This window comes from Oncorhynchus tshawytscha, linkage group LG05 (genome assembly GCF_018296145.1).
Source record: "Oncorhynchus tshawytscha isolate Ot180627B linkage group LG05, Otsh_v2.0, whole genome shotgun sequence".
NCBI lineage: Eukaryota > Metazoa > Chordata > Actinopteri > Salmoniformes > Salmonidae > Oncorhynchus > Oncorhynchus tshawytscha.
Window position 1 is genome coordinate 72,013,562 of NC_056433.1, and position 135,454 is coordinate 72,149,015.

Here is a 135,454-nt window from a genome sequence, read left to right on the forward strand (position 1 = left end):
GAGTAGAGGCTGTTATAGCAGCAAAGAGGGGAACAGTTCCATACCTTTGGTCATGTAGGATGCTTGTAATTTAAAAAATGCTAAATATAATGACTGGTCCATTAGTGGGCAGAGCCACATCAGTTCTTACAGCAGGTAAAAGTGATGTCAGTGGCCTAGTTGGGCTCAGGTGACAGATATCTGATCCTCCTTCTCTCCCCCTCCATCCTCCCCCCTTCCCCTGCTCTGTCTCACCCCCTGGGTGAGTATCCATGTCACGCGGCTCACACAGGTACTCTATTGTCAGGCATCGCTCTCCCTCCGTCCCTCTCACCTCTTCCCATCACTGTGCCCCTGGTGACCTAACAAAGCGTTGCCTATCCACAGGATAATTTTTAAAATCAAACAAACCCTGCTGAAGGGACTCAGATAATCACAGGATGTCCCCTCAAGTATTGTGATTTGTGTTTATTTCTCATGCCAAGCGTCATTTGACTGAGACAACAAAGATGTGTTTGAGCTGCAAACAGAGAGTGACTGTGTCAGCCTCCCAGGTGTGACAGTGACAATCACCAATTTGGCCTACTTCCCACACACTCACTATCTGAAAATATTGAAAGACCAGCTTCATCATCACAACCTACACTGAACAAAAATATAAACTCAAAATGTAAAGTGTTGGTTCTATGATTCATGAGCTGAAATAAAAGATCCCAGAAATGTTCCATATGCACAAAAAGCTTATTTCACTCAAATTTTGTGCACAAATTTGTTTACATCCCTGTTAGTGAGCATTTCTCCTTTGCCAAAATAATCCATCCACCAGACATGTGCGGCATATCAAGAAGCTGATTAAAAAGCATGATCATTATACAGGTACACCTTGTGCTGGGGACATTAAAAGGCCACTCTAAAATGTGCAGTTTTGTCACACGACACAATGCCACAGATGTCTCAAGTTTTGAGGGAGCATGTATTTGGCATCCTGACTTCGAGAATGTCCACCAGAACTGTTGCCAGATAATTTCATGCTATCTTCTCCACCATAAACTGCCTCCAACGTCATTTTAGACAATTTGTCAGTACGTCCAACCAGCCTCACGCCCGCAGACCACGTGTATGGCGTTGTGTGGGCGAGCGTTTTTCTGATGTCATCTTTGTGAACATGGTAGCGGGGGGTTTATGGTATGGGCAGGCATAAGCTATGGACAAGAATACAATTGCATTTTGCAATTTGAATGCACAGAAATACCGTGCCGAAATCCTGAGGCCCATTGTGAGGCCCATTTTTTTTAAAGGTATCTGTGACCAACAGATTTATATCTGTATTTCCAGTCATGTGAAACCCGTAGATTAGGGCCAAATTCATTCATTTCAATTGACTGATGTGAACTGTAACTCTTTGAAATTGTTGCGTTTAGATTTTTGTTCAGTATATAATGTCCGCTGGGATACAGAACTACCTCATCATCATCTTACTGTACACTCAGATTCTTCCAAAGTGATCTGAGGTCTGAGCAGAGGTGTGGACTCGAGTCACATGACTTGGACTCGAGTCAGACTCGAGGCACAAATATGATGACTTGCAACTCGACTTTGACTTTAACAAATCAAATCAAATCAAATTTATTTATATAGCCCTTCGTACATCAGCTGATATCTCAAAGTGCTGTACAGAAACCCAGCCTAAAACCTCAAACAGCAAGCAATGCAGGTGTAGAAGCACGGTGGCTAGGAAAAACTCCCTAGTAAGGCCAAAACCTAGGAAGAAACCTAGAGAGGAACCAGGCTATGTGGGGTGGCCAGTCCTCTTCTGGCTGTGCCGGGTGGAGATTATAACAGAACATGGCCAAGATGTTCAAATGTTCATAAATGACCAGCATGGTCAAATAATAATAAGGCAGAACAGTTGAAACTGGAGCGGCAGCACGGCCAGGTGGACTGGGGACAGCAAGGAGTCATCATGTCAGGTAGTCCTGGGGCATGGTCCTAGGGCTCAGGTCCTCCGAGAGAGAGAAAGAAAGAGAGAAGGAGAGAATTAGAGAACGCACACTTAGATTCACACAGGACACCGAATAGGACAGGAGAAGTACTCCAGATATAACAAACTGACCCTAGCCCCCCGACACATAAACTACTGCAGCATAAATACTGGAGGCTGAGACAGGAGGGGTCAGGAGACACTGTGGCCCCATCCGAGGACACCCCCGGACAGGGTCAAACAGGAAGGATATAACCCCACCCCAGATATAACCCCACACCAATGACTCGTGACTTGACTTGAACTTGAGCCTTATGACTCGACCTGACTTGATACCCTCCCCAAGCCCAAATATAAAAAATTATGCTATTAAAAAAAGTATGCAGCACATCAACTCTTCATTTAACTGATTACAGTTTGAATCGGACAGCAGCCAATCAAATTGTGCCAGCTGAGAAAAAGGTGTGCGTGGCAGTGCAGAGGTACTTCGAGTGAAATCAGATGGAGCCGTTGGAAAGATGATACCCCAAATTATTATTTTCGGATATGAAGACGACGCTGTATCAACAAAAAAACGGTCTGCCCGCAAAAAACATGTGGGCAGAAAATTACTGACGGAGGCACAACAATTTCTAACTTTGTTCGACATTTGAAGCTGCACAAAGTCGTGGCTAATATAGCCAACAGCTATATATTTGATTACTTTACTAGTATATCATGTAGGCTAAATCAATGAGCCTCCACATAGTCACAGTGTGGGAATGTGATCATGGCACCCATGATTGAGCTACAACTGGCTAGGCAGTCGGTAGCCTAAATCCTGCCTGATGTTACTGCTGTTCCTAAAACCATTGACATACATTAGCCTACTGTAACCTCACACACAAAAAGAGAGAGAGAGAGAGAGAGAGAGAGAGAGTGTGTGTTAAGATTGAGCGATTGTGTACATTCGTGGCCAAAAGTTTTGAGAATGACACAAATATTAATTTTCACCAAGTCTGCTGCCTCAGTTTGTATGATGGCAATTTGCATGTACTCCAGAATGTTGTGAAGTGTGATCAGATGAATTGCAGTTAATTGCAAAGTCCCTCTTTGACATGCAAATGACCTAAATCCCAAAAAACATTTCCACTGCATTTCAGCCCTGCCACAAAAGGACCAGCTGACATCATGTCAGTGATTCTCTCGTTAACACAGGTGTGAGTGTTGACGAGGACAAGGCTGGAGATCACTCTGTCATGCTGATTGAGTTCGAAAACAGAATGGAAGCTTCAAAAGGAGGGTGGTGCTTGGAATCATTGTTCTTCCTCTGTCAACCATGGTTACCTGCAAGGGAACACGTGCCGTCATCATTGCTTTGCACAAAAGGGCTTCACAGGCAAGGATATTGCTGCCAGTAAGACTGCACCTAAATAATCAATTCATCAAATCATCAAGAACTTCAAGGAGAGCGGTTCAATTGTTGTGAAGAAGGCTTCAGGGCACCCAAGAAAGTCCAGCAAGCATCAGAACCATCTCCTAAAGTTGATTCAGCTGCGGGATTGGGGCAAAACCAGTACAGAGCTTGCTCAGGAATGGCAACAGGCAGGTGTGAGTGCATCTGCACGCACAGTGAGGCGAAGACTTTTGGAGGATTGCCTGGTGTCAAGAAGGGCAGCAACGAAGCCACTTCTCTCCAGGACAAACATCAGGGACAGACGGATATTCTGCAAAAGGTACAGGGATTGGACTGCTGAGGACTGGGGTAAAGTAATTTTCTCTGATGAATCCCCTTTCTGATTGTTTGGGGCATCCGGAAAAAAGCTTGTCCGGAGAAGACAAGGTGAGCGCTACCATCAGTCCTGTGTCATGCCAACAGTAAAGCATCCTGAGCCCATTCATGTGTGGGGTTGCTTCTCAGCCAAGGGAGTGGGCTCACTCACAATTTTTCCCAAAAACACAGCCATGAATAAAGAATGGTACCAACACATCCTCCGAGAGAAACTTCTCCCAACCATCCAGGAACAGCTTGGTGATGAACAATGCCTTTTCCAGCATGATGGAGCACCTTGTCATAAGGCAAAAGTGATAACTAAGTGGCTCGGGGATCAAAACATTGATATTTTGGGTCCATGGCCAGGAAACTCCCCAGACCTTAATCCCATTGAAAACTTGTGGTCAATCCTCAAGAGGTGGATGGACAAACAAAACCCCACAAATTCTGACAAACTCCAAGCATTGATTATGCAAGAATGGCTGCCATCAGTCAGGATGTGGCCCAGAAGTTAATTGACAGCATGCTAGGGCGGATTGCAGAGGTCTTGAAAAGAAGGGTCAACACCACAAATATTGACTCTTTGCATCAACTTTATGTAATTGTCAATAAAAGCCTTGGACACTTATGAAATGCTTGTAATTATACTTCAGTATTCCATAGTAACATCTGACAAAAATATCTAAAGACACTGAAGCAGCAAACTTTGTTGAAATTAATATTTGTGTCATTCGCAAAACTTTTGGCCACGACTGTACAAGCCTACATTGCTCGATTGTGGCCATAGCGATCCTCGATATCACTGGGGGGGAGTCTTTCTCATGGCTACCCATGTATTTCTATGGAAATAAAACATTTATTTGGAAAGTAATAAATATATAAATATTTTTAAAAGCATTCATGATTTGCATAAATGTAATATACTATCTATTACTCTTGTTAAAAATATGAAATGGTATTACATTTGGTGAAGAGCACATTATGACTGGTTTGGACTCGAAACTCAAAGTTTAGGACTTGAGAATTGACTTGAGACTTGACTCGGACTTGCCTGTCTTGACTTGGGACTTGACATGGGACTTGAGTGCTAAAACTTGAGACTGACTTGTGAATTGTAAAACAATGACTTGGTCCCACCTCTGGTGTAAAGATCTTTCTTTCTTTCCTTTGTGAGAGGAGGACAATCTGTGACCTGGTTCAAATACATAAGAGTGAGACCACGCTCTGTTTGGCATGTTACTGATTTCCTGCAAGAGCCTTGAAGCCTGAATACCATTCTATCAGACAGACTGACACACCACTCATTATCCACATTCCTTATAATTATTGACACTCCTGTTTTGTCTTTTTCAGGCAGAGCAACACTTCCTGTGTACATATAAACCCAGCTACTCACACCTACCTCCACCTACTGTTGAAGTCAGAAGTTTACATACACCTTAGCCAAATACATTTAAACTCAGTTTTTCACAATTCCTGACATTTAATCCTTGTAAAAATTCACTATTTTGGGTCAGTTAGAATCACCACTTTATTTTAAGAATGTGAAATGTCAGAATAATAGTAGAGAGAATTATTTATTTCAGCTTTTATTTCTTTCATCACATTCCCAGCGGGTCAGAAGTTTACATACACTCAATTCGTATTTGGTAGCATTGCCTTTAAATTGGGTCAAACATTTCAGGTAGCCTTCCACAAGTTTCCCACAATAAGTTGGGTGAATTTTGGCCCATTCCTCCTGACAGAGCTGGTGTAACCGAGTCAGGTTTGTTGGCCTCCTTTCTCGCACACATTTTCTATATGATTGAGGTCAGGGCTTTGTGATGGCCACTCCAATACCTTGACTTGGAGTCCTTAAGCCAATTTGCCACAACTTTGGAAGTATGCTTGGGGTCATTGTCCATTTGGAAGACCCATTTTTCGACCAAGCTTTAACTTCCTGACTGATGTCTTGAGATGTTGCTTCAATATATCCACATAATGTTCCTTCCTCACTTCCTTTGTGAAGTGCACCAGTCCCTCCTGCAGCAAAGCACCCCACAACATGATGCTGCCACCCCCGTGCTTCACGGTTGGGATGGTGTTCTTCGGCTTGAAAGCCTCCCCTTTTTTCCTCCAAACATAATGATGGTCATTATGACCAAACAGTTCTATTTTTGTTTCATCAGACCAGAGGACATTTCTCCAAAAAGTACGATCTTTGTTCCAATGTGCAGTTGCAAACCGTAGTATGATTTTTTATGGCGGTTTTGGAGCAGTGGCTTCTTCCTTGCTGAGCGGCCTTTCAGGTTATGTCGATGTAAGACTCGTTTTACTGCGGATAAAGATACTTTTATACCAGTTTCCTCCAGCATCTTCACAAGGTCCTTTGCTGTTGTTCTGGGATTGATTTGCACTTTCGCACCAAAGTACATTCATCTCTAGGAGACAGAACGTGTCTCCTTCCTGAGCGGTATGACGGCTGTGTGGTCCCATGGTGTTTATACTTGCATACTATTGTTTGTACAGATGAACGTGGTACCTTCAGGCATTTGGAAATTGCTCCCAAGGATGAACCAGACTTGTGGAGGTCTACAATTTGTATTTTGAGGTCTTGGCTGATTTCTTTTGATTTTCCCATGATATCAAGCAAAGAGGCACTGAGTTTGAAGGTAGGCCTTGAAATACATTCACAGGTACACCTCCAATTGACTCAAATAATGTAAATTAGCCTATCCGAAGCTTCTAAAGCCATGACATAATTTTCTGGAATTTTCCAAGCTGTTTAAAGGCACAGTCAACTTAGTGTATGTCATCTTCTGACCCACTGGAATTGTGATACAGTGAATTATAAGTGAAATAATCTGTCTGTAAACAATTGTTGGAAAAATTACTTGTGTCATGCACAAAGTAAATATCCTAACCGACTGTAACGGCTTTCCTCCGTTGAAAGAGAAGCGGACCAAAATGCAGCGTGGTGGTTACTCATGTTCTTTAATGGAAAATGAACGATACATGAAATAACTTAAATCTACAAAACAACAAACGGACCGTGAAAACCTATACAGCCTATCTTGTGACAACAAACACAGAGACATGAACAATCACCCACAAAACCACAGTGAAACCCGGGCTACCTAAATATGGTTCTCAATCAGAGACAACGATAATCACCTGACTCTGATTGAGAACCGCCTCAGGCAGCCATAGACTTTCCTAGACAACCCTACTCAGCCACAATCCCAATACCTACTAAATCCCCAATACAAAAACACACCACAACATAAACCCATGTCACACCCTGGCCTGACCAAATAAATAAAGAAAACACAAAATACTAAGACCAAGGCGTGACACCGACTTTCCAAAACTATAGTTTGTTAACAAGAAATTTGTGGAGTGGTTGAAAAAATGAGTTTTAATGACTCCAACCTAAGTGTATATAAACTTCCGACTTCAACTGTACCTGTCCAAACACAGGCAATGATTGATAAGCAAAAATATAAGGTGACAGGTAATTTGAAGAGTTGTGACAGTTTGTTGACAGTTCAATGACAGGGGTTGGGGAGAGTCAAAGTGGCTAATGTCATGAAGGGGTTTCTGCTCAGTTTTCTTCAGAAGACAGTGTCTGAACATGCCTCCCAGAGTCAGCACAGAGAGGGGCAGAAAGAGAGGGAGAGTGTGATAGGGGGTTGGAGGAAAGACAGGTAGAGAGAGAGAGTTAGGACAGGTAGAGAGAGAGTTAGGACAGGTAGAGAGAGTTAGGACAGGTAGAGAGAGAGTTAGGACATGTAGAGAGAGAGTTAGGACAGGTAGAGAGAGAGAGTTAGGACAGGTACAGATAGAGAGTTAGGACAGGTACAGATAGAGAGTTAGGACAGGTACGGGGAGAGTTAGGACAGGTAGAGAGAGCGTTAGGACAGGTACAGAGAGAGAGTTAGGAATGGTAGAGAGAGAGAGAGTTAGGACAGGTAGAGAGAGAGAGAGAGACAGTGAAAGTAATGTAGAGATGTCGGACAGAGAGAGAGTGGGAATTGGCAGGCACTCTGTACTCGATACCAGGGCTGGGTGTGGTGTGATAGGGGTTGGTTTTCGTGGGTTTTGGTGGAGTTTTAGGTGTGTCTGTGCTTCAACAGAGCCTCCCAGGGCTCACTCATCTCAGCTCACCTGATGAGGCACGATGGGACAGGTGTACGTGTTGGTGGTTGCCCCTCTATTGTGAGACTAGGGCGTAACCCCTAAGGCGTGGCCTGTTGGAAGTGTGAGGTACGACCGGTTTTATCACACTACCATGGGAACAACTTCAAGAGATTTAAATCAAAGAGTTTCACTATAAAAATGCTCATCACACAGTTTTTCTGGTCAACCCACATACACAAGGAGACTTATTAGATGCCCATTACAAGCCCTCATGTCTCATCCTGTCTGACATCTGGAGATGAGTGAAGTGTGATGTGTGAACTGAGACACACACACACACACACACCTTGTCATTCAATTGGGATGCTGATGGTGATTCTTCCTGTCCTGTCTCTCTGATTCTTACATCCATTCTCGTAAAGACGTCTCCATATACAACTGGGCCAGACGTCTGTGTTTACTGTATAGAAATGCACTTTAGACCTTGTAAAATGTACATACTATATAACCTACCTGAGCCACGCACACATGTGAACATGTGCATGTCTGCTATGCATCATCATAAAAGTGTCAAAGAAACATTTAAGCCCATAGAAGATTGTATTTCTATTGAAGACAAGAACACTGATGTGTTCCAATATATTCCAACACACACTGATCTGTTTGCTTGTTTTCTATCGTGGTAGAATGAAGACCAGCCGTGGAATGTTGGTTTGGCAGAATGTGTGTGTGCGTGTGTGTGTGTGTTCATCTGTGTGCACACACAGGCAGGGACGTGTTTCAGAAAACTGAAATGCGCCAACAGGCATATAGCCTAGTGATTATAAGGGTGGGACTACATTGTTCTTCTATCTGAGAAAAACTCCAACTCCGAGTTTATTACATTCATGAATCAATCCACACATACTGTTGCGATTAAATGTCTGAACATGTTGGGGGATGGAAGGGAGGAATGGGGTTGATAGAGAAGGGGTAGTTTGTAGGTTTGTCACGCTGCATTTCCATGACAACAAACTTAGGTGTACTAACCCTGGTCTCTGGCTTGGAGCAATAGGCCTAGCTCACACACCAAGGAGCAACATTCTGCACTTGCATGCTTGAGCTAACAGAAAATACACAGTCTTTCAATAAATCAATCATGCACACACAAACACCCACTGTACCCTGACACACACACACACACACACACACACATGAACTCACGCACACGCGCACACACACACACTGTACCCTGACAGTCAATCATCATAAACACACACACACACTCACACTGTACCTTGACAGTCAATCATCATAAAAACACACACACACACCACACACTCACACTGTACCCTGACAGTCAATCATCATAAACACACAGACTCTCACACACACACACACACACACAAACACTGTCCCTTGACAGTCAATCATCATGAACACACAGACTCAAGAAAGCATGTACTTACACACACACGCACGCACACACACACAGAAAGAGCTGTGAGATTCCTCAGAGCCTGCTGAAATCGTAGGGGTAGAGTTGTTCTGGTTAATACAGTATATAGGCCAAGTACAAACATAAAATTGAATCCCCCTTATTTATTTGTTATTTTATTTAGAGTTTTTCCCCTTATCCTACCATCCCTACCCTGACTGGAGTAAGCTAACGGACAACAATACTTCTACTGCTATTTACATGTATTTTTGCTCACAGTTATGGTACCTGTAGTTAAATAATTATACATATAAACTCAGCAAAAAAAGAAACGTCCCTTCTTCAGAACCCTGTTGTTCAAAGATAATTCATAAAAATCCAAATAACTTCACAGATTCCCATTTTAAAGGGTTTAACCACTGTTTCCCATGCTTGTTCAGTGAACCATAAACAATTAATAAACATGCACCTGTGGAACGGTCATTAAGACTCTAACAGCTTACAGAGGGTAGGCAATTAAGGTTACAGTTATGAAAACTTAGGACACTAAAGAGGCCTTTCTACTGACTCTGAGAAACACCAAAAGAAAGATGCCCAGGGTCCCTGCTCATCTGCGTGAACGTGCCTTTGTAACAGTATAACTTTGGTCCGTCCCCTTGCCCATACCCGGGCTCGAACCAGGGACCCTCTGCACACATCAACAGTCACCCTCAACGCATTGTTACCCATCACTCCACAAAAGCCAAGGCCCTTGCAGAGCAAGGGGAACCACTACTTCAAGGTCTCAGAGCAAGTGACGTCACCAATTGAAACGCTATTAGCGCGCACCACCGCTAACTGGCTAGCCATTTCACATCTGTTACACCTTACGCATGCTGCAAGGAGGCATGAGGACTGTAGATGTGGCCAGGGCAATAAATTGCCATGTCCGTACTGTGAGATGCCTAAGACAGCGCTACAGGGAGACAGGACGGACAGCTGATCGTCCTCGCTGTGGCAGACCACGTGTAACAATACCTGCACAGGATCAGTACATCCGAAAATCACACCTGCGTGACAGGTACAGGATGGCAACAACAACTGCCCGAGTTACACCAGGAACGCACAATCCCTCCATCAGTGCTCAGACTCTTCGCAATAGGCTGAGAGAGGCTGGACTGAGGGCTTGTAGGCCTGTTGTAAGGCAGGTCCTCACCAGACATCACCAGCAACAACGTCGCCTATGGGCACAAACCCACTGTCGCTGGACCAGACAGGACTGGCAAAAGCTGCAGGGTTCTTCACTGACGAGTCGCGGTTTTGTTGCGCCAGGGGTGATGGTCGGATTCGCGTTTATTGTTGAAGGAATGAGAGTTACACCGAGGCCTGTACTCTGGAACGGGATCGATTTGGAGGTGGAGGGTCTGTCATGGTCTCGGGCAGTGTGTCACAGCATCATCGGACTGAGCTTGTTGTCATTGCAGGCAATCTCAACACTGTGCATTACAGGGAAGACATCCTCCTCCCTCATGTGGTACCCTTCCTGCAGGCTCATCCTGACATGACCCTCCAGCATGACAATGCCACCAGCCATACTGCTCGTTCTGTGCGTGATTTCCTGCAAGACAGGAATGTCAGTGTTCTGCCATGGTCAGCGAAGAGCCCGTATCTCAATCCCATTGAGCATGTCTGGGACCTGTTGGATCGGAGGGTGAGGGCTAGGGCCATTCCCCCCAGAAATGTCTGGGAACTTGCAGGTGCCTTAGTGGAAGAGTGGGGTAACATCTCACAGCAAGAACTGGAAAATCTGGTGCAGTCCATGAGGAGGAGATGCACTGCAGTACTTAATGCAGCTGGTGGCCACACCAGATACTGACTGTTTGTTCAGGGATACATTATTCAATTTCTGTTAGTCACATGTCTGTGGAACTTGTTCAGTTTAAGTCTCAGTTGTTGAATCTTGTTATGTTCATACATATATTTACACACGTTAAGTTTGCTGAAAATAAATGCAGTTGACAGTCAGAGGACGTTTCTTTTTTTGCTGAGTTTATATTATACATTTCTTCAAGTGCTGGATTTTCACCCAGAGTGGCCAATTCACCATTAATTCTGATCTTAACGCCAACCTTCCGATGCCCAAGGCTGTTCAGTCTGTACAGAGTGCAATATAGGTTATACCTTATGCTAAACAATGCATTACTGCAACATTATCTTCCGAGCTGGAAACATTTGAGAGCAAGACACATTACTGTAAATCTTTTAGAATAGCTTAGTGCTGAAGACTGAATGTGTTCATATTATCTCAATATTATCTTTAAAGACTACTGTAAGGTGATAAGATGGAAATTATTATAATAACTCTTTATACAATGTGCTGAGCAGGGCCGGCTCCAGGCATAAACTTCATAAGCTGACGCTTAGGGCCCACAAAAGGCTAGAGCCGGCCCTGGTGCTGATTGACACCAGTATACTTCACGGGCAGGTTGTCTCTGCCAGTGGCATTATGCGATCCAAATTGTTTTTCCTGTGGACCGCATCCACTGTCTTGGATGAGGGATAGAGTTTGTGTATTGTTAGTGTGTAAAAATGGTTGAGGTGAAAAGTATTACAAAAAATATTGCAATGAATGCTGTAATAAATGCTATTGTAATGAATGCTGTAATAAATGCTATTGTAATTAATGCTGTAATAAATGCTATTGTAATTAATGCTGCGATGAATATCTCATAAGATATGAACTGTCACAATTGTGTGCAACATACAGCACTTTTTAAAGATATTTACTGGCCTTTGCTGTTCAGACTCTTGCTGCATTCAGTCTGTCAATAGTGATCTAGGGGAAAGGAACAGTAAACATTTCAGTGTCGAGACTTCTTAAACTTGAGTGAGACACTGAGATAATAATAATTAGGCTGGTCACTAGAAACACAATAATGGCGTATCCTCTCACAGAGCACGCACACACACACATTCTTCCATAGACTAGAAAGAGGAGAGGGTGGGAACATGGAAAGAAAAAGGATAACATTCAAATCGTTTGCGAGGCAAACACGTTGATGGTAGGTGTGGTCTATCTTGTTTAAACAAAACAGATTCTCTTCCGTGTTGTAGATCCAGTCTGCGCTCCTCCGCTGAAAGGTGCGAGGGGAGAGAATTAAAGCGTCACCACCAACCGCTTCGTTCGCAGCATCTCCGCTCAAAGCTACCGCGCTGTAGCCAGGATTTTTAAGTCTTCGTCCCATAATTGTTTTTCTTCCACCAGAGTTTCATAACTTTTTGCATCCAAAGATGAGTCTACACACGTCCCAGAGAAATCGCAAATCCGGTTCTAGGCCCGACCTGAGTGGGGGAACTCAACACTATGACCGGAGTGAAGTGCACGGTGGTAATGTATACGGACAGGAGTACATGGACGGCGCAGGATACAATACATACAGCTACTCAAAGACTTCAATGGGAGGTGGTGGAGGAGTACAGGGGTATGACAGTTTTTATTTATTCTAAAGGCCATTCATTGTGTTGTATTACACAACTGTTGCTCTCACTTGACCGAATACCTCTTTTAGTAAGCTAAATTCCTGCAGAGAGAAAATGCATTGTCCAAAGTGTTTCTATCTCCAATTGAAATCCTCAAACACATTTTTGATTTCCTTCTAGTTCATTAATAACTTGATATAAAGATAATGGAATTCTTGAGGGAAATGTATGCCGTTGTCTGCCAGTGGCATTATGCAATCCAAATTGTTTTTCCTGTGGACGCATCCACTGTCTATGATGAGGGATAGAGTTTGTATATTGTTATCTACAATGCAGTTGTCTGTCTATTCACTGGGAGGAATATTTGTATTACCACAAAGCCCAGTAATACACACAGTAATTTAGTTCTGTGTGCAGTCCCATTTCATAATTTATTACCCTGCATTGAGGTGTTTGTTTTGAAGGACAAAGCAGAATGCCTGACTGCTAAAACCATGACACTAAATGCAAATAAAACGTTTTATTGGAGCCTACAATAGTTAACATGTCACGACATGCATATTATGAGCACTGAGAACGTATTTGCATGCATCCAAATAGACATGTGGAGTTGTTTTCATGGGAATATTTTCACTAGTGACTGTTGCCTGGCTACCTAAACGCCTTGCTCTGGCCAAACGCTATGCCACGCCCACCGACGTTAGTTTATGTATGTAGTACACATAGAACTGAAACCATCTGTCTTTGTGCCTCTGTGGACAAGCTGCTGGGAGACTTAAACTTTAATTATAACTTGCATGGAAACTGTGAGGCGTTGTTTAGACACCAGCTCTAACACACTTTTACTCCATTCCTGAGACCTATGTAGGAATCTAAAACATTCTATAGAGTCTATACTAGTATAACGGTCATAGTTGATGATTACAGTATGAATAGCTGTAGAAAGACTATTCATATGACAACAAAGACCAACAGATCCTCTGGGAGCATGTAAAGCCACGTGAAGTTTCAGTCGCTCTTTAGCAGTTGCATTCTCTTTATGAAGTTTTTAGTCTATCTGCCACTCTGTGTTGTTGTTTGTAGGCTAAGGAAAAGCATGTCACTACTGGCAAAGGAAAAGCATGTCACTACTCTTGAAAACCACTTCACAGGAACAGCATGTCACTACTCTTGAAAACCACTTCACAGGAACAGCATGTCACTACTCTTGAAAACCATTTCACAGGAACAGCATGTCACTACTCTTGAAAACCACTTCACAGGAACAGCATGTCACTACTCTTGAAAACCACTTCAGGAACAGCATGTCACTACTCTTGAAAAACAGCATGTCACTACTCTTGAAAACCACTTCACAGGAAAGCAGCATGTCACTACTCTTGAAAACCACTTCACAGGAACAGCATGTCACTACTCTTGAAAACCACTTCACAGGAAAAGCATGTCACTACTCTTGAAAACCACTTCACAGGAACAGCATGTCACTACTCTTGAAAACCACTTCACAGGAACAGCATGTCACTACTCTTGAAAACCACTTCACAGGAACAGCATGTCACTACTCTTGAAAACCACTTCCCAGGAAAAGCATGTCACTACTCTTGAAAACCACTTCACAGGAAAAGCATGTCACTACTCTTGAAAACCACTTCCCAGGAAAAGCATGTCACTACTCTTGAAAACCACTTCACAGGAACAGCATGTCACTACTCTTGAAAACCACTTCCCAGGAAAAGCATGTCACTACTCTTGAAAACCACTTCCCAGGAAAAGCATGTCACTACTCTTGAAAACCACTTCACAGGAACAGCATGTCACTACTCTTAAAAACCACTTCACAGGAAACAGCATGTCACTACTCTTAAAAACCACTTCACAGGAAAAGCATGTCACTACTCTTGAAAACCACTTCACAGGAACAGCATGTCACTACTCTTAAAAACCACTTCACAGGAAAAGCATGTCACTACTCTTGAAAACCACTTCTCAGGAACAGCATGTCACTACTCTTAAAAACCACTTCACAGGAACAGCATGTCACTACTCTTAAAAACCACTTCACAGGAAAACCACTTGAAAAAAACCACTTCACAGGAACAGCATGTCACTACTCTTAAAAACCACTTCACAGGAACAGCATGTCACTACTCTTGAAAAACCACTTCACAGGAACAGCATGTCACTACTCTTGAAAAACCACTTCACAGGAACAGCATGTCACTACTCTTAAAAACCACTTCACAGGAACAGCATGTCACTACTCTTCTTCACTACTCTTAAAAACCACAGGTCACTACTCTTAATAACCAAAAACCACTTAAAAACCACTTCACAGGAACAGCATGTCACTACTCTTGAAAACCAACCATGTCTTCACACTCTTAAAACCACTTCACAGGGTCACTACTCTTAAAACCAACAGGCATGTCATGTCACTCACTCTTAAAACCACTTCACAGGAACAGCATGTCACTACTCTTAAAACCACTTCACAGGAACAGCATGTCACTACTCTTAAAAACCACTTCACAGGAACAGCATGTCACTACTCTTGAAAACCACTTTCACTACTCTTGAAAACCAACAGCATGTCACTACTCTTGAAAACCACTTCACAGGAACAGCATGTCACTACTCTTGAAAACCACTTCACAGGAACAGCATGTCACTACTCTTGAAAACCACTTCACAGGAACAGCATGTCACTACTCTTGAAAACCACTTCCCAGGAAACAGCATGTCACTACTCTTGAAAACCACTTCACAGGAACAGCATGTCACTAGCATGTCACTCTTGAAAACCACTTCACAGGAAAAGCATGTCACTACTCTTGAAAACCACTTCACAGGAACAGCATGTCACTACTCTTCACAGGAAAACCACTTGAAAACCACCAGGAAAAGCATGTCACTACTCTTGAAAACCACTTCACAGGAAAAGCATGTCACTACTCTTGAAAACCACTGTCACTACTCTTGAAAACCACTTCCCAGGAACAGCAGGAAAAGCATGTCACTACTCTTGAAAACCACTTCACAGGAAAAGCATGTCACTACTCTTGAAAACCACTTCACAGGAACAGCATGTCACTACTCTTAAAAACCACTTCCCAGGAAAAGCATGTCACTACTCTTGAAAACCACTTCCCAGGAAAAGCATGTCACTACTCTTGAAAACCACTTCCCAGGAACAGCATGTCACTACTCTTAAAAACCACTTCACAGGAAAAGCATGTCACTACTTCTTCCAGGAAAACACACTTGAAAACCACAGGAACAGCATGTCACTACTCTTGAAAACCACTTCACAGGAACAGCATGTCACTACTCTTGAAAACCACTCTTGTCACTAAAAACCACTTCCAGGAACAGCATGTCACAGAACAGCATGTCACTACTCTTGAAAACCACTTCACAGGAAAGCATGTCACTACTCTTGAAAACCACTTCACAGGAACAGCATGTCACTACTCTTGAAAACCACTTCCCAGGAAAAGCATGTCACTACTCTTGAAAACCACTTCCCAGGAAAAGCATGTCACTACTCTTGAAAACCACTTCCCAGGAACAGCATGTCACTACTCTTGAAAACCACTTCCCAGGAACAGCATGTCACTACTCTTGAAAACCACTTCCCAGGAACAGCATGTCACTCTTGATGCATGTTTCCCCTTTGCCCATCCCTGCACATAGTCTATTCAATTAAGGCACATCGGAAGCATCCTTAGAAAACGAAATACTTGCTAGTTGCTGCAATAAGACCACAATTCATAACAGGAAACCACTGGGACAATTGATGTAAATCATTGATCAATCTTAAACATATATTTAACGAGAAAGTCACATTGAGGTCAGAAGAAGTGCCAGTTTTTTATAGGGTTGTTGACGGTGATGAGGATGATGATTACAATGTGCTATAGTGATGTTTATAGTAGGCTGATGATGATAATGATGTCTTCCATGTCTCCTACAGCCAATCCACCGCCAGTGCCCTCCAACAGAAGGCCTACATCCTGCAGGGCCAATGTCAGGAGTACCTGAGGAAGGCAGAACACTGCCTACAGGCTGTAAGTCACTACCTACCATAGAGATATAGAATAAGTGTTCTATTCTGTGAGTCACTTCATGTCCTGTCTGCTTTGAGATGTCTCTTTGGTCCTGTTTTAGTCTAAATACAGTTAGTCTGACAACAAGTACATGTAATCAGACAGTCTGACTAAGATATGTACCGTACCTGACTGTGAGGTATGAAAGCTGAGATAGTACTGTACTAATCCTACAGCCAATCACCCTTGACTTGCTTTAGTGGATTTGTTGTGTAAGTACAAGTAGTAGGAACATGAGGTTTCTTAAAAGTCAGGTCTATTGTGAGATGATCCATAACAGGTCATTATTATTTTTGGTAGACACTCACACATGATGAATCCTCACACCTGGCATGTGAAATATGCTCTGTCAGATGCGACTCCACCCTTTCCCTTTATGTTCTCAAATGAGCTTAAAACAGCTTTAGATATGTGTCTGTCAATCCAGGTTTTATCAGAATCATGTCTTTGTTTAAGTCATCATAACCAGTGAGATTATATGCCTCATCTGTCCCTGTTATGTTTGACATGTTCATGCAGGTATGGCTGACTCAACGCGCGTGTGTGAGCACGAGCATGAGTGCGAGTTTTTGATTCAATCTGCTTGGAATAAAAGTGGTTTTGATTATGAATGGTATGAAAGAAGGCAGTGTCAGCTTTTGTCTGGCACACAGTCTGCAGCAAACCCAGGGATTATCTTTAATCACACACCCAGGGAAAGTGCTAATTTGGCCATGACCTGTCACATTATAGTACACTACTTATATTATAGTACACTACTTATAGTACACTACATTATAGTACACTACTACAATCTGATAGAAGTAATAGAAGCTGTCTGGACAGAAAGGAGATTCATACATTATGGTCCTGTTGTTAACTGGGTTTGAATTGAAGGACTCACCTAACTGAACATAGTCTACCATATTCTCATTTGAGAAACCTAGAACACCAAGTCAAAGCTAGACTGAACGTAATGTACAAATCCATAATGTGCATCTCTTCCTGACATTTCCCTGTTGATCCTACAGGGCGGCGACTCTGGGCGTGCCACAGCTGAGGCAGAACGCTTCATGGCCATGGCCAAAGAGACCATAGAGCAGCTGAATGCGTGTGCTCGGGACCTGAGCCACATGGGCCAATCCAACGACAACGTGTTCCGAAGGTCAGTAGTCTCATGGTACCAAACCTCAAAACCATATTCTTGTTTGAAACCTAGAAAGGCTGGAGTCAAGGTTAAGAGGTCAAATACACAGAGAAATTATCACTACTACAGATTTGTATTTGTACAGGTTATTCTCATTGGGGCCGATTTAGGAAATCATTTTATATTTTACATGTTTTGATGTAAGTACTTCTCAGTATTTGGTATTTAGACTTACCTTATCTAGGTGTGCAACGAGCTCTTTGGGAATGGCTCACTTATGCACACTGAATAAATGTAATTCAACCGCCAAAGAACCTCCCACTTATTGGCCAACAGAAATAGGGTTTTCAGTACATTTATCTAAAGCAATCCCTTTCAATACAGTACCTTTTTTAATTTGAATTCCCGACAGATGTTCCCCACCCCAAATAATGTTGCTCAAACAGAAGGGGGAACTAACGGAGTCACTGACCACAACCAAAATGAACCAGGTGGGGTTTTAGCAGGGGTTCTGAAAGATACTCATGGGGGTGTCCACTGAAAGTTGACCAGCAACAACAACTGGGGCCTAAAAGACACCCACCATGAACGCCCACAAAATTTGCCCAAGAACAGGCAAACTATATTAAAACTCACATCAAAGTTAAAGACAGGAAGCAAACCAAAGAGTGGAGCAAAACAAAAACAGGGAAGATTAGATAAAGGATTGTCCTTCTAGAAATCGAATAGGGAGCTCCAACTCAAGACAACTGGAGTATTGGGCCAGCCACTGTAATATCACCTGGGCCAGCACAGGTGAAACACCTACCCACTAACGAGATGACAAACCAGCACAGGTGTACCATATACTGACTAACAAGGTGACACCAATCGGTGTGCCCCACATGCTAATGTCCAACCTCGAACTATAAATGGGAATGCCAAAGCCTATAACAAGGCTCACTAGAATATATGAAGAGAATGGGTTCTGAGTATTAGGGATCAATGAAGAAAGCCATCAAAATATGCATATTCGTCTCTGTTTAGTAGATTTAAAAATACTCTGATCTTATAAATTATTAAGGGTTAGGAAAGTATTAATGAATTTACCTACTTCTTAAACAAAAACAGGTTTGGAGAGCCTTTACGCACAAGATATATTGGTGAATCAAAAATGCAGAGGATTGATTCATCCTGAAAGTTGCCATATTCAGTTGTTCAATTGATGAATATTGGAAGGGGATACAAGTCTACAAAGTTTGTTGATCAATAGTCATATAAATCTCCCTTAATCACTGATCATGGAACTGTGATGACAAAGGCTCACTCGTTGTGAACCGTGCTCCAGGCTCCAGGTTTAAACTGCCACGTTTTGTCTGCGTTCCATATTGATACCAAACATTTTCACAACAGTGTTTACAGAGGAAACAACTAAAGGTAGGCTAAATCAAACAATGTGGCCTAATGAAATGATACAGAATGTAGTGACTGAAGGGAACTAGCTGAAGGGAACTAACCCTAAATAAAGTTAAGGCCATACAATTTAAATTCTGCTTAACGGAACAGCATGTCATATTTCACTGTGGGAAAGGGGTATAAATACTTGTTATGTTGATATGCTTTTCAGTTTGCAGTCTTATGACTGATTTCACATTTGTCTCCAGAGATCATAAGATGAAATAGATCTAAAACAATAGGCATTTATATTTACAATCTCCAAATGGATGACTCATGTATTTAGCTCTTATCAATACAGTGAGCTCCAAAAGTATTGGGACTGTTACCAATGTTTTGGTCAATGTTGTTGTCCTTCCAATAAAACACCAGCTCTTTTGAAATGATACAACAACTATGAGTTTAAAGTGCAGAATCTCAGCTTTAATTTTAGGGTATGTTCATCCATATTGGGTGAACCATTTAGAAATTACACCACTTTTTGTACATAGTCCCCCTGCATTTTAGGGGACCAAAAGTTTTGGGACAAATTCACTTGTCTAAAGAGGTAGTAAAAAGTTAAGTATTTGGTCCCATATTCATAGCACACAATGACTACATCTAGCTTGTGACCACAAATTATTTGGATTAATTTTCTATTTGATTTGCTTGTGTTTCAGATATTTTTTTGCCCAATAGAAATTCATAGTAAATAATGTATTGTGCATTTTGGAGTCACTTTTATTGTAAATAAGAATAGTAGATGTTTGTAAACACTTCTACATTAATGTGAATGCTACCATTGTTAGGGATAATCCTGAATGAATCGTGAATAATGACAAAGTTACAGACGCACAAATATCATACCCCCAAGGCATGCTAACCTCTCACCATTACAATAACAGGGGAGATTTGGTGGGGTATAATATTTGTGCGTCTAACTTTCGCACTCATCATTATCAGCACTCCTACTTTGAGAATCTTTGTGGATACGGGCCGAGTTCTGTGTTAATATCTTAGAAATCCCTTACCGCCTTCACTTTCCCAAACTGTTAGGGTCATGTATAGGCGTTGTTTAACTCTCTTTCTCTGTCTCTGTCTGTCTCTCCCCCTGCCTCCATAGTATTGATCTGTTTAGGGACCAGTTAAAGGGAGTCCACATGGCCGTATATGGGACCATGCAGAGGCGGAGCCGGGGGAGCAGGGGGAGCGGTGCATGGGAGGAAGCTGGGAGGAGCTTCAACGAGGCCATTGCCTGGATTGGACAGCAGAAGGTATAGAAAACCACACCCTACCCTATGATACAGGATAGATGTGTAATGCTGTGTAGGAAGGCCTATGCTATAGGATTGCACAACAGCATCAATGCAACAGTATAGCTTCCGTCCCTCTCCTCGCCCCTACTTGGGCTCGAACCAGGGACCCTCAGCACACATCAACAACAGCCACCCTCGAAGCGTCGTTACCCATTGCGCCATTGAGCCATTTCACATCGGTTACAACTGCAGCTTTGCCACTTATGTATTAACAGAAAATATCCAAATGTCATGTTAGAGGTTACCCGTTTAGAAATGCATGTCAATTATCGTGCCAAGTTGAAAGCATTCTTCTTATTTGCATATGCAGTAATTTGAGTTTTTTTAAGTTGTAAAGAATGCTTTAGAGTCCATCTGCCACTGTCAGACATAAATCTCAATTAGGAGGGGTGGAGACCAGAGACACAGAAGGACAAAAACATTCTCACACGCCCACACTCCCCACAAACTGAGGTGAAAGTGAGACTGTTATTGTGGTCTTCAGTGAATCAAACTCCATGTCTGCTGGTGAACTCCTGACATACTGTTCTTCCTTGGTTGTTTTTCTGTGTGTATTACAGCCTTACAGGGGTAATGAGGGGTAATGAGGGGGTAATGAGTCATACCTCATGTTTCTCTATCACCACCGTGTGGCAATATGCAGCATTGTCTTCACAATAGTCCAATCAAATCAACGTTTGTTGGTCACTACATAGTTTAGCAGGTGTTATTGCAGTGCAACGAAATGCTTATGTTACAAATAAACATGGGGTCAAAACTGGGTTTTCATGGACAGGTTGGTTGCTGTTGTGTGTATTCAATATGTCTGGCCTCTGTGCGTTGGTTGAGATGTGTTAATGTTGTGTGCGAGAAGGTGTTGTTATGTGGTTATTACATGGTGGTGATATCTTTGTGTTCCAGCGTCTCATAGAAACCTCACCCTGGGGGGACGACTCTGCAGCCATCGAGCAGCAGCTGATCAGCCACAACAAGTTTCACAGCTCCATACAGAGAAGTGCAGAGGTGGACAGAGCCAAGGATGAACTGGTGTGTAGGATATATATATATAAACAAACAAACCTATCACAAACACAGTTACTTTCACACTCTCATACATTCTATTTCTGTGTGTGCGATTCTGAGTTTGTGTGATTCTAGCTCCGTGTGTGTCTTTCCCTACAGTTCAAGAAAGGAGACAAGGCCAACCAGCACGCTCTGGATCAGGACTGGGACACGCTGCAGGTGTGAGAGGGCTCTGGGGAAAACTCTCTTACAACCTGCATTACTTTAGAATATGGTTGTTGTACCATATCCTATCTCTGTATGTTTGTGTTGTATTTAACATGTTGGTGTCCATCTGTCTGTCAGTTAGTCATGACACAACCAGGGGTGTAGTGCTGCCAGAGCGTGGAGCAGCAGCACTCATTCACTTTTTACATTTAAGAATGCACAGAGCTGGTAACACTTTCGGGAAAATTCATTACATACATTTAAATAAATACCAATAACATTCCATGAAAAACTATAGAACTATAGGCTATGTGTGTACTGCTAAGGCCCGTCGGTGGCTTGACCACTTAGGGCAATCAGAACATGTGTCTGCCTTGATGTTCATAAACCTCGATGGATCCCCCTCGTGCGCAGTGGAACCCAGAATGATATATGACCACTTGGTTACGGCAACACCGTTCTGCCGAGGACACCCAAACCAGAGTAGCCACCGCAAAGCCCCCAAGAATAGCACTACACCACTGGTAACAATGGATGTTTAACTTTATTGATTGTACCTAACTATAGATGTCTCACCATGTTTTGTGTGTCAGAAAATGTCTCATGGCCGTAGCAACCAGCTGAGAGAGCTGCAGCAAATCATTGAGGAGATCAGCAGAGAAATCATGTGGGTGAATGAGAGAGAGGAGGAGGAGCTGGTGTTCGACTGGGGGGAGAAAAACATTGACCTCTACATTCCCAAGAAGCAGGAGAGCTACTCGGTAAGGACTGGGTCAAGGGTTAAAGGTCAAGGGTCAGAGGGGAAGTGTCACAGTGGGAGGGGGGAAAGGCTAGTTGATTATTCCCATAGAGGCCATACAGGATGTCTGTGTACCATATGGCACCCTATTACCTATTTAGTGCACTACTTTTCATCAGGGCTCTGGTCAATGTAGGGAATAGGGTGCCATTTGGGGTGCATACTAGCTGTAATAATTCCTGATTGTTACTGATCCTTCCTGATGATTGGTAATGTTTGGTAATCTCTAGTCCCGTGACTGACACATCTAGTTTATTGTGTATCTGCATGTCATTATGTCTTGTTCATCTGTTTTGCATTCTGTTCCCTAGGGAACTATAATGCCAAACCACTGGGAGTTGTGCAATGAAACCACAGATCATTCTTCCAGTCCCAATGGGTCCCCAGGTCCTAACACTGTTTCTGTCTCTCCAGTTCTGCCCTAACTGTGTTGTTCTCTGACAGAAACTGATGAGTACCCTGGAGGAGAAGGAGAAAGACCTGAATAAACTGAAGTTGAAAGTGGACAGCCTTCTGAAGAACCATCACCCTGCCTCTGACAAGATCGAGGTGAGGAGAATATCTATTTGATTATTGATTATTAGCTGTTAGTCGCAACATCTCCTCTTCCTGTGGCCCATGCCACCTAGCAATATCTACTGAAGCTATCTACACTGAACACAATTATAAACGCAACCTAAAACCATTTCGAAGATTTGACTTAGTAACAGTTCATATAAGGAAATCAGTCAATTGAAATACATTCATTAGGCCCTAATCTATGGATTTCACATGACTGGGAATACAGATATGCACATGTTGGTCACAGATACCTTACAAAAAAGGCAGGGACGTGGATCATAAAACCAGTCAGTATCTGGTGTGACCACCATCTGCCTCATGCAGTGCAACACATTGGCTTCACATAGAATTGATCAGGATGTTGATTGTGGCCTGTGGAATGTTGTCCCACTCCTCTTCGATGGCTGTGCAAAGTTTCTGGATATTGGCAGGAACTGGAACACGCTGTTGTACACGTCGATCCAGAGCATCCTTAACATGCTCAATGGGTGACATGTCTGGTGAGTATGCAGGCCATGAAAGAACTGGAACATTTTCAGCTTTCAGTAATTGTGTACAGATCTTTCAACATGGGGCCGTGCATCATCATGCTGCAACATGAAGTGATGGCGGTGGATGAATGGCACGACAATGGGCCTCAGGATCTCGTCACGGTATCTCTGTGTATTCAAATTGCCATCAATAGAATGCAATTGTGTTCATTGTCCATAGTTTATGCCTGCCCATACCATAACCCGACCGCCACCATGGGGCACTCTGTTCACAACATTGACGTCAGCCAACTGCTTGCCATCTGCCCGGTACAGTAGAAACCAGGATTCATCTGTGTAGAGCACACCTCCAGTGGGCATCGAAGGTGAGAATTTGCCACTGAAGTCGGTTATGACCCCGAACTGCAGTCAGGTTAAGACACTGGAGAGGACGACGAGCACGCAGATGAGATTCCCTGAGACGGTTTCTGACAGTTTGTGCAGACATTCTTCGGTTGTGCAAACCCACAGTTGTGGGTGGCTGGTCTGGGGGGTTGGTCTGTCCGGGTGGCTGGTCTGAGATGATCCCGCAGGTGAAGAAGCCGGATGTGGAGGCCCTGGGCTGGCGTGGTTACTCGTGGTCTGTGAGGCCGGTTGGACGTACTGCCAAATTCTCTTAAATGACGTTGGAGGCTGCTTATGGCAGAGAAATTAACATTCCATTCTCTGGTAACAGCTCTGGTGGACATTCCTGCAGTCAGCATGCCAATTGCACCCTCCCACAAATCTTGAGCCATCTGTGGCATTGTGTTGTGTGACAAAACTGCACATTTTAGTGGCCTTTTATTGTCCCCAACACAAGGTGCACCTATGTAACAACCATGCTGCTTAATCAGCTTCTTGATATGCCACACCTTTCAGGTGCATAGATTATCTCGGTGAAGGGGAGATGCTCACTAACAGGGATGTAAACACATTTCTGCACAAAATGAGAGAAATAAGCTTTTTGTGCATATGGGAAATTTCTGGGATCTTTTATTTCAGCTCATGACACATTACACCAACACTTTACATGATGCAAATAGATTTTTGTTCAATGTCATTCGTTGTGATGGTTATCTTGATTCATTCATCCTTTAACCCCTTTATCCTTCTGTTTTTATTTCTTCCAGGCCTACATGGACACTCTGCAGACCCAGTGGAGCTGGCTCCTCCAGATCACCAAGTGTATTCATGTCCACCTGAAGGAGAATGCTGCATACAGCCAGTTCTTCAAGGAGGCCAATGAGACGTACAGCAAGCTGCAGAAAGAGCATGAGAACATCCGTAGGAAGTTCACCAGCGATAGGAACACACCTCTGGAAAACCTGCTGGAACTACTCAACGGCCTGGAGGTAAGACATGTATATCAGCACCACAGATGCTGTTCATCAAAGCACAAGACGAGACCCAAATGCAGATACAGGAGGCAGATGGTTTTGAGTCTTACAATGTTTATTCATCCAAAGGGGTAGGAGAGAGAATGGTCGTGGACAGGCAAAAGGTCAAAACCAGATCCGAGTCCAGGAATTACAGACAGGCTCGTGGTCAAGGCAGGCAGAATAGTCAGGCAGGCGGATACAAAGTCCAGAAACAGGCAATGTTCAAAACCAGGAGGACTAGAAAAAGGAGAATAGCAAAAAGCAGGAGAACAGGAAAAACACTGGTTGACTTGGAAAAACATACAAGACGAACTGGCACAGAGAGACAGGTAACACAGGGATAAATACACCAGGGAAAATAAGCGACACCTGGAGGGGATGGAGACAAGGACAGGTGGAACAGATCAGTGCGTGACAGTTCAAGACTATATCTCAAACAACCAATTCCCAATATAGTGCACTACGTTTGACTGTAGTCACTCCAATTAAAAAAAACTGCACTACATGGGGAATAGGCAGTAATTTGTGAAGATACAAAAGTTCAATTGCTCCCCTTGTCCTCTGGAATGGATATTAACCTCTGACCCCTAACCTGTGTGTCCAACAGAAGGAGAAAGAGTGGATCTTGGAGAATAAGAGGCAGGTGCAGCACCTGGTCAACATGTCCAAAAGCATTGTGAGGCTGAGACCACGTAACCCTGAGGAAGAGAAGAGCAGTAGTCCTGTTATGGTACAGGCCCTGTGTGACTTCAAACAGGACCAGGTCAGAGACTTATTTAATTAACCATGGAGTCATACTGAGACCAAGGTCTTTTACAGATGAGCCCTGAATGACATAAATTACAGAAAATACACACATCAATATAAATACAAAATGCAAGCAGAAAGAACAACATGGTCATTAAAAACAAGCACATTCGTCAGTAATAAGGTCCTAAATCAGCCTACTGAATTGGCCCAGAGGCACCAAAACATAAAATGTAAGAACATTTAAGATTGTTCCACAAATAAGGCGCAAGAAAGGTAAATCCGCTTTTAGTTAACTCCGTAGAGACCAAAGGAATTCCCAGAGTTAACCATCCCTGAGACTGGGTGTGGTAACTTGTATGTCTGAAGTTTAGTTATGATGTTAGGTACAGTGGGACTTTTTGTAAAAGGGCTTTATAAATGAAAACATAATGTATCAACCTACAAGACATCAGAGGGCCAACCAACTTTCTGGTAGAGAATGCAGTGATGATTACTAAAATTGTCACCCGTAATAAAGAGAAGTGTGCTATGATAAACTACATCTAACGACTTTAATAAGGTGGCAGTTGTGTTCATATAGACGATGTCACCATAGTTTAGGACCGACAGAAACGTTGACTGAATGATCTGCTTTCTACTATTTAGTGAGAGGCAGGACCTATTTCTGTAGAAGAAGCCCGTTTTTTAAAAACTAACTCATCATTATGCTTTGTAAAAGACAGCTTTTCATCTGTCAAGATGCCCAGATATTTTTTAAGCAGGGACACAATCAATATGCACACCATCCAAAATACATGTTTAAATCATCAGCTCCACTTTTATGCGCGCTAGAGAACGACTTATACTTAAGTTTTACCAGCATTCAATAGTAATTTCAGGTCAATACAGTGTTTCTGTAATACAATGAATGCAGACTTTCATCAGATAGAGCCTGGTCAACCGTGGGGGCAATAGCATACACAACAGTATCATCGGCATACAAGTGCAGGTTACAATTTTTTTACAGACAAGTCGAGATTGTTAATGTAAAAAGTACAGGACCCAGAATCGGCCCCTGCGGGATACCTTTCGTAATATCCAGGAAACCTGATTCAACACCATCAGTAGATAGTTTTATCTGTCAAGTCATTGTTCAACCAGTTACATGCAGCCTGGTCTGGGCCAATTGAGGAACGCCTCTGAATTAGAGGTGAGTGATCAACAGTATTGAAAGACTTTGAAAGGTCAATGAAGAGGGCAGCACAATGTTGCCTTTTATCCATACAGTTAACCACAGCATTTATAACTAGGGTTGCAGCAGAGATAGTGCTATGACATGGTCTAAAACCCGACAGATGTACATTTAAAATACATTTTAATTATCAGAAAGATCTTAGCTGAGAATTAATCAAGGATTATATTTTAGCTATGCAAGAAAGTAGAAATAGGGCAATTTTAATTGTTCAAGTCACATAAGGGTCTCTTCTCTCATACACATTCTGTATTGTGTTCCACAGAAGGTGATTCTGAAGGGCAACGAGGGCATCCTAAAAGACAACTCCCAGCGTAGTAAGTGGCAGGTAACGGGACCAGGAGGACTGGACATGCTGGTGCCTTCTGTCTGTCTGCTGGTGCCACCACCCAATTCCCTGGGCATCAACCTGGCCAACAAGTAAGAACACTCGCATACACACACAGTACCAGTCAAAAATTCCACAAATGTACTTAAGGCACACCTCTTAATTGAAATGCATTCAAATCGAAATTGTATTTGTCACATAAAAGGTTAGCAGATGTTAATGCGAGTGTAGCAAAATGCTTGTACATCTGGTTCCGACAGTGCAGTAATATGTAACAATTCCCCAATACACACATCTAAAAGGGGGAAATGAGAATATGTATGTACTGTGGCAGACCAGGGGGTTTGGTCAAGACGTTTACACAGATCAGACACGGACAGAGTAGGATTAGCTCCATTTCAAGGGTGTTTATTTAAATAATAGATCAGATAGGATAGGTCTCCCCCTGAGACCCTCTCCGGGATACCGTCTTCTGGGCGCCGGGTCTTGCTGTATCCTGTCGGGATCAAAACTGCACTCACTCCTGTTACCTCTGTAACCATCCCCAACTATATGGGAGTCCTTTCTTCCCCCCTCTCCCTGTGTGCTGTTCTTCTAGCAGCTTTATGGGCCTTGCACAGCTGGTGAGCAATCAGCCCTTGATTACTCACCAACTCCCAATCAGCCATTGTTTACTCACCAACTCCCAATCAGCCCCAATTAGTCCTGGCCGGAGAACCCGTCGAGACCTGGTACGTCCAACAGATGGAGCCAATGCCTTGTGACGTACACACTGTCTGTCACCAGGCCTCGACGAGTCTCCCCCTGGTGGCTGACCTGCAGTACGCCACAGTACATATAAATATATGGATGAGCGATGGCCGAACAGCATAGGCAAGTGCAATAGATGGTATAAAATACCGTGTATACATATGAGTAATGTAAGATACGTAAACATTGTTAAAGTGGGATTTTTTAAAGTGACTAGTGATCCATTTGTTAAAGTGGCCAGTGATTGGGTCTCCATGTAGGCAGCAGCCTCTCTGAGTTAGTGATTGCTGTTTAGCAGGCTGATGGCCTTGAGATAGAAGCTGTTCTTCAGTCTCTCGGTCCCAGCTTTGATGCACCTGTACTGACCTCACCTTCTGGATGGTAGTGGTGTGAACAGACAGTGGCTCGGGTGGTTGTTGTCTTTGATGATCTTTTTTGCCTTCCTGTGACATCGGGTGCTGTAGGTGTCAGGTAGTTTGCCTCCGGTGATGCGTTGTGCAGATCGCACCACCCTCTGGAGAGCCTTGTGGTTGTGGGCAGAGCAGTTGCCGTACTAGGCTGTGATACAGCCCGACAGGATGCGCTCGATTGTGGATCTGTAAAAGTTAGTCTAAATTATGCGCTGTTGCACCTTCTTCACCACCCTGTCTGTGTGGGTGGACCATTTCATTTTGTCGTTGACGTGTATGCTGAGGAACTTAAAACTTTCCACTTTCTCCACTGCTGTCCCTTCGATGTGGATAGGGGGGTGCTCCCTCTGCTGTTTCCTGAAGTCCACGATAATCTCCTTTGTTTTGCTGACATTGAGTGAGAGGTTGTTTTCCTGACACCACACTCCGAGTGCCCTCACCTCCTCCCTGTAGGCTGTCTCGTCATTGTTGCTAATCAAGCCCACTACTGTTGTGTTGTCTGCAAACTTGATGAATGAGTTGGAGGCGTGTATGGTCACGAAGTCGTGGGTGAACAGGGAGTACAGGAAGGGGCTGAGCACGCACCCTTGTGGGGGCCCAGTGTTGTGGGTCAACAAGGTGGAGATGTTGTTTCCTACCTTCACCACCTGGGGCTGCCCGTCAGAAAGTCAGGGACCCAATTGCACAGGGCGGGGTTGAGGTCCACGGTCCCCAGCTTGATGATGAGCTTGGAGGGTACTATAGAATGCTGAGCTGTAGTTAATGAACAGCATTCTTACATACAGTGGGGCAAAAAAGTATTTATTCAGCCACCAATTGTGCAAGTTCTCCCACTTAAAAAGATGAGGCCTGTATTTGTCATCATAGGTACACTTCAACTATGACAGACAAAATGAAAAAAAAAAATCCAGAAAATCACATTGTAGGATTTTTAATGAATTTATTTGCAAATTATGGTGGAAAATAAGTATATGTCAATGTCGAAAATAGTAAAAATAAAGAAAAACCCTAAATGGGTGTGTCCAAGCTTTTGACTGGTACTGTGTATGTGCTATGCATGTATGCACCCACGCATGCATACAGACTAAATCCATGTCCGTGTTGTGTGGTCCATCAGGAATGAACAGTACTACGAGGCCATCCTGTCTGTGTGGAACCAGCTCTACATCAACATCAAAAGTCTCATCTCCTGGCAGTACTGTGTCCAGGACATCACACGCATCAACTCTCTCACCATCACCATGGTAAGAACCTATCGCCATCGTAACCATATCACGTCATCACTGTTGCTACAGTTTCACGTACAAGGGCCACGACTGACTCAAATGTCAGTTTGACTTTATGGTGCAGCTGAGTCCATTATTACTAAGATTACAAATGACCTGACTACATAACTACATTCACTAAAACGAGGACACAAAAACAATGTCTGAATTTTTCTTAATATGTGTGTGTCCTCTCAGCTGTCCCGTATGCGTCCTGAGGAATACCGCAGCATCCTGAAGGGTCTGGAGACCCACTACTCAGACTTCATACACTGTTGCCATGGCTCTGAGATGTTCAAGGACGACGACAAGAGGAACATCGAGAGCCAGTACACTGGAGCCCAGGCTCACTACGACCAACTGGTGGTCCAGCTACCTGCTTACAGTGAGTAGATATACAGTAGAGTCAGTACACTGGACCCCAGGCCTACTACGACCAACTGGTGGTCCGACTACCTGCTGAGTGAGTAGATATACAGTAGCGAGATAGTAGATATACAGTATCAGATCCATTACAGTGTGTTACGAATCCCTTTTGGCCCGACAGTCTAGGGGGGATGGTAATGAGACCCGTAACATAACTCATGCAAATTATTATTGTGACAAAGTAAAAGTGTGAACGAAATAACCACGACAACAGAAATCTACTGTCAAACTCCAGGTTTATTTATAAACACACGGTAATGGGGGGAGCAGGAAAAGGGGCTGAGCTGGACCCAAGGAAAGATAAATAAATATACAAAAACACCCCTAAGCTAGACTAGCCTACTTTAACAACAGCTAACTAACTAACCAAAAATACAGTGGGTGGTCCGCCCAGTTCTAACTAGTGTATTTAACAAAGTTCACCTACGGGTAGTGTATGCCCATGGGCAACTTGTCTTGGTTTCCCCCTTTTCCCACCAGCAACAAACACCATAACCAAAAACAATACTCACAGGTGATGACAAAGTGCTATGGAGGTGCTCAAACAAAAGAGAGGTTAAGACACAAGGCGAGAGTGAAACACAGAGACCTACAGACATGGCATTTACAGAGAGATTGAGCTCTAGAGCAAACAACTGATGGGGGAGGAACTGTGATAGGGTAGGAAACAGGAGGAGGTGTGTCTTCTGATTGATGATTGATTGTTGACTGATTGGGGAGTGATGATTTTCACCTGTGAGGGGAGAAGGAGAGAAAAGAAACACACACACACAGGATAACTGTATCCGTAACACAGTGAATAGAGATAGTAGATATACAGTATCAGATCCATTACAGTGAATAGAGATACTGTATATCTACTATCTCGCTACTGTATCTCTATTCACTGTAATGTACCTGATACTGTATATCTACTATGTCACTACTGTATCTCTCTTCACTGTAATGGACCTGATACTGTATATCTACTGCATCTCTATTCACTGTAATGGACCTGATACTGTATATCTACTATGTCACTACTGTATCTCTATTCACTGTAATGTACCTGATACTGTATATCTACTATGTCACTACTGTATCTCTCTTCACTGTAATGGACCTGATACTGTATATCTACTGTATCTCTATTCACTGTAATGTACCTGATACTGTATATCTACTATGTCACTACTGTATCTCTCTTCACTGTAATGGACCTGATACTGTATATCTACTATATCTCTATTCACTGTAATGTACCTGATACTGTATATCTACTATGTCACTACTGTATCTCTATTCACTGTAATGGATCTGATACTGTATATCTACTGCATCTCTATTCACTGTAATGGACCTGATACTGTATATCTACTGCATCTCTATTCACTGTAATGGACCTGATACTGTATATCTACTGCATCTCTATTCACTGTAATGGATCTGATACTGTATATCTACTATCTCACTACTGTATCAGATCCATTACAGTGAATAGAGATACAGTGTCAGATCCATTACAGTGAATAGAGATACAGTAGTGAGATAGTAGGTATACAGTATCAGGTCCATTACAGTGAATAGAGATACAGTAGATGTACAGTATCGGGCACATTACAGTGAACAGAGATACAGTAGTGACATAGTAGATATACAGTATCAGGTACATTACAGTGAATAGAGATATAATAGATATACAGTATCAGGTACATTACAGTGAATAGAGATACAGAAGTGAGATAGTAGATATACAGTATCAGGTACATTACAGTGAATAGAGATGCAGTAGATATACAGTATCAGGTACATTACAGTGAATAGAGATGCAGTAGAGATGCAGTATCAGGTACATTACAGTGAAGAGATGCAGTATCAGGCACATTACAGTGAATAGAGATATAGTAGATATACAGTATCAGGTCCATTAGTGAGTAGAGAGACAGTAGATATAGTAGAGAGTACAGATATAGTAGATACAGTAGATGTATATAGTAGACATAGTAGGTATACTGTAGAGCGATAGAATATATACAGTAGAGCGATAGTGTGTATATATAGTAGAGACAGTGAGAGTAGATCAGTATCAGGTCCATTACAGTGAATATATATACTGTAGATATAGAGTAGAGATATAGTAGATACAGTAGAGTGATAGATATATAGTAGAGAGACAGTATAGCGATAGTGTAGATACAGTTGAAGTCGGAAGTTTACAAACACTTAGGTTGGAGTCATTTAACTTGTTTTTCAACCACTCCACAAATTTCTTGTTATGAACTATAGTTTTGGCAAGTCGGTTAGGACATCTACTTTGTGCATGACACAAGTAATTTTTTCAACAATTGTTTACAGACAGATTATTTCACTTATAATTCACTGTATCACAATTCCAGTGGGTCAGAAGTTTACATACACTAAGTTGACTGTGCCTTTAAACGGCTTGGAAATATCCAGAGAATTATGTCATGGCTTTAGAAGCTTCTGATTGACTCAAATGAGGTCAATTAGCCTATTGGAGGTGTACCTATGGATGTATTTCAAGGTCTACCTTCAATCTCAGTGCCTCTTTGCTTGACATCATGGGGAAATCAAAAGAAATCAGCCAAGACTTCAGAAAAACAATTGTAGACCTCCACAAGTCTGGTTTATCCTTGGGAGCAATTTTCAAATGCCTGAAGGTACCACGTTCATCTGTACAAACAATAGTAGGCAAGTATAAACACCATGCCACCACGCAGCCGTAATATCGCTCAGGAAGGAGACGCGTTCTGTCTCCTGGTGATTAATCTACTTTGGCGCGAAAAGTGCAAATCAATCCCAGAACAACAGCAAAGGACCTTGTGAAGATGTTGGAGGAAACGGTACACAAGTATCTATATCCACAGTAAAACAAGTCCTATATCGACATAACCTGAAAGGCCGCTCAGCAAGGAAGAATCAAACTGACATAAAACGGCCATTAAAAAAAGCCAGACTATGGTCTGAAACTGCACATGGGGCCAAAGATCGTACTTTTTGGAGAAATGTCCTCTGGTCTGATAAAACAAAAATAGAACTGTTTGGCCATAATGACCATCGTTATGTTTGGGGAAAAAGGGGGAGGCTTGCAAGCCGAAGAACACCATCCCAACCGTGAAGCACGGGGGTGGCAGCACCATGTTGTGGGGGTGCTTTGCTGCAGGAGGGACTGGTGCACTTCACAAAATAGATGGCATCATGAGGGTGGTAAATTATGTGGATAGATTGAAGCAACATCTCAAGACATCAGTCAGGAAGTTAAAGCTTGGTCACAATGTCTCTTCCAAATGGACATTGACCCCAAGCACACTTCCAAAGTTGTGGCACAATGGCTTTAGGACAACAAAGTCAAGGTATTGGAGTGGCCATCACAAAGCCCTGACCTCAATCCTATAGAAAATGTGTGGGCAGAACTGAAAAAGCGTTTGCGAAAAAGGAGGCCTACAAACCTGACTCAGTTACACCATCTTTGTCAAGAGGAATGGGCCAAAATTCACCCAACTTACTGTGGGAAGCTTGTGGAAGGCTACCTGAAATGTTTGACCCAAGTTAAATATTTTAAAGGCAATGCTATCAAATACTAATTGAGTGTATGTAAACCTCTGACCCACTGGGAATGTGATGAAAGGAATAAAAGCTGAAATAAATATTTCTCTCTACTATTATTCTGACATTTCAAATTCTTAAAATAAAGTGGTGATCCTAAGACAGTGAATTTTTACTAGGATTAAATGTCAAGAATGGTGAAAAACTGAGTTTACATACACCTTAGCCAAATACATTTAAACTTCCGACTTCAACTCTATATAGTAGAGATACCGTTTCAAGTCCATTACAGTGAGTAGAGCATCTCTCTCATTGTAGGGCACAGTGTGCTCCTCTATTCTGCTGTCTCTGCTCACCTATGTACTCTGGTTGTATGTCATTAATCTAAGTTGTACCTTTACCATACAGCATATGACCTCTAACTCTCTATATCTCTGTCCTTAGCTGCACAACAGACTGCCAACGAAGGGAGGATCAAGGCAGAGGAGGAGGCCAGGATACTGGTGGTCAATCAAGAGGCAAAGAAGATAGAGGAGACCAAGATAGTGGAGGTTAAGCAACAGGATGTGAAAAAGGGGGTGGTTAAGAAGGTGAAGAAGAAAGTGGTGGTGACGTCACACAGCCTGACGGAGCTGCACACGCTCAGACAGCGCCTGGAGGAGGCGGAGGCGGGGCTTACCCAGCACATCCATATCTGTCTGGGAGAGGACGGAGCGCACGACTGTGGCCTGAGGATTAGCCAACTAGAGGTACATACACACATGGACGCCACACATGAACGCACGCACACACGGATACAATATACTGTACATCCTAGGAGTACTACTGTGTATGTAGGGTTAGGTTTGTGCATGTGACTAAATGTGTGTTTTTTCCCCAGTCTGTACAGAGGGATGTGAACTCTATCCGTGAGGAGTACCAGCGTCTGAATGAGCATGTTCTGCAGGAACTAGAGGGTATGACTGACTCTGACAAGGCCACGTTCTTACGCAGCCAACTCAGCCTCATCAACGAGAGACTGGGCAGTCTGGACGGGTGCTCCACCGCCTACCTACAGAGGTAAACATTATGCTGTATGAACATATACACAGCCTGAAAGGGTTCTCTGCAGAATACCCATATAACTACTCCATACACAGACAAACTCATCCACACACACACTCAACACTCATTGCTCAAATTGAACTAATTTGTTCTGATGAATTCTCTCTCTCTCACTCTCTCTCATTCTTTGCATCTCTTTCCCCTTCTTTCTCTTCTCGTTCTTCCCGCCCTTTCCCACTCCAAGGTTGCGGGCTCTAAGGGCCCTCCTAGAGAGTGAGTCCAGAGCTGAGGACATCATTAAGGTCCATGAGGCCAGACTGACAGAGAAGGAGACCACATCCCTGGATCCTGCAGAGGTGGAGGACTACAGATCCACTCTGAAGGTAACAGTTACAGTTTGAAACACAAGCCCCAAAACATTGGGAATGGGAGTGACTGTCACAGCAATGATTAAGTCGGTCATTTAGCTGTGTGTGGTGTTCCTAGGCTAAATGTTCCGTTGTGTGTAAATGCTTTGAAGTCAGTAAGTTTTGTGATTATTACTATTCCCGGTATGTACTCTGTAAAGGCCAGTTAGCGTTGTGATTATTACTATTCCCGGTATGTACTCTGTAAAGGCCAGTAAGCTTTGTGATTATTACTATTCCCAGTATGTACTCTGTAAAGGCCAGTAAGCTTTGTGATTATTACTATTCCCAGTATGTACTCTGTAAAGGCCAGTAAGCTTTGTGATTATTACTATTCCCAGTATGTACTCTGTAAAGGCCAGTTAGCTTTGTGATTATTACTATTCCCGGTATGTACTCTGTAAAGGCCAGTTAGCTTTGTGATTATTACTATTCCCGGTATGTACTCTGTAAAGGCCAGTTAGCTTTGTGATTATTACTATTCCCGGTATGTACTCTGTAAAGGCCAGTTAGCTTTGTGATTATTACTATTCCCGGTATGTACTCTGTAAAGGCCAGTTAGCTTTGTGATCATTACTATTCCCGGTATGTACTCTGTAAAGGCCAGTTAGCTTTGTGATTATTACTATTCCCGTACTCTGTAAAGGCCAGTATGTACTCTGTAAAGGCCAGTTAGCTTTGTGATTATTACTATTCCAGGTATGTACTCTGTAAAGGCCAGTTAGATTTGTGATTATTACTATTCCAGGTATGTACTCTGTAAAGGCCAGTTAGCTTTGTGATCATTACTATTCCCGGTATGTACTCTGTAAAGGCCAGTTAGCTTTGTGATTATTACTATTCCCGGTATGTACTCTGTAAAGGCCAGTTAGCTTTGTGATTATTACTATTCCCGGTATGTACTCTGTAAAGGCCAGTTAGCTTTGTGATTATTACATTCCAGGTATGTACTCTGTAAAGGCCAGTTAGCTTTGTGATTATTACTATTCCCGGTATGTACTCTGTAAAGGCCAGTTAGCTTTGTGATCATTACTATTCCCGGTATGTACTCTGTAAAGGCCAGTTAGCTTTGTGATTATTACTATTCCCGGTATGTACTCTGTAAAGGCCAGTTAGCTTTGTGATTATTACTATTCCCGGTATGTACTCTGTAAAGGCCAGTTAGCTTTGTGATTCAAATCTCAGATGTTCTGTTGTGTGTATATGTAGAGTATGAGGGCCGAGCTGGAGGGGAAGAGGGACGTCCTGGTCTCCATGGAGACAGAGCTCGGGAAGGCAGTCCACTGGAACGGCCAGGTGGGCGGAGCCTTCCACAGGTGTGACGTGGACCTGTCCAGATACAGTGAACAAGTCACCCAGTTGTCTGACCGCTGGAGACGCCTCCAGAGCCAGATAGACTTCAGGTATACAGACCTCTCTATATCTTATCTATGCACACCTTTTTGGTTCCATATCTCACTCAGACATTTACCTCTGTCTCTAGCTGTATCTGTTTTGTTGTCCCTCTGACTTCTGTATATAGAGTCCTGTTCTCCATACCTATCCAACTTGTGATGTGCTGTACCTCCTTCCTTTACTTTGTGATGACTTCAAACATTTACTATTGATGACCATTTTTTTCTTTTTTATATATATATACCCCAAAATATTTTTTTACCTGTATCTCTTGCTTTTTCTCTCTCAGACTGAGGGACCTAGAGGGGTACCAGGGGCAACTCCAGCAGTACACCACCACTAGCTCAGTCCTCAGTGAGTGGATCGGTACTACGCGTCAGAAACAGGACGCCCTGCAGGCCACCAAGATAGACAGCATCACAGCCCTGGATGAACACCTCAACCAGCAGAAGGTCAGTCGGTCAGTCGTTCGGTCAGTCAGTCAGTATAATTGTTCAGGGCAATATAATCAACATATGGAGGTTTTTGTGTGTTTGTCTAGGCTCTGAACTCTGAGATCAAGGTGAAGAGAGAGAGTGTTGAGAGTGTTCTGAGAGACACTGACGCCTGTGTGAACTCCATCAAGGTAAGGGCTTTCACATCCGGCCCATGTATCACTATACCCGTCATAGTATACTAATGTACTGCTTTTCCTGCATTCTATTCCTGTGAATTTAAGATATATTTGTTTTCAGGATTATGAGCTGGAGTTGGCTTCATACAGTGCTGGTCTAGAGACTCTACTGAACATCCCTATGAAGAGGACCATGACACAGTCTCCTTCTACTCAGCTCACAGAGGAGGTAACAATCATAGCTCCACCAAGTCACTCAAACATATACTGTTTACTTATACAGGTGCATACACTACATGTACATCTGTTACTGAGTGCCTTCAGTGTCAAGGTGAATCTAGCCTCATACATACAAACTCTGCTTTACCCCGGGTTAGAAACGCAGTAAACAGGTAGACCTGCGCCCCTAGTCCGGTGTATTCGGTGCCCAGTATGTTAACAATGTTACCACTGAGTTGATTGTGTGTTTAGGTGACTTTGTGTTACCGAGTAGTTTGTATGTTTCCGTTATTAACTGTGTGCTGTATGCCCTCTCCCAGGCTACTCTACTGCAGACCCGCTACATCGAGCTGCTCACTCTGTCTGGTGACTACTACAAATACCTGGGAGAACTACACAAGAACATGGAAGAGCTCAAGGTACTGAGAGGGACCACACTGACTGCCTGTGGAATCAATCTGTTCAGCTGTTTTTACAACGATGAGCTTTTAGACCTTCTGCATTATAATTTCATTTATTTTCCATGTTTTAATGAATACATTGGAAATCTTATTCAGTCTTATAACTGGTAAATCTAACATTGCATTATTATTATTATTATATTAAATCTAAAATATTAGTTCTGTACTAAGGCATCTAAAATGATACTATTTTGGTTGCATATGCTCCTTAATATTTTGCTGTGCAACCTGCATGTAATAATAATGTTGTAATGATTGAAAACGGATCGTTTTTAGCCCAAACAGTTCCAAAGATTAATTAATTTACCCAAGTATACCTCCCCCACCCAAAAACATGCAGAAAGTGTCAAAAATGTAAAAGAAGGCCATTACCACTTCAAGAATAATGACTTTTTTAGGCCTTGCTAATGAATTGAAGTTGAAATTATTATGACATTCTATAATATGTGAGAATGTGGACATCACCTGACTAAATAGATTGGATGCATGGCAGTTTTTCTGTAGACTATGTGGCCGACGCAGGCACACATAATAAAACCATGAATAGCGGTAGCATTAATCTCACCATTGCTGTTTTTATCATGAGAAAGTGACCAAAATGGAAAGCCAAGTTGAAGCCAACATTAGATGTTGTTGTCCTCATAATAACCACACGTGGTTTTACCTCAGCGGAGTTACTGCAACACCCTTCAATTGAAGTGTCGGGAACAAAAGTGGCCACATCTCTTAAAAACCAATCAAAAAATAAAATTACAGATAATTATAAGGGAGCAGAAGAATTTATAAATTGGCTACAATAATTACAATAACTTTTCAAGCACCAAATTGAGGAAATGTCAGTTTTTCAAGGTAATCCTATTCTAGTACTTGAATTTCTGAACTCTAAATTCAAGTTCAAGTAGGCTACTTCAAGCCTCTTGTATTGTTTACAATTGCAGGTCAAAATGCATTTGTCATGTTATTTCATGACCAGATTGTGAATAAGCCCACTAGGCTATGTAATTTGTTGTCATTATATCCAGAATACTTAATAGGAATAGCTTTTGGTGTTGCACAATAGTCTATCCTACACAATTGTGCACAGTAAACTCAGGGGCACAAAAACATATGAAAACATGAACTCAATACCTTAATGCTTTCTCTGTTAAATCAAAGGAGACCCTGCTGTAAATCAAACAGACCACAACAGATGGTCAACATCTATTCACTGGGGATATTAGATCCAACGTGGATCCAGGCACAACTGTCTTCCCTGGCATAACAAATGAGACAACAAAATATTCAAACACTTTTTTTCCAGCACCTGCCTGCACTTTCAAAACAGCTGTTTGTCACTTAACAGACACCAACTGTGCATCCAACAAGTATTATGCATAATTATTGAAGAACCACATTTATAACAGCATTGATTTAGGTGTTAAGTATCAAGGTAAGGCAACTCTTTCGGTTGGAAGAATTTGATTTTGCAATGCATACATTATTTTAGAAGCCCAACTGTTTTCACCCTGTAAACTGTTTTCACCCTGTAACATAAGGACACAAAATGTTATGTAGTTACACTGCATTTCTGAGATCTCTATACAAAAACATAAGAATCCTGGCTCTAACTGTCTTACAAGGTTCAAGTTCAATGTCTAATTGAGCTGATTAATGCTTCACATATTGTATACAGCTGAAGTCAGAAGTCTACATACACCTTAACCAAATACATTTAAACTCAGTTTTTCACAATTCCTGACATTTTAATCCTAATAAGAATTCCCTGTTTTAGGTCAGTTAGGATCACCACTTTATTTTAAGAATGTGAAATGTCCAAATAATATTAGAGTGATTTTATTTCTTTCATCACATTCCCAGTGGGTCAGAAGTTTACAGACATTCAATTCATATTTGGTAGCATTGCCTTTAAATTGTTTAACTTGGGTCAAACATTTCAGGTAGCCTTCCACAAGCTTCCCACAATACGTTGGGTGAATTTTGGCCCATTCCTCCTGACAGAGCTGGTGTAACTCAGTCAGGTTTGTAGGCCTCCTTGCTCGCATACGCTTTTTCAGTTCTGCCCACAAATTTTCTATAGGATTCAGGTCAGGCTTTGTGATGGTCACTCCAATACCTTGACTTTGTTGTCCTTAAGCCATTTTGCCACAACTTTGGAAGTATGCTTGGGGTCATTGTCCATTTGGAAGACCCATTTGCGACCAAGCTTTAAGTTCCTGACTGATGTCTTGAGATGTTGCTTCAATATATCCACGTAATTTTCCCTCTTCATGATGCCATCTATTTTGTGAAGTGCACCAGTCCCTCCTGCAGCAAAGTACTCCCATAACATGATGCTGCCACCACCGTGCTTCACGGTTGGGATGGTGTCTTTCGGCTTGCAAGTCTCCCCCTATTCCCTCCAAATATAATGATGGTCATTATGGCCAAACAGTTCTATTTTTGTTTTATCAGACCAGAGGACATTTCTCCAAAAAGTATGATCTTTGTACCCATGTGCTTTGCTGGGGTGGCAGGTATCCTAGTGGTTAGAGCGTAGGACTAGTAACAGGAAGGTTGCAAGATCGAATCCCCGAGCTGACAAGGTAAAAATCTGTCGTTCTGCCCCTGAACAAGGCAGTTAACCCACTGTTCCTAGGCCGTCATTGAAAATGAGAATTTGTTCTGACTTGCCTAGTTAAATAAAGGTTTAAAAAAATTATGTGCAGTTGCAAACTGTAGCCCAGCTTTTTTATGGCGGTTTTGGAGCAGTGGCTTCTTCCTTGTGGAGCGGCCTTTCAGGTTATGTCGGTATAGGTCTCGTTTTACTGTGGATATACAGTGGGGCAAAAAAGTATTTAGTCAGCCACCAATTTTGCAAGTTCTCCCACTTATAAAGATGAGAGGCCTGTAATTTTCATCATAGGTACACTTCAACTATGACAGACAAAATGAGGAAAAAAATCCAGAAAATCACATTTGTAGGATTTTTAATGAATTTATTTGCAAATTATGGTGGAAAATAAGTATTTGGTCACCTACAAACAAGCAGGATTTCTGGCTCTCACAGACCTGTAACTTGTTACCTGTATTAATGGCACCTGTTTGAACTTGTTATCAGTATAAAAGCCACCTGTCCACAACCTCAAACAGTCATACTCCAAATTCCACAATGGCAAAGAGCTGTCAAAGGACACCAGAAACACAATTGTAGACCTGCACCAGGCTGGGAAGACTGAATCTGCAATAGGTAAGCAGCTTGGTTTGAAGAAATCAACTGTGGGAGCAGTTATTAGGAAATGGAAGACATACAAGACCACTGATAATTTCCCTTGATCTGGGGCTCCACGCAAGATCTCACCCCGTGGGGTCAAAATGATCACAAGAACAGTGAGCAAAAATCTCAGAACCACACGGGGGGACCTAGTGAATGACCTGCAGAGAGCTGGGACCAAAGTAACAAAGCCTACCATCAGTAACACACTACGCCGCCAGGGACTCAAATCCTGAGTGCCAGACGTGTCCCCCTGCTTAAGCCAGTACATGTCCAGGCCCATCTGAAGTTTGCTAGGGAGCATTTGGATGATCCAGAAGAAGATTGGGAGAATGTCATATGGTCAGATGAAACCAAAATATAACTTTTTGGTAAAACTCAACTCGCCGTGTTTGTAGGACAAAGAATGCTGAGTGGCATCCAAAGAACACCATACCTACTGTGAAGCATGTGGGTGGAAACATCATGATTTGGGGCTGTTTTTCTGCAAAGGGACCAGGACGACTGATCCGTGTAAAGGAAAGAATGAATGAGGCCACCATGTATCGTGAGATTTTGAGTGATAATCTCCTTCCATCAGCAATGGCATTGAAGATGAAACGTGGGATCATTGTCATGCTGAAAGACCCAGCCAAACACACCGCCTGGGCAACGAAGGAGTGGCTTCGTAAAAAGCATTTCAAGGTCCTGGAGTGGCCTAGCCAGTCTCCAGATCTCAACCCCATAGAAAATCTTTGGAGGGATTTGAAAGTCCGTGTTGCCCAGCAACAGCCCCAAAACATCACTGCTCTAGAGGAGATCTGCATGGAGGAATGGGCCAAAATACCAGCAACAGTGTGTGAAAACCTTGTGAAGACTTACAGAACGTTTGACCTCTGTCATTGCCAACAAAGGGTATATAACAAAGTATTGAGAAACTTTTGTTATTGACCAAATACTTATTTTCCACCATAATTTGCAAATACATTTCTTAAAAATCCTACAATGACATTTTCTGGATTTTTTTTCTTCTCATTTTGTCTGTCATAGTTGAAGTGTACCTATGATGAAAATTACAGGCCTCTCATCTTTTTAAGTGGGAGAACTTGCACAATTGGTGGCTGACTAAATACTTTTTTGCCCCACTGTAGATACTTTTGTACCTGTTTCCTCCAGCATCTTCACAAGGTCCTTTGCTGTTGTCCTGGGATTGATTTGCACTTTTCGCACCAAAGTACGTTCATCTCTAGGAGACAGAACGCATCTCCTTCCTGAGCGGTATGACGGCTGCGTGGTCCCATGGTGTTTATACTTTCGTACTATTGTTTGTACAGATGAACATGGTACCTTCAAAAAATTGGAAATTGCTCCCAAGGATGAACCAGACTTGTGGAGATCTACAATATTTTTTCTGAGGTCTTGGCTGATTTTTATTGATTTTTCCCACGATGTCAAGCAAAGAGGCACTGAGTTTGAAGGTAGGCCTTGAGATGCATCCACAGGTACACCTCCAATTGACTCAAATCATGTAAATTAGCCTATCAGAAGCTTCTAAAGCCATGACATCGTTTTCTGGAATTTTCCAAGCTGTTTAAAGGCACAGTCAACTTAGTGCATGTAAACTTCTGACCCACTGGAGTTGTGAATGATAAGGGAAATAATCTGTCTGTAAACAATTGTTGGAAAAATTACTTGTGTCAAGCATAAAGTAGATGTCCTAACCGACTTCCCAAAACTATAGTTTGTTAACAAGAAATTTGTGGAGTGGTTGAAAAACGAGTTTTAATGACTCCAGCCTAAGTGTATTTAAACTTCCGACTTCAACTGTAACGACAACTTACACTGTCGTAAATGCAAGGACAGAAAAGTAAATGTTTTATGTCACATGATTTTGGACAAATCTGTCAAGACACCAACTATGATAAAGGTTTAAATCAACTCATATATTTTCTTGAATATAGCTATGAAATACCCCCATATATCTTAATATAATGAGAGAAAACAAATTGGCATGTTATTATCAATAACTTATCAACAGCTGTAACAAGTTGTCCAGTATAGGAAATCCTCACTGATACCCTAGTTTATAGAAACACCAAAGTACACAAAAAAAATACACATTTCTTATTTGTCCCAGACCTCAGACTTAGAACATCCAATTTTGTTATTTTCAGATTTTAAAAAGTGTTATTTAGAGCGAAAACCTGAAAAAAATGGAGAAAATCCTAAACCTGGAAAAACAAAACCAAGATAATGGATGGCATGGATAAGAGCGTTTGGCCAGTAACCAAAAGGTTGCTGGTTTGAATCCTCAAACCAACTAGGTGAAAACTCTGTCAATGTGCCCTTGAGCAAGGCACTTAACCTTAATTGTTCCTTTGTCGCTCTGGATAAGAGCGTCTAATAAATGACTAAAATGTATATTTGGGACAAAATGGAATTAGACAAATAATAACACCGATTTTATAATGCCCTAATAACTACAGTGCATTCGGAAAGTATTCAGACCCCTTGACTTTTTCCACATTTTCTTACCTTACAGCCTTGTTCTAAAATGGATTAAATCGTCCCCCCTCATCAATCCACATACAATACTCCATAATGACAAAACAAAAACAGGTTTTAATTTTTTTGCTAATTTATATTTTTCTTATCACATTTACATAAGTATTCAGACCCTTTACTCAGTACTTTGTTGAAGCACCTTTGTCAGTGATTACAGCCTTGAGTCTTCTTGGGTATGACGCTACAAACTTGGCACACCTGTATTTGGGGAGTTTCTCCCATTCTTCTCTACAGATCCTCTCAAGCTCTGTCAGGTTGGATGGGGAGCGTCACTGCACAGCTGTTTTCGGGTCTCCAGAGATGTTAGATCGGGTTCAGGTTCTGGCTGGGCCACTCAAGGACATTCAGAGACTTGTCCCAAAGCCACTTCTGTGCTGTTTTGGCTGTGTGCTTAGGGTCATTGTTCTGTTAGAAAGTGCACCTTCGCCCCAGTCTCAGGTCCTGAATGCTCTTGAGCATGTTTTCATCAATGATCTCTTTACTTTGCTTTGTTCATCTTTTCCTTGATCCTGACTAGTCTCTCAGTCTCTACCGCTGAAAACATTCACACAGCATGATGCTGCCACCACCATGCTTCACCGTAGGGATGGTGCCAGGTTTCCTCCAGACGTGACACTTGGCATTCAAGCCAAATATTTAAATCTTGGTTTCAACGAGACCAGAGAATCTTGTTCCTCATGGTTTGAGTCCTTTAGGTGCCTTCTGGCAAACTCCAAGCGGGCTGTCATGTGCATTTTACTGAAGAGTGGCTTCCGTCTGGACACGTAACCATAAAGGCCTGATTGATGGAGTGCTGCAGAGATGGTTGTCCTTCTGGAAGTTTATCCCATCTCCAGAGGAATTCTGGAGCTCTGTCAGAGTGACCATCAGGTTTTTAGTCACCTCCCTGACCAAGGCTCTTCTCCCCCGATTTGTCAGTTTGGCCGGGTGGCCAGCTCTAGGAAGTGTCTTGGTGGTTCCAAACCTCTTCCATTTAAGAATGATGAAGGCCACTGTGTTCTTGGGGACCTTCAATGCTGCAGACATTGTTTTGGTACCCTTCCCCAGATCTGTACCTCAACACAATCCTGTCTCTGAGCTCTACGGACAATTCCTTCGACCTCATGGCTTGGTTTTTGCTCTGACATGTGCACTGTCAACTGTGGGATCAGATATAGACAGGTGTGTGTACCTTTCCAAATCATGTCAATCAATTGAATTTACCACAGGTGGACTCCAATCAAGTTGTAGAACTATCTGAAGGATGATCAATGGAAACAGAATGCACCTGAGATTAATTTTGAGTCTCATAACAAAGGTTCAGAATACGTATTTCTGTTTTTCATTATGGGGTATTGAGCGTAGATTGATGAAGAAAAATTCTTTAATACATTTTAGAATAAGGCTGTAACGTTACAAAATGTGGAAAAGGGAAAAGAGTCTGAATATTTTCTGAATGCACTATATGTAGAAAGCTTAATATTCTACAAATGACTTAGAAATACCGGTCATTAAAATTACAATCAACTTTTTTGCTTTTCATAATAAACAAATGCATTTACAGGGTTACCTATTCGTTTCTCAATCGATTAGAAAAATCCTATTTTCTCATGCTCCTAAATTTAATGGTGTGCTCCAAACTTATTTAAGTTGGGAATAGGGCTGTTATGGTGATCGTATTACCTCCACACCAGCGGTCACAAGCCATGACATCGGTCAAATTCCATGTGACTGTTTAGTCATGGTAGTTAGGTTTCTCCAAGCTCTGATGCTCCTCATGGTCATTAGTAGCCTACCAAACTTGCTAACTGCCTGGTTATTCTATTGTCCCTCTAATCACTCTGACATCAATGCAAATGTAATCGAAAATCTAATCAAACACTTCATCAGAGCCTATGAGCTCATGTTGCACAACATTTCTATAGGCTATGATTTCATGAAAAATACAGAGTGATGGCCTCTATTAAAAGAGGATGATCCCATCAGCGTTCAATAGGCTAGGCCTACTATATTTATTTCTCAACTTTCCTAATATTAAGCACATTGCTTCTCTTTACAACAGGAGTATAGCCTACCTGGCTGGCATGAAAATGAACCATGGGAAAAGTGTCCTCCATTCACTATTTAAGTGCATATATGACATTTATTTTTTCCCCTTTCCCTGATTTGAGACAGGTACATGATAATGGTCCATTCTAAATCAAAACAAATTTCACACCTATATTATTTAGTGTATGTAAAGACCAGATTAAATCAAGAATAGGCTGACATTGTCACCCATCAGACTGACTTGTGAATGATGCCCAGCTTGTTTGAGGTAAGGCCAGAAACGCATACCTTTTTTTGCTACTTTTTCAAATCATAGTCACACACCTCATGTCCATAGGCCTATATGGTTTGTATCAACACTAAAGTGGCCAAATAATTTCTATAAATGAAGTACATTAAATAGGCTCTACAACCGTTGTAAAGCCTAACTTGCATACATACGAGACGCGTGAGTTTGAAGTTTGGGGAAGATAATTTCCACCATGAGAATGCACCTTTATAATAAAAGCATTACATGCAATCATCACATTTGTGGTCACTTTTGAAAATGGTGTTTTCCCAGTAATGGAACATTTGTACTTACAGCCTACTGCTGTAGGAGGATTGCTGCGCTTATAATGTGAAGAAATAGCCTCATAGTTTATCAACATTTTAAGATAAAAGTTCTGACCTGTTGCGTCAGCCACACTGCATTAAGTTTTTTTGATGCTAGTGGTTGTATTAATTTGGGATCTACCTCATCCCACAACTGTCCCCGACTATGTTTGGAATATTTATTTCTTGCACAGAATAGAATGGGTCAACTTTCATACTATGGGGGATAGTAGATTGACATAGGCTAGTGCTTTTGCTGTTCATTAGGCTTACTCATCTTGTTGGTTGACGAAAAGTAAATGTGGACAGTTCTTCCAATATCTTTAACATGCCGCAAAAGGCATTAATTGTTTTAGGGGGCATTACGGTTACACAAAGTGATGCCGCTGGGAAATTCTAGGCATTATTAAATGCTTGTCAGATTGTGAATGAGAGACTGAAGAAGTGTGTACAGCCTGCAAAAAAAAAAACTAAGCAGAGCTCATGCCTTTTCATGCAACTTTTTTTCAAACCATCATTAGAGTTATATCATGCAGTCTTAGAATGTATTAAAATTTAAAACATTTAGCCCAATGTTTGGATCACAACTACAGTTACATAAATAACTCTTAAATTAAGCATGTCTGATGTGCTTATGTTAATTTATCAGTCAATTAATGTGAGACTGGCAGTTACAGCATTTGCTTGACAATCACCAGCTGACTAAATTTCATGCACCAGTGCTACCAATGTTTTTAAAATTGTTATTAAGAGCCTTGCATGTACTTCCTCCACTCTACCTCACACCTGGACCCGAATCCTTCCTTCTCCTCCTCTAGATGCGTAACACCAGGATTGACCTGTTGGAGGAGGAGCTACGGCTCCTCAAAGAGGATATCGGGTACCGCAACACTAAGAACAGTTCTCTGGAGGAGGCGTTAGCTCGCTACCGGCTGGAGCTGTCCCAGTCGCAGGAGCAGCTCCACTCTGTGGAGGAGGTGAAGAGGAGCAAGGCCCTGCAGTGCAGCGTCACCCAGGACTCCCTGGCTTCCACCCACAGCCAACTGAAGGATCTGCAGGAGCAGGTGGCCCGCCTCACATCCCTCATCGAGGAGGAGAAGAGGAAGAGGATGCGGGCGGAGGAACACTACAGGGAGCAGCAGGAGGAGCACGAGCAGGTGCTGAGGAGGAGGCAGAAGGAGCTGGAGGAGGCCAACTGGGCAAAGCTGGAGGTGGAGAAGAGCGTTGGTGACCGGGATAGGGAGGCGGAGAGGCTACGGAGGCAGCTCGAGGAGGAGGTGCGACGCTGCAAGGACCTGGAGCAGGAGCTGTCTAAGGTAAGGAGCCAGTACAGTGTGGAGATCAGTAACCTAAAGCTCAGCTACGAGTCCCAGATCACCTTCTGCAGGACAGACATCCAGCACCTGTCTGCCCAGAGGGAGGAGGTGGACCAGGGCATCAGACTGCAGTGTGACAAGCTAGAGGCCGAGAGGAGAGACCAGGAGGACCAGCTCAGGAGGCTAAAGGTGTGTCTGAACCAAGCCGAAGAGCAGAGGAGGAGGGCCGAGGAGGAGGCGCTTGCTCAGAGATCTGTGGTCACAGAGGAGGTGCAGAGGAGGAGGGAGCTGGAGGCTCAGGTGGAGATGTTAGTTAGGGAGAGAGGGGAGGATAGTAATCAGTATAGAGAGGAGGTGTCAGAGCTCACAAAGGCCCTGCAGGAGATGAGCGGCCAGCAGGTTCACCTCACACACAGCCTGGAGGAGGAGCAGAGGAGGAGGAGAGCCCTGGAGGAGGAGAAGATCAGGCTTGAGCTGCTCCTGGGGGAGATTCAGGCCAAGCAGGCCTCCTACTCCCAGGCTGTCACCCGGCTGAGAGAAGTGGAGGAAGAGCTGGTTAGCATCCGTACAGAGTTTAAGAAGGAGAATGGTGAGAAGAACAAGGCAGAGCAGAGTGTAACCAGGTTACAGGGACACGTCAGGGAGCTGCAGGCCACGGCTGATAGGCTAGAGGGGGAGGCGGAGGCCCTGAGGAGAACCAACCAGGAGGAGGTGACCAAGAGGAGACACGTGGAGACGGAGCTCCAGAAAACCACCCACACCATGCGGGAGTACACCAGCACCATCGCCACCCTACGCCGGAGCCAGGAGGAGGCCCTAACCACGGTGAGGAGGGGAGAGGAGGAGCACAGGAAGCTCCAAGTGGAGCTGGAGAGTAGGTTGAAGGAGTTCAAGGCCTCCACTGAGCGCCTGACGTCCCTGAGCTCAGAGCTGAAGTCTCTCCAACAACAGCTCCTCCAAGAGCAGGCTAAAGTCCGCGAGGCAAACATGCGCAATGAAACACTCTACAAGACCATAGAGGAAAAGAGCCTGGCACTCAACGAGAGCTCTGTAGAACTGGAGAGACTCCAGACCCTGACCCAGACACTGACCAAGGAGCGACTGCGGCTCGAGGAGGAGCTGAGGGGATTGAAGCACGAGAGAGAGGAGTTGCTGATAACCAGGCAGGGGGCTGATGACGAGCTGGTCTCCCAGAACACTGCTCTGGAGCTGCAGCTAAAGAGCAGCTTGAGAAGCAGTGTGGAGACCCAGATCCTCGTGGCAGAGCTCTCTTCAGAGAGGGAGAAACTCAGGATGGAGATAGATCAAGTCCAGAGGCAGGCCATGGAGGTACTTGTCTTGGACCTTTAGAGGTTCATGTCGGACTGTTCTGTGTTTCTCTAAATCAAACTATACTCCTTCAGTAAGTCTTAGTAGAATAGGCTTTAGGCTGTCTGTGGACAAGGCTTTCTCTTGCATGCTGAAATACCTCCTGTTGATACCTGTAATTGTTCTTGTTTAGTTTTTTGCTCTAATTAGATTGTGAAACACATACAAGTTATTCTTCTGTGATGGAATTTGCAATCGTTAGATTTTTTTAAAATCATGCAAACGCAATCTCTGTTTCCCCTTCTGCCTTCTCTCACAAAACTGCTGTCCCACCCAGAACTATACTCTTAGAAAAAAAAGGTGTTATCTAGAACCTAAAATAGTTATTCGGCCCCCTTTGAAGAACCCTTTTTGATTCCATGTTGAACCTTTTTGGGTTCCATATAGGACCCTTTTCACAGTCAGTTCTACATGGAACCAAAAAGGGTTCTCCCTGTAACCAAAAGGGGTTTTCCTATGGGGACAGCCAAAGAACACTTCTTTCCCTAAGAGTCTTCTGTGATTGACTAATCAGCATGCTTTTTTGCCATTGCTTGTTTTGTCTAAAAGGATCCACAGTGTCTTCATCACTGGTCCTGTGGTGTCTGTGTCTCTCTATTGTCATCCTCAAGTCCTTGTCTAGTCTAGATATCAGTCCTAGTCTACTGTGTCTGCCTATTTCCTTTGTACATTCTAGAAACCTACAATGTACAAATGTGCCGTTAATTGCACTCACTCTTAATTGAGTGTGAATTGTGTTGATGTATCCATGTTGAGGTTTAACTGGTAATCTCTTTACTCTTATCATTTTAATTGACTAATGATGAATGCGCATTGTTTGTGTGGGTAAGTTATTGGAGCTGTGTTGAGTTTCTTCAATAACAAAGCATGCTGTCACATGTCATTTATATTGTAAATGCCAAATCAAAATATTTTGACATTTTTAAACAAAATAATTAATTATAATTGCTCCTTCCTCTGTCTCTCTCCTCTGTCTCTCTCCTTACCCCTATCTCCTCTCTCCCTCCCCATCTTTATCCCTCTCCCTCAACCCCTCTTCCCCATCCAGACCTCCTCTCTGATCCAGTCCACCAAGACCCAGTACAGTGAGATGGTGGTGGAGAGAGATGCTCTTCTGCTAAAGCTGAAACAGACTGACCAGGACAGGGCCATGTCCCAGAAGCTGGAGGAAGAACTAAACCGCATCAAACTCTCTCTGGAGTCCGAGTTACGCCTCAAACTGCGTCTGCAGGAGGAGAACGAGAAGGTGTGTATTGTTGTTTTCACTTTTGCCGTCTAGAAGCAACTTTAATTAATATATTTATTTAAAGTTTGTCAAATAAAATTAATTCATCCATCCATTCCTTTATCCATTCCTTCATACATTCATCCATTCAGGTCAAGAATGACTTCCTGTACTGGAAGGGCCAGTACGAGTCCAAGGAGGGTGCGGTGAGGCAGTTCGACTCCGTGAAGGAGAAACTGGAGCGGGAGAGGAGTTCTCTTGAGACTGAGATTGAGCGGCTGATGAGAGAGCTGAGGGAGGGGGAGGACAGGTATAAGAGCAGGCTGCTGATCACGCAGACCCAGCTCTCTGAATTGACCTCTGTCAGAGACACCCTGGAGGCAGATTTGAGGAAACTCCGGGAGCAGCATAACGCCTGCGCCAAACACACCCAGACGGACAAGAACGGGAAGAAAGACCTGGACCCCGCCACACTGATTTTCGACAGTGTCCGTAAGACAGTGACAGCCAAGCAGCTGCTAGACTGCGGGGTCATCGACAAGTCAACCTATGGCCAGTTGTTGAAGGGTCAGAAGACTGTCCGTGAGGTATCTGTGGACATCAAACTGAATCTGAAAGGGACCGGCATCATCGCTGGTGTTGCTGGAAACTGTCAGGATAAAATGACTCTCACAGAGGCCAAGAGAGCCAACATCCTCTCTGAAGAAAGCGCCACCATGCTGCTGGAGGCACAAGCTGCCACAGGCCACATAGTGGATCCCAGAGCCAACGAGAAGATGTCGGTGGAGGAGGCAATTAAGAGAGGAGTGGTGGATGAGGAGGCTAGAGAGAGGTTGCTGGCTGCAGAGGCTGCCTGTCTGGGGTACCGCGACCCCAATACTACCAAGCCCCTGTCAGCAGGCCAGGCTATGAGGAAGGGCCTGATCGATAGAGACACAGCTCTACGGATGCTGCAAGCCCAGGAGTCTGTTGGGGGCATCATAGACCCTGTCCTCAGTGTCTTCCTCCCTAAAGATGCAGCCATGGACCGGGACCTGATTGACGAGGACCTGTACAGGGCCTTAAACCAACGACCTGAGTGTTACCTGGACCCAGACACCCAGATGGGAACCAGCTACGTCTCCCTAAAGAGGAGATGCAAGTCCGAACCTACCACTGGTCTCCTGCTCCTCCCTGCCCCAGAGAAGCCCATGACGGTGAAGGGTCTCAGGGGAGAGGTGTCTATCAAGGATCTGATGGATGCTAACCTCTTGGAGAAATCGGACATGGACCAACTGAAGGATGGAAAACTGACCAGCCAGGACATCGAGGACCGGTTGAGGTCGTACCTCCGAGGCTCCACCTGCATTGCAGGGGTCTATGACGAGGCCAACCACAAGACCCTATCCATTTACCAGGCCATGAAGGAAGGGTTACTGAGGCCTGGCACAACCCTGGAGCTCCTCGAAGCCCAGGCTGCCTCGGGATTCATGATCGATCCCATCAACAACCTCTGTCTGACCGTGGCCGATGCCTACAAGAGCGGCCTGGCTGGGCCGGAGTTCAAAGACAAACTCTTGTCTGCAGAGAGGGCCGTCACCGGGTACAAAGACCCAGGCACGGACAAGATCATCTCCTTGTTCCAAGCCATAGAGAAGGGGCTGATGGAGAAGGGACATGGGATCCGTCTACTAGAGGCTCAGATTGCCAGCGGTGGCATCATCGACCCCAGGCACAGCCACCGCATCGAGGTGGAGACTGCCTATAAAAAGGGCTACTTCGGCAAGGAGATGAACCAGATCCTGACAGACGAAGCAGACGTCTCCAAGGGCTTTTTCGATCCCAACAACCAGGACAACCTGACTTATCTCCAGCTAAAGAAACGCTGCATCATAGACCAGAAAACTGGCCTGGTTCTCCTGCCCATCAAGGACAAGAAGGAGCCTCCACAGACAACGACGCAGAAGAATACTCTGAGGAAGAGGAGGGTGGTGATCGTAGACCCAGACACCAATAAGGAGATGAGTGTGAAGGAAGCATACGACAAAGGGCTCATCGACTACGAGACCTTCCTGGAGCTGTCGCAGCAGGAGTGTGAGTGGGAGGAGATTACGATCACAGCCCAGGATGGATCCTCGCGATTGGTCATCATCGACAGGAAGACTGAGATCCAGTATGACATCAGAGAGCTGCTAGAGAAGAAGGTGATTGACCAATCAGTGTACGACCAGTACCAATCACAGAAAATCACTCTCGCACAGTTTGCTAAAATCATCACCAGCAAGACCAACTCCACCAGATCCTCCTCCTCAACATCCTCATCCAAAGCCAGAGCATCAGCAACATCCGCATCCTCCCTGTCTTCATCAACCACCACCTCTCAGCGGATCACTTCCAACAAGGCTGAGAAGACGAGCTCCATCATTGGTGGCTCCACCACTGGCAGCTCCACCATAAATGGCTCCAGCATTGGCAGATCCTCTGGTGGCTCCCTTGGCAGTTCCACCACCTCCAGAACCACCACCATCAGCTCCTCTACCCAGCCTGATGGCCCTCCCTCCCACAGCTCCCTGAAGAACATCGCTAGCATCTCAGTCTCCCTGGCTGGCCCTGCTGAAGCTGTGGTCTTGGATGGGGAGAGAAGCCCTGTGGGCGCCATCTTTGACATGGAGGCCCTAGAGAAGATCTCCATCTCTGAGGCCCACAAACGTGGCCTGGTGGACAGCATCTCTGCCCAGAGACTACTGGAGGCCCAGGCTTGCACAGGAGGCATTGTAAACCCTTCCGATGGCAGGCGCCTGTCCATCCAGGAGGCCTCCCGCCAGGGGATCATCGAGAATGACATGGCTACCAGGCTAAAGCCTGCCCAGAAGGCCTACATTGGATTTGAAGACGTCAAGTGTAAACGCAAGATGTCTGCCGCCGAGGCCATGAGGGAGAAGTGGCTTCCATACGAGGCGGGCCACCGCTTCCTGGAGTTCCAGTTTGTCACTGGAGGCCTGTACGACCCGGAGCTGGGCTGCAGGAGAACCATCGAGGAAGCTCTCAAAGTGGGCTGGCTGGATGGGAGGGCAGCCCAGAAGCTCCAGGACATGAGGCACCACGCCAAGAACCTAACCTGTCCCAAGACAAAGCTGAAGATCTCTTATAAAGAAGCATTGGATAACTGCTTGTTGGAGGAGAATACGGGAGTCAAGATGCTCCAAGCTGCCTCCACCTCCTCCAGAGGGATCAGTAGTCCATACAACTTCTCTTCGGCTCCCGGGTCCACCTCGGGCTCCAGGACCGGGTCGAGGACGGGCTCGCGGAGAGGCAGCGTGGACCTGGGGTCGCCTAGCTCCTCCAGCCGATACAATGTCATAAGCAGCTCCACCTACAGCCGCACCTCCTTCAGTTCTAGCTCCATTTCATAGGGAAAAGAGGGAAAACTATTCATTAATTCATTAACTTAGTTGTCTTAATCTTTGCATACTTTTAGTTTTTACATATTACCTTTTGCTTTACTTATGAAAGTTAAACCTACTTATTGGACAGTTAGAAATGTGCCTGTCCTAGATAAAGAGGTACCATCACATGTTTGTTCTATTTACAGTGGTAAAAAATTGATAAGAATGGAAAAACACATTCGTAGGTGTTTTGAATTGAAGTAAAATTTTAAGTAAAACTTTATGTATACTGAACAAAAATATAAAACGCAACATGGAACAATTTCAAAGATTTTACTGAGTTACAGTATATATAAGGAAATCAGTCAATTTAAATAAATAAATTAGGTCCTAATCTATGGATTTCACATGACTGGGCAAGGGTGCAGCCATGGGTGGGTCATGGAGGTCATAGGCCCACCCACTTGGTAGCCAGGCGCACCCACTGGGGAGTGGGTTTTTTTCCCCACAAAAGGGCTTTGTTACAGATAGAAATAGTCCTTAGCAACCCCCCATACACACCCCCCTCAGACAATCCCGCAGGTCAAGAAGCCGGATGTGGAGGTCTTGGGCTGGCGTAGTTACACGTGGTCTGCACTTGTGAAGCCGGTTGGACGTACTGCCAAATTCTCTAAAAATGACATTGGATGTAGCTTATTGTAGAGAAATTAACATTAAATTTTCTGGCAACAGCTCTGGTGGACAATCCCGCAGTCAGCATGCCAATTGTACACTCCTTCAAAACTTGAGACATCTGTGGCAATGTGTTGTGTGACAAAACTGCACATTTAAAAGGGGCCTTTTATGGTCCCCAGCACAAGGTGCACCTATGTAATGATCATGCTGTTTAATCAGCTTCTTGATATGCCACACCTGTCAGGTAGATGGATTATCTTGGTAAAGGAGAAATGCTCACTAACAGGGATGCAAACAAATGTGTGCACAGAATGAGAGAAATAATCTTTTTGTGTGCAAGGAGCATTTCTGGGATTTTTTATTTCATCTCATGAAATATGGGACCAACACTTTACATATTACGTTTATATTTTTGTTCAGTGTAAATGGGCTTTGTTCTCTCAGACAGCATGATACGGCCACTTCGTTGTCAGACATTATTTTTCCAAACTCTATAGTACTGCAGTTTAAATTTGATTAATTTTGGTGACAATAATTTTAAAATGTAATGAATGTATAAAAGGTTGGATGGGAGAGGGTTAGTGTCTTATGTGTGTTTTGGAGAACATTAATAGGTGTTATGTTTACTTTGAATTTGGAAGTACAGTAGTGTTTCTTGCATGGGATGTGAGGTGTCATAACATTGCTTAGTGTTTATACTGTTAGTGTAATATGGGGCTGTCTTTTAACACATGGTAACAATTTTTCTATTTCTCCAAATAAAATGTTACATCATTGCACTTGTGTGTCTGTGAAATAGCCAATATCATGTGGTCAATAAGATTGTGATGATTTTGGTACGAATACATGAAAATACCACACTAAGCCAAAGATATGAGCATCATGACATGTATTAGTAGTCATAGTCATAAATATTGTGTGAAATAAACACAGAACTTGTTAATGATCGGTTAGAATACGTGTCAAACTCATTCCATGGAGGGCCGAGTGTCTGCAGATTTTCGCTCCTCCCTTGTACTTGATTGATGAATTAAGGTTACTGATTAGCAAGGAACTCTCCTCACCTGGTTGTCTTAATTCAAAGGAAAAAATAAAAACCAGCAGACATTAGGCCTTCCATGAAATAAGTTTGACACCCCTGGTTTAGACTCCGCCAGATGGCTCTCACATAAAACCTAAATGTTCTTGGTCAGAGAGTGTTTTCAAAATCATGTTTAGAGAATAAATAACATAGTCAAATAATGAATCGTACAATTTTCAACTATACAAGTCTGGCAAACTTGAATTTCTGAATTCAACTCACTAGATTCTAGTGAGTTGGACTCAGACATTGGATTGCAGTAGACCAGGTATTCCCAAACGGGTACACGCAATGCTGTCAGGGGTACGCCAAATAAAAATGTGATTCACATTTAATTATTATTTAAAATTTTAAACATTTTTTCTTCACATTTTCAAACAGCCCATTTATATTTTCCAACAGAGCTCTACCTTTGGGTGAGGTTTTTTTCTCACCTGAGTAGCCTTGTTTCACTGCCAAAAATAAAATGAAAACATCACAATGTCAAATACAGGTAGCCCAGTCAAATAATTAGCATCCAGTCACATTAACTGTTACTCTCTCGTGGGAATTCCACTAACGGTCCGTATGTAGCCAAACGTACAGTGGCTTGTGAAAGTATTCAACCCCCTTGGCATTTTTCCTATTTTGTTGCCGTACAACCTGGAATTAAAATGGATTTTTGGGGGGTTTGTATCATTTGATTTACACAACATGCCTACCACTTTGAAGATGCAAAATATTTTTTTGTGTGAAACAAACAAGAAATAACACTGAAAAAACAGAAAACTTGACCGTGCATAACTATTCACCCCCAAAGTCAATACTTTGTAGAGCCACCTTTGCAGCAATTACAGCTGCAAGTCTCTTGGGGTATGTCTCTATAAGCTTGGCACATCTAGCCACTGGGATTTTTGACATTTCAAGGCAGGTTAGCACAGCCCAGTGCGGGCTATTCCACCTCGCCGCACTGGCCTGGCTACGGGGAGCATTCAGCCAGGTAGGGTTGGGCAGGCTCAGTGCTCGAGACCTCCAGTGCGCCTTTCACGGTCCGGTCTATCCGGTGCCAACTCCACGCACCAGCCCTCCGGTGGCAGCCCCCCGCACCAGGCTGTCTCTCCGTCTCCTCCCTACAGGTGCTCCCGCCTGTCCAGTGCTGCCAGAGTCTTCCTCCTGCCCAGCGCTGTCAGAGTCTCCCAACTGTCCCGAGCTGCCAGAGTCGCCCGTCTGTCCCGAGCTGCCAGAGTCGCCCGTCTGTCCCGAGCTGCCAGAGTCGCCCGTCTGTCCCGAGCTGCCAGAGTCGCCCGTCTGTCCCGAGCTGCCAGAGTCGCCCGTCTGTCCCGAGCTGCCAGAGTCGCCCGTCTGTCCCGAGCTGCCAGAGTCGCCCGTCTGTCCCGAGCTGCCAGAGTCGCCCGTCTGTCCCGAGCTGCCAGAGTCGCCCGTCTGTCCCGAGCTGCCAGAGTCGCCCGTCTGTCCCGAGCTGCCAGAGTCGCCCGTCTGTCCCGAGCTGCCAGAGTCGCCCGTCTGTCCCGAGCTGCCAGAGTCGCCCGTCTGTCCCGAGCTGCCAGAGTCGCCCGTCTGTCCCGAGCTGCCAGAGTCGCCCGTCTGTCCCGAGCTGCCAGAGTCGCCCGTCTGTCCCGAGCTGCCAGAGTCGCCCGTCTGTCCCGAGCTGCCAGAGTCGCCCGTCTGTCCCGAGCTGCCAGAGTCGCCCGTCTGTCCCGAGCTGCCAGAGTCGCCCGTCTGTCCCGAGCTGCCAGAGTCGCCCGTCTGTCCCGAGCTGCCAGAGTCGCCGTCTGTCCCGAGCTGCCAGAGTCGCCCGTCTGTCCCGAGCTGCCAGATCGCCCGTCTGTCCCGAGCTGCCAGAGTCGCCCGTCAGCCAGGAGATGCCAGAGCCGTCCGTCAGCCAGGAGCTGCCAGAGCCGCTCGTCAATCAGGAGCTGCCGGAATCCCCCGTCACTCCGGCGCTGCCGGAAACGCCCTTCACTCCGGAGCTGCCGGAGTCTCCTGCCTGTCCGGTGCTGCCGGAATCTCCCGTTTGTCCTGAGCTGCCAGAGTCGCCCGTCTGTCAGGAGCTGCCAGAGCCGCCGGCCAGTCAGGAGCTGCCAGAGCCGCCAGTCAGGAGCTGCCAGAGCCGGCCGTCAGCCAGGCGCTGCCAGAGCCGGCCGTCAGCCAGGCGCTGCCAGAGCCGTCCGTCAGCAAGGAGCTGCCAGAGCCGTCCATCAGCCAGGAGCTGCCAGAGCCGCTCGTCAGTCAGGAGCTGCCGGAATCGCCCGTCACTCCGGAGCTGCCGGAGTCTCGCGCCTGTCCGGTGCAGCCGGAATCTCCCGTTCGTCCAGTGCTGCCGGAATCTCCCGTCCATTTGGGACCCATTGCTAGGGTCCCTAGTCCGAGGTCGGCAGCGAGGGTCGCCGCTCTAAAGAGGCCACGGAGGCGGTTAAAGAGGCGGAGAAAGACTATGGTGGAGTGGGGTCCACGTCCCGCGCTAGAGCCGCCACCGCGGACAGACACCCACCCAGACCCTCCCCTATGTTCAGGTTTTGCAGCCGGAGTCCGCACCTTTGGAGAGGGGGGGGGGTACTGTCACGTTCTGACTTTAGTTCTGTTGTTATGTCTTTGTTTAGTATGGTCAGGGCGTGAGTTGGGTGGGTTTTCTATGTTTCTTTTTCTATGATTTGGGATTTCTGTGTTTGGCCTGGTATGGTTCTCAATCAGAGGCAGCTGTCAATCGTTGTCCCTGATTGAGAACCATACTTTGGTAGCCATTTCGAAACAGGAACACATCGACAACAACCAACCTTAAAGCAGCGTTACCCATCGCTCCACAAAAGCCGCGGCCCTTGCAGAGCAAGGGGAACAACCACTCCAAGTCTCAGAGCGAGTGACGTTTGAAACGCTATTAGCCCGCACCCCGCTAACTAGCTAGCCATTTTACATGGCTACACCAGCCTAATCTCGGGAGTTGATAGGCTTGAAGTCATGAACAGCTCAATGCTTGAAGCACAGCGAGGAGCTGCTGGCAAAACGCACGAAAGTGCTGTTTGAATGAATGCTTACGAGCCTGCTGGTGCCTACCATCACTCAGTCAGACTGCACTATCAAATCATAGACTTAATTATAACATAATAACACACAGAAATACGAGCCTTAAGTCTTTAATATGGTTGAATCCGGAAACTATCATCTCAAAAACACGACCTTTATTCTTTCAGTGAAATACGGAACCGTTCTGTATTTTATCTAACGAGTGGCATCCATAAGTCTAAATATTCCTGTTACATTGCACAACCTTCAATGTTATGTCATAATTACATAAAATTCGGGCAAATTAGGCTGCCCAAACTGCATATACACTGACTCTGCGTGCAATGAATGCAAGAGAAGTGACACAATTTCACCTGGTTAATATTACCTGTTAACCTGGATTTATTTTAGCAAAATATGCAGGCTTAAAAATATATACTTCTGTGTATTGATTTTAAGAAAGGCATTGATGTTTATGGTTAGTTACAGTTGTGCAACGATTGTGCTTTTTTCGCAAATGCACTTGTGTTAAATCATCCCCCGTTTGGCAAAGTTGCCTATCTTTGTTAGGAAGAAATAGTCTTCACAGAGTTCGCAATGAGTCATGTTAGCAGGCAATATTAACTAAATATGCAGGTTTAAAAATATATACTTGTGTATTGATTTTAAGAAAGGCATTGATGTTTATGGTTAGGTACACATTGGAGCAAGACGGTCCTTTTTTGCGAATACGCACCGCGTCGATTATATGCAACGCAAGACACGCTAGATAAACTAGTAATATCATCAACCATGTGTAGTTAACTAGTGATTATGATTGATTGATTTTTACAAGATACGTTTAAAGCTAGCTAGCAACTTACCTTGGCTTCTTACTGCATTCGCGCAACAGACAGGCTCCTCGTGGAGTGCAATGTAATCAGATGGTTAGAGCGTTGGACTAGTTAACTGTAAGGTTGCAAGATTGAATCCCCGAGCTGACAAGGTAAAAATCTGTCTTTCTGCCCCTGAACAAGGCAGTTAACCCACCGTTCCTAGGCCGGCATTGAAAATAAGAATGTGTTCTTAACTGACTTGCCTAGTTAAATAAAGGATAAATAAAGCTCTCAAAAAGTTAAATTATCAGCCAAATCGGTGTCCAAAAATACAGATTTCCGATGCCCTAATTAATCGGCCATTTCGATTAATCGGTAGACCTTTAATATATATATATACCTATGGTTGGGGAAACTGGTTCCAGACCTATGCTTAGGGAGGCTTACTGAGCAGTCTGTGATATTGGATCACAGCATCAGTCCACTCTGTTTTTAATAGCCTGGTCTCAGATCCATTTGTGTTGTCTTGCCAACTCCTCCAACCCACCCGGTTCAGTCTACTCCAAATACAGCCCTTTTCCTTGAACATGTCCTGATGGAAGGAAGTTAAGAGGTGGCTTTGCTTGGCATGTGAATGTCCAGCAGAAGAGCACAGTTAAATCATGTATTTGTCAATAAACATACATTTAATGACAGAGAATGTTGAGTGCATTAAACCCCCTCAAATATACTGTTCTACTTCTATTATGAAACACTAATTTAGTAAAGGTGAGTTAAGTTCTCACTGTTGGTGATGCTACATATGTATGGCATAGAGACGGTTGAGGAAAAGCACTTTTGAATGTTGTTTTTTAATACGTTTCCTTTAGATAAGAAACTGCATACATGATAGAAGACGAACAATAAGTTAACAATCATCACATGCAGTTTCCCTCTGTACAAAAAAGAAAAACATTTTAGTTTATTTTGTATTATGTACACGTCTTATACAATAATTCCCAAAGAATGTCCTCTTTCTTTTCTTAGTATGGAGGCACAGGGAGACGGTCCTGGGTCGTGTTTAGTAAGCACTCTGTTGTAAAACGTTTTCCATGTTTTGTACCTTATGAACATATCCCTGTACATACACGCATACCAACATATACCACAAGTCAAAGGGTTCTCCGACTAAACGATCAAGACCATCAACTGCATGTGTTTATTATAAAATAACCATTTTGAAATGTCTGTCTCCTGTGTATGAGCTAAAGGTTGTAGAGTACTTTCATTCACAGCCAAAGGGTTGTCTAATGTCAGTTCTCCACTATGAGATAAAGGTTGTAGAGCACTTTCATTCACAGCCAAAGGGTTGTCTAATGTCAGTTCTCCACTATGAGGCGAAACAAGGTGGAACCATAAAAGTCCTGTTTTCAGAAATCTAAATTCCATTCCCTTCATAACTATTGGCTGTTAATCTGCCAGTCTATGGCGCACTCTGCTGAAATGTTGTATAGACAACATACTTTATCAAATGTCATTCAAACGTAGTACATTTGACAACGTTTTCATCTCTGTAAACAGTGACACTATACAGAGGGTTGCAGAACTCTCAACAATAATAATGGTGATCTGGGTTGCATCAAGATCACAACTCATAACAGCATTTCAAAGTGTATTTGGTATTGAGCAGGCAGCTCTCTGAAATGTTCCCAGTAATTATTCTCTTGAATGCAGCCCCGGAGGAAAGAAAAGTTAAATTATTGCTAGGTTCATATTTCCATACTGTATCAACATGAACACAACATGGACAGGATGTGTTGTATTTCAACATTTAAGGGTATATATTCTGACCATATTCTCATACTACAGCTTCCCGAGTAGCACATGGTGTATATGGTATTGTAAGTAGTACTGCAAGACACTTATTACAGAATCCTATTCTGCAGTCCTATCTGATTGAAAGGGATTGGTCCCTCTGTTTTGGAAACAGCAGCCCTTGGAGGAGAATCATTTTTCCCAATCAGTTGTAGGAGGTCTCTGTATTTAATTTTTTTAGATACCCTGCCAAACTCAAATCTCCCACAATCCCAAAGTCCCATTGGCACAGATATAGGAGCAGAGTTCCATAACTCCTCCATAGAGTACCGTCAAAAACCAAAATGCAATAGAGTAAACACATTAACCATCTTCATTATTAACAATTATAATAAAATGTTATTAAAAAAACAATACTTTTTAGTCCATATAATCTCAGTTGACAGAGAAGCCAGTCAGTCTAGTGCCTTCTGTCAGTCTCTTCATGTGTATGACAGTCCCTCTCCCCAACCCGACCACACTGGGACCACTGGACCAAAATACTGTTGTAGTTGGTCCAGTCTGCCCTTTCCATTCATTTGTAGTCATTTTGGGTCAACACTAGAGTCTGTAGAAGTGTCAGTCGCACAGTTCTGTACACACCCCGCCAGGTTCAGATCACGTTCTACTCTGGTTCTAGTGTGGTTCTGGTCTGGAAGGGGAGGGGTGTAGTACACAGAGGCAGCAGTTTTGAGGTCCAGCACTTGAGGTTCTTGAAAAAGATGGCATAAGAAGAACTATGGTCGATGAAACCTCCAGGACAGAGAGAGGGAGAGAGATAATTAGTTACTGTATACACTGCTTGAAGTATGGGCAAGTGTATCTGTGTTGTGTTGCAGTGTAGTATGGCTGTGACATACATACCTGGTTAGATGCCGACTACCCTCATGCACTTCCATCTCTGTGCTTTTAAATTCATTGAGTTCTTTACGTATAGCAGCCTACAAGGGACAAACAGAACCGGAGATCAGTCAGAAACCCCCCCCCCACAGTATACGCATTATTAGAGTTGCAAAATTCCGGGAACATTCAATAAATTCCCTGGTTTCCCAGCAATCCTGGTTGGAGATTTCTGGATTTCCTGCTTATTCCCTTCTGATTCTGGGAATCCTCCAACCGGGATTTCAGGAAAACCAGGGAATTTATTGAAAGTTACTGTAATTTTTCAACCCTATGAATGACTGTGCATTTGTGTGTGATTGTATGTGTGTGTGTGATTGTATATGTGTGTGCGGTGTGTGCACCTGCATGTGAGTGTTATTACCTTATCTGCAGCTGTGAGTCTTGTCCACGGTTTGTCTGCCCTCCTGTCGTAGTCCTGGGCATCGGCTACCTCTACATAGTCACTGAAGCGGGTCAGGATCTTAGCTTCCCTCAGCTCCTCCACTGTAGGCCTCTGACTCAACTGGGGACAGGAGAAAAGGGTTGTCAGAGAGTGTGTGTATGGTGGCTGAGGGTCTCGGGGGCAGTAGATATGGATTATTGTGTTAGTAGTTCTCAACCGTAAAACAATAAAGATGGCCTCGCAGGCAATCATCCAAACCGTTAGAGAAATAGACACACACGCCGCTTATGTTACACAACAGAGGATGAGATAACTTGATGTCATAACAGGTAATGCTTTTATATTTCTAATGATCTGCTATCTAATGGAAAGTGATACCCTGTTCCCCTCTCTCACCCTCCTCCTCCCCCTCCTCCCCCCTCTCACCTTTCTAGACAGGCGTTTCTTTAGCTCTCTCATCTCATCTAGCTCCTCCAGTTCATTGCGCGCTGAGAGGGAGAGACAGGTTAGAATAGAATAAAACAAAATAGAAAAGTCACTATTGTCCATTTCGTGAGAAACTGGAAATGTGTATTCTGCCTATCTAGTATGTTCTACTTACGTTTGAGTATGTTTCTCTGTTCCAACTCCTCTGTAGTTGGCCGTTGACTCAACCTCCTGAAAAAAATAAACAAAAGTCAGTCAGGACCGTTTCCTAACGTCTTTTATTGTGTTTTGTTCTATTGTGTTTTATTTTCTGACGTCAGACCAGTCTCCTCTGTGAGCCATGACTCCCTCAGATGTGTATGTATTTACTTAACACCTCAACAGTCTGACACAGTGATTCACACAGCAACAAGAGGGAGGGAGGGAGGGAAGGGGGGAGGAAGGAGAAGAAGCAGAGAGATGGAGAGGTAGGTAGAGAATTAGATACATGGAGAGAGGGAGGGAAGGAAGCGAGGGAGGAGGAGGCAAGAAGCAGTGAGTGTAATAAATGAAAATGTGAGACGAAAGAAAGGAAGGAAACTGTGAATTCTTTATTCCTGTATTGCCACATTTATGTTCTGTACTCTGTGAAGGTAAAATCCCGCTTGAAGCTGTCCTCCCTCTCACTGGCATATTCAAGATAATATGACAGGCTCTCTTTTACTCTCCTTTGTCCATCTCCCTCTCTCCTCATCGGTTTCCTTCCATCCTCCATCCCTCTCCCTTTTCTCACTTCCTCGCATCTCATCTCTGTCTCACTCTTCACCTCTCCCCCAGGTCACATCTCAACCAGGCCAGAGCAGGTTGTACAGGCGCTGACAGAGGGGAGCTGTGTGTGTGTGTGTGTGCGCTGGCGCAAGCCCCATGATAGCTATATACAATCTTTTAAAAAAGCAGCTGTGTGTGTTTGTATATAGGAACTGAGAGCCCTCCTAGCCATTGCTATAGGGAGGGTGTATGTGTGTGCGTCTCACCGTGTGAGCTTGGTGCCTATTTGCTGCCTGAACTCCAGTCTCTCCTGGTCTGACTGTCTGGGCAGGATGTTCTTCTCCTCTAGCTCTCTCACAGACGGACGGTTACTGATCTTAATGGCCAAGGAGTCCTTCCTCAATACCTTCAGAGCCAGGGTACCTACACACACACACACACACACACACACACACACACACACACACGTCCATTAAATGTTTATAAAATTGAACAACTAACACCACCAGTAGCTAACTCATGCACTAGCAATTAAATTGTCACAACTTTTATCCTCTCCAGTGAGTGCTACAGGATGGGAGTGTGTTTCCAACCCACTCCTCTGTTTACATAACCAGATTACAGAGAGGTGTGTGTATAAATGCTTCAGATTTTTTATTTATCCTTTATTTAACTAAGTAAGTCAGTTAAGAACAAATTCTTATTTACAATGACAGCCTACCCTGGCCTAACCCGGACGACGCTGGGCCTTTTGTGCGCCGTCCTATGGAACTCCCAATCACAGCCAGTTGTTATACAGCTTGGAATCAAACCAGAGTCTGTAGTGACGCCTCTAGCACTGATATGCAGTGCCTCAGATCGCTGCACCACTCGGGAGCTTGAAATGGGCCTCAAATCAATAATTCAATGCTGAAGGGAACTACTGGAACAGGGTATCTGAGGACTAGCCATCGTGTGTGTGTGTTTCATGACACACACCACTGTCACCTCTGTGCATTGATTGGTCACAATCAGGGAAGTAAACAAATGGGAATCACAGCTCATAATGGAGGGGTCCAATGAAAGGAGAGCTCTTAAACTACATATCCCAGTAGCCATTGAGGCTGTTACCAGGAGGAATGGCCACTAAGCAGAGACCAAACAGCCACTACGGCCCCAAACCTATGGATAAACAAACACTTACTTGAAAACAGTGTTTCATCATCATCTTCATCCTCCTCGTCCCTGTACGACCCAGGTATGTCTTGGTAGTCTTCTTCGTTGGAGAGGTTCTCTTTGTTGTTATCACATGCTATCATCACCGTGGGAACCACATGGTGCAGTGAGCTGAGGTCAGTGAGAAAGGTCAAACGTTAGCGAGTGATAGTGGGCTTGTCTGTGTGTTTGTCCATCTATCCGCGTGTGTGTGGTGTTAGAAAGATGAGAGTAGGTAACATCCACCATAAGTTATGAAAGGAGCTATGGAAGTCTGTGATTAACGTAAAACAGCCCAGCGTAAACAGCACCTCAAATCAACTGAGAAAACAAGACTGAAACACTGTATAAAAACGGCCTGACTCAACCAAAAGGGAGACAAACTGCAGACCAATCAGAAACTGGCCTCGAAGCAGCATCCCTGATTGGGTCAGGGAAACAGCACAGGAGCAGATAGGAAAACAAGCAGCAATCTCGTAACTGGAGCTCTCATACTGGAGAATAATTATCCCTGTTGCTTATACAAACTCAGTTTGAGTGTGCGTATATGCCAACAAGGTTTACTAACATCACATTTAGACTAATTCAGGCAGCAACCAAGTCAAATAAATAAAGACTTTAAAAAGACTAGGATACCTATTACCATTTTGTGCTTGAGACCAAACCGAAAAATGAAAGGAGAGGAAAGGAAGGAGGAAAAAAAATCGTATCCCGGGAGCACATCTGACTGAAAGGAAATCAACCCCCTGACGGCCCACCAATCAGAGTGATGGACCATGGGGGCGCAATCTGGCACTGGCACATCAGTTATACCCTGACTACATCGCTCGCGTCGCGTGCGCAAGTGCGAGCGTTGCAAAATAAATTTAGAAATCTATATTATTAAATTATTCAATTATTGCACCCACACTGCTCGTGTGCGCAAATGAGCGTCTGCGTTGCCAAGGACTAAAATGAGTCGGCAGATCGCTCTGCAAGTCCTGCCTCTCCCATCTCCTCATTGGCTTATAGAAGCAGGTACCCACGTGCCATCTCCTCATTGGTTATACCCACGTGGGTGACTGAAAGACCAACGAGGTAGGTGGCGGTAATGCACCTAATTTATGAAAGTTGCCAATATAAAGTCCAGAGAAGAAAAGGCCTGGAAGGAGGAGAGATGACTAGAAACGATTCGGTTGACCGTTTTATGTGTGGATTAATTGGTGGAGTAGAAAAACGTGTGCATTTCAGGTAAAATAACAACTCAATGTTTATATCCCAGGACAAATTAGTTAGCAACAGCAAGCAAGCTAAATATGACAAGTTAGCTAGCAAGTGCAAGCTAGCTAGCTAAATTGCCATAAATGTTTAATGCTTTTTGACCTGTCCCCAAATTAATGTAATTGGTTCAGAGTTCGTTTTGATATTTTAACCTGCTTGTCGTGATCGCGTTTGGTGTGGGGGGACAAAATAAATTTGTGCAGGATGGCGCACGCGCGCAGCCGGTTTCTGTTCCGTGTCACGCCCTGATATGTTTAATCTGTCCTTGTGATTGCCTCCACCCCCTCCAGGTGTCTCTTATTTTCCCTGGTGTATTTATCCCTGTGTTTCCTGTCTCTCTGTGCCAGTTCGTCTTGTATGTTTTTCCAAGTCAACCAGTGTTTTTCCTGTTCTCCTGCTTTTTGCTATTCTCCTTTTTCTAGTCCTCCTGGTTTTGAACCTTGCCTGTTTCTGGACTTTGTATCCGCCTGCCTGACTATTCTGCCTGCCTTGACCACGGGCCTGTCTGCCACTCTGTACCTCCTGGACTCGGATCTGGATTTGACCTTTTGCCTGTCCATGACCAGTCTCTTGCCTACACCTTTAGATTAATAAACATTGTAAGACTCCAACCATCTGCCTCCTGTGTCGGCATCTGGGTCTCGCCTTGTCATGATACACTGAGTGTTTGGGTCAATCACAAGGCGTTTTCCCCTTGTGTGATGAATCTGTAGACTGATGGAGATGGTGTGTGTTTCTGGTGGTGCTCTAAATTGGTCTAAACTGGTTAGACACCAGCCCATGATACACATACACCCAGAGAGGTAAAGCCAAGGTAAGGCTCTGGGAACTAGTGCAGCTCTTTATCCAAAGCTGAAGTGAACAACAGCCAGAGGGGGTTTAGATGAAATGGTCTCTGTACTGAGATGTCTTTGACTGACCAGATGTTTCAAATGCTGCCTAGAGTATTGTGGTATTGGATTCCTAAATGACTAATTGATTGAGTGGATGGATGCCAATAGTAACCAATCACAGAAACCTTTTAACATTTACAATTTAGTTATTTAGCAGACACTTATCCAGAGCGACTTACAGGAGCAATTAGGGTGAAGTGCCTTGCTCAAGGGCACATTGACAGGTTTTCACCTAGTCGGCCTGGGGATTCGAACCGGCAACCTTTCGGTTACTGACCCATTCTATTACCTATGATAAGACTTCAGAGAGCTGACCTTTTGCCCATCTTTCACTGACATAGAGAAAGGCTCTTATTTCTACTCTGACACACAGGCACAAAGAGAGAACGAGAGCTCCAAGAAGACCTCCCAACAGCAAACTGTCCTCTAACACCAGACTCTTGTCTACGAACAGTGCTCCTCTCTCCCATTGACCGGGCATCAATCTTTATTCCCAATTTAACCCCAGTAATTAGAATATGTTTTGTCAAATGATTAACAAGCTACTTAAAGACTCGATCCAACTACCCACAATCCATCACACCGCTGTAGAGTAGGCACAGGCCAGGGCCAAAGGGTGTGGAGTACAGGGCAGGCTAGATATACACTGAGTGTACACAATATTGAGTTACATCCTCTTTTGCCTTCAATTTGTCGGGGCATGGCCTCTACAAGGTGTCGAAAGCGTTCCACAGGGATGCTGGCCCATGTTGACTCCAATGTTTTCCATAGTTATGTCAAGTTGGATGGATGTCGTTTGGGTGGTAGACCATTCTTGATACACACAACTGTTAAGTGTGAAAAAATACAGCCGTGCTGCAGTTCTTGACCTAAACCGGTGGGCCTGGCACCTACTATCATACCCCGTTCAAAGGCATTTAAATATTTTGTTTTGCCTATTCACCCTCTGAATGGCACACAACACATTCCATGCCTCAATTGTCTCAATATTTAAAGTCTTCTTTAACCTGTCTCCCCCCTTCATCTACACGGATTGAAGTGTATTTAACATCAATAAGAGGTCATAGCTTTCACCTGGTCAGTCTGTCATGGAAAGAGCAGGTGTTCCTAATGTTTTGTACACTCAGTGTATACCGTTATGAACCACTTCATCAACATTATTTTTCATGCATACACATGGAGGAAAGGACACACACTGCACTTATGTCCTCACCTCTCGTATCGCTTCATGGTAAGGGCCAGGGTCTTGTTGAGTTCCTCGATGATGCGGCTGGGGGGGTGTAGGGGCACAGGAAGTGTCCCGTAGTGTAGGGAGTGGCCCCCAAGGGACCCCACATGGTGAGAGGGAGGGGGGCACTTCTGGAAGGTGAGGGCCGAGGGCTCCATGCTTACCCCCGCTCCCACAGGCACACAGATCATCAGCTTCTTAGGAGGTAGAGGAGGAGACAGCTTCATGGACATACAGGGCAGCTTCACTGGCATACGCTCTACAGAGGGAGGGAGGGAGAGACTTCACTAGTGTTTCACTATGGTGAAACAAAGAAATACAGAAATACACTTAAGAAAAAAGAAGGAACAGCATGTCAGAAAACATGCAATTGAAGAATTCATAGAATCAAATCCCTTCAGGGAAAATTGGAATACACTAAACAAACATGAAGAGCTACCTATCTAAAATGGAGATAAACCACTTCTCCACAACCACATTTTTCAGCCATTTAACAAAGAACCAAAAACATATACGTGATTATTTACAAAATGTAGAATCTGTTATTGAAGACTACCACAACACACTGAATTCTCCAATTACATTGGATGAGCTACAGGACAAAATACAAACCCTCCAACCCCAAAAGGACTGGTGTTGATGGTATCCTCAATGAAATGATAAAATATACAGACCACAAATTCTAATGAGCTATTCATAAACTCTTCAACATTATCTTCTGCCCTGGCTTCTTCCCCAATATTTGGAGAGAGAGAAATAGATGCAGAGATCAGAGTCAGATATACCCACACAAGCGGCAAGCTGGTGGTCAGAACAAAAGAAAGCAAAGTAAAAGCAAATTACACAGAGGAGTACAGGGCTCTACCTGTGATGTGGTTGGGCAGTCTGTTGAAGGGTTTGGGTGGTAGCGCTGGGGGTTGTTTGGGTTGTTTTAGGATGTGATGAGATGACTCTGCCCCACCGCCGTTGCCTGGATACACCATGACCTTCTTAGTGGGTGGAGTCTGGCTGGGATTCTGGGTGTGGTCTTGTGGAGACGTCCCCTCTCCAGACAACTGGAACTCTACTGTACCTGGGGACAGAATAAATCAATCAAGTGTCATGTTACAACAGGGTGAGAGGAGATTAACTAATGGATGAGTTTGTTGGGACAGGGCCTGAGATGAGAGAATTGACCAATCAGATGTTATATTACAAAAAGGTGAATGGGAATGAAACAATGGGTGAGCGTGTTGGGAAGTGTGTGAACAAAATCGATCAATCAGATATCATGTTCCAGCACAGTGCGTGATGATGAACCAATGGGTGAGTGTGTTGATAGAAGGCCTGAGATGCACCTATGGCCGACCCTGCTCCATCCATCAGCTCAGCTCCATCACAATGTGATGGATCAGACCCTCCTAACGCTGGAGACATCCCGTTCTCCATATTGACCTCCTCCCCTCTCGTTACTACCGTTCCGTCTGCAGAGAGAAGGAAGGGGGGGTGGGGGGATGGAAACAGAGAACATGTTCCCAGTACATATCTGACCTGGATTCAATACAGGTGGATACTGTGATGCTGACTGTGTGACTTGATTTTGCCAAAAGGATGTTAGATTACACAACAACAACGTTTTGCCATCAGTCTCTGCTCTCTAACCTCCCTCTGCTGTCTTCTCCTCTATACCCTCTGACCTCTAACCTTTGTCGTAGATGTCCTTCAGCACTCCTCTCTTGATCAGCTCCTCTCTGCTCTGCCGGGTCGACATCTTCCTCTCCAGGACTGATGGGGCAGGAGATGATATCACGACAACATTAGGTGGCATTATACATGACATTACTATATTCACTGTGCTCATAACTGGCCTGCAGAGCAGGCACAGGATACTGATCTGATAAATTATGTAACACTGGTCACTGCCTGTCTGAATCATAACCCAATTATGGCCATGGTGCAGTGATAACATAAGGTTTGTATGGGGTAAGATAATATATTCTGTGTGTGTGTGTGAGGATGTGTGTGTGTTGGTCACATTTCTGAACATGTGGTGTTCAGAAAAAAGCAGAATCTGCACCGACAGCTGGGGGAGCAGCATGAGATTAGAAAAACAGGGCAGCACCCCACTGGTGTGTGTATTTGTGGGCAGAAAGCAGCTAGAACGATGCAACCTAGGGCATGGCCTCTCTATCCAAAATATATACATTTCATAATGTAGATTTAACCTGGACACATGGCTCAGGACTACCTTGCATAACAAACTTGATATTATATCATAAGGACAGTATAACATCATACACTGCTCAAAAAAATAAAGGGAACACTTAAACAACACAATGTAACTCCAAGTCAATCACACTTCTGTGAAATCAAACTGTCCACTTAGGAAGCATCACTGATTGACAATAAATGTCACATGCTGTTGTGCAAATGGAATAGACAACAGGTGGAAATTATAGGCAATTAGCAAGACACCCCCAATAAAGGAGTGGTTCTGCAGGTGGTGACCACAGACCACTTCTCAGTTCCTATGCTTCCTGGCTGATGTTTTGGTCACTTTTGAATGCTGGCGGTGCTTTCAATCTAGTGATAGCATGTGACGGAGTCTACAACCCACACAAGTGGCTCAGGTAGTGCAGCTCATCCGGGATGGCACCTCAATGCGAGCTGTGGCAAGAAGGTTTGCTGTGCCTGTCAGCGTAGTGTCCAGAGCATGGAGGCGCTACCAGGAGACAGGCCAGTACATAAGGAGACGTGGAGGAGGCCGTAGGAGGGCAACAACCCAGCAGCAGGACCGCTACCTCCGCCTTTGTGCAAGGAGGAGCAGGAGGAGCACTGCCAGAGCCCTGCAAAATGATCTCCAGCAGGCCACAAATGTGCATGTGTCTGCTCAAACGGTCAGAAACAGACTCCACGAGGGTGGTATGAGGGCCCAACGTCCACAGGTGGGGGTTGTGCTTACAGCCCAACACCGTGCAGGATGTTTGGCAGTTGCCAGAGAACACCAAGATTGGCAAATTCGCCACTGGCGCCCTGTGCGCTTCACAGATGAAAGCAGGTTCACACTGAGCATGTGACAGACGTGACAGTCTGGAGACGCTGTGGAGAACGTTCTGCTGCCTGCAACATCCTCCAGCATGACCGGTTTGGCGGTGGGTCACTCAGGGTGTGGGGTGGCATTTCTTTGGGGGGCCGCACAGCCCTCCATGTGCTCGACAGAAGTAGCCTGACTGCCATTAGGTACCGAGATGAGATCCTCAGACCCCTTGTGAGACCATATGCTGGTGCGGTTGGCCCTGGGTTCCTCCTAATGCAAGACAATGCTAGACCTCATGTGGCTGGAGTGGGTCAGCAGTTCCTGCAAGAGGAAGGCATTGATGCTATGGACTGGCCCGCCCGTTCCCCAGACCTGAATCCAATTGAGCACATCTGGGAAATCTTGTCTCGCTCCATCCACCAACGCCACGTTGCACCACAGACTGTCCAGGAGTTGGCGGATGCTTTAGTCCAGGTCTGGGAGGAGATCCCTCAGGAGACCATCCGCCACCTCATCAGGAGCATGCCCAGGCGTTGTAGGGAGGTCATACAGGCACGTGGAGGCCACACACACTACTAAGCCTCATTTTGACTTGTTTTAAGGACATTACATCAAAGTTGGATCAGCCTGTAGTGTGGTTTTCCACTTTAAGTGTGACTCCACTCACTTTTTGAGTGTGACTCCAAATCCAGACCTCCATGGGTTGATAAATTTGATTTCCATTGATCATTTTTGTGTGATTTTGTTGTCAGCACATTCAACTATGCAAAGAAAAAAGTATTTAATAAGAATATTTCATTCATTCAGATCTAGGATGGGTTATTTTAGTGTTCCCTTTATTTTTTTGAGCAGTGTATATTTCTTACATAATTCCGGAACATTATTCAATTAAAGAGAGACAGTATTAACTTCAGTAACAGTACATATAGGTTCAGACTGAATCTGCAGGAAATCTTATCTGGCAACACTTTCACAAGAGTTCTCTACATTTCTGATGAACAAGACTGATCATGTATAAATGTTCTAAAGCACTATTTGATATTTTTAATTTCAGATCATTTATAAAAGGCCTAAGGGGACCTATGCTCTCAGAATCTACCAAGTCTTGCTGATGTCTAACGTGTGCACACACACATCCTGTGGTATCTTTGGCCTTAGCCGCCTGGCTCTGAGGCATCATGGCACCTAACTGCTGTTTACATAATATAGCCATCATACAGTACAGCACCTAGCTGCTGCTACCCCACAGTACAGCACCTAGCTGCCCAGCTCTGCTACCCCACAGTACAGCACCTAGCTGCCCAGCTCTGCTACCCCACAGTACAGCACCTAGCTGCCCAGCTCTGCTACCCCACAGTACAGCACCTAGCTGCTGCTACCCCACAGTACAGCACCTAGCTGCCCAGCTCTGCTACCCCACAGTACAGCACCTAGCTGCCCAGCTCTGCTACCCCACAGTACAGCACCTAGCTGCCCAGCTCTGCTACCCCACAGTACAGCACCTAGCTGCTGCTACCCCACAGTACAGCACCTAGCTGCCCAGCTCTGCTACCCCACAGTACAGCACCTAGCTGCCCAGCTCTGCTACCCCACAGTACAGCACCTAGCTGCCCAGCTCTGCTACCCCACAGTACAGCACCTAGCTGCCCAGCTCTGCTACCCCACAGTACAGCACCTAGCTGCCCAGCTCTGCTACCCCACAGTACAGCACCTAGCTGCCCAGCTCTGCTACCCCACAGTACCTACAGTACAGTCAAGAGTATGTGAGCAGAGTTGAGCGTTTGGAATCCCGCTCATCGTTCACAGAAAAAAAACTGCCACTCCAAATTCATTCCATTCATTAACATCACCTTTTAATCAACACCCATCTATTTTTGTGACGACCTGGACCTACCATTTGGTTTTGAAGTATTGAAACCAAAACACATGATCCGAATGAAAAGTATTTTAATAAACAACATGAAAAGGGGACTGTAAGAAGTACACATTTCAAATAGGCTACATGTCGTATTGAACAGCATATAAACACTCTAAACAGGTCAGGAGCCAGATAAGGTGCCCAAGAAGGAATTATTTAGGCAAATAATATCAAGGCTATAGCCTACAAATAAATAAATTGTGAAGCATTTGCAACACACTAAGTTGGTGGAACATTAAGCAGACAGCATTTAAACAACATTTTGTTGATTTAAATCATTATAGTCTATAAATCGCACATATAGGCTGAAACATAAAAAATGAAATGAGAAATGCCTTATTAGGCTCAGTCTACAGTGTCTTTGAATTCACTTTAAGAAACATGAGTTTGGCCAGAGTCTGTGGCTTCCGGTTCATGTGATGGTGCCTGGAGAGCAGGTCAGTAGTGGAGGATATCCTCTCCACGCTTGCAGAGCCACTGGATGCTAAACACCCTTCGGGCCACTCAGGCAGGGCAGGGACGCGGAGTTGTTTTTAAAAACTGTTCTATGGGTAGGCTTAAAGGTTTTTAGGCAAAATAAAACCCTGTCAAAATGGAAAGCTCCTTGAAAGAGGTAATATGCCAGGCCTATTGGGCCAAAATCAATAATAGCCTATTGTATATATATATATATAATAGAACTAAAATTAGCTACACTTTTAAGAGATCTGATTTTTAGTTTATAAATACTTTTGCTACAATGTCACACTTAGCTAGCTACCCACCTCGTTCCTTTTTGTATGCATGTGCACCATCATGATTTTGACATATGTGTGTTTTCAGATTCCACAATGATTCTTTAGTTGTGGACACAACATCACCGCACTCCCTCTCCTTGTGTTTTATCAGTTTCTTTCTGTAAATATGTATTGAACTCCATGACAGTAGTTAAAGCAAGGGTCTATAGCGGCACACAAGTAGACTACAAATGCATGCTGGGCCGGGCATGCCCTGAGTTCGTGAAGTGAGTGCTATTGGAGCGGTACTGGAACAAAATTGGAGAGGCCGAGAAGGCCAATGCTCCAGCCTTTGAGAAACTCGCGCCGCGCTCCAGTCAAATTGGGCACACTCTGCACCTCGCTCACATACTCTGGTACAGTCTTCAACAATCATATAGTACATAGCTACCCAGCAATGCCCTCTGCCTCATAGCACCTACAGCCATACATACATCAACATGACATCATTATACTAAGGTTGTAGCTTTGCCTTGAAGACATAAGACTACAGCTAGGGGGGAGTGCTTAGGTGGCAAACGGAGAGGTAGAATACAAGTGGTTAAGGCTAAGGGGTTAGATCTTAGGGTGTTGGGTTAGGGGAGAGGTAGAAAGCAGGGCTTATGGTTCAGAGGTTAGATCTTAGGGTGTTAGACTAGGGTTAGGTGAGGTAGAAAGTAGGGCTTATGGTTCAGGGGTTAGATCTTAGGGTGTTAGACTAGGGTTAGGGAGAGGTAGAAAGTAGGGCTTATGGTTCAGGGGTTAGATCTTAGGGTGTTAGACTAGGGTTAGGGGAGAGGTAGAAAGCAGGGCTTATGGTTCAGGGGTTAGATCTTAGGGTGTTAGACTAGGGTTAGGTGAGAGGTAGAAAGCAGGGCTTATGGTTCAGGGGTTAGATCTTAGGGTGTTAGACTAGGGTTAGGGAGAGGTAGAAAGTAGGGCTTATGGTTCAGGGGTTAGATCTTAGGGTGTTAGACTAGGGTTAGGGGAGAGGTAGAAAGCAGGGCTTATGGTTCAGGGGTTAGATTTTAGGGTGTTAGACTAGGGTTAGGGGAGAGGTAGAAAGCAGGGCTTATGGTTCAGGGGTTAGATCTTAGGGTGTTAGACTAGGGTTAGGTGAGGTAGAAAGTAGGGCTTATGGTTCAGGGGTTAGATCTTAGGGTGTTAGACTAGGGTTAGGGAGAGGTAGAAAGTAGGGCTTATGGTTCAGGGGTTAGATCTTAGGGTGTTAGACTAGGGTTCGGGGAGAGGTAGAAAGCAGGGCTTATGGTTCAGGGGTTAGATATTAGGGTGTTAGACTAGGGTTAGGTGAGAGGTAGAAAGTAGGGCTTATGGTTCAGGGGTTAGATCTTAGGGTGTTAGACTAGGGTTAGGGAGAGGTAGAAAGTAGGGCTTATGGTTCACGGGTAAGAGTTGAAGGTTAAATAGGGGTCTTACCAGCAGATGTCTGCTTGAACTGCTCGCTCTTCTTCTTCCTCCATTTCCACGGTTTGAACAGACGCCCGAGGGTGGCAAACTTGCTCCGCCTGCGAATGGGAGGGGTGTGTGTGCCAGGGACAAGCGAATCAGATCGCATCGCTGCCAGTCGTTCCACCTCCTCAACTGAGAGGATAGAAAAGAGGAGAGATGAAGAAGAGAGGAGAGATGAAGAGGAGAGATAGAGAAGAGATGAAGAGATGAAGAAGAGAGGAGAGATGAAGGGGAGAGGAGAGAAGAAGAAGAGAGTATGTGACCACATTCAAAGTATGTGGTCACATACACATATTTAGCAGATGTTATTGCGGGTGTAGCGAAATGCTTGTGTTCCTAGCTCCAACAGTGCAGTAATATCTAACAATTCACAACAATACACAAATCTAAAAGTAAAAGAATGGAATAAAGAAATATATAACTATCAAGATGAGCAATGTCGGAGCGGCTTTCACTAAAATACAGCAGAATAGAATACAGACCGACAGGATGCTCTCAATTGTGCCTAAGATGAGTAAAGCAGTATGTAAACATTATTAAAGTGACTAGTGTTCCAATATTAAAGTGGCCAGTGATTCCACGTATAAAGGGCAGCAGCCTCTAAGGTGCAAGGTTGAGTAACCGGGTGGTAGCTGGCTAGTGAAGGCTATTTAACAGGCTGATGGCCTTGAGATAGAAGCTGTTCTTCAGTCTCGGTCCCGGCTTTGATGCACCTGTACTGACCTCTCCTTCTGGATGGTAACGGGATGAACAGGCAGTGGCTCAGGTGGTTGATGTCCATTGATCTTTTTGTCCTTCCTATGACATCAGGTGCTGTAAGTGTCCTGGAGGGCTGGCAGTGTGCCCCGGTGATGTGTTGTGCAAACTGTACCACCCTCTGGAGAGCCCTGCGGTTGCGGGCGGTGCAGTTGCCGTACCAGGCGGTGACACAGACCGACAGGATGCTCTCAATTGTGCATCTGTAAAAGTTTGAGGCTCTTAGGGGCCAAGCCAAATTTCTTCAGCCTCCTGAGGTTGAAGAGGCGTTGTTGCGCCTTATTCACCACACTGTGTGGGTGGACCATTTCAGATCGTCAGTGATGTGTACGCCGAGGAACTTGAAGCTTTCATCCTTCTCTACTGCGGTCCTGTCGATGTTACACAGCCCAGTTAGGGGCGTGCTCCCTCTGCTGTTTCCTGAAGACCAAGATCAGCTCCGTCATTTGTTTTATGTTGATGGAGAGGTTATTTTCCTGGCACCACTCCACCAGGGATTTGTTGTTGGTAATCAGGCCTACTACTGTTGTCATCTGCAAACTTGATGATTGAGTTGGAGGCGTGCGTGGCCACACACTCATGGGTGAACAGGGAGTACAGGAGGGGGTTGGGCGCGCACCCTTGTGAGGCCCCCTGTGTTGAGGATGAGCGAAGTGGAGGTGTTTTTCCTACCTTCACCACCTGGGGGCGGCCTGTCAGGAAGTTCAGGACCCAGTTGCACAGGGTGGGGTTCAGACCCAGGGCCTCGAGCTTAATGATGAGCATGGAGGGTACTATGGTGTTGAAGGCTGAGCTATAGTCAAGGAGTAATTTATCTGAATCCTTCTAATTAATACATAAGGAAGAAACCATGGTAATATAAATCATTACACAAGGAAGGATGAAGATGGAAGGTTTACAAGAGTAAAAAAATTAAAAAAATAAACATTAAAAAAATCTTTCTCCACATGATACACAGCCCAGTTTGGTCTCTCTTTCTCGAAAGTATTCACCCCCTTGGCATTTTTCCTATTTTGTTGCCTTACAACCTGGAATAATTTTTTGGGGGGGATTTGTATCATTTGATTTACACAACATGCCTACCACTTTGAAGATGCATAATATTTTTTTATTGTGAAACAAACAAGAAATAAGAGTTGGATGGGTTTCACTGGTGTACAGCAATCTAAGTCATACCACAGATTCTCAACTGGATTGAGGTCTGGGCTTTGACTAGGCCATTCCAAAACATTTAAATGTTTCCCCTTAAACCACTCGAGTGTTGCTTTAGCAGTATGCTTAGGGTCATTGTCCTGCTGGAAGGTTAATCTCTGTCCCAGTCCCAAATCTCTGGAAGAGAAACAGGTTTCCCTCAAGAATTTCCCTGTATTTAGCACCATCCATCATTCCTTCAATTCTGACCAGTTTCCCAGTTCCTGCCAATGAAAAACATCCCCACAGCATGATGCTGCCACCACCATGCTTCACTGTGGGGATGAGGTTCTCGGGGTGATGACAGGTGTTGGGTTTGAGCCAGACAGTTTCTTTGATGGCCAAAGAGCTCAATTTTAGTCTCATCTGACCAGAGTACCTTCTTCCATATGTTTGGGGTGTTTCCCACATGCCCTTTGACGAACCCCAAAAGTGCTTGCTTATCTTTTTTTTAAGCAATGGCTTTTTTTCTGGCCACTCTTCCGTAAAGCCCAGCTCTGTGGGACAGATACTCCAATCTCCGCTGTGGAGCTTTGCAGCTCTTTCAGGGTTATCTTTGGTCTCTTTGTTGCCTCTCTGATTAATGCCCTCCTTCCCTGGTCCGGGAGTTTTGGTGGGTGGTCCTCTCTTGGCGGGTTTGTTGTGGTGCCTTGCGGCTTCATTAAATAGTACCCACAAAACACCAGACTCAACGTCAACAGGCGACTCCGGGATGCTGGCCTTCTAGGCAGAGTTGCAAAGAAAAAGCCATGTCTCAGACTGGCCAATAAAAATAAAAGATTAAGGTGGGCAAAAGAACAGAGACACTGGACAAAGGAACTCTGCCTAGAAGGCCAGCATCTAGGAGTCCCCTCTTCACTGTTGTCAGTGAGACTGGTATTTTGCGGGTACTATTTAATGAAGCTTCCAGTTGAGGACTAGTGAGGCGTCTGTTTCTCAAACTAAACCCTAATGTACTTGTCCTCTTGTTCAGTTGTGCACTGGGGCCTCCCAGTCCTCTTTCTATTCTGGTTAAAGCCAGTTTGTGCTGTTCTGTGAAGGGAGTAGTACACAGTGTTGTATGAGATCTTCAGTTTCTTGGAATTTCTCGCATGGAATAGCCTTCATTTCTCAGAACAAGAATAGATTGACGAGTTTCAGATGAAAGATCTTAGATTCTGGCCATTTTTAGCCTGTAATCTAAATCCCAAATGCTGATTGTCCAGATAGTCAACTAGTCTAAAGAAGGCCAGTTTTATTGCTTCTTTAATCAGAACAGGTTTCAGCTGTGCTAACATAATTGCAAAAGGGTTTTATAATGATCAATTCGTCTTTTAGAATGATAAACTTGGATTAGCAAACACAATGTGCCATTGGAACACAGTAGTGATGGTTGCTGATAATGGCCTCTGTACGCCTATGTAGATATTCCATTAAAATCAGCCGTTTCCAGCTACAATAGTAATTTACAACATTAACAATGTCTACACTGTATTTCTGATCAATTTGATGTTAATTTAAATGGACACACAAAATGTGCTTTTCTTTAAAAAACAAGGACATTTCTAAGTGACCCCAATCTTTTGAAGGGTAGTGTATATCTCTCTCTCCCTGAGCTATGATATTCGCTGCACTGTAAGAGAGATGTCAGACTGTTCTAAAGTAATTACACTGCTCTCCTTACTCCATTTTCTCATCAATTTTCCATCTCCAAACTCCCCCCTCCTTCCCATGACACCAGTCTTCCTACCAGGCTGGACTGCTTGGAAAAAAGGCAAGATGCCCAGATCACAGGGACAGGGGAAAAATATTGGAATTCAAATAAAAAATACTAACTCAAACTCATGCGTGCATACACATGCACACGCACACATACACACCCTTTAGTCTGCACAAAGAGCAAGTGTGTGTGTGGGGGGGCACAGGGGTTGGCGGGAGTAGCTATTTATAACTTGTCAGAAATGTCCAGATCAACTAGCCCATGTCAGCTAATGTTTTTAGCTAGGTTTTTTAGCCCATAAATTTGGTTGTAATGTTTGAGTCACTCAAATATCACATGAATACACGTTGGCGAAATGTGTAGAATTGCAAGAAAATGTGCTTTAAAACTGCATTAATTTTCTCTGCACCTCATGACAATATGTGTAAAATAAGCTTTAAAACCTACAACAACAAAACAACTATCCGCCTAGAAGAGGTGTGTGAACAGTTTGTGTCATGAACAGTGCTTGTGCCCTTAGACATGGTGTGGACGTGCAGTGGGGGCGCAGGACGTTCCCCAACGCTGGAAGGGGGGCCCGGGTGAAGTTTGGGAACACCTTATGTCATTGCACCCTGACCTCACATTCCACCTCATCAGGAGGGAACAAAAAACAAACAAATCCAACATTGTTGCATAATAAAATAGTAGTAACAGCCTATGTGCAAAGGAGAGGAGACAGACCTATCAACTGAATTAACTATGGAATGCATTTCAATTATTATGCTTTTCATATGCACTTGTGATAGTAAATAGAACGGTACATCTCAGGCTTGTAGCCTACTGGAGCCAGGGGCTGTTTGAACAACTTCATCACAACCACATTCAAAACACAGCATAAGAATAAAAATACTATTCTAATGCTATTCTGCCTGGATAGATATTCAATAGCCCAATGCTTACAAAACGCCATATACTAGTACACCCACAGAAATATTCTGACTCAGAGTAGTATTATTTATTATTATGATTTGAAAAGTCCTCAGCAGCCTGTCCACAGAGAAAAACAGTCCGCCGTGGGGCAGGCAAAGGCAAGCGAGCAAGCCCAGGGAGCGGTCGCTTTGAGGAGCAGCGCAAACATGAAGTGGGAGATGATCAAAAACATCTCCTACTGGTTGAATCAACGTTGTTTCATGTAATTGCAATTCAATGAAGTGGAAACAAAGTGAAATAGACTTTGAATGGATGCCTGTGCCCAGTGGGCTTTTCCTGCTGCTGTGAAAACCTCAACCCTCCTCTCCACTCACCTTCATGTGGGTCTGCGCCGCGGCAGTTGCTGCATATGTGCTTGATCTCCTTCCCGATCTGGCAGTGGATCATGAAAGGTATATTGTTGTTGTTTGCCACGGGTTGCTGCTGCTGTTGCTTACCGCTACCGCTGCGATTCTTGGACGTCTTCCGAAGCAGGTAAAACGCTCTCCTCATTGGCGGCTTCTCCTCGATAACGGCTGGGAATGAGGAGGGAGCGTCGTTCCGAGAACCAGACGCGTACCAGGGGCTCATAACGACGTATGCAGGAACCGCTATGGTTAGGTAAAGCAGAGCTATGGCTGTGTGGGGTGGATCCGCTGATCCTGATTCGCTCTCAGACATGCAGTCAGGGGGGCTTTAAAACGGTCTTTACGCTCTAGTCAAACTGTCTACTCCAATACTGATGACCTCCGCAGACCTAAAATAACTGCCCGCCAAACCCTGGCTTTGTGCACGGGGGCCAACGACTTCAGAGTTAGGGCTACGTAAATTCGTCCGTCTTTGTATTATATGGATCTGTTCATGTCCAGTTATTCGGAGGTTCTTCTCCATTTATTTAGGGGTCCAATCCCTGTTTATGTATCCTTGTACGGCATCACATTTGAATCTGCCTCTCAACTGCATGGGCAGGGTTTACAGTATCCCTAAATACTGGTTTCCAGTAGTTACCACAGACACAAAGTCTATATCGTAAAAATTAATGAAAGCAAAAATGTGTTTTTTGGCCTTCATTTAAGGTTAGGGTTATGCATAAGGTTATCAGTGTGTTAATTAATGTTTACAGTTATGGTTATGGTTAGGTTTAAAATCACATTTTAAGAAGATAAATGGGTGGGATTTATGACTTTGTGGTTGTGGTAAATATTGACGACCCAAATAATATCCACCCACTACTGAGAACTGACCTTGTTATTCTGTAGCTACAGCCAGCCTACACAATATTCAATATGAATATCATATCACCACAACCACCAAAAGCCCTGATATGAAATGAAATCTTAACAACAGTGGAGGCATACCTATAAGGTCATAAACATATAGGCTATAGGCCCCTCAAACTCAACTCTGGACCTCCAATCCAGTTCCACTGCATTTTCCCATTATTCCTCCCTAATCAGCGACTGGTTTTAGGTGGATGCAATTAATGATCAATTACAACAGAAGACCAGCAGGCTCTGGGCCTCGTAGGGTAAGAGTTGAATCAAATCAAATACCCTTGCTATACGCCTAACACTCAATGCACATACCCATATTCACTATAGCGGCCTTAACTGCCAAATGGCAGATTTTAACACACACACACACTAAATGGCTTGAATAGCCCACTAGGGAGCAATAAATACTATACTGCCAAGCTAATCAGGCTAAATTGTGAAAGACTCCAGCCACCCTAGCCATAGAATGTTCTCTCTGCTATCGCACAGCAAGCGGTACCAGAGCGCCAAGTCTAGGTCCAAGACGCTTCTAAACAGCTTCTACCCCCCCCCCCCACGCATAGTCACTTTAATAACTCTACCTACATGTACATATTACCTCAATTACCTTGACTAACCGGTGCCCCCGCACATTGACTCTGTACCGGTACCCCCTGTATATAGCCTTGCTATTGTTGTTATACTGCACTTTAAGTGTTTGTTATTTTTATTTGTTACTTTTTTTAGGTATTTTCTTAAAAACTTATTTGGGACTGGGGGGCAGTATTGAGTAGCTTGGATGAATAAGGTACCCAGAGTAAACTGCCTGCTCCTCAGGCCCAGAAGCTACAATATGCATATAATTAGTAGATTTGGATAGAAAACACTCAGAAGTTTCTAAAACTGTTTGAATGATGTCTGTGAGTATGACAGAACTCATATGGCAGGCAAAAACCTGAGAAACAATCCAACCAGGAAGTGGGAAATCTGAGGTTTGTAGTTTTTCAAGTCATTGCCTATCCAATATACAGTGTCTATGGGGTCACATTGCACTTCCTAAGGCTTCCACTAGATGTCAACAGTCTTTAGAACCTTGTTTCAGGCTTCTACTAGGAAGGCGGAGCGAATAAGAGCTGTTTGATCCAGGGGTCTGGCAGAATGCCATGAGCTAAGTCACGCGCGCGGCCGTGAGAGCAAGCTGCGTTCCCTTTAATTTCTAAAGACAAAGGAATTGTCCGGTTGGAATATTATTGAAGATTTATGATAAAACCATCCTAAAGATTGATTATATGCATCGTTTGACATGTTTCTATGAACTGTATTGGAACTGTTTTTACTTTTCTTCTGGACTAAGTGCCTGCGCCTTGTGAATTTGGATTTGTGAACTAAACGTGCAAACAAAAAGGAGGTATTTGTTCATAAATGATGGACTTTATCGAACAAAACAAACATTAATTGTGGAAATGGGATTCCTGGGAGTGCATTCCGATGAAGATCATCAAAGGTAAGTGAATATTTATAATGCTATTTCTGAGTTTTGTGACACCTCTCCTTGGTTGAAAAATGGCTGTATGTTTTTCTGTGGCTAGGCGCTGACCTAACATAATTGCATGGTGTGCTTTTACCGTAAAGTTTAAAAAAAATCTGACACAGAGGTTGCATTAAGGAGAAGTTGATCTATAATCGTATGGATAACACTTGTATCTTGTATAACACTTGTATCTTAGATCAATGTTTATGATGAGTATTTCTGTAATTTGATGTGGCTCTCTGCACTTTTACCGGATGTTTGTTTGAGACAATGCATTTCTGAACATAACGCACCAATTTCAAATGAGGTTTTTGGACATAAAGATTAACTTTATCGAACAAAACACACATTTATTGTCTAACATGGAGTCCTGGGAGTGCCATCCAGTGAAGATCATCAAAGGTTAGTGATTCATTTTAACGCTATTTCTGTCTTTTTTGACACCTCTCCTTCTTTGGAAAATGGCTGTATGGTTTTCTGTGGCTAGGCACTGACCCAACATAATCACATGGTGTGCTTTCGCCGTAAAGTCTTTTTGAAATCAGACACTGTGGCTGGATTAACAAGAAGTTTATCTTTAAAATGGTGTATGATACTTGTATGTTTGATGAATTTTAATTATGAGATTTCTGTTGTTTGAATTTGGCGCCCTGCAATTTCACTGGCTGTTGGCGAGGTGGGACGCCCACATATCCCAGAGAAGTTAAAACGGCATTGTTGGTTAAGGGCTTGTAAGTAAGCATTTCACTGTAAGGTCTACATCTGTTGTATTCAGCGCATGTGACAAATACAATTTGATTTGATGTGCGCATGTGTGTGCGCTCTAGTGTGTGTGTGTGTGCGCACATGCCTGTGTGTATGTGTAGGTTTAGAAGGCTATCCATTCAGTCACAGTACTGATTTGGCTCAGTGTGCTACAAGCTGGTGTTTCATCTGGATAAGAAACACACTTTAATGACTTACTATAATAGAGAAAATAAAAGAGAGAGAGACTGAGAGAATGTGTTATGTTTACTGTTAATTTTTTATTGTTTATTTCACTGTTGTTTATTATCTATTTCACTTGCTTTGGCAATGTAAACATTGGTTTCTCATGACAATAAAGCCCTTTGAATTGGGAAACAGATGTTTACATTGCCAAAGCAAGTGAAATAGATAATAAACAACAGTGAAATAAACATAAATAATTACACTCACAGATGTTTCAAAGGAATAAACTCATTTCAAATATCATGCTATTATGTTTCAAATGTCATATTATGCTATCTCTCGCTCTCTCTTTCCCTCTTTCTCTCCTCTTTTTTAAAGGAAATCTCAATCCCCTCCTCCAGGCCTGATGCCTTAACAGCATGCAACACTGTTATCCCTGCTGGACGCTTACAGTAGAATGGAAATTATCACTGCTCAGTGTGTGAAAGTGAGAGTGTGTGAGAGTGAGTGAGTGAGTGAGTGAGTGAGTGAGTGAGTGAGTGAGTGAGTGTGTGAGTGAGTGAGTGAGTGAGAGTGAGTGAGTGAGTGAGAAGGGAAAAAAATGAATTCTGCAGAAATATCATGTATGACTCATCCTTCAATCATTCTCTATATTCCTTTCTTATAGAGAAGATGGAGAGAGAAGAGGAGAGGAAGAGGATGGTGCAACATGGATGATATAGCAAAGGCCATTTGCAGGTAATAATTGCAACGTATAAGTCCAATACATATCACCATACAGGAAAATATTATTCAATCTGACACACCATAGCATCTTGTGACGCTGTAGCCCTGGTTGATGCAAGACCAGGGATAGGAAACTCCAGTCATCAGGTACCTGATTGGTGCCACACTTTTCCCCCAAGCCCCAGCTAACACACCTGACTCAATAATCAACTAATCAGGATCTTCAGTTTAGAATGCAATTTGTTTAATCAGCTGTGTTTGCTAGAGATGGGGAAAGGAGTTTCCCATCCTTGTGCTAGAGGTTTATTTACCATGAGAGCGATAGGTGGACCAGAATTAGTTTATTTATGTAGTGCTACTGCCCCCTGCTGACAGATATAGATATCACTTATTGGAGCAGTGGTTTCCTGTTATCAACAGCAGGTAGCGATAGCTAATATGAGCTGGAAGTTACAATCACAGTAGTGGCTCATTCTGCAGTACAAAGGTAGCAAGACATTGACAATGCAGCCTATCTAACACACATGACTATGCAAACGAGCACATACACATATACTTAATCACTCTCTCTCTCATTTCAATTTAAGGGGCTTCATTGGCATGGGAAACATGTTTAAATAAACAATAAAAAATGAACAGTAAACATTATACTCACAAAAGTTCCAAAAGAATAAAGACATTCCAAATCTCTCTCTGTCTCAATTCAATTCAATTCAAGGGCTTTATTGGCATGGGAAACATGTGTTAACATTGCCAAAGCAAGTGAGGTAGATAATATATAAAGTGAATATATAAAGTGAAATAAACAATAAAAATTAACAGTAAACATTACACATACAGAAGTTTCAAAACAATAATGACATTACAAATGTCATATTATATATATACAGTGTTTTAACAATGTACAAATGGTTAAAGTACAGAAGATAAAATAAATAAGCATAAATATGGGTTGTATTTACAATGGTGTTTGTTCTTCACTGGTTGCCCTTTTCTCGTGGCAACAGGTCACAAATCTTGCTGCTGTGATGGCACACTGTGGAATTTCACCCAGGAGTTTATCAAAATTGGATTTGTTTTCGAATTCTTTGTGGATCTGTGTAATCTGAGGGAAATATGTCTCTCTAATATGGTCATACATTGGCCAGGAGGTTAGGAAGTGCAGCTCAGTTTCCACCTCATTTTGTGGGCAGTGAGCACATAGCCTGTCTTGTCTTGAGAGCCATGTCTGCCTACGGCGGCCTTTCTCAATAGCAAGGCTATGCTCACTGAGTCTGTACATAGTCAAAGCTTTCCTTAATTTTGGGTCAGTCACAGTGGTCAGGTATTCTGCCGCTGTGTACTCTCTGTGTAGGGCCAAATAGCATTCTAGTTTGCTCTGTTTTTTTGTTAATTCTTTCCAATGTGTCAAGTAATTATCTTTTTGTTTTCTCATGATTTGGTTGGGTCTAATTGTGCTGCTGTCCTGGGGCTCTGTAGGGTGTGTTTGTGTTTGTGAACAGAGCCCCAGGACCAGCTTGCTTAGTGGACTCTTCTCCAGGTTAATGTCTCTGTAGGTGATGGCTTTGTTGTGGAAGGTTTGGGAATCGCTTCCTTTTAGGTGGTTATAGATTTTAACGGCTCTTTTCTGGATTTTGATAATTAGTGGGTATCGGCCTAATTCTGCTCTGCATGCATTATTTGGTGTTCTACGTTGTACATGGAGGATATTTTTGCAGAATTCTGCATGCAGAGTCTCAATTTGGTGTTTGTCCCATTTTGTGAAGTCTTGGTTGGTGAGCGGACCCCAGACCTCACAACCATAAAGGGCAATGGGCTCTATGACTGATTCAAGTATTTTTAGCCAAATCCTAATTGGTATGTTGAAATTTATGTTCCTTTTGATGGCATAGAATGCCCTTCTTGCCTTGTCTCTCAGATCGTTCACAGCTTTGTGGAAGTTACCTGTGGCGCTGATGTTTAGGCCAAGGTATGTATAGTTTTTGTGTGCTCTAGGGCAACAGTGTCTAGATGGAATTTGTATTTGTGGTCCTGGTGACTGGACCGTTTTTGGAACACCATTATTTTGGTCTTACTGAGATTTACTGTCAGGGCCCAGGTCTGACAGAATCTGTGCATAAGATCTAGGTGCTGCTGTAGGCCCTCCTTGGTTGGTGACAGAAGCACCAGATCATCAGCAAACAGCAGACATTTGACTTCGGATTCTAGTAGGGTGAGGCCAGGTGCTGCAGACTTTTCTAGTGCCTGCGCCAATTCGTTGATATATATGTTGAAGAGGGTGGGGCTTAAGCTGCATACCTGTCTCACCCCACGACCCTGTGTGAAGAAATGTGTGTTTTTTGCCAATTTTAACCGCACACTTGTTGTTTGTGTACATCGATTTTATAATGTCGTGTGTTTTACCCCCAACACCACTTTCCATCAGTTTGTATAGCAGACCCTCATGCCAAATTGAGTCGAAGGCTTTTTTGAAATCAACAAAGCATGAGAAGAGTTGCCTTTGTTTTGGTTTGTTTGGTTGTCAATTGGGGTGTGCAGGGTGAATACATGGTCTGTTGTATGGTAATTTGGTAAAAAGCCCATTTGACATTTGCTCAGTACATTGTTTTCATTGAGGAGATGTACGAGTCTGCTGTTAATGATAATGCAGAGGTTTTCCCAAGGTTACTGTTGACGCATATTCCACGGTTGTTATTGGGGTCAAATTTGTCTCCACTTTTGTGGATTGGGGGGGATCAGTCCTTGGTTCCAAATATTGGGGAAGATGCCAGAGCTAAGGATGATGTTAAAGAGTTTTAGTATAGCCAATTGGAATTTGTTGTCTGTATATTTGATCATTTCATTGAGGATACCATCAACACCACAGGCCTTTTTGGGTTGGAGGGTTTTTATTTCGTCCTGTAACTCATTCAATGTAATTGGAGAATCCAGTGGGTTCTGGTAGTCTTTAATAGTTGATTCTAATATCTGTATTTGATCATGTATATATTTTTGCTCTTTATTCTTTGTCAATCTCTCTCCAGAGAGGAGGGTAATCATAGCTGACTCTGTAATCATTCATGTAAAATGTCAAGATGGGATAGTTAAATCAGGGAGGAGAGAGGAGATCTGTAATCATTCATGTAAAATGTCAAGATGGGATAGTTAAATAGGGGACCCGAGGAGATCCAACCATGTGCTGCAGGTGTATGAATGTGTGTGTGTGTGTGTGTGTGTGTGTGTGTGTGTGTGTGTGTATGAGTGTGTGTGTGTGTGTCCAAATGCTTGCATGATAGTGAGCACAATATGTGCTGTATGTGTGTTTGCCTAAAAGCTTGTATGACATTTCACACAGTGTGCAAACTATGTGCTGTGTGTGTTTGTGCGATTACATAACAACATGTTAAAAAGTCACCCCGTGGCCTCCCGGGTGGCGCAGTGGTTAAGGGCGCTGTACTGCAGCGCCAGCTGTGCCACCAGAGACTCTGCGTTCGCGCCCAGGCTCTGTCGTAAACGGCCGCGACCAGGAGGTCCGTGGGGCGACGCACAATTGGCCTAGTGTCGTCCGGGTTAGGAAGGGTTTGGCCGGTAGGGATATCCTTGTCTCATCGCGCACCAGCGACTCCTGTGGTGGGCCGGGCGCAGTGCACGCTAACCAAGGCTTCCGGGTTGGATGCGCGCTGTGTTAAGAAGCAGTGCGGCTTGGTTGGGTTGTGTATCGGAGGACGCATCGTCTCTCCCGAGCCCGTACGGGACTTGTAGCGATGAGACAAGATAGTCTGCTAACAATTGGATTCCACGAAATTGGGGAGAAAAAGGGGTAAAAATTAAATTTAAGATTTAATTTTTTTTTTTTTAAGTTCCCCCTTCTGACTGATGCTGATTGACTGTGTAGATTGTAGAAGCAGACTGTTGATTAGAAGCAGATTGTAGATTAGAAGCAGACTGGAGATTAGAAGCAGACTGGAGATTAGAAGCAGACTGTAGATTATAGAAGCAGACTGTAGATTGTAGAAGCAGACTGTAGATTAGAAGCAGACTGTAGATTGTAGAAGCAGACTGTAGATTGTAGAAGCAGACTGTAGATTAGAAGCAGACTGTGGATTGTAGAAGCAGACTGTAGATTGTAGAAGCAGACTGTAGATTAGAAGCAGACTGTAGATTGTAGAAGCAGACTGTAGAAGCAGACTGTAGATTGTAGAAGCAGACTGTAGAAGCAGACTGTAGATTGTAGAAGCAGACTGTAGATTAGAAGCAGACTGTAGATTAGAAGCAGACTGTAGATTAGAAGCAGACTGTAGATTGTAGAGGCAGACTGTAGATTGTAGAGGCAGACTGTAGATTGTAGAAGCAGACTGTAGATTGTAGAGGCAGACTGTAGATTGTAGAGGCAGACTGTAGAGTGTAGAAGCAGACTGTAGATTAGAAGCAGACTGTAGATTGTAGAGGCAGACTGTAGATTGTAGAGGCAGACTGTAGATTGTAGATGCAGACTGTAGATTGTAGATGCAGACTGTAGATTGTAGAAGCAGACTGTAGATTAGAAGCAGACTGTACATTGTAGAGGCAGACTGTAGATTGTAGAGGCAGACTGTAGATTGTAGAGGCAGACTGTAGAAGCAGACTGTAGATTTTAGAAGCAGACTGTAGAGAAGCAGACTAGATTGTAGAAGCAGACTGTAGATTAGAAGCAGACTGTAGATTGTAGAAGCAGACTGTAGAAGCAGACTGTAGATTGTAGAAGCAGACTGTAGAAGCAGACTGTAGATTGTAGAAGCAGACTGTAGAAGCAGACTGTAGAAGCAGACTGTAGATTTAGAAGCAGTAGAAGCAGACTGTAGAAGCAGACTGTAGATTAGAAGCAGACTGTAGATTGTAGAAGCAGACTGTAGATTGTAGAAGCAGACTGTAGAAGCAGACTGTAGAAGCAGACTGTAGATTAGAAGCAGACTGTAGATTAGAAGCAGACTGTAGAAGCAGACTGTAGATTAGAAGCAGACTGTAGATTGTAGAACCAGACTGTAGATTAGAAGCAGACTGTAGATTTGTAGAAGCAGACTGTAGATTAGAAGCAGACTGTAGATTGTAGAAGCAGACTGTAGATTAGAAGCAGACTGTAGATTGTAGAAGCAGACTGTAGAAGCAGACTGTAGAAGCAGACTGTAGATTAGAAGCAGACTGTAGATTAGAAGCAGACTGTAGAAGCAGACTGTAGAAGCAGACTGTAGAAGCAGACTGTAGATTAGAAGCAGACTGTAGATTAGAAGCAGACTGTAGAGAAGCAGACTGTAGAAGCAGACTGTAGAAGCAGACTGTAGAAGCAGACTGTAGATTGTAGAAGCAGACTGTAGATTAGAAGCAGACTGTAGATTGTAGAAGCAGACTGTAGATTAGAAGCAGACTGTAGATTGTAGAAGCAGACTGTAGAAGCAGACTGTAGATTGTAGAAGCAGACTGTAGATTAGAAGCAGACTGTCGATTGTAGAAGCAGACTGTAGAAGCAGACTGTAGATTGTAGAAGCAGACTGTAGATTAGAAGCAGACTGTAGATTAGAAGCAGACTGTAGATTGTAGAAGCAGAAGCCTTTAGCCCAGCAAACACACCAAAATGCAGCGCTCAATACAACTGGGTTGGGGCTATATGACATCATCATCATCTTCACCGCCATCTCTCTCCCGTCTCCATCGATGGCTCTGGGTAACATAACTGTGTGTGCAGTGAGAGTTGGTTGCATAGTGAAACACACATCACTTGTTAGTGCAAGGACAGCTCATGGGAAGTCAAATCTGTTGCTAGAGTAGAAAGTGGTAGAGAAGGATAGTGATTTTGCTTATAACAGATCTTTGTCATTACATTACAAGGTCTGCAAAATACACATTTCATTTGCTCCAAATATTTGCTGACTGGTTATGAACGTGTTATTATAAATTAGACATAGAAGGGACAGGGACATTGACCTCAGGACACTACATACAGTAACGCTCTTGTAAGTCTTTTAAAATGACAACCCACATGAAACAGTCAATACAATGCTCTCTCATCCATCATGTCAATTCCATCTTACGAATGCCTGAGAGTCGTCTGTCTGGTTTAAGCGTAAGCCTTTTCCCTCCGGTAGGTGTGTTTAACCTCTTTTGGGCTACCTGTATTACTACTGAAAGCTGAAGTGGGAGGTCTATCTCTTTTTCCAGGATAATGTTTTGTGGATGGACACATCCGATGCAATTACGGATGATTTTATTTCTGGGTTTCCCAGAAAATTTCAAGCTGATGCGACCATCTGCGAGACAACGCACCATAATTGGGGTGAGTTTAGTGAAAGGGACATGAGATTGAACGTATTGGGATGAACAGCTTAGAAGTTGACTGTATTTATGACAACATGGGAATCAATAGGAATCGATAGAAAGTAAATGTAAGGTTTCATTTAGCCTACCTGGAGATCTCCCTGTCAAACATTTATCTGACAACATAGTCCATCGGTAAATAGGAATACTGTTTTTATTTATTTACTTTTCTGCTCTTTTGCACACCAAATACATGACCATCTGATCATTTATCACTCCAGTGTTAATCTGCAAAATTGTAATTATCCGCCTACCTCCTCATGCCTTTTGCACACAATGTATAAGACTCTTTTGAGAACTGTGTTATTGACTTGTTTATTGTTTACTCCATGTGTAACTCTGTGTTGCTGTCTGTTCACACTGCTATGCTTTATCTTGGCCAAGTCGCAGTTGTAAATGAGAACTTGTTCTCAACTAGCCTACCTGGTTAAATAAAGGTAAAATAAAATAATGACCTAATGAACATAGGACATAACAAGATCTCTCTCTCTTTCTCTCTCACGCACACTCACACACACTCTCACACACTCATGCACACACACGCACTCACACACACACACCCACAAGTATGTTGGTTATATTGATTTATTTCTGTACTGTTTATGTCCTCTAGTCTCTGTTCCGGCTACACTCTCTAACTCAGTGTGGCTTCTCTCAAGTGACAAGCACACCTGTGACATGAAGGAAGAGGGGTGTTGTGCTAGACCGAGTGTGTATGCAGTGCGTGTGTGTGGCTAATTATATGTGTGTGTGTGTGTGGCTAATTATGTGTGTGTGTGCGTGTGTGTGGCTAATTATGTGTGTGTGTGTGTGTGTGTAGCCCCAGACGTGACAGACACACTCAGGCATGAGGTCTATTTGCTTCCAGCAGCTCACAGAGCAGGACCCTGCCAACCCCCTCTGCCCCACTGAGCTACTCATCTGTGCTTTTGTGTGTGTGTGAAAGTACATGTGTGTGTGTGTGTGTGAAAGTACATGTGTGTGTGTGTGTGAAAGTACATGTGTGTGTGTGTGTGAAAGTACATGTGTGTGTGTGTGTGTGTGTGTGAAAGTACATGTGTGTGTGTGTGAAAGTACATGTGTGTGTGTGTGTGTGAAAGTACATGTGTGTGTGTGTGTGTGTGTGTGTGTGTGTGTGTGTGTGAAAGTACATGTGTGTGTGTGTGTGTGAAAGTACATGTGTGTGTGTGTGTGTGAAAGTACATGTGTGTGTGTGTGTGTGTGAAAGTACATGTGTGTGTGTGTGTGTGTGAAAGTACATGTGTGTGTGTGTGTGTGTGTGAAAGTACATGTGTGTGTGTGTGTGTGAAAGTACATGTGTGTGTGTGTGTGTGTGTGAAAGTACATGTGTGTGTGTGTGTGTGTGTGTGTGAAAGTACGTGTGTGTGTGCTGTATCCTTGCTGCTCCTCTCAGCTCTCTTCTCTGTGTGTCGTGTCTCGTTAATGCTGGCTGTGCCGAGTGATGAGTCATTGCAGTTCTTTCCTCCCTGACCATAGTAAGGGTCAAGACAGAGAGACAAGCCTCACACACTGCTGCCACAGAACAGCTTTCCTCATACTGAACATAATCTATTAGATATGTGCCTCTCACAATTAACGCTATAACCACTCACACATAAAACACACACAGTGCTGTCCAGCTGTCCTTCAGTTTGGATAGTTATGTCTTGCCAACCATAGACTGTCTTGAAAACCCCAAACCCACTGTATTCTCAGTCCATATATCTAACATGCCAATAATAAACCATTAGCACAGTAATTGTGTGCTGATCCCAGAATAATGACAGCACAGTAACTGTGTGCTGATCCCAGAATAATGACAGCACAGTAACGGATCCCAGAATAATGACAGCACAGTAACTGTGCTGATCCCAGAATAATGACAGCACAGTAACTGATCCCAGAACATTGACAGCACAGTAGTAGACGTGTTACAGTACTGTTTAGGAACAAAACACACTCTGTCTGTGTTTGATACTGTACTGTTTTGTTGGCCATTCTCTGATGACTCCAGGAACAATGTGTAGCTCTGTCTGTGTATGATACTGTACTGTATGTCTGGCATGGCTCAGGGCCTGTATGATGTGTAGTAAGCACAGTCTGCCACACGTACAGTATAGGTCCTGTTTCTGTCTTGTCTAAATGGCTGTTTTAGAGACTGGGGAGAATGCATGAGGAATGCTGTTAGCTAATTATAGACTGCTGTATTGCATTCCTTTCGCTCAATAGGAACTACAAATACCCAGAAGAGGGGAGGAGAAAAGGAGTGTAAAATAATATTCTGTGCTATTCTTCTGATCTCAACTCTGATTCTGGAGAACACGACTGGAAAGAACAGAATTGTAACAAAAGATTAGTCATCGAAATAAGAGAAGGAGGTAGAAGGAGGTAGAGAATGAGAGTAGTGAGATTTAGAAAAGGAAGGGAGAGAGGACGCAAACATGACAAGCAGACTAGTGTTTTTCGTGTGAGAGCGAGAGGGAGAGAGAGAACGAGGGCGATCGAGAGAGAGAGATACATCTAGATAGAGGGAGAGGGAGAGAGAGAAAAAGAGCGATCGAGAGAGAGAGATACATCTAGATAGAGAGAAAAATACATCTAGACAGAGAGAAGAATACATCTAGACAGAGAGAAAAATACATCTAGACAGAGAGAAAAATACATCTAGACAGAGAGAGAAATACATCTAGACAGAGAGAGAAAAATATATCTAGATAGAGAGAAAAATACATCTAGACAGAGAGAGAGAGAGAAAAATACATCTAGACAGAGAGAAAAATACATCTAGACAGAGAGAAAAATACATCTAGACAGAGAGAGAGAGAAAAATACATCTAGACAGAGAGAAAAATACATCTAGACAGAGAGAAAAATACATCTAGACAGAGAGAGAAATACATCTAGACAGAGAGAGAAAAATATATCTAGATAGAGAGAAAAATACATCTAGACAGAGAGAGAGAAAAATACATCTAGATAGAGAGAAAAATACATCTAGATAGAGAGAGAAATACATCTAGATAGAGAGAGAGAGAAATATACAATTCAATTCAATTCAAGGGATTTATTGGCATGGGAAACATGTGTTAACATTGCCAAAGCAAGTGAGGTAGATAATATATAAAGTGAATATATTAGAAAAAATATTAGAATATTATATATATATATATTAGAAAAATACATCTAGATAGAGAGAGAGAGAAAAATACATCTAGACAGAGAGAAAAATACATCTAGACAGAGAGAGAGAGAAAAATACATCTAGACAGAGAAAAATACATCTAGACAGAGAGAAAAATACATCTAGACAGAGAGAAAAATACATCTAGACAGAGAGAAAAATACATCTAGACAGAGAGAGAAATACATCTAGACAGAGAGAAAAATATATCTAGATAGAGAGAAAAATACATCTAGACAGAGAGAGAGAGAGAAAAATACATCTAGATAGAGAGAAAAATACATCTAGATAGAGAGAGAAAAATACATCTAGATAGGGAGAAAAATACATCTAGATAGAGAGAGAAATACATCTAGATAGAGAGAGAGAGAAATATACAATTCAATTCAATTCAAGGGCTTTATTGGCATGGGAAACATGTGTTAACATTGCCAAAGCAAGTGAGGTAGATAATATATAAAGTGAATATATTAGAAAAAATATTAGAATATATTATATACATATATATATTAGAAAAATACATCTAGATAGAGAGAGAGAAAAATACATCTAGACAGAGAGAGAGAGAAAAATACATCTAGACAGAGAGAGAGAGAAAAATACATCTAGATAGAGAGAGAGAAAAATACATCTAGATAGAGAGAGAGAAAAATACATCTAGATAAAAATACATCTAGATAGAGAGAGAGAAAAATACATCTAGATAGAGAGAGAGAAAAATACATCTAGATAGAGAGAGAGAGAGAAAAAATACATCTAGATAGAGAGAAAAATACATCTAGACAGAGAGAGAGAGAAAAATACATCTAGATAGAGAGAGAGAGAAAAATACATCTAGATAGAGAGAAAAATACATCTAGACAGAGAGAGAGAGAAATACATCTAGATAGAGAGAGAGAGAAATACATCTAGACAGAGAGAGAGAGAAATACATCTAGATAGAGAGAAAAATACATCTAGATAGAGAGAGAGAGAAAAATACATCTAGACAGAGAGAAAAATACATCTAGACAGAGAGAAAAATACATCTAGACAGAGAGAGAAATACATCTAGACAGAGAGAGAAAAATATATCTAGATAGAGAGAAAAATACATCTAGATAGAGAGAGAAAATACATCTAGACAGAGAGAGAGGGAAAAATACATCTAGACAGAGAGAGAAAAATACATCTAGATAGAGAGAGAAAAATACATCTAGATAGAGAGAGAGAAAAATACATCTAGATAGAGAGAGAGAGAGAGAAAAAAATACATCTAGACAGAGAGAGAGAAAAATACATCTAGACAGAGAGAGAGAGAAAAATACATCTAGATAGAGAGAAAAATACATCTAGACAGAGAGAGAGAGAAAAATACATCTAGATAGAGAGAGAGAGAAAAATACATCTAGATAGAGAGAAAAATACATCTAGACAGAGAGAGAGAGAAATACATCTAGATAGAGAGAGAGAGAAATACATCTAGACAGAGAGAGAGAGAAATACATCTAGATAGAGAGAGAGAGAAAAATACATCTAGACAGAGAGAAAAATACATCTAGACAGAGAGAAAAATACATCTAGACAGAGAAAAATACATCTAGACAGAGAAAAATATATCTAGATAGAGAGAAAAATACATCTAGACAGAGAGAGAGAAAAATACATCTAGATAGAGAGAAAAATACATCTAGACAGAGAGAGAGAGAAAAATACATCTAGATAGAGAGAAAAATACATCTAGATAGAGAGAGAGAAAAATACATCTAGATAGAGAGAAAAATATATCTAGATAGAGAAATACATCTAGAGAGAGAGAGAAATATACAATTCAATTCAATTCAAGGGCTTTATTGGCATGGGAAACATGTGTTAACATTGCCAAAGCAAGTGAGGTAGATAATATATAAAGTGAATATATTAGAAAAAATATTAGAATATATTATATACATATATATATTAGAAAAATACATCTAGATAGAGAGAGAGAGAGAGAAAAATACATCTAGACAGAGAGAGAGGGAAAATACACCTAGACAGAGAGAGAGAGGGAAAAATACATCTAGACAGAGAGAGAGAAAAATACATCTAGACAGAGAGAGAGAGAAAAATACATCTAGACAGAGAGTAAAATACATCTAGACAGAGAGAGAAAAATACATCTAGACAGAGAGAGAAATACATCTAGACAGAGAAAAATATATCTAGATAGAGAGAAAAAATACATCTAGACAGAGAGAGAGAGAGAGAAAAATACATCTAGATAGAGAGAAAAATACATCTAGACAGAGAGAGAGAGAAAAATACATCTAGATAGAGAGAAAAATACATCTAGATAGAGAGAGAAAAATACATCTAGACAGAGAAAAATACATATAGATAGAGAGAGAAATACATCTAGAGAGAGAGAGAGAAATATACAATTCAATTCAATTCAAGGGCTTTATTGGCATGGGAAACATGTGTTAACATTGCCAAAGCAAGTGAGTAGATAATATATAAAGTGAATATATTAGAAAAAATATTAGAATATATTATATACATATATATATTAGAAAAATACATCTAGATAGAGAGAGAGAAAAATACATCTAGACAGAGAGAGAGAGAAAAATACATCTAGACAGAGAGAAAAATACATCTAGACAGAGAGAAAAATACATATAGACAGAGAGAAAAATACATCTAGACAGAGAGAGAAAAATACATCTAGATAGAGAGACAGAGAGAAAAATACATCTAGACAGAGATAGAGAGAGAAAAATACATCTAGATAGAGAGAAAAATACATCTAGATAGAGAGAGAAATACATCTAGATAGAGAGAGAGAGAAATATACAATTCAATTCAATTCAAGGGCTTTATTGGCATGGGAAACATGTGTTAACATTGCCAAAGCAAGTGAGGTAGATAATATATAAAGTGAATATATTAGAAAAAATATTAGAATATATTATATACATATATATATTAGAAAAATACATCTAGATAGAGAGAGAGAAAAATACATCTAGACAGAGAGAGAGAGGGAAAATACACCTAGACAGAGAGAGAGGGAAAAATACATCTAGACAGAGAGAGAGAAAAATACATCTAGACAGAGAGAGAGAAAAATACATCTAGACAGAGAGAGAAAAATACATCTAGATAGAGAGAGAGAGAAAAATACATCTAGACAGAGAGAGAAAAATACATCTACATAGAGAGAGAGAAAAATACATCTAGACAGAGAGAGAGAGAAAAATACATCTAGACAGAGAGAGAGAAAAATACATCTAGATAGAGAGAGAGAGAAAAATACATCTAGACAGAGAGAGAGAGAGAAAAATACATCTAGATAGAGAGAAAAATACATCTAGACAGAGAGAGAGAAATACATCTAGATAGAGAGAGAGAGAAATACATCTAGACAGAGAGAGAGAGAAATACATCTAGATAGAGAGAGAGAAAAATACATCTAGATAGAGAGAGAGAAAAATACATCTAGATAGAGAGAGAGAGAGAGAAAAAAATACATCTAGACAGAGAGAGAGAAAAATACATCTAGACAGAGAGAGAGAGAAAAATACATCTAGATAGAGAGAAAAATACATCTAGACAGAGAGAGAGAGAAAAATACATCTAGATAGAGAGAGAGAGAAAAATACATCTAGACAGAGAGAGAGAGAGAAAAATACATCTAGATAGAGAGAGAGAGAAATACATCTAGACAGAGAGAGAGAGAAATACATCTAGATAGAGAGAAAAATACATCTAGATAGAGAGAGAGAGAAAAATACATCTAGACAGAGAGAAAAATACATCTAGACAGAGAGAAAAATACATCTAGACAGAGAGAGAAATACATCTAGACAGAGAGAGAAAAATATATCTAGATAGAGAGAAAAATACATCTAGATAGAGAGAGAGAGAGGGAAAATACACCTAGACAGAGAGAGAGAGGGAAAAATACATCTAGACAGAGAGAGAGAAAAATACATCTAGATAGAGAGAGAGAAAAATACATCTACATAGAGAGAGAGAAAAATACATCTAGATAGAGAGAGAGAGAGGAAAAATACATCTAGACAGAGAGAGAGAGGGAAAAATACATCTAGACAGAGAGAGAGAAAAATACATCTAGATAGAGAGAGAGAAAAATACATCTACATAGAGAGAGAGAAAAATACATCTAGATAGAGAGAGAAAAATACATCTAGACAGAGAGAGAGATGTACTGCAAATGAGATAGAGAGAGAGAGAAATACATCTAGACAGAGAGAGAGAGAAAAATACATCTAGATAGAGAGAAAAATACATCTAGATAGAGAGAGAGAAAAATACATCTAGACAGAGAGAAAAATACATCTAGACAGAGAAAAAATACATCTAGACAGAGAGAAAAATACATCTAGACAGAGAGAGAGAGAAAATATATCTAGACAGAGAGAAAAATACATCTAGACAGAGACAGAGAGAGAAAAACATCTAGATAGAGAGAAAAATACATCTAGACAGAGAGAGAGAGAAAAATACATCTAGATAGAGAGAAAAAATACATCTAGATAGAGAGAGAAAAATACATCTAGATAGAGAGAAAAATACATCTAGATAGAGAGAGAAAAATACATAGAGAGAAAAATATATCTAGATAGAGAGAGAAATACATCTAGATAGAGAGAGAGAGAAATATACAATTCAATTCAATTCAAGGGCTTTATTGGCATGGGAAACATGTGTTAACATTGCCAAAGCAAGTGAGGTAGATAATATATAAAGTGAATATATTAGAAAAAATATTAGAATATATTATATACATATATATATTAGAAAAATACATCTAGATAGAGAGAGAGAGAAAAATACAACTAGACAGAGAGAGAGAGGGAAAATACACCTAGACAGAGAGAGAGAGGGAAAAATACATCTAGACAGAGAGAGAGAAAAATACATCTAGACAGAGAGAGAGAGAAAAATACATCTAGACAGAGAGAAAAATACATCTAGACAGAGAGAAAAATACATCTAGACAGAGAGAGAAATACATCTAGACAGAGAGAGAAAAATATATCTAGATAGAGAGAAAAATACATCTAGACAGAGAGAGAGAGAGAAAAATACATCTAGATAGAGAGAAAAATACATCTAGACAGAGAGAGAGAGAGAAAAATACATCTAGATAGAGAGAAAAATACATCTAGATAGAGAGAGAAAAATACATCTAGATAGAGAGAAAAATACATCTAGATAGAGAGAGAAATACATCTAGATAGAGAGAGAGAGAAATATACAATTCAATTCAATTCAAGGGCTTTATTGGCATGGGAAACATGTGTTAACATTGCCAAAGCAAGTGAGGTAGATAATATATAAAGTGAATATATTAGAAAAAATATTAGAATATATTATATACATATATATATTAGAAAAATACATCTAGATAGAGAGAGAGAGAAAAATACATCTAGACAGAGAGAGAGAGGGAAAATACACCTAGACAGAGAGAGAGAGGGAAAAATACATCTAGACAGAGAGAGAGAAAAATACATCTAGACAGAGAGAGAGAAAAATACATCTAGACAGAGAGAGAAAAATACATCTAGATAGAGAGAGAGAGAGAAAAATACATCTAGACAGAGAGAGAGAAAAATACATCTACATAGAGAGAGAGAAAAATACATCTAGATAGAGAGAGAGAGAAAAAAAAATACATCTAGACAGAGAGAGAGAAAAATACATCTAGACAGAGAGAGAGAGAAAAATACATCTAGACAGAGAGAGAGAGAAAAATACATCTAGACAGAGAGAGAGAAAAATACATCTAGACAGAGAGAGAGAAATACATCTAGATAGAGAGAGAGAGAAATACATCTAGACAGAGAGAGAGAGAAATACATCTAGACAGAGAGAGAGAAAAATACATCTAGACAGAGAGAGAGAAAAATACATCTAGATAGAGAGAGAGAAAAATACATCTAGACAGAGAGAGAGAAAAATACATCTAGATAGAGAGAGAGAGAAAAATACATCTAGACAGAGAGAGAAATACATCTAGACAGAGAGAGAGAGAAAAATACATCTAGATAGAGAGAAAAATATATCTAGACAGAGAGAGAGAGAAAAATACATCTAGATAGAGAGAAAAATACATCTAGATAGAGAGAGAGATACATCTAGATAGAGAGAGAGAGAAAAATACATCTAGATAGAGAGAGAGATACATGTAGATAGAGAGAGAAATACATCTAGATAGAGAGTGAGAGAAAAATACATCTAGACAGAGAGAGAGAGAGAGAGAAATACATCTAGACAAAGACTCAATTTGGCATGAGGGTCTGTTATACAAACTGATGGAAAGTGGTGTTGGGGGTAAAACATACGACATTATAAAATTCATGTACACAAACAACAAGTGTGCGGTTAAAATTGGTAAAAAAACACACACATTTCTTCACACAGGGTCGTGGGGTGAGACAGGGATGCAGCCTCTTCAACATATATATTAACGAATTGGCACGGGCACGAGAAAAGTCTGCAGCACCCGGCCTCACCCTACTATCCAAATCCAAAGTCAAATGTCTGCTGTTTGCTGATGATCTGGTGCTTCTGTCACCAACCAAGGAGGGCCTACAGCAGCACCTAGATCTTATGCACAGATTCTGTCAGACCAGGGCCCTGACAGTAAATCTCAGTAAGACCAAAATAATGGTGTTCCAAAAAAGGTCCAGTCACCAAGACCACAAATACAAATTCCATCTAGACACTGTTGCCCTAGAGCACAAAAAACTATACATACCTTGGCCTAAACATCAACGCCACAGGTAACTTCCACAAAGCTGTGAACGATCTGAGAGACAAGGCAAGAAAGGCATTCTATGCCATCAAAAGGAACATAAATTTCAACATACCAATTAGGATTTGGCTAAAAATACTTGAATCAATCATAGAGCCCATTGCCCTTCATGGTTGTGAGGTCTGGGGTCCGCTCACCAACCAAGAATTCACAAAATGGGACAAACACCAAATTGAGACTCTGCACGCAGAATTCTGCAAAAATATCCTCCGTGTACAACGTAGAACACCAAATAATGCATGCAGAGCAGAATTAGGCCGATACCCACTCATGATCAAAATCCAGAAAAGAGACGTTAAATTCTATAACCACCTAAAAGGAAGCTATTCCCAAACCTTCCATAACAAAGCCATCACCTACAGAGAGATGAACCTGGAGAAGAGTCCCCTAAGCAAGCTGGTCCTGGGGCTCTGTTCACAAACACACCCTACAGAGCCCCAGGACAGCAGCACAATTAGACCCAACCAAATCATGAGAAAACAAAAAGATAATTACTTGACACATTGGAAAGAATTAACAAAAAAACAGAGCAAACTAGAATGCTATTTGGCCCTACACAGAGAGTACACAGCGGCAGAATACCTGACCACTGTGACTGACCCAAAATTAAGGAAAGCTTTGACTATGTACAGACTCAGTGAGCATAGCCTTGCTATTGAGAAAGGCCGCCGTAGGCAGACATGGCTCTCAAGAGAAGACAGGCTATGTGCTCACTGCCCACAAAATGAGGTGGAAACTGAGCTGCACTTCCTAACCTCCTGCCCAATGTATGACCATATTAGAGAGACATATTTCCCTCAGATTACACAGATCCACAAAGAATTCGAAAACTAATCCAATTTTGATAAACTCCCATATCTACTGGGTGAAATTCCACAGTGTGCCATCACAGCAGCAAGATTTGTGACCTGTTGCCACGAGAAAAGGGCAACCAGTGAAGAACAAACACCATTGTAAATACAACCCATATTTATGCTTATTTATTTTATCTTGTGTCCTTTAACCATTTGTACATTGTTAAAACACTGTATATATATATATAATATGACATTTGTAATGTCTTTATAGTTTTGAAACTTCTGTATGTGTAATGTTTACTGTTAATTTTTATTGTTTATTTCACTTTATATATTATCTACCTCACTTGCTTTGGCAATGTTAACACATGTTTCCCATGCCAATAAAGCCCTTGAATTTAATTGAATTGAGAGAGAGCGAGAGAGAGAGAGAGAGAGAGAGAGAGAGAGAGAGAGAAAAATACATCTAGACAGAGAGAGAGAGAAAAATACATCTAGATAGAGAGAGAGAAAAATACATCTAGACAGAGAGAAAAATACATCTAGACAGAGAGAGAGAGAAAAATACATCTAGACAGAGAGAAAAATACATCTAGACAGAGAGAGAGAAAAATACATCTAGATAGAGAGAGAGAAAAATACATCTAGACAGAGAGAGAGAGAGAAAAATACATCTAGACAGAGAGAGAGAGAGAGAAAAATACATCTAGACAGAGAGAGAGAAAAATACATCTAGACAGAGAGAGAGAGAGAGAAAAATACATCTAGACAGAGAGAGAGAAAAATACATCTAGACAGAGAGAGAAAAATACATCTAGACAGAGAGAAAAATACATCTAGACAGAGAGAGAGAGAGAAAAATACATCTAGACAGAGAGAGAGAAAAATACATCTAGACAGAGAGAGAGAGAGAAAAATACATCTAGACAGAGAGAGAGAGAGAAAAATACATCTAGACAGAGAGAGAGAGAGAAAATACATCTAGACAGAGAGAGAGAGAAAAATACATCTAGACAGAGAGAGAGAAAAATACATCTAGACAGAGAGAGAAAAATACATCTAGACAGAGAGAGAGAGAAAAATACATCTAGACAGAGAGAGAGAAAAATACATCTAGACAGAGAGAGAGAGAGAAATACATCTAGACAGAGAGAGAGAAAAATACATCTAGACAGAGAGAGAGAGAGAAAAATACATCTAGACAGAGAGAGAGAGAGAAAGTGTGTGCGAGTGGGACTCTTGTAATGTTCTGATCCATTTGGATCATTACGGGGATCGTCCATCTCTCATTATGTCATACAGTAAATGAAACATTCCGTTTGCAACAGATCCTGTTGATCTTACTGCCATCACATCGATCCTTGTGGCTGTGGAGTGTTTGACCCTGCACTGACCTTGTAAGTTATGTGTGTGTGCGTTTGCAAATGGTGCAGTCAGAGTGGTCAGTAGGTATTGATCAGTACAGCTCATGTGATGACTGTAAGTGAGTCAGACTCCTGTGCTACCCTGTAGGTCTGTCTGTGCCAACACCAAGATCAATAGTGGCACCAATGGGTTGCCTCTGTTGCCAGACACACCAGTTATGTCAGCTACCTCTCTTCCAGAGCAAGCTCTTCCATTAAACAGGAAGAAACAGTATCCTTTACACATCATCATCATACATCAGAACTAACATTATCTCATATCAAGCTTTATTGGTCAGAGATGTCAGTACTTCATTTCCACAGGGCATTTGGTCTGGCTTTTGGTCCAGAACAAATAATCCCTGTTCATCTCCTCCATGTCATAAGAGAGAGAGAGAGAAAACTAGAACTCTCTGTTTGAAGTGCAAAACAGGCTCACTCTCTTTCTCTCCCCCCTCCTTTACTTAAAAAAGCTGAAATAAAGATGCTGACAATGACATGGCAGGACGACAGACCAGGAAGTGATCACTAAGTCATGAAGAGGACATGGACAGGACACACACACACTCACAACTTAGCTCAGTGTTGCTGAGTAAAACCTGCTAACATGTTCTCTCACGCCACCTTATTTACTGCAGACTATAAATAGGTGGAGGAGGAAGTGTTTAGGGTCTAATTGCTCAGTATCAGGGACATGGTCCTCTCCTCCTGTTGTATTCTTCTGATTCGTTGCCAGTGTTAACAATCCTCTTCGTTAGCAGACATAGGGCTAAGGAAGGGAAATTGTGAAAAAGAAAAAGGCAGAACAGATCTGAGAACTAGCTGAGTTGTTCTGTAGCCTCAATAGTATCCCCAGTGGATAATGCATTGTGTACTAGGCATGTCTACCACTAATCAAAGAAACAAATACATGCACCAATGCAAATTCCATCTTTGTAACATCTTTATAACATTGGAAAAATCAGAAATATTTTTAAATGACTTTTTATTTTTTTTAATATGCAGAAAAGCTGATCCATGCTTTTGTCACATTAAGATTAGATTAGCGTAACGCTCTACTCTCCAGCTACCTGGAAAAGGCTTCAGATATAGCAGCTGTATTTTGCACTAAACTAAACTAGAAACCCCAAAATGTGATCCTATTTCTCCATTGCTAGAATCTCTACACTGGCTTCCTGTTAAGGCTGTGGCTGATTTCACAGTTTTACTGCTAACCTACAAAGCATGACATGGACTTGCTCTTATTACTCTCTCTGATTTGGTCCTGCCGTACATACCTACACGTACACTACGGTCACAAGACGCAGGCCTCCTTACTGTTCCTAGGATTTCTAAGCAAACAGCTGGAAGCAAGGCTTTCTCCTACAGAGCTCCTCTTCTATGGAATGGTCTGCCGATCCATTTGAAACCTTTAAGTTCTTAATGAGGTTGGTTCTATGATTGAGTCTAGTCAGGCCCGGGGATGTGAAGGTGAAAGGCAAGGCACTGGAGTGACTCATCACCCTTGCTGTCTCCCTCTGACTCTATTACTGGGGCTGAGTCACTGGCTTGCTCACGTTCTCCAATGCCATCCCTAGGAGGGTACATCACATTATACCAGGCTTTTTCACTGTAATCAACTTGAGTGTGTTGAGTCACTGACGTAATCTTCCAGACCGGTTTTGCGCCCCGTCGGACTCGTGCGGTGGGGATCTTTGTAGGCTATACTTAGCCTTGTCTCAGGACCTGGCCATTTCCCTTTGGCGAAGTGGGTGGGGTTATACACTGAGTGTACAAAACATTAAGAATACCTTTCTAATATTGTGTTGAACCTCCTTTTACCCTCAGAACAGCCTCAAATCGTCGGGTCATGGACTCTACAAGGCGTCAGGGCATGGACTCTACAAGGCATGGTCAGGGCATGGACTCTACAAGGCGTCAGGGCATGGACTCTACAAGGCGTCAGGGCATGGACTCTACAAGGCGTCAGGGCATGGACTCTACAAGGCGTCAGGGCATGGACTCTACAAGGCGTCAGGGCATGGACTCTACAGGCGGGCATGGACTCTACAAGGCGTCAGGGCATGGACTCTACAAGGCGTCAGGGCATGGACTCTACAAGGCGTCAGGGCATGGACTCTACAAGGCGTCAGCATGGACTCTACAAGGCGTCAGGGCATGGACTCTACAAGGCGTCAGGGCATGGACTCTACAAGGCGTCAGGGCATGGACTCTACAAGGCGTCAGGGCATGGACTCTACAAGGCGTCAGGGCATGGACTCTACAAGGCGTCAGGGCATGGACTCTACAAGGCGTCAGGGCATGGACTCTACAAGGCGTCGAAGGCGTTCCACAGGGATTCTGGCCCATGTTGACTCCAATGCTTCCCACAGTTGTCAAGTTGGCTGAATGTGCTTTGGGTGTTGGATCATTCTTGATAAACACGGGAAACTGTTGAGCGTGAAAAACCCAGCAGCACTGCAGTTCTTGACACAAACCAGTGCGCCTGCCACCTACTACCATACCCCATTCAAAAACACTTAAATATTTTGTCTTGCCCATTCACCCTCTGAATGGCACACATACACAATCCATGTCTCAATGGTCTCAAGGCATAAAATCCTTCTTTAACCCGTCTCCTCCCCTGCATCTACACTGGTTGAAGTGGATTTTACTAGTGACATCAATAAGATTCACCTGGTCAGTGGATGTCATGGAAATAGTTCATAATGTTTTGTACACCCCCTCTGTCTCAGTCCCAGTATCTATGCTGCTGTGGGGCAAGAGTCTGTCCTATCTGGTGTCCTGTGTGATCTTAAAAATCCCTCTAATGCTCCTGTCTCTCTCTCTTTCTCTTCCTCTGTATGTCTATTTTCCCAGAGGACCTGAGCACTAGAACCATGCCTCAGGACTACCTGGCCTGATGACTCCTAGCTGTCCCTGTCCCCAGTCCACCTGGCCGTGCTGCCAATATCTCTCTCTATGGACCTCTTAATGCTTGGCCATGAAAAACCAACTGACATTTACTCCTGAGGTGTTATACTATTGCACCCTATACAACCACTGTGGGTATTATCTGGCTCTGTTGGTCATCTATGAACGTTCAAACGTCTTGAACAGCATTGATTTCTCTGTGGGGTTTTAGGCTGGCGATCTGTATAGCACTTTGATAACTGCTGTTGTAAAATGGGCTTTATAAAATATGTGATTGATTGGTTGAAATGCACACACACATGGTTTATCTTTCTTTCTCTTTCACTCTCTGATTTTCATTCATCTTGTGTTGACTCCACCACCCCAGACAATAAGTAACAGCTGACTGTGTGATGCTGCTAGAAGTAACAATAGAGATGAATGGAGCAGGGAGAAAATGGAAAATCAAAATCTCCTCTCTCTCTCTCTCTCTACTGGCCTCTCTCTCTTCACTGGCCTCTCTCTCTTCACTGGCCTCTCTCTCTCTTCACTGGCCTCTCTCTCTCTTCACTGGCCTGTCTCTCTTCACTGGCCTCTCTCACTTTACTGCCCTCTCTCTCTCTACTGGCCTGTCTCTCTTCACTGGCCTCTCTCTCTCACTGGCCCTCTCTCTGCCCTCTTCACTGGCCTCTATCTCTTTCTCTCTCTACTGCCCTCTCTCTCTCTTCACTGGCCTGTCTCTCTTCACTGGCCTGTCTCTCTTCACTGGCCTCTCTCTCTACTGCCCTCTCTCTCCTCTCTCTCTCTTCACTGGCCTCTCTCTCTCTTCACTGCCCTATCTCTCCCTCTCTCTCTTCACTGGCCCCTCTCTCTCTCTTCACTGGCCCCTCTCTCTCTCTCTCTTCACTGGCCCCTCTATCTCACTTCACTGTCCTCTCTCTCTCTCTCTTCACTGGCCCCTCTATCTCTCTTCACTGGCCTCTCTCTCTCTTCACTGGTCTCTATCTCTTTCTCTCTCTACTGCCCTCTCTCTCTCTTCACTGGCCCCTGTCTCTCTCTTCACTGGCCCCTCTCTCAATTCAATTCAATTCAATTCAAGGGATGCATGGGAAACATGTGTTAACATTGCCAAAGCAAGTGAGGTAGATAATATATAAAGTGAATATATAAAGTGAAATAAACAATAAAAATTAACAGTAAACATTACACATACAGAAGTTTCAAAACTATAAAGACATTACAAATGTCATATTATATATATACAGTGTTTTAACAATGTACAAATGGTTAAAGGACACAAGATAAAATAAATAAGCATAAATATGGGTTGTATTTACAATGGTGTGTGTTCTTCACTGGTTGCCCTTTTCTCGTGGCAACAGGTCACAAATCTTGCTGCTGTGATGGCACACTGTGGAATTTCACCCAGGAGTTTATCAAAATTGGATTTGTTTTCGAATTCTTTGTGGATCTGTGTAATCTGAGGGAAATATGTCTCTCTAATATGGTCATATATTGGGCAGGAGGTTAGGAAGTGCAGCTCAGTTTCCACCTCATTTTGTGGGCAGTGAGCACATAGCCTGTCTTCTCTTGAGAGCCATGCCTGCCTACGGCGGCCTTTCTCAATAGCAAGGCTATGCTCACTGAGTCTGTACATAGTCAAAGCTTTCCTTAATTTTGGGTCAGTCACAGTGGTCAGGTATTCTGCCGCTGTGTACTCTCTGTGTAGGGCCAAATAGCATTCTAGTTTGCTCTGTTTTTTTGTTAATTCTTTCCAATGTGTCAAGTAATTATCTTTTTGTTTTCTCATGATTTGGTTGGCTCTAATTGTGCTGCTGTCCTGGGGCTCTGTAGGGTGTGTTTGTGAACAGAGCCCCAGGACCAGCTTGCTTAGGGACTCTTCTCCAGGTTCATCTCTCTGTAGGTGATGGCTTTGTTGTGGAAGGTTTGGGAATCGCTTCATTTTAGGTGGTTATAGAATTTAACGGCTCTTTTCTGGATTTTGATAATTAGTGGGTATCGGCCTAATTCTGCTCTGCATGCATTATTTGGTGTTCTACGTTGTACACGGAGGATATTTTTGCAGAATTCTTCGTGCAGAGTCTCAATTTGGTGTTTGTCCCATTTTGTGAAGTCTTGGTTGGTGAGCGGACCCCAGACCTCACAACCATAAAGGGCAATGGGCTCTATGACTGATTCAAGTATTTTTAGCCAAATCCTAATTGGTATGTTGAAATTTATGTTCCTTTTGATGGCATAGAATGCCCTTCTTGCCTTGTCTCTCAGATCGTTCACAGCTTTGTGGAAGTTACCTGTGGCGCTGATGTTTAGGCCAGGTATGTATAGTTTTTTGTGCTCTAGGGCAACAGTGTCTAGATGGAATTTGTGTTTGTGGTCCTGGTGACGACCTTTTTTGGAACACCATTATTTTGGTCTTACTGAGATTTACTGTCAGGGCCCAGGTCTGACAGAATCTGTGCATAAGATCTAGGTGCTGCTGTAGGCCCTCCTTGGTTGGTGACAGAAGCACCAGATCATCAGCAAACAGCAGACATTTGACTTTGGATTTGGATAGTAGGGTGAGGCCGGGTGCTGCAGACTTTTCTCGTGCCCGTGCCAATTCGTTAATATATATGTTGAAGAGGCTGCATCCCTGTCTCACCCCACGACCCTGTGTGAAGAAATGTGTGTGTTTTTTACCAATTTTAACCGCACACTTGTTGTTTGTGTACATTAATTGTATAATGTCGTATGTTTTACCCCCAACACCACTTTCCATCAGTTTGTATAACAGACCCTCATGCCAAATTGAGTCGAAGGCTTTTTTGAAATCAACAAAGCATGAGAAGACTTTGCCTTTGTTTTGGTTTGTTTGGTTGTCAATTAGGGTGTGCAGGGTGAATACATGGTCTGTTGTACGGTAATTTGGTAAAAAGCCAATTTGACTCTCTCTCTCTCTCTCTCTCTCTCTCTTCACTGGCCTCTCTCTCTCTCTTCACTGGCTTCCCTCTCTCACTTCACTGGCCTCTCTCTCTTCACTGGCCTCTCTCTCTCTCTCTCTCTCTACTGGCATCTCTCTTTCTTCACAGGCTCTCTCTCTCTCTCTCTTCACTGGCCTCTCTCTCTTCACTGGTCTCTCTCGCTCTCTCTCTCTCTCTCTCTACTGGCATCTTTCTCTCTTCACTGGCCTCTCTCTCTTCACTGGCTCTCTCTCTCTTCACTGGCCTCTCTCTTCACTGGCCTCTCTCTCTCTCCACTGGCCTCTCTCCACTCCACTGGTCTCTCTCTCCACTCCACTGGCCTCTCTCTCCACTCCACTGGCCTCTCTCTCCACTCCACTGGCCTCTCCTCTCTCTCCACTGGCCTCTCTCCACTCCACTGGCTCTCTCCACTGGCCTCTCTCCACTCCACTGGCCTCTCTCCACTCCTCTCCTCCACTGGCCTTTGGCCTCTCTCTCCACTGGCCTCTCTCTCCACTCCACTGGCCTCTCTCTCCACTGGCCTCTCTGGCCTCTCTCCACTCCACTGGCCTCTCTCTCTCCACTGGCCTCTCTCCACTCCACTGGTCTCTCTCTCCACTCCACTGGTCTCTCTCCTCCACTCTCTCTCTCTCCACTGACCTCTCTCCACTCCACTGGGCCTCTCTCTCTACTGTTCTCGCTCTCTCTTCACTGCCCTCTCACTGGCCTCTCTCTCTCTCCACTGGCCCTCTCTCTCTCCACTGGCCTCTCTCTCCACTCCACTGGCCTCTCTCTCCACTCCACTGGCTCTCTACTCTCTCTCTCCACTGGTCTCTCTCCACTCCACTGGCCTCTCTCTCTCCACTGGCCTCTCTTCACTCCACTGGCCTCTCTCTCTCTACTGTTCTCGCTCTCTCTCCACTGGCCTCTCTCTCTCTCCACTGGCCTCTCTCTCCACTCCACTGGCCTCTCTCTCCACTCCACTGGCCTCCACTCTCTCTCCACTGGCCCTCTCTCTCTCCACTGGCCCTCTCTCTCCACTCCACTGGCCTCTCTCCTCCACTCCACTGGCCTCTCTCTCTCTCTCCACTGGCCTCTCTCTCTCTCCACTGGCCTCTCTCCACTCCACTGGCCTCTCTCTCTCTCCACTGGCCTCTCTCTCTCCACTGGCCTCTCTCTCCACTCCACTGGCCCTCTCTCTCTACTGTTCTCTCTCTCTCTCCACTGGCCTCTCTCTCCACTCCACTGGCCTCTATCTCTCTTCACTGGCCTCTCTCCACTCCACTGGCCTCTCTCTCTCCACTCCTCCACTGGCCTCTCTCTCTCTCCACTGGCCTCTCTCCACTCCACTTGCCTCTCTCTCCACTCCACTGGCCTCTCTCTGTTCTCTCCACTGGCCTCTCTCTCTCCACTGGCCTCTCTCTCCACTCCACTGGCCTCTCTCTCTCTCCACTGTTCTCTCTCTCTCTCCACTGGCCTCTCTCTCCACTCCACTGGCCTCTATCTCTCTTCACTGGCCTCTCTCCACTCCACTGGCCTCTCTCTCTCTACTGGCCTCTCTTTCTCTCTCCACTGTCCTCTGTCTTTCTTCACTGTCCTCTCTCCCTCGCAAATCAATTTAATTAAATTCAATTTTAGGGCTTTATTGGCATGGGAAGTGTGTTTACATTGCCAAAGCAAGTGAAATAGATCAATAACAACAGTGAAATAGACAATATAAAAATGAACAGTAAACATTACACTCACAAGAGTTCCAAAAGAATATAGACATTTCAAGACTGTCTCTCTCTCTTCACTGGCCTCTCTTCCTCTATTTTTTTACCCTCTGGCCAGACTCTCCGTTGTGCTGAAGTAAATGCAAAGTGGCAGGACAGCACAGCCCGAGGGATGTGTGTGTGTGTGTGTGTGTGTGTGTGTGTGTGTGTGTGTGTGTGTGTGTGTGTGTGTGTGTGTGTATATATGTGATTGGCCATGGCACTATTCCATGGCGATGAGTAACACCATCTCTCTCACCATTTTTATGTCCCTCTTTCTCTTTCCTCCTCTGTCGACATCTCTGATGACGTCTGCTCCAGGGAGCAACCAGTCACCAGTGGCGGTATATCACAATTATGTCATACTCTGATGTGCTGTAACGGCATAGCTAACCCCAAGGAGAGTCCCTGCTTCCTAGTGGCCACATCCCCTGACATAACTAACTCCCAGAGTTATGACTTGTCATGTCACATTGTTCGGATAAACTACTGACCCTGTCATCCAAGACCTAGGCTCCAAACTATCTAACAATTGAACTAAACTTTCATCTCTGAGTCAGCTGAGCTCGGAGTTTGCTCTTCAGTACAAACACTGTCTTTCTGTCTGCAGTAAGTCTGGACCCCCTGGCTGGAGAGGAAGAGTGTGATTTCCTCCTTCTTTGTGTTGTTGAGACGAGCAGCAGTGATAGAGAGCCTAGTGAATAGGCTTCTCTTTTCCTTTCATATGCACTGCAGACCAGTCTGACAGTCCCTGTGGTTTTATATTCTACACAGGTAGCTCCCCCTGATACATCCTCCTCAAGGTCCGGCTACTGTTTTCACTGTGTGTGTGTGTGTGTGTGTGTGTGTGTGTGTGTGTGTGTGTGTGTGTGTGTGTGTGTGCGTGCGTGTGTGTGTGTGTGTGTGTGTGTGCGTGTGTGTGTGTGTGTGTGTGAGAGAGAGAGAGAGAGAGAGACACAAAAAGGGAGATAGAGTCTGTTTGTGTGCTTGTAGGTACACATGTATGTTTGTGCCCGGGTGCATATATAAAAGTATCTATTCATCATTTTAAGAGTGTGTATCTCGTAACAAGCACATACTCAGACAGACTATGGCATTGCAGCAACCAGTCAGCATGTTAACAGTTATCAGCTTATTGTGTTGAAGAGTTCTTGTGCAGTGAGATCTAACTCGGCCCTGGTCAACAGTCGACACAGTGGGAGAGCCACAGAGAGAGCCTCTCTCTCTATCCGCTGCTGTCTAGTTAAAAGGCCCCTCTGTCTGTCTGTCTGTCTGTCTGTCTGTCTGTCTGTCTGTCTGTCTGTCTGTCTGTCTGTCTGTCTGTCTGTCTGTCTGTCTGTCTGTCTGTCTGTCTGTCTTCCTCTATTTCTCTCTGTCTGTCTGTCTGTCTTCCTCTGTCTGTCTGTCTGTCTGTCTGTCTGTCTGTCTGTCTGTCTGTCTGTCTGTCTGTCTGTCTGTCTGTCTTCCTCTCTGTCTGTCTGTCTTCCTGTCTGTCTGTCTTCCTCTATTTCTGTCTGTCTGTCTGTCTGTCTGTCTGTCTGTCTGTCTGTCTGTCTGTCTGTCTGTCTGTCTGTCTTCCTCTATTTCTCTCTGTCTGTCTGTCTGTCTGTCTGTCTGTCTGTCTGTCTGTCTGTCTGTCTGTCTGTCTGTCTGTCTGTCTGTCTGTCTGTCTGTCTGTCTGTCTGTCTGTCTGTCTGTCTGTCTGTCTGTCTGTCTTCCTCTCTGTCTGTCTGTCTTCCTCTCTGTCTGTCTTCCTCTATTTCTGTCTGTCTGTCTGTCTGTCTGTCTGTCTGTCTGTCTGTCTGTCTGTCTGTCTGTCTGTCTGTCTGTCTGTCTGTCTGTCTCTCTCTCTCTCTCTCTCTCTCTCAATTAAATTCAAGGGGCTTTATTCAATTCAATTCAAGGGGCTTTATTGGCATGGGAAACATGTGTTAACATTGCCAAAGCAAGTGAGGTAGATAGTATACAAAAGTGAAATAAACAATAAAAAATTAACATTAAATATTACACATACAGAAGTAAATTTAAAAAAAGTGTCTCTCTCTCTTTACCTCTCCCCCTTCTCGCTCTCTGTACCATCTCTCCCATTCAGGGCTGTCTCAGTGGGCTGTCTGTTTTGGCAGGGTGTAGAGAAGAGCAGAGCAGGGTAATGAATGCGTTGGGGGAGATCTTGGTCTTTGTGAACAGAACAGCACTAAGCCCTGACCAAAATGACCTGATTTACCATTTACAATTGCACACACGCGCACATGCACACACACATGCAAACACACACATGCACACACACATGCGCACACACACATGCGCACACACACACACACACATGCAAACACACACATGCACACACACATGCGCACACACACATGCACACACACAGCTGCTTTCAGAATCAGAATGTTCTGCAGAGGAATGTCAAGCCAGAACAGAACATTTAGAATGTCAAGCCAGAACAGAACATTTAGAATGTCAAGCCAGAACAGAACATTTAGAATGTCAAGTCAGAACAGAACATTTAGAATGTCAAGCCAGAACAGAACATAGAGAGAGCGAGGAAGGGGAGGATGAGGAGAGGTCAAGGAGATCAAGAAAAAGACAATGATATAGATTGTAAGCCTCATGGCCAAACTGAAGGATATAATATTGATGTGTACAGTCTGGCAGCAAGACGTGACAGAGGAGAGGCCCTGGTTTGGCTGTGACAATCTCTGAGCTGTGATGTCACACATCAAACACCAATGTACAGTACATACCCAATTTATTCTAAAGACCACCAAAGCCCCAACGGGTACCATATTTAGACAGAACCTTCCTTTAAATATGTGCCATGTTTGCCACCAAGCACTCTTAGAAAAAAAGGTGCTATCTAGAACCTTAAAGGGGTTCTTCAGCTGTCCCCATAGGAGCACCCTTTAAAGAACCGCTTTTTGCTGAAGGTGAACCCTTTTGGTTCTAGGTAAAAACCCTTTTGGGTTCTGTCGTGGCGGAATCAGAATTATTTAGGTAACATTTATAAATAATGTTTTATTATTTTTATTTCATGCTTATGTGAGATATGTCATTAGAATGTCTATTTTTGGATAATACTGTTGGCCGGTTGCAGTTATCTGTTCTCTGTCAGGGTTCAGTTACTTGGGCCGCAGAGAGGGGAGAGGTCAAGCTTGTCTTCATATGTAAACATATCTTTTAAACCATGTTAAAGGATGATTGACGGGGAACCAATTATCTCTTGGCTCCCCAATGTCTGTGTGCCAGTCACTGTGTCTCTGTGATCTTGTCCAGGAGGGATGTATTTGATATATGCCTGTTGATGAGGTTTTATTTTATGGTCCTGAGACTGAGATAGGAACATAGTTTAGGAGACAAAGCTGAATGATAATGTATAGCCAATGCTGTCTGGCTATGTGTGTCTTTGCTATAAAGGATCTCAGTTGCAATGTGTAAGGACTCTCAGATAATTCATTTATAGACACTGAATTGATCTGAGAGTCACAGGGTTGTGATGGAGCTCATATAATTAAAGATGGACTTTATGATAACTCTGACTTGTGTGTGGTTTGCTCTCATGATTTGGTAAATACAGGACATTTCCACTGCAGTTCCATGTAGAACCAGTTCCACAGAGGGTTCTACATGGAACCCAAAATGGTTATACATGGAATCAAAAACAGTTATGCCTTGAACCAAGAAGGGTTATACCTGGAACCAAAAAGGGTTCTCATATGGGGACAGCCAAAGAACCCTTTTGGAACCCTTTTTCTAGAAGTAGGGACTCTGTTGGGATACATTATGTGTTGGTACTATTAATGCTCCTGCATCTGTGAGTGCACACTATGTGGAGGAGGGTTAAAGCGTTGCGTGGTTGTCTGTGAGAGACTAGTGAAGAGAATTCCCCCTTCTGAGTCCACCACAGGACACTATTTCACTCCCTGTGTTGTTTGTGTGGACACTTGTCCATGTCGAACTGATGCTGTTGAGTCTAGGGGTGCGTTTGTCAAATTCACCCTGACAACCTACTCCAATTTCAGAGCACTCTGGGTTGAGAGTGCTAGAGCGCAAAATATTTGAGGAATTTAAGAAATGTGGTTGTTATAGCCTTTTTGAGGGCCCTGAGAGAGATTTGGTTAGTAGGTTCCCTACCATACGGGTACATTTTTGATGGAAGAGAGAAAAAAGTACATTTTAAAGTTCATTTCCTGCAATTCTATATATTTTGCCATGACTTATGCCATGTTCATATGACATCTGAGTGACTAACAAAATCAATAGGGATATTTTGGTATTTTATTAGGATATTCTTCCTGGGGTCCAACACAAAACATGAAAGATGACATAATACAGAACATTAATAGACAAGAACAGTTCAAGGACAGAACTACATCAATTACAAAATGGCTCACATAGCCTTCATATCAATACATACACACACAATATCTAGGTCAAATAGGGGAGAGGCGTTGTGCCGTGAGATGTTGCAATATCTGCTTTTTAAAACCAGGTTTGCTGTTCATTTGAGCAATATGAGATGGAAGGGAGTTCCATGCAATAATGGCTCTATATAATACTGTACGCTTTCTGGAATTTGTTATGGATTTGGGAACTGTGAAAAAAACCCTGGTGGCATGTCTGATGGGTAGGTTGGTATGTGGCCATGATTACTACAAGTTTAGATAACTGGCTAGACTAATTTACCAATCTAAAAATTGTTATCAGACATGGCTAATTGAGTGACTGTCAGTGACTGATAAAAGAAGAGGAATACTTTTCTAACTTCCACCTTGTGTATTCTACTATTCTAACTCTCAACAGTAAGTTGAGACCCAGACTGAGGTCCCTAAGCGACCGCTTATGTCGCTTATGCCTGGAGCCTTAGTTGTTATGACAGGTGTAAGTAAACATTGACAAAAAATCTGAACTAAATGGTTGCCAGTAACACAGTTACAGTCACTCAACCTGCTTGTTAACATGAAAACAGCCTAGCAGCTCTACCAGCTCTGCTAGGGTAAGTCAAATGTTGATTGTTCTCTCATTTGTGTCTGGAAGTAGCTAGAAAGCTAGCCAACTTTAGCCAGTTGGCATGGTTGCTTGACTGCTGAATACTCCGATCAACCCTACTCCTCGACCAGTGCATCCAAAATGAGCGCTTTGAATGCCACGAGAACGAAACACTGAATTCACTAACAACATTCTGGCAATGCTGTAAATTTACAAACGCCCAGAGCGCATTCTGACTCTAGAGCAGTGGTATTCAAACTTTTTCAGTGGGGACCCCAGCAGTGGGGGTAATGACCCCACCCCACCCAAAATCTAATGACACAGCCTTAAAATCTGTAAATGTACATTTTTATATAAACAAATAACCTTCATTTCATTGTGTTTTCATCTCATCAAAATGAAAAGAAAACAATAAATACATTTACTCAATAAAATTGCATATTTCAAATGATCTTTCTCAAAAATGTTGTTCTATTATTTTTTCCTACACCCCGCATTTTTTAATATATTTTTTTTACATTTTGAGACCCATTAGCAGTCGCGACCCCGACTTTGAATAAAACTGCTCTGGAGTTAGGAACGCACCCTAGCTCTCCTCACGTGAGGAGCCATGGTCTCAGCCCATCAGCTTTGCCCACTCGGCCCATACTCGGCCCATACTCTTTGCATGAGCTGATCATGCACAATCTGATTGGCGGAAAAGATCTACCTGATCCTGCACTGGCTAGCCAGGCCCGATGCATGCTCTTGTATCCCTAGAAATAAGACCTTGTCCCGCTGGCGGTTGCCTACAGTGCAGGTCAGAGGTGGGTGTACGGCAGTATGCGCAGCGAGTGCGTGGGTAAAAGTGAGTAGTGTTCATTGTTGTTTTGGCTGGGATTTGCCTTTGTTTATAATTTGTTAGTAGTTGTTATTATTATTCCCTGTATGGTTACTACTGGGTTATGTATGTTACATTACATTTAACATGTTTGTTTATTTCATACAGTCCTTCGTTTTATTCATCACTATCACTGTTGTACTATTGCTTTCAATAATCTAGTCCATTCCTTTGCACAATTGCACTGTTTATATCCATGTTATTACATATTGTTATTCTGTTGCATTTACTGCATCCATTTATATTCATTATCTCTCATTCTTTGTACCCTTTCAGACCATTTCCATGATCATTACTGCTGTTTGACAATAAAGTTTCCTGTGTGTGTTAACTCTCTGAGGTTGCCTTATTCTGAGAGGGGGTTGGTGGGAGCACTGTCTGTGAGACTATGAGGGGGTGGGTAAGAACTCTGTTTAAGACGAGCATGTGGCTGATTCCATGTACAGCGTATCCTGGAGCACAAATGGAGCCATGCGTGACAGACTACATAGATTGCTGCACTGTTGCAGGCTACTGTACATTTAATCTGTATACAATTGTCAACTAGAATAATGCATTCACCGCAAGTTTAGGCTACATTAAAGTAATTCATATAAATGTATCTAACCCAACTCCCAAATCAATGATAATCCATAATGGAATACCGAATAAATTCAGCAAATAAACTGAACACTAGGAAAATACCTGGCTAAGACAAATGTGCCAGGTAGAGCAGAATAATAGCCAGTATGTGAGGCTTCCTCCACCGAGAGTTGGCATCTGTCGGATAGGGAGAATATACGCTCACTGCACACCACGTGACTGGGATTTATAACGATGGATAGGGGGAGTCGTTTGACACACATCCACAAACCTTAGAGTACGGTTACCCATATATTATGAATATCTGTCTGACGTGAATAATCTGATGTGTGGAAAATAACATTCGTACTAATCAATCGGGGTCCACTGTCTGTCGCGTGATTTGGAACGGTGGCAGTTTCAGTTTAAGCACCACGACAGAGAGGACAGCTCCTGCGCGTGACGCGTGTAGCCTACAGGCTGTTGGCTATTGTAGATGCAGAATAGGCTACTATCGTCGGTCACACAAACCCCAAAACAGAAGCAACGTCTAAAATTGGATCTGGTCAGTCACAGTGAGAATGTAGCCTAGATTAAAGAACAAGTCCAACTGCATTCATGCAAGTGAGTCGAGTCATCCACTCTGCTCTGGCATATGGAAATCTGCAAACTAGCTAGAAGCCGCACAGTCACACTATCTAACTAAAAATAGTAATGGATTCAGCTGCAGAATATTGGGTTTAGATTTCAAATGCATGGCCAGTTGGTTAGAACCTAATCGACAACAGTGCAAGATAACAGACCCTTTCATTGTAAAATCATTTCATCGACATTATTTTGAAAATCCTCTTCATACTATAGGCCTATAATGTCATCTTAAATATAGCCTACACGTTGGAAACCAATCTAAATACAATACTATATTCGCTCAGCTGCCTGATATACAATGCATGAAGGAGGCACTGTGTGCATAGTTATCACATTCCCATCAAGCCGCAGCGCAGCTCTGAACAGACAGACTATAACGTCACAGATAGTATGTCATAACACAATCCTCTCCATTTGATAGCATACAATTGGCAAAATGGGGAAAAAAATACATCACATAGTTTTCCATGACACGCATCTCCTTGAGCTACTGTCTGTAACACAATGAGTCGAACCGCGAACCCCACATCTAGCCAACCACTCGGTACACGCAGTCAGACAGTGCGTGTATGTCTGTGCGGCGGTGCGCGCGTGTTTCACCTACCTGTCTCCAGGTGGAGAGAGAGACGCGCCTCGGTGATGTAAGGCGTATCGCTCTTCGACCGGACTCTCCGGATCGGCCGACGGTCTATCTCATCCTCCGGTAACGCCGCCATTTAGGTGTCCTCGTTCGGGCAACGTCTGTCCACGGGCAACCGGTGGGACTGAGCGAGACGACACTCGGCGCCGCCACCGCTCATGCACGGACAGACGGTGTAGGTGGGGCGGTCGATGAGAAACGGAGGTGACGGGAAGAGGGAGAGAGAGAGATGGGCGAACCACCTCCAATGGCACGAGATGAGCAGTGACATTCGATTAGAAGAAGTCCCTCCTCCCTTCTGAAAAAATAAAGAGGAATACACACACAGGTTCCTTGTCTGCCATAGCACAGAACAACACATAGTTGCTATTGTGAGAACACATCATCAGTATAAATCCGTATAATTGGGGATCCTATCCTAGATGTCTAGACTTTCGGTCTTCTTCATTATGGCGTATTATGTTGGATTCCACAGCCTTCATGGCAGGGGTTTCTAGTAGTTGTCAAGTGATCTGTAAGCAAACACCAATCTACATGCATCACCCCCATGCCATCTGAAAGCTGCTATTCTCCAACTATTTTCTCTCATTTTGAAATCAAGCTCACGCCATCTAGTGGATGGTACAATGGACAGAATGGAACCAGAAGTGTCGAAGATATGCAAACACGAACGAACTCATTATCATTTACAGCGCGTTTCTCTATTTGTCACCTGATTTGTTCATCTCAAAAATTAAAATCGTATAATCAAATTATGTCAAGCGAATGAAAAAAAACAACTGTGTCAACTAATAGCACTTTCCAATCACAATACACAACACACCACACCTCTTACATATACCGCCAAACAGGGTAAGGACATGGATAAATTCAGATAAAGGGTGGCTACTTTGAATTGGATAAATTGGATAAATTTAATTGGATAAAGGGTGGCTACTTTGAAGAATCTCAAATACTGCACTGGCACGCCGTGAGACTGAAGCCAAATGCAGAGGCAGGAAGTTCACCTTCCCCCCCCCAACAACCCTAAAATTGCCCAATCTGAGGAGCTGTCTCCCCTGGCCTGTCCCAGCTATAGTGCTCTTTACACAGGCTAGGCTGTATAACGCTGGATGGGTATATGAATGCAATGTAACGAATGCTATAGTACAGCAAACACACGTGGCTCTATACAGGTAATAGTGTTGTGGGGGCTGTGCTTTGGCAAAGTAGGTGGGGTTGTATCCTGCCTGTTTGGCCCTGTCCGGGGGTATCATCGGATGGGGCCACAGTCTCCTGACCCCTCCTGTCTCAGCCTCCAGTATTTATGCTGCAGTAGTTTATGTGTCGGGGGGCTAGGGTCAGTTTGTTATATCTGGAGTACTTCTCCTGCCTTATCCCGTGTCCTGTGTGAATTTAAGTATGCTCTCTCTAATTCTCTCTTTCTTTCTCTCTCTCAGAGGACCTGAGCCCTAGGACCATGCCTCAGGACTACCTGGCATGATGACTCCTTGCTGTCCCCAGTCCACCTGGCCGTGCTGCTGTTCCAGTTTCAACTGTTCTGCCTGCGGCTATGGAACCCTGACCTGTTCACCGGACGTGCTACCTGTCCCAGACCTGCTATTTGACCATGCTGGTCATTTATGAACATTTGAACATCTTGGCCATGTTCTGTTATAATCTCCACCCGGCACAGCCAGAAGAGGACTGGCCACCCCTCATAGCCTGGTTCCTCTCTAGGTTTCTTCCTAGGTTTTGGCCTTTCTAGGGAGTTTTACCTAGCCAACGTGCTTCAACACCTGCATTGCTTGCTGTTTGGGGTTTTAGGCTGGGTTTCTGTACAGCACTTTGAGATATCAGCTGATGTAAGAAGGGCTATATAAATACATTTGATTTGATTTGATTTAATACCACAACACGGCTAGGGCCTTTAAGCTACCACTCTGGATTGGTGTTTTTGCATGATATAACCTATATCTTGTTAATTTCTCTCCCCCAAAAAGTCTATGACATGAAGTCCAATATATCAACCTCAATGTTTCCCTTTGCTTAGGGCTTTTCATCCGATACCAATGCATTAGATCTGGACATAAGATAGACACATAGATAGGTCATGGTTGTATTGTTAAAACCAGGAATAACCAAAGTCTGTATCACCATAATCTGATTTACATTGAACCACAATAGTTAGCGAGATAGAGTGCTTCTGAAATTAAGTCGGTGCGGACACTAGGGGCCAGTGTTGAGCTGTTTTGGGTAGTTTTTCCAGTTTGGAAAAGGGGTAAAGCTAATATTGGTGATTTACTCCCACCTGCTGTGCTGGATTCCTGAACCAAATCTTGTCATTCATTTGTTGTGACCACTAGATGGCGATAGTAAAGCCATTTACAAACCAGAGCACCCAATTTGAAGAAGACAATGCTCTGTCATTGGCTGATTGCTCCCAAGCTATATGAATCCTCGTCCAGTTGACTACATTAAAATGGTGGAAGCCCTGAATGGCACTGCCCATGCTAAAACAAGCTTTTGGGCACAAGAGTCCTCTATCTATTTCTATGGTCTCTACAGAGCCAGAGAAAAGCCTTATTCATTCCTGTTTGGGTTGGAGAACCTGATGTATCTTTTGTAAAAGAGGATGTGTTCTCTATAACCTACCTGGTATTACACTGAAAACTCTTATGGTAAGTTTGAGTGGTTCTGAAGCCTGGTCCCTCTCTAGTTCTGACTTCATGTGAGTGTTCATTCATGTGTCTGTTTCAAGATTCAAGTTTTATTAGTCATATGTACAGGATACACATGCTATACACTGTCCAACGAAATGCGTACTTGCAGGTTCCTTCTCCACAATGAAACAACAATAAGAAATAGTAGAAGAAAATTATAAGAACATAAAGCAAATGGCTCGGTAGAATATAATAAACATTTTAGGCACAATTTATAGTCCAATATTTACATGTGTTTTGGGGGTATTGGGGGGCGAGTGTTTAAGAGCAGTTGCCATAGAATTGAATGTTAATTTCTCTACCATAAGCCTCCTCCAATGTCATTTTAGAGAATTTGGCAGTACGCCCAACCAGCCTCACAACGTGTGTGGCGCCGTGTGAGGGAGAAGTTTGCTGATGTCAACGTTGTGAACAGAGTGCCCCATGGGGTTATAGTATGGGCAGGCATAAGCTATGGACAACGTACACAATTGCAATTGTAGCGATGGCAATTTGAATGCACAGAGGTACTGTGACAAGATCCTGAAGCCCATTGTAGTTCCATTCATCCAACACCATCACAACATGTTTCAGCATGATAATGCACGGCCCCATGTCGCAAGGATCTGTAGACAATTCCTTGAAGCTGAAAATGTCCCAGTTCTTCCATTGCCTGCATAATCACCAGACATGTCACCCCTTGAGCATGTTTGGGATGCTCTGGATCAACGTGCTCTGGATCAACATTCCACAGGCCACAATCAGCCTGATTAACTCTATGCGAAGGAGATATGTCACGCTGCACGAGGCAAATGGTGCTCACACCAGATACCGACTGGTTTTCTGATCCATGCCCCTACTTTAAAAAAAAGTTCTCTGTGACCAACAGACGCGTGTCTGTATTCCCAGTCACGTGCCTAATGCACTTATTTTAATATAACTCAGTCAAATCTTAGAAAATGTTGCATGTTGCGTTTATATTTTTGTTCAGTATTCAAACTATATCTGCCTCAATTACCTCGTACCCCTGCGCATCGACTTGGTACTGGTACCCCGTGTATAAGTTAACCTTACTCATTGTGTATTTATTCCTCCTGTTATTATTTTTCTACTTGTCTCGTATTTCCTTTGGGGTTTTTTTGTTGGGAAGAGCCATAAGTAAGCATTTCACTGTTAGTCTACACCTGTTGTTTACCAAGCATGTGACAAATAAAATGTGATTCGATTTCATTTGTGGTTTACTCAATCCAAAGAATGGTCCATTATACATCACAATCTGGGTCAGGTGGGCATCATTTGGAAGCTTATTCTATTGGCAACATGACTAGCTAAGTTATAAAATAGGATCTTACAGCGTTAGGCTTTCACAAGGCACTTCAGAGAAACAGAGAGTCATTTTGGTGCACATCGAATGGAGTCATGAGTGCATTCAGGAGGGTGTTCCACAGCTTAGTTTCTTTCAAAAAATATCAAACGTAGACTCATTCTTTTAAGAACAACTCAGGGTATGATATGTCATCTTCTAACTGTACATCAAACGATCGTAAACGCTGATACTGTATATTACATTAGTTTTATGATATTGAAATGTGAAGTGCATATTTGGACTCACAGGTGTTTTGGTTTGCTTGTATGACATCAAAGTGGAGTTTATTATAATCCTCAACATCTCATGTTCCAGAACGCAATGAGTCCGCTTGATTTGCAGCATTCCCCTTGCTCTCTGACAACAAAACATGTGCAAAAGTAGCCCAATTAGCGGGAGGGATATGGACATCTTATTTGACTGGTGCTTAACTTTTGGAGCACTGTCAGTTGTATCCCATACAGTGCTGTTGTCACGCCCTGGCCTTAGTATTCTGTGTTTTCGTTATTATTTTGGTTAGGCCAGGGTGTGACATGGGGATTTATGTGGTTTGTTTTGTCTGGGGTTGTTTGTAGTTATGGGATTGTGGTTAGAGTAGTACTCTAGGTAAGTCTATGGTTGCCTAGAGTGGTTCTCAATCAGAGGCAGGTGTTTATCGTTGTCTCTGATTGGGAACCATATTTAGGCAGCCATATTCTTTAGGTCTCTTGTGGGTGATTGTTCCTGTCTCTGTGTTTGTTTGCACAAGATAGGCTCTTTTGGTTTTTTCACGGTTCTTGTTTTGTAGATTGTTGTATTTTAATCTTTATTAAAGCTGTACAAAACTAACCACGCTGCATTTTGGTCCGCCTCTCTTTCACCAGAAGAAAACCGTTACAGCTGTAAAGCCGCGACCCTGAGCTCTGATGTCATGTACAGCATTTCACTTTACAGCCACTGCTTCTAATTTAGGTGCTTATCATTGAACAAATCTGCCATTTTAAGGGCTACAACTGTTTTAGAACGAAAGGAAATTCATTGATGATGAATGGAAATGGATGAAAATGAGTGTGTGTGCCGAGCGGTCTTTGTGTGTTCATGGTATGCTCTGGATCTGTCAGAGGAAATAATGTACAAACCAGTGGAGGCTGCCGAGCCGAGGATGGCTCATAATAATGGTTGAAACAGAGTCAATGGAATGGCATCAAACACATGGAAATCATGTGTTTGATGTATTTGTTTCCATTCCACTTATTCCACTCCAGCCATTACCATGAGCCCGCTCTCCCAAATTAAGGTGCCACCAATCTCCTGTGGCACAAACCCATACTTCAGTCCACATCATCCACAGTCTCTGTGTGAGACAGCGAGACAGAGAGAGTGATGTGTGTGTGTGTGTTAGGGTTGGGTCTGCATATGATATCGAGTATCTGCGATATTTGACATTGACGGTATATGGTTGAGAAATCGTGATGTACAAGACGATACCCTATTTGAACTTTACAAATCAAACCTGTATCAATATGTTCAAAGTCTAAATGAATTAACTAGGCCTTGTTTTTTTTTCGCTATAAGAGTATTTATCATGAGAAGGCGACTATAATATCATAAATAAGCACACAAATAGCACAGTCTGGAATTATTTTGTCGGTAACTGTGTAAAATGCATACTATTTGGGTGATTTGTATGTTGTGTGTGTGGTGGGGGGATCCAGACAGCCTGTGGATGTGTGTCTGGGTGATATGCACCTCCAGGAGATGATGGGATTCCTGTTAGCACTTCCTGCTCTAGAGTGGCAGGCGCACACACACACACACACACACACACACACACACACACACACACACACACACACACACACACACACACACACACACACACACACACACACACACACACACACACACACACACACACACACACACACACACACACACACACACACACACACTCATTTCCCCTGCAGCTTCCTGGTGTGGCTGTGGCTCAGGTTTGGTTGCTACTCATTGTCAGGTGTGGATCTCTGTGGTCAAATGCGATTATTAACGCGGAGCTAATTGAGATTTACTCCTTATGGAACAGAGGGAATCATACTACTGGGATCTGAGTCATAGTTTAGCCTCCTGTCCTCTCCCGTCTTCCTCCTGTCTACCATCTTCCTCTCTCTACCTTTCTCTCCTTCTCTTCCCCTCTCTTTCTCTTTCTCTCTCTCCCCCTTTCTCTCTTCATTGCCCTGTCATTCCTAAGTGTGTCTTAGTGTGTGTGTGTCTTCCCCCTCTGCCTCTATCACCTGGCCATTAGAGTGAGAATGATGGTCCGATGGTCCCCCATGTCTCGCTGCTCCAAAAATAACAGCCCATTTCCCGCCTGTTAAGAGGCGATTTCACACCAATCTGAGCCGCATTGCCTGGGCTTGTTAGAGAGAGAGAGAGAGTGGTGGAAGGAGATGAAGAAAGAGACAGAGAGTGATATACAAAACATTAGGAACACCTGCTCTTTCCATGACAGACTGACCAGGTGAATCCAGGTGAAATCTATGATCCTTTATTGATTTCACCTGTTAAATCCACTTCAATCAGTGTAGATGAAGAGGAGGAGACAACCTTCTTCCCACTAACACCCCTCCTTCTTCCCATTGACACCCCTCCTTCTTCCCACTAACAAACCTCCTTCTTCCCATTGACACCCCTCCTTCTTTCCCTCCTCCTTTTCCACTAACACCCCTCCTTCTTCCCACTTTAACAAACCTCCTTCTTCCCATTGACACCCCTCCACCCCTCCATTCTTCCCATTGACACCCCTCCTTCTTCCCATTGACACTAACAAACCTCCTTCTTCCCATTGACACCCCCCTTCTTCCTTGACACCCCTCCTTCTTCCCCACCCCTCCTTCTTCCCATTGGCACCCCTCCTTCTTCCCACTAACACCCCTCCTTCTTCCCACTGACACCCCTCCTTCTTCCCACTGACACCCCTCCTTCTTCCCATTGACACCCCTCCATCTTCCCACTGACATCCCTCCATCTTCCCACTAACACCCCTCCTTCTTCCCACTAACACCCATCCTTCTTCCCATTGACACCCCTCCATCTTCCCACTAACAAATGGCACCCTATTTCCTATATAGTGCACTATAGTTCACATAGAACTCTGGTCAAAAGTAGTACATTATGTAGGGAATTGCTATTGGGGACGTACACTACCTGTAACTATTAACTGTATCGATCACTAGTTCAGAGATGTCCTTAGACGAGTCCTGAAAGCTCAATACATTATTCATTGCAAGAGAGGAAATTTAGTTAGATAGAGAATGTGTGTTTGTGGGCTAATTTGACCTACCGTCATGTAGCTTATGGGCATACACACACACATCCATGCACACACACATCCATGCACACACACATCCATGCACACACACATCCATGCACACACACATCCATACAAACGCATCCATGCACACACACATCCATGCACACACACATCCATACAAACGCATCCATGCACACACACATCCATGCACACACACATCCATACAAACGCATCCATGCACACACACATCCATGCACACACACATCCATGCACACACACATCCATGCACACACACACATCCATACACATACACACCCATGCACACACACACATCCATGCACACAAACATCCATACACACACATCCATACACACACACATCCATACAAACGCATCCATGCACACACACATCCATACACACACATCCATACACACACGCATCCACACACACATCCATGCACACACACACGCATCCATACACACACATCCACACACACACACACACGTCCATTCACACGCGTCCATACACAGACACACATCCATGCACACACACATCCATGCACACACACACATCCATGCACACACACATCCATACAAACGCATCCATGCACACACACATCCATGCACACACACATCCATACAAATGCATCCATGCACAAACACATCCATGCACACACACATCCATACAAATCATCCATGCACACACACATCCATACAAACACATCCATGCACACACACATCCATGCACACACACACATCCATGCACACAAACATCCATACACACACACATCCATACAAACGCATCCATGCACACACACATCCATACACACACATCTATACACACACGCATCCACACACACATCCATGCACACACACACGCATCCATACACACACATCCATACACACACATCCACACACACACACACGTCCATTCACACGCGTCCATACACAGACACACATTCATGCACACGCATTCATATACACACATCCATACACACACACCTCCATCCTATGCTAGCTTGCTACCGATGGCCCCAACCAATCGCCATGACCCCAACCAACCTCACTACTCACTGGACCCTTTTGATCACTCGACTAAGCATGCCTCTCCTTAATGTCAATATGCCTTGCTGTTCTGGTTAGTGTTTATTGGCTTATTTCACTGTAGAGCCTCTAGTCCTGCTCACTGTACCTTATCCAACATATTAGTTCCACCACCCACACATGCGATGACATCTCCTGGTTTCAATGATGTTTCTATAGACAATATCTCTCTCATCATCACTCAATACCTAGGTTTACCTCCTCTGTATTCACATCCTACCGTATCTTTGTCTGTACATTATACCTTGAAGCTATTTCATCGCCCCCAGAAACCTCCTTTTACTCTCTGTTCCAGACGTTCTAGACAATTAATTCTCATTGCTTTTAGCCATACCCTTATCCTACTCCTCCTCTGTTCCTCTGGTGATGTAGAGGTGAATCCAGGCCCTGCAGTGCCTAGCTCCTCTCCTATTCCCCAGGCGCTCTCTTTTGATGACTTCTTTAACCGTAATAGCCTTGGTTTCATGCATGTTAACATTAGAAGCCTCCTCCCTAAGTTTGTTTTATTCACTGCTTTAGCACACTCTGCCAACCCGGATGTTCTAGCTGTGTCTGAATCCTGGCTTAGGAAGACCACCAAAAATTCTAGCTGTGCTTTGGACACCATATGTGAACTGATTGCCCCCATCTATCTTCAGAGCTCGTGCTGCTAGGCGACCTAAACTGGAACATGCTTAACACCCCAGCCATCCTACAATCTAAGCTTGATGCCCTCAATCTCACACAAATTATCAATGAACCTACCAGGTACCTCCCCAAAGCCCGTAAACATGGGCTCATGTTATATCATCCTAACCAACTTGCCCTCTAAATACACCTCTGCTGTCTTCAACCAAGATCTCAGCGATCACTATCTCATTGCCTGCATCCGTAATGGGTCAGCGATCAAACGACCTCCACTCATCACTGTCAAACGCTGGAAGGATATTGATCTCATCCTGTCAGTAGAGGATGCCTGTTTTTTTTTTAAATGCTTTCCTAACCAGCTTAAATAAGCATGCCCCATTCAAGAAATTTAGAACCAGGAACAGATATAGCCCTTGGTTCTCCCCATACCTGACTGCCCTTAACCAACACAAAAACATCCTATGGCGTTCTGCATTAGCATCGAACAGCCCCCGTGATATGCAGCTTTTCAGGGAAGCTAGAAACCAATATACACAGGCAGTTAGAAAATCCAATGCTAGCTTTTTCAAGCAGAAATTTGCTTCCTGCAACACTAACTCAAAAAAGTTCTGGGACACTGTAAAGTCCATGGAGAATAAGAACACCACCTCCCAGCTGCCCACTGCACTGAAGATAGGAAACACTGTCACCACTGATAAATCCACTATAATTGAGAATTTCAATAAGCATTTTTCTATGGCCGGCCATGCTTTCCACCTGGCTACCCTTACCCCGGTCAACAGCACTGGACCCCCCACAGCAACTCGCCCAAGCCTTCCCCATTGCTCCTTCTCCCAAATCCAGTCAGCTGATGTTCTGAAAGAGCTGCAAAATCTGGACCCCTACAAATCAGCCGGGCTAGACAATCTGGACCCTTTCTTTATAAAATTATCTGCCGAAATTGTTGCCACCACTATAACTAGCCTATTCAACCTCTCTTTCGTGTCGTCTGAGATTCCCAAAGATTGGAAAGCAGTTGCGGTCATCCCCCTCTTCAAAGGGGGACACACTCTTGACCCAAACTGTTACAGACCTATATCTATCCTACCCTGCCTTTCTAAGGTCTTCGAAAGCCAAGTCAACAAACAGATTACCGACCATTTCAAATCTCACCATACCCTCTCTGCTATGCAATCTGGTTTCAGAGCTGGTCATGGGTGCACCTCAGCCACACTCAAGGTCCTAAACGATATCTTAACCGCCATCGATAAGAAACGTTGCTGTGCAGCCGTATTCATTGATCTGGCCAAAGCTTCTGACTCTGTCAATCACCACATCCTCATCGGCAGACTCGACAGCCTTGGTTTCTCAAATGATTGCCTCGCCCGGTTCACCAACTACTTATCTGATAGAGTTCAGTGTGTCAAATCAGAGGGTCTGTTGTCCGGACCTCTGGCAGTCTCTATGGGGGTGCCACAGGGTTCAATTCTTGGACTGACTCTCTTCTCTGTATACATCAATGATGTCACTCTTGCTGCTGGTGAGTCTCTGATCAACCTCTACGCAGACGACACCATTCTGTATACTTCTTGCCCTTCTTTGGACACTGTGTTAACAACCCTCCAGGCAAGCTTCAATGCCATACAACTCCCCTTCCGTGGCCTCCAATTGCTCTTAAATACAAGTAAAACTAAATGCATGCTCTTCAACCGATCGCTGCCTGCACCTGACTGCCTGTCCTACATCACTACTCTGGACGGCTCTGACTTAGAATACGTGGACAACTACAAATACCTAGGTGTCTGGTTAGACTGTAAACTCTCCTTCTAGACCCACATCAAACATCTAAATCTAGAATTGGCTTCCTATTTCGCAACAAAGCATCCTTCACTCATGCTGCCAAACATACCCTTGTAAAACTGACCATCCTACCAATCCTCGACTTCGGTGATGTCATTTACAAAATAGCCTCCAATACCCTACTTAACAAATTGGATGCAGTCTATCACAGTGCCACCCGTTTTGTCATCAAAGCCCCATATACTACCCACCATTGCGACCTGTACGCTCTTGTTGGCTGGCCCTCGCTTCACACTCGTCGCCAAACCCACTGGCTCCATCTACAAGACCCTGCTAGGTAAAGTCCCCCCTTATCTCAGCTCGCTGGTCACCATAGCATCCCCCACCTGTAGCACGCGCTCCAGCAGGTATATCTCTCTGGTCACCCCCAAAACCAATTCTTTCTTTGGCCGCCTCTCCTTCCAGTTCTCTGCTGCCAATGATTGGAACGAACTACAAAAATTTCTGAAACTGGAAACACTTCTCTCCCTCACTAGCTTTAAGCACCAGCTGTCAGAGCAGCTCACAGATTATTGCACCTGTACATAGCCCCATCTATAATTTAGCCCAAACAACTACCTCTTTCTCTACTGTATTTATTTTATTTATTTATTTTACTTCTTTGCACCCAATTATTTTTATTTCTGCTTTGCACATTCTTCCACTGCAAATCTACCATTCCAGTGTTTTACTTGCTATATTGTATTTACTTTGCCACCATGGCCTTTTTTTTGCCTTTACCTCTCTTCTCACCTCATTTGCTCACATCGTATATAGACTTGTTTCTACTGTATTATTGACTGTATGTTTGTTTTACTCCATGTGTAACTCTGTGTTGTTGTATGTGTCGAACTGCTTTGCTTTATCTTGGCCAAGTCGCAATTGTAAATGAGAACTTGTTCTCAACTTGCCTACCTGGTTAAATAAAGGTGAAATAAATAAACATCCATACACACATATCCATACACACACATCCATACACACACATCCATTCACACGCATCCATGCACACGCATCCATGCACACATTCTGTTTACTGTACCCACTGAAGGAGAACAGAGTTCCATGCTAATGTGTTGCCATGGGAACCATGATATTAGCGAAGCCACAATGGAAAGAAACAGATATATCTAGTGAAGACCCCCTCAACTAACAACACGTAGCATGACCCACCATCGACCCATGTACCTCACACCCTTAGCATGACCCATGTACCTCACACCCTTAGCATGACCCACGTACCTCACACCCCTAGCACGATCCACCCTCGACCCACGTAACTCACACCCTTATCACGACCCACCCTCAACCCACGTACTTCACACCCCTAGGATGACCCACCCTAGTTCCACCCACCTCACACCCCTAGGACGACTCACCTTAGACCAACCCACCTCACCCTGCTTTAAAACATAAAAAGTTCTGTTAACTCAAATGGTTTGAGGAAACCAATTGACTTGACTCCTTTGAGTAAAACAACTCATTTGTAGTTTTAAAGTTAACAGTACTCAATTACAACCCAGACCATCCACCTCACCCATCAACTTGCATGGCAACAATATGGTGCACTTTACCAACATGTGGTATTATTATATTGTTATTATGTTATATGCCATTTAAAGCAACATACACTGTTGAGATACACTAGTGAGTCTTCACAATCTCTCACACACCTGCCCACACACTGTGTGTGCTTCTCAGAGGGAGTGTGTGCTTCTCAGAGGGAGTGTGTGCTTCTCAGAGGGAGTGTGTGTGCTTCTTAGAGGGAGTGTGTGCTTCTCAGAGGGAGTGTGTGCTTCTCAGAGGGAGTGTGTGTGCTTCTCAGAGGGAGTGTGTGCTTCTCAGAGGGAGTGTGTGTGCTTCTTAGAGGGAGTGTGTGTGCTTCTCAGAGGGAGTGTGTGCTTCTCAGAGGGAGTGTGTGCTTCTCAGAGGGAGTGTGTGCTTCTCAGAGGGAGTGTGTGCTTCTCAGAGGGAGTGTGTGTGCTTCTTAGAGGGGTGTGTGTGCTTCTCAGAGGGAGTGTGTGCTTCTCAGAGGGAGTGTGTGCTTCTTAGAGGAGTGTGTGTGCTTCTTAGAGGGAGTGTGTGCTTCTCAGAGGGAGTGTGTGTGCTTCTTAGAGGGAGTGTGTGTGCTTCTTAGAGTGTGTGCTTCTCAGAGGGAGTGTGTGCTTCTCAGAGGGAGTGTGTGTGCTTCTTAGAGGGAGTGTGTGCTTCTCAGAGGGAGTGTGTGTGCTTCTTAGAGGGAGTGTGTGTGTTTCTCAGAGGGAGTGTGTGCTTCTCAGAGGGAGTGTGTGTGCTTCTTAGAGGGAGTGTGTGTGCTTCTTAGAGGGAGTGTGTGCTTCTCAGAGGGAGTGTGTGCTTCTCAGAGGGAGTGTGTGCTTCTCAGAGGGAGTGTGTGTGCTTCTCAGAGGGAGTGTGTGCTTCTCAGAGGGAGTGTGTGTGTGTGTGTTTCTCAGAGGGAGTGTGTGTGCTTCTCAGAGGGAGTGTGTGCTTCTCAGAGGGAGTGTGTGCTTCTCAGAGGGAGTGTGTGCTTCTCAGAGGGAGTGTGTGCTTCTCAGAGGGAGTGTGTGTGCTTCTCAGGGGAGTGTGTGCTTCTCAGAGGGAGTGTGTGCTTCTCAGAGGGAGTGTGTGCTTCTCAGAGGGAGTGTGTGCTTCTCAGAGGGAGTGTGTGCTTCTCAGAGGGAGTGTGTGCTTCTCAGAGGGAGTGTGTGCTTCTTAGAGGGAGTGTGTGTGCTTCTCAGAGGGAGTGTGTGCTTCTCAGAGGGAGTGTGTGCTTCTCAGAGGGTGTGTGTGCTTCTCAGAGGGAGTGTGTGCTTCTCAGAGGGAGTGTGTGCTTCTCAGAGGGAGTGTGTGCTTCTCAGAGGGAGTGTGTGCTTCTCAGAGGGAGTGTGTGCTTCTCAGAGGGAGTGTGTGCTTCTCAGAGGGAGTGTGTGCTTCTCAGAGGGAGTGTGTGCTTCTCAGAGGGAGTGTGTGTGCTTCTCAGGGGAGTGTGTGCTTCTCAGAGGGAGTGTGTGCTTCTCAGAGGGAGTGTGTGCTTCTCAGAGGGAGTGTGTGCTTCTCAGAGGGAGTGTGTGTGCTTCTCAGAGGGAGTGTGTGCTTCTCAGAGGGAGTGTGTGTGCTTCTCAGAGGGAGTGTGTGCTTCTCAGAGGGAGTGTGTGCTTCTCAGAGGGAGTGTGTGCTTCTCAGAGGGAGTGTGTTCTTCTCAGAGGGAGTGTGTGCTTCTCAGAGGGAGTGTGTGCTTCTCAGAGGGAGTGTGTGCTTCTCAGAGGGAGTGTGTGTGCTTCTTAGAGGGAGTGTGTGTGCTTCAGAGGGAGTGTGTGTGCTTCTCAGAGGGAGTGTGTGCTTCTCAGAGGGAGTGTGTGTGCTTCTTAGAGGGAGTGTGTGTGCTTCTTAGAGGGAGTGTGTGTGCTTCTTAGAGGGAGTGTGTGTGCTTCTTAGAGGGAGTGTGTGCTTCTCAGAGGGAGTGTGTGTGCTTCTCAGAGGGAGTGTGTGCTTCTCAGAGGGAGTGTGTGCTTCTCAGAGGGAGTGTGTTCTTCTCAGAGGGAGTGTGTGTGCTTCTCAGAGGGAGTGTGTGTGCTTCTCAGAGGGAGTGTGTGCTTCTCAGAGGGAGTGTGTGTGCTTCTCAGAGGGAGTGTGTGCTTCTCAGAGGGAGTGTGTGCTTCTCAGAGGGAGTGTGTGCTTCTCAGAGGGAGTGTGTGTGCTTCTCAGAGGGAGTGTGTGCTTCTCAGAGGGTGTGTGTGTGCTTCTCAGAGGGAGTGTGTGCTTCTCAGAGGGAGTGTTGCTTCTCAGAGGGAGTGTGTCAGAGGGAGTGTGTGCTTCTCAGAGGGAGTGTGTGTGCTTCTCAGAGGGAGGATGTGTGCTTCTCAGAGGGAGTGTGTGTGCTTCTCAGAGGGAGTGTGTGTGCTTCTCAGAGGTAGTGTGTGTGCTTCTCAGAGGGAGTGTGTGTGCTTCTCAGAGGTAGTGTGTGTGCGCGAATCTAAATATCATCCAAATTATATCCAACATGGGAGTATACACACTTACATTACGGTAAGCGTGCCTGAAATTATTATAGTTCTACTGTACAATACTGTATAATAAAACATCAATTATTCCCAGCACCGCTGTCTTTAGTGAGTGTGTGTGTGTGTGTGTGTGTTTGTGTAGTGTGTGTGTGTGTGTTTACCAGTTTAGAAGGCTCAGGTGCTGAGTAATCTGCTGCTAATGAGCCTCTAAGTGCTTTGTCTCTCTCTTCCTCCCTCTCTCTCTATCTGTGTGTGTGTGTGTGTGTGTGTGTGTGTGTGTGTGCGCATCCCCTTTCCTTACCTCACCCTCAGGCCACATGTGGAATATGCACTTAATAGTAGTTTACCCAATGATCAACTAGTGGCCTCTCCAGTGTCCCACCACTTTCCTTCTTCATCTTCCACTTCCTCGTCATCTTCCTCATCCTTTTACGAGTGATATGACGTAGAACAGTGTTTATTTCTGTATATTTACTTGCCCGAGGGTTCTGTGTTTGTTTGTGCATGTTTGTGTGCAAGTGATTGTGTGTTTGTGTGTGTGTGCGGTTTGTGTCTGTGTTTGTGAGTGCACGTGTGTGTGTGTGTGTGTGTGTGTGTGTGTCAGGGCTTAACTGAATTAAGATAACTCGGGTTGGTGCGCTGCCCCGGATTGGGTTTTTGGAGTAAAAATCCTCCAGGGAAGCACTAATCCCTGACTTTTGGAAGCAATTTTATTCTCTAAGCAAAGCTTGCCCTCTCTCTCTGTCTTTATCTCATTCTTGCTCTCGCTTGCTCTCCCTGTATCTCCCTTTCTCTCTCTCTCATTCTCCCTCTCCCTCTCCCTCTCCTCTCCCTCTCCCTCTCCCTCTTCCTCTCTGTCTATTACTCTATTTATAGGTCTCTGCGTGTTTACATAGAGTCCCCCATCCTCCCAACTCCCATTTTCCCTCCTTCCTCCCTCCTCCCATCCTCCTCCTCCTATCCTTCCTCCCTCCTCCCACCCTCTCCCTCTCCTCCCATCCTCCCAACTCCCATTTTCCCTCCTTCCTCCCATCCTCCTCCTCCTATCCTTCCTCCCTCCTCCCACCCTCTCCCTCTCCTCCCATCCTCCCAACTCCCATTTTCCCTCCTTCCTCCCATCCTCCTCCTCCTATCCTTCCTCCCTCCTCCCACCCTCTCTCTCTCCTCCCCTCCTCCTACCGTTTTCCAACTATCACACCAACAAAATAATTAAGAGCAGGACATTTCTATTGACTGGCCTGGTCAGATAAAGGAGGGATAAAGACAGGCATAGAGATATATATGGACGGGCATGAAAGAGGTATAGAGGTATAGAAAGGGAGCGAGAGAGAGAACTATAAAGAGAGAGAGAAATAGGGAGAAAAAGACAGAGATACAGAGATGGGGCAGGGAGAGATAGAAAGGGAGAGAGACATTTGAAGTGACAGGTCAACCTCTATGTCTGTTCTGTTTAGACGAGATGGATAGAGATGAGGAGATAGAGAGGAGGGGGAGGCTACGTTTTTTCTCTGAGTGGAGAGAGAGTGGAGAGTAGAGGACAAGGAGGGATGGAGAGAAGGGGAGAAGAGGAGGGAGAGGCTATGTTTGTGCTCTGAGTGGAGAGAGAGCGGAGAGTAGAGGACAAGAAGGGATGGAGAGAAGGGGAGAAGAGGAGGGAGAGGCTATGTTTGTGCTCTGAGTGGAAAGAGAGCGGAGAGTAGAGGACAAGGAGGGATGGAGAGCTGAGAAGCGTTAATTTAGGGCAGCAACTAACATTTAGCCAATTATGGTAATGCTAACCATCAGTCCGGAGCAGCCCCACGGGGCTCTGGAGGTATACTTACTAACAGAGATAGCTAACAGTGTTTTGATACCACAGATGCTCCAGATGTATGCTAAAATAGCTAACATGCTACACTAACTCTGCTGACAGTGTTTTGATACCACAGACACTCTAGATGCATGCTAAAATAGCTAAGATGCTATGCTAACTCTTCTAACAGTGTTTTAATACCACAGACGCTCCAGATGCATGCTAAAATAGCTAACATGCTACACTAACAGTGTTTGGATAACAGTGGAGAAGGGAGAATAAATACACCAGCAGCACGCACGCACGCATGCACGCACGCACGCACGCACACACACACACACACACACACACACACACACACACACACACACACACACACACACACACACACACACACACACACACACACACACACACACACACACACACACACACACACACACACACACACACACACACACACACACACACACACACACACACACACACACACACACACACATACACGAAGACACACACACATGGTGCACACACACACAGAATACACACAATAAGAACCAGCTGACCAGATATGTGTCCTGTAGTGCATGTGACAATAAGATCACAGAAGACACATCATGTTCTCCCACACAGAC

At 43.6% G+C, this 135,454-nt stretch overlaps 2 protein-coding genes across 6 annotated transcripts; one reads left to right on the forward strand and one right to left on the reverse strand.

The window, feature by feature from the left end:
• The first annotated feature begins 12,331 nt into the window (after positions 1-12,331).
• Positions 12,332-53,973, forward strand: LOC112251318 (desmoplakin). 3 transcript variants are annotated; one of them, XM_024422243.2, is made up of 24 exons: positions 12,332-12,710; positions 16,682-16,775; positions 17,825-17,958; positions 20,477-20,627; positions 21,570-21,695; positions 21,831-21,890; positions 22,472-22,639; positions 23,122-23,226; positions 24,881-25,102; positions 25,737-25,892; positions 27,376-27,530; positions 29,716-29,842; positions 30,062-30,248; positions 34,280-34,584; positions 34,716-34,894; positions 35,124-35,262; positions 36,496-36,689; positions 36,971-37,133; positions 37,223-37,306; positions 37,416-37,523; positions 37,834-37,932; positions 47,209-49,035; positions 50,123-50,320; positions 50,452-53,973. In XM_024422243.2, exons 1-24 carry the CDS (start codon positions 12,520-12,522, stop codon positions 53,689-53,691), a joined length of 8,412 nt encoding a protein of 2,803 aa, XP_024278011.1. In that variant the 5' UTR covers positions 12,332-12,519; the 3' UTR covers positions 53,692-53,973. The 3 variants fall into 3 exon arrangements, with proteins under 3 accessions (XP_024278011.1, XP_024278012.1, XP_024278013.1); XM_024422244.2 differs by having other exon boundaries at positions 12,333-12,710; positions 47,209-47,706; XM_024422245.2 differs by lacking the exon at positions 47,209-49,035 and having other exon boundaries at positions 12,333-12,710.
• A 6,199-nt stretch (positions 53,974-60,172) lies between these two features.
• LOC112251319 (phosphatase and actin regulator 1) lies at positions 60,173-118,665 on the reverse strand. 3 transcript variants are annotated; one of them, XM_042322325.1, is made up of 13 exons: positions 118,108-118,665; positions 75,228-75,392; positions 69,785-69,865; positions 69,439-69,564; positions 68,967-69,173; positions 68,087-68,360; positions 64,710-64,852; positions 63,793-63,949; positions 62,955-63,010; positions 62,780-62,841; positions 62,333-62,473; positions 61,933-62,009; positions 60,173-61,805 (listed from the first exon to the last, which is right to left on the reverse strand). In XM_042322325.1, exons 1-13 carry the CDS (start codon positions 118,217-118,219, stop codon positions 61,694-61,696), a joined length of 1,713 nt encoding a protein of 570 aa, XP_042178259.1. In that variant the 5' UTR covers positions 118,220-118,665; the 3' UTR covers positions 60,173-61,693. The 3 variants fall into 3 exon arrangements, with proteins under 3 accessions (XP_042178259.1, XP_042178258.1, XP_024278014.1); XM_042322324.1 differs by lacking the exon at positions 118,108-118,665 and adding an exon at positions 80,193-80,827; XM_024422246.2 differs by lacking the exon at positions 118,108-118,665 and adding an exon at positions 80,193-80,826 and having other exon boundaries at positions 61,669-61,821.
• Between the last annotated feature and the right edge of the window lie 16,789 nt (positions 118,666-135,454).

Coding starts and splice junctions, on each gene's coding strand:
- LOC112251318 (XM_024422243.2), top strand. CDS start 12,520: ATGAGTCTACACACGTCCCAGAGAAATCGCAAATCCGGTTCTAGGCCC. Junction 30,249..34,279: donor GGTCCAGCTACCTGCTTACA/GTGAGTAGATAT, acceptor CTCTGTCCTTAG/CTGCACAACAGACTGCCAAC. Junction 37,933..47,208: donor AGAACATGGAAGAGCTCAAG/GTACTGAGAGGG, acceptor CTCCTCCTCTAG/ATGCGTAACACCAGGATTGA.
- LOC112251319 (XM_042322324.1), bottom strand. CDS start 80,538: ATGTCTGAGAGCGAATCAGGATCAGCGGATCCACCCCACACAGCCATA. Junction 68,361..68,966: donor ACTGCCCAACCACATCACAG/GTAGAGCCCTGT, acceptor CTCCCTCTGTAG/AGCGTATGCCAGTGAAGCTG. Junction 64,853..68,086: donor ACCATGAAGCGATACGAGAG/GTGAGGACATAA, acceptor CACTGACCTCAG/CTCACTGCACCATGTGGTTC.